The sequence below is a fragment of the Melospiza melodia genome, chromosome 13, assembly GCF_035770615.1.
Source record: "Melospiza melodia melodia isolate bMelMel2 chromosome 13, bMelMel2.pri, whole genome shotgun sequence".
NCBI lineage: Eukaryota > Metazoa > Chordata > Aves > Passeriformes > Passerellidae > Melospiza > Melospiza melodia.
The window spans coordinates 6,441,420-6,579,276 of NC_086206.1; the positions used below are offsets into that span (position 1 = coordinate 6,441,420).

General features: G+C 50.8%; 5 protein-coding genes, 3 long non-coding RNA genes and 1 other non-coding gene across 9 annotated transcripts; 7 read left to right on the forward strand and 2 right to left on the reverse strand.

The window, feature by feature from the left end:
• Positions 1-2,829: 2,829 nt before the first annotated feature.
• Positions 2,830-52,535, forward strand: LOC134424502 (hydrocephalus-inducing protein-like). Its single transcript, XM_063168320.1, has 54 exons — positions 2,830-2,961; positions 4,353-4,552; positions 6,259-6,383; positions 7,679-7,883; positions 8,568-8,700; positions 9,846-9,921; positions 10,860-10,978; positions 12,837-13,060; positions 14,973-15,040; positions 16,263-16,495; positions 17,292-17,392; positions 17,854-17,989; positions 18,437-18,601; positions 21,429-21,667; positions 22,723-22,981; positions 23,537-23,680; positions 25,018-25,158; positions 25,646-25,962; positions 26,725-26,854; positions 27,095-27,196; positions 27,895-28,104; positions 28,973-29,101; positions 29,975-30,152; positions 30,627-30,787; positions 31,516-31,649; positions 31,742-31,801; positions 32,612-32,748; positions 34,157-34,278; positions 34,366-34,557; positions 34,922-35,026; positions 36,082-36,321; positions 36,574-36,760; positions 37,238-37,408; positions 37,706-37,879; positions 39,105-39,226; positions 39,638-39,766; positions 40,073-40,277; positions 40,704-40,845; positions 42,548-43,175; positions 43,637-43,795; positions 44,216-44,403; positions 44,575-44,757; positions 44,998-45,117; positions 46,385-46,544; positions 46,650-46,822; positions 46,984-47,182; positions 47,869-47,971; positions 48,597-48,696; positions 49,174-49,342; positions 49,622-49,860; positions 50,190-50,262; positions 50,859-51,063; positions 52,085-52,317; positions 52,524-52,535. The coding sequence occupies exons 1-54, from the start codon at positions 2,836-2,838 to the stop codon at positions 52,533-52,535; spliced, it is 8,985 nt and encodes a 2,994-aa protein (XP_063024390.1). The 5' UTR covers positions 2,830-2,835.
• Positions 8,709-10,960, forward strand: LOC134424146 (uncharacterized). The gene is made up of 3 exons (XR_010029353.1): positions 8,709-8,760; positions 9,846-9,945; positions 10,860-10,960. It is a non-coding gene; the product is annotated as an uncharacterized LOC134424146 (long non-coding RNA).
• Positions 18,451-21,650, forward strand: LOC134424144 (uncharacterized). Its single transcript, XR_010029351.1, has 3 exons — positions 18,451-18,601; positions 19,478-19,630; positions 21,429-21,650. It is a non-coding gene; the product is annotated as an uncharacterized LOC134424144 (long non-coding RNA).
• Positions 32,894-32,967, forward strand: TRNAR-CCU (transfer RNA arginine (anticodon CCU)). The gene has a single exon. It is a non-coding gene; the product is annotated as a tRNA-Arg (tRNA).
• On the forward strand, positions 39,699-40,835 carry LOC134424145 (uncharacterized). The gene is made up of 3 exons (XR_010029352.1): positions 39,699-39,766; positions 40,073-40,277; positions 40,704-40,835. It is a non-coding gene; the product is annotated as an uncharacterized LOC134424145 (long non-coding RNA).
• A 1,606-nt stretch (positions 52,536-54,141) lies between the features above and the next one.
• LOC134424503 (hydrocephalus-inducing protein homolog) lies at positions 54,142-60,860 on the forward strand. Its single transcript, XM_063168321.1, has 10 exons — positions 54,142-54,161; positions 54,692-54,825; positions 55,411-55,662; positions 55,993-56,135; positions 56,482-56,703; positions 57,872-58,032; positions 58,545-58,645; positions 59,183-59,325; positions 59,362-59,786; positions 60,578-60,860. Exons 1-10 carry the CDS (start codon positions 54,142-54,144, stop codon positions 60,744-60,746), a joined length of 1,770 nt encoding a protein of 589 aa, XP_063024391.1. The 3' UTR covers positions 60,747-60,860.
• A 4,170-nt stretch (positions 60,861-65,030) lies between these two features.
• NUDT7 (nudix hydrolase 7) lies at positions 65,031-70,257 on the forward strand. The gene is made up of 3 exons (XM_063167666.1): positions 65,031-65,339; positions 66,736-66,894; positions 69,417-70,257. The coding sequence occupies exons 1-3, from the start codon at positions 65,046-65,048 to the stop codon at positions 69,798-69,800; spliced, it is 837 nt and encodes a 278-aa protein (XP_063023736.1). The 5' UTR covers positions 65,031-65,045; the 3' UTR covers positions 69,801-70,257.
• A 4,112-nt stretch (positions 70,258-74,369) lies between these two features.
• Positions 74,370-110,985, reverse strand: LOC134424504 (hydrocephalus-inducing protein homolog). The gene is made up of 34 exons (XM_063168322.1): positions 110,779-110,985; positions 109,493-109,732; positions 109,066-109,240; positions 108,328-108,469; positions 106,859-107,079; positions 106,130-106,219; positions 100,248-100,432; positions 97,116-97,241; positions 96,744-96,863; positions 96,475-96,609; positions 96,086-96,285; positions 94,138-94,262; positions 93,363-93,564; positions 92,814-92,997; positions 92,358-92,457; positions 91,749-91,867; positions 90,489-90,712; positions 89,455-89,751; positions 88,727-88,763; positions 87,889-87,989; positions 86,594-86,729; positions 85,983-86,147; positions 84,751-84,812; positions 83,647-83,902; positions 81,550-81,788; positions 80,956-81,211; positions 79,822-79,965; positions 79,511-79,654; positions 78,710-79,023; positions 78,132-78,525; positions 76,921-77,019; positions 76,021-76,230; positions 74,666-74,803; positions 74,370-74,408 (listed from the first exon to the last, which is right to left on the reverse strand). The coding sequence occupies exons 1-34, from the start codon at positions 110,983-110,985 to the stop codon at positions 74,370-74,372; spliced, it is 5,826 nt and encodes a 1,941-aa protein (XP_063024392.1).
• Positions 110,986-111,204: 219 nt separating this feature from the next.
• Positions 111,205-117,233, reverse strand: LOC134424505 (hydrocephalus-inducing protein-like). Its single transcript, XM_063168323.1, has 7 exons — positions 116,841-117,233; positions 114,987-115,164; positions 114,294-114,514; positions 113,432-113,565; positions 112,333-112,469; positions 111,575-111,696; positions 111,205-111,487 (listed from the first exon to the last, which is right to left on the reverse strand). The coding sequence occupies exons 1-7, from the start codon at positions 117,231-117,233 to the stop codon at positions 111,275-111,277; spliced, it is 1,398 nt and encodes a 465-aa protein (XP_063024393.1). The 3' UTR covers positions 111,205-111,274.
• Between the last annotated feature and the right edge of the window lie 20,624 nt (positions 117,234-137,857).

The window sequence follows — 137,857 nt, forward strand, 5'->3', positions numbered from 1 at the left end:
CTCCCTGCCCCTGCTGTCCAGCAGTGCTCTGAAGCTGCAGAGCCCCTCCCCAGCCCTTTGTGCCGTGCTCCTGTTGCTGGGGCTGTCCTGGTGCAGTAGGGAACACTGTGGGATGTGTCAGGGACAGCCCAGCGCCCTGCCTGGCTGTGCCAGCAGAGCCAAGGGAAACCAATGTACAGCTGAAGCCCTCAGCATGGGCTTCTTTCCTTCCCCTTTGCCACAGCCATTCCTTCTGTCAGGCTGGGCACTCACCTGTGCTGCTCTGACCATCCTGCCCTTGGGCACCCGGGCACGTGAGGGGGAAAGCTCAAACTCTGCCCAAAGCCTTGAGAGCCACGGCTGGTCCCAGCTGGAAGAGCTCCCAAGGCAGCTGTTCCCTCCCAGCTCCTGGGTGGGCACAGATGCAGCCCTGCAGGCAGCACTGGATGGAGCCAGGGCCACAAAGGTCCCTTGCTGTCTGCAGCTCACTTGGCTGAAGATGCCCCACTGCTGAGGCTCTGCCAAGGAGATCCCTCTGTTTTCTTCTGTCCAGGGCTCTGTCAGCCCACACAGAGAAAACCAATGCTAATTGACAGAGAGAGCTAAAACTTGGACACATTCCTGTGCACCTCACTCTTGGTACAGCTTTTCTTGCTTGCTTCCCTTGGACTCAGCCAGCAGTGTTATTTGCTGGCTGTGAGTTTTGAGTGTTGTGCAGGGATGGAGTTTGGGCAGTTCTGAGAGCTCCTCCCCACTCTCTGAAAAGGTCACTGCCTCAATCCAGGGAAAAGTAAGAGGAAACAAATGCCCAAAGAGCAGAAATCCCCAACCATGTCCCATCAAATCACAGAGAGACTCATGGGACACAGCCATGTGTTTGGAGTATGTTTATTGCACTCTGTATTATTAATTTATTGGTGCTAAGTATTTCAGCAGGAAACTTCCAGGGCTTCCAGAACTGTGCTAGTGGCTGTAATCACAAATAATTCATCAGTTCCATTTGTTCAAGGAAAGCCTTTCTGAACAAGCACATCTCTGACATTCTTGCTGGTTTGTTTTGTTTTTGGTTTTTTTTTTTTTTTTCTGCCTTTCAGCTGCTTCCCTCTAAGTTCCAGAGGGAGAAGTTTCTCAACAGAAAGCAGGATGCCAGCACTGGGGAGAGTTTTCTGCCCAGAATTGGCCCATGTGTAGACAGGAGTGAGACTCGTCAAAAGGTAGCCTTTTCCTGCTCTTTTCCTTTCTGTTTCACATGAAGTTTGAAGAGGGTGTGTGCTTGTGACAGGCTCGCCTCCAGCAAAATACCTCAGTGTCCAGGTCCTGTTGTCATTGCAAACTACTGGCAGTGGTGGACTGGGAGTCCTGATCTGCACTAAGCCAACACAACTGACCTCTGCTGAAGCTGCTGGGTTGTGCTGGAGTGTAGCTGCCATTGCTAAAACCATGGGGGGAAGGCTGGGGACACAAAGACACAAAATTGCCATTGGCCATTCTGCTGAAGGAGCCACCTCTTGCTTTGTTTGGTGTGGTCACCATCAAATGCTTGGGGGTCACAGGATTCCCTCCACAGTGGCAGTGTTGGCCTTTGAAGGGCAAGGATCTGCAGAAATCACTTCAGATTTAGCAAAACAATTTTCATTACTGCTTTGGGTTGGAACAATGTGTTGGACCCTGATGGGATGTTAGATTTTGCAAGCTGCCAGATGTACAGGGGACTCACCCATGCCGAAAGAACAGCTTGGCTTGAGCCTGCTCTGTGTGGCCCAGCAGCTATCGATCAGCTCAGAGCAGAGGTGGGCGAGCCACTGTTTGCCCAGTGTGTCCTGGGCAGACATGCTCACTCAGTGTCTGTGCTTCACTGGGGATCAGTGTAAGGGATCCTTCAGGAACCTTCCTCCTGGCAGCTGAACCTCGCCCTGCTCTCTCTCACCTCTCCAGCTGTCACCAGTTCCCCCAAAAAGGAGCTTGTTTCAGGTTTCCCCATCAGATACAGTATTTCAGGACTTCATCTTGTGAATCCCAGAGGGCAGAACCTGGCAGGAATGCCCAGCAGCCCAGCTTGCCTGCACAGGCAGCAGGAAGCCCTGGAGAGCCAAGATTGGCTTTTCATACTGGACCCATACTGTCAGTCAGTGCTGGTCATGTTTCTCCAGGCAGAAAATGCCTTTGAAGCCCACAGTCAATAGGCACAGCCTGTGTGTGTTTCCATCACTTTTGGCAAGCTGATTGCTCTCATGGTTTTATGATTCTTCCTTGCTGCTTTACTGCCCATTTAAATTCTCTTTGCCATCTCCTTGTTCTAGGGATTGTCTTGTTGTGTTCCTTCTTTTGCTTTTCAGGTTTACTTTTATTCCCAGGAAGGCCACAATGGTTTGGTCTCCTCTCTTGCTGCTCTGCCTGCAAGACTCTATCCCCAGAATGTCCCTACCCAAACCAGATCTGCTAGAAGGGAATTTTTTCCTTCCCCCAGGACAATTTGATGTTTTGCTTTCAGGTAGCACATTCCCCCCGGAACACAACTGCATGGCTGTGTGCAGGCAGAAGCCAGCAGGTTTTCTGGCCTTGTGGAATATGCAGATGACTTGGTTCAGGTGCTCTGTCTCCATCCTGCTTGTGCTGACCTGCTTGGCCCTTCCTTCCCACCAGGCACTGCCCAACTGCCCCAGGCCACAATGCTGGAGGCAGACAGGAGGGATTCAGGCTCACCCCTGTGAATGATGTGCCTGTGCCTGCACAGCTGAAAGTGCTTTGGGAAAGGGGCCAAGGAGGGACGTCACCAGGGCACGGACAGGGCTCCTCTCGTCCTGTTTCCACAAGTGGCAAAGTCATCATTTCCTGTCTTTGCTGCAGATTGCTCGGATGGTGAAGGTCTCCATGGAGAGCAGCCTTTATTTCCAGCTGGCATGCCCCAGTGATGTGTACCACATCGTGCCACCGGGCGCCTCTGCCCCTGTGCGCATCCGCTTCACCCCCGACGAGAACAAGGTGAGGCTGGAGGGGCCAAAGCACACAATGATCTCCACAGCCATTGTTTTCCCTGCACTCTGGCTCCAGCCCATTGCATGCTGTGAGCTGGGCTCCAGGCCTGGGCAGGCAGCCTGCAGCAGCCAGTCACACACCTTGGCACTGCTGGCAGGCTCTGCTTCCCCTCCCTGCACATGCCTGAGCATTGCCAAGGGAAGCTGCACAGGGAACAGGATGAAAATGACAGAGAGGCGTTGACAGATGTTCGGCCATCTCTAGGTACAGTGGAAGGGTTTTCATAATTATGGAAAACACTTGAGGGACAAAGAGGTCAGAGAGCTTTCCTCCTTCCTGACTGCCAACAGCCTCCCTGCCTCGCCCTGGGCTGGAGCAAAGATGGTGCTTTTTCACCCCTCTGTTGTGCAGCCTTGCAGCTGTGCTGTCCCAGAGCACAAGTGAGCCTGGCACAGCTGCAGGGCCAGGGCAGAGGACGTGCTGTGCCCGTGAGCCCGGCCTGGCACAGGCACACTGGGCTCTGGGTGCCCTTGGTCAGCAGCAGGTTGCTGAGCTGCAGGGGACTTGGACACCTGCCTGAAGGAGCTGGTGTAGGGCAGGTACAACACCTGCAGGCAGAGCTGTGGGCCCAGAGCCCGTGGCAGTGACTCTGTCTTCATGCCTGGCACTGTGCTTGCTCTGTCAGCGGGCACCCATTCCGTGCCAAAGGTGCTTCTGCATGGAGGTTTGAACAGCAGTGCTGAGGCCCTGGCAAGTCTGATCTCAGTGCTGGCATCTGGAGGCTTGTTCATACAGAAGGGTTTAGGACATGGCATGGAAGGGAGGAAGCCTTGCAGGCAAACAAAGAGAGGCTCTTTCCAACAGCATCCTGCAAGCTCTTAGCACTGTTCTTCTCCTGACCTGGCTGGAGAGGCAAAGTTAGAGGGGAGTTCTGAGCCAACTGATGTTTCTACACCAGGCCAGAGGTGCAGGATCTCTTTGAGTGCAGCAGTTTTCTCATCTTCCTTTTGCTGCTTAGAGTCAGTTTAACACTTTGTCCTATTCTCAGACAGTGGGAATATAGAAACTTGAAGAGGAATGTCCTGAGTTCCCTAGCTCCATGTTCCTTAGAAGGAAGTTAGAAATTATTTAATATCATTAAAATTTGTGAATGAAAATTATGGTGGCCTAGGGCAGTTCTCCGTATGACCCAAGTGACACAAGAGCTTAATGCCACTGGGATAGGTTTTGCAAAGTGCACTGGTGCCTTTAAAACGTGACTTAGTAGTAGAACTCAGTGTTCATTTTGGGGTGGAACAGGTAAATTGATGCCATGGATGAGTTACAGGAAATGGTTTTTCTTCTGCCATGGGGATGGCACAAAATGCCCTGTGCTGAGTCAGTTTCTTTTCCTGCAGAATTATTCCCATGAGCTCACCTGCATCACTGCCAAGGAGAAGATAGTTGTGCCAATTGAGGCCATCGGTGCTCGAGCCATCCTGGACTTCCCTGCCCAGGTGGAGTTCTCAGAGTGTCCGGTCAAGTACACGACCCAGAAGATTCTGCTGGTTCGCAATGTCGGTAACCGGACAGCTCATTACCAGCTGAGCACCCAGAGGTGAGGCAGCTCATCTGTCCTTGTGCAAAGGATATCTGTCACCTTTGGGTGATGGCAGAGTTGGGAAAGAGCAGCAAAAGGAACCAGAGCATCAGAGCTGCAGCCCTGGCTGGAAGTGAGCAGGCAAGCCCTGAAGTCACCCCCACGAGTGTTATTCCCATCCTGCCATCAGAGGGCAGGAATATGTAACATGGGGCAGCAGTGGGAATGGAATGGAATGGAATGGAATGTAGTGCTGAAATGTGGCCATGGATTCCCTTAACTGACAGCTTCTCTGTTCTGGTGGAATTTCTGGCAAAAGAATAAGAAGAAAATCCTGTGCCTTGTCCCCAGCAGGCACTGATCCCCCTGAGCCCCAGCAGGGACCTGCAGCAGTGCTGGCATCAGCCCCGGGGCAGATGCAGGAGCACGTGCACCAATCTGGCTCTGGGGCTGCTGGGGCCTTGTCTTTCCTCCCCTCCCTCCAAAGTCTCACGTCCAGCACATGAACATTGCTGGCCCAAGGCTTCTCCATCAGCCAGTGATGTTCTCACCAGGGGCAATGGGAACAGCTCAGCCCATCATTGCAGCAAGAGGTCCTTCATGAGCTGAACCTGAAGCAAGTGACATGAAAAAAGCTCAGCTTGCCAGATGTTCTCTTTATTTTTGTGTGTGATGCATTCATCACCAAACTGCCCAGAACACACTTTTAAGTGACAGATTGACCACCAGCAAAGCACCAAGGCCAGCAAAGCACCAAGGCCAGCAAAGCACCAAGGCCAGGAACTTTTGTTTCCTCAGTGGGGCTGTAGAAGAGCACAAAGCCCAGCAGCTGCTGGGCAGGAGCACATTTCCCCTGAGCTGTCCCTGAGCATCAAAGCACGGAGTCTTGTGCTTGTCAGGCAAGAGCTCTTTACCTGGTGACCAATCCTGATTGCTCCTGTTAAATCCAAAGTGCACCAACACATTTGCATTAACATTTCCAACACGTTGAACAGAGTTTCTCTGCTGGGCCAAGCAAACATTACCAGCCTGCATGACAAGCCACAGCCCCAGACTGCATTGCTGGTAAACACACAGAAACCCCCTGTTCTGCTTCCCTGATGGGCTCTGGGCGCTTCATTTAGCTGGGATGGGATCCTTCAGACTGTAAATGGCATCGTCCTTTTGGCTTTCCATGTCACTCTATTGCTCTAATCTGTATTTGCACTCTTTCAGAGCTTTGACTGCTCCTTTTCTTAGAGCAGCTTTCATTGAAATGCTGATAAAATGTGCCCATTTTAGGCTTGATCAGGATGTTTTCAAGGCAAAATAAACCAAAGAACCACACTGCAAATTCAACTGTAACTATTCCTTGGTCTTGAAGGAAAAGTTCCTTCTCCCTGTCTGATTCCTAGGCTGTAATATCCCAGGACAGGTAGTGCCCTACCATTTGCATCTCCTGAGAGGAGGTTTATAGGCAGCAGGAAAAGAGAAATTCCTGAGGCAGTCAGTGTCAGCAGAGAGCTGGATGCAGAGTATGGGGGAGATGAGGCCATTTTACCCCCAGGATCTTGTGAGGGCTGGATCTCCTCAGCAGTGGCTCAGTGGCTGTTTCTGACCCTGTCTGTTCTGCCTTCTGCTGCCTGTGCTTGGTTTGCTCCCTGCTTGCCCAAGGGAGCTGCAGTGCAGAAGGAATCTCATGGCCAGGTGTGCCCCCAGCCCTGACCCCTCTCTTTGTCTCGCAGACCTTTCTCTGTGGTGCCGACCTCGGGAATTCTGGGTGCCGGTGACACCATGCGGGTGACAGTGAGATTTCACGCGCTGACCAACGGGGACCATTTTGGGTCCCTGGCAGTGTGCTCCAACCCAGGTGAGTGCTGGGCCCTGCATGGGCACAGGACAGTTCTCCACCATGGCTCCCTGTTGTCCCTCCCCTGCATTCCCTCTAGAGGTGCCTCCCCTGTTCAGCTTTACCCCAAGGAAAACTGAAAACTCCTTGGTGTTCAGGGGCTTGAGAAAGTGGATTTCCTCTAACGGGCAAAGATTTTTGACTCCTGTTTTGCTGGGAGTTGCTGAGTGGAGGAAGGAGGATCCCTGATGCTCCACTACCATGTAGCTATGCCTGGTGAAGTTTTATTTTATTCCTGGGCAGTGCTGTATGTGAGGTCTCCATCAGACTCTCTCCAATGCAATGGATTTCTTGCACACCTCTATCCCATATGCTGCTTCTCCACTGGCTTGTCACGCATCCTTTTTCTATGGGGCCCTTACACATATATGTAGTTTTTGTCTAATAACATTTTCAGGCCCTCAAGTTCCTGTTTGGTGACAAATCAAGACAAATTTTTCCCTGTGCCCATTTCCCAGGCTGTTCATGTTGTCACAAACCTCTCACATCTATCTCCCATTTGATTTCTAGACTGAGGAATCCCATTTCAGTCTTGATGTAGAAGCTGCTCTGTACTTATTATTCTTTCCTTTGTCCTTTTTTTATTTGATGTGCAATGGTTCAGCTTGGTTTTTGAGATCAGAACAATGTAAAATATTTCAAGACTGATGTGGCTGTGGGTTTGGACAGGGAGATGATGATTTTCATGGTGTTCATTTTAGAGTGGTTTGTCATATTGCAGAGCCAGGCTGGTTGTGTTTCCTGACCTGTGTCCCCTCCTGCTGTGGGCTGTCACTTCACTTGTTCCTCTGGGCCTCCTTTTGCTGCCCACCTGCCTCCAGGCATATTTGCTGGTCAACAACAAGGGATCCAAGGGATCAGGAGAGACAGGAGTCTCGTGGGATGCCCGGGGAGACCCTGGGCAAGGCAGGACCGAACAGGGCTCCTCAGCCCTGTCACCTGAAGGACTTGGATGCAGAAATCCCAGTGATCTGGGTGGGTCACCAGAGCACACTGACCAATCTCACTGTCCATACTGTCACCTTGGGGCCAAATCTCTACAAACACACTCAGAAATAAGGGCTTTAAGGAGCTGCCCAGGACATCCTCACACTCTACACACAGAGCTGTCAGGATGTGACAAATGGACTGATCCAAAGAACTGCTCATTCAGATAAAAACTGGGACACCTTCTTCTGTGCCCTGTGGTTTGTTCTGTTCCTTGTGCTTCCATCAGCCAGTGAGCTGAGCAAAGACTCCCCTTTGCTTTGTTCCAGGTGAAGAAAGTATCCAGATAAAGCTCCATGGAGATGCTGTAGAGCTCGATATTGTGTTGAGCACAAATTCCGTGGATGCTGGCAAGACTTTCATCACCAAGTCACACCAGACAACCGTGTTAATCGAAAATAGGAGTAACATCACAGCACACTTCCAGTGGAAGGCTCTTCCTACTGAGGAAGATGAGAACGAAGAGAAGAGGAGGTTGGTTTGGAAGATACATTTCAGTGAGATATATGGCCCAAGACTGAAACTAACGTGTGGCCTCAGGGGGGTGTTGGTGCTTTTGAATGGTTTGGGCCAAGTAAACCATCCCTGGCACTAGGGTGTGTGTCCCTGGGCTTCAGGAGCTCAGCACTCAGCATTCCAGTTCCATTTATACTCCAACCAGAAATGGCATTTTGGGAAGGAAAGGTTGATTGCAATGACTTATTTCCTCAGGTTCTAATTGGGCTCTTGTCTCTCTAATCTTCTTCCTAAATGACCTGGCAACATCTCCCCTTCCCGGGGAAGTGCTGCAGTGGGTGCTCTGTGACCTTTATCTGCATCCCCCGAGCAGCTCAGTGGGAGGAAAAGCCAGCTGAGGTGGTCGGTGGATTCTGCCTCAGTTTAGGGCAGAGGCTTTGAGCCAGGAGGTTTCTCTGGAGGGATGCTGGCTTTGGAAACCTCTCCTGAGCTTGCAAGTGTGGGCTGAAACTCCCTGCTGTGCCAATGAACAGCAAGTTATCCTCTGATCCATGTGGGACCCTCGTGGCTTGGGCTCAGCCTTTGCTGGGGAGCTGCTGCTGCTCGTCCCCAAGTGCTTTGCTCTCCTGCACTCCCACTTCTCTCTGCAAATATGTGGCTCATGAAACCATCTGCTGGCCTTGTCTCTCCCTGTGGCTGCAGGCAGAGTCTTTTCCTGCACCCCTCAGGTGAGGACTGGCTGGAAAACTTCATGGAGGAGAAAGAAGTAGAGAAGGAGCAGGGCTTTTGTGAAGATCACACTACCCTCCTGAGAAGCAAGGTCCAGGAGAAAAAGGCAAAGGTGCAAGAAGATCCCCTGCTCTTCTCCAGTGACATTTTTTTCATTGAGCCAATGGTAAGTGACAGCTGAGAACCTCATTTTCTTCCTCTTCCTCTTCCTCCTCCCAAGCACCCTTTCCCCAGCTGCAGTCACTGGGCAGATCCTCAGCTGGCCCCATGTGCTGGCAGGGAGCACATGGAGTTTCTGGAGCGGCTGCAGAGCTCCCTGCTCAAAGCATTTCTGCCCTGCAGGCTCGAGGCAGGGCTGGGAGCCTGACAAAGCCCAGCTCTGCTGCCAGGCTGGAGCTCAAGGCCCTGCCTGCGTGTCCTGTCAGTGTCTCGGGGAGCAGTTCCTGTAGGCAGGGGCTCCCCCCACACGTGGGGCTCAGCAGAGGCTGTTGGAGCACTGCCAGCTCACACACTGACCTGAAGCTTGCAATGGTTCCCTGGCAAAAGGAGGCCAAATTCAGCCCAAGGTTAATGACAGAAATGCCAATCCCCTCCTGTAACCGTGCCTTGCACTATTTCTGAGTGTCCCTTTCAGTGTCATCTGTGAGCCTGGACACAAGGGTGGAAGGCTGAAATGGGCCTTTGGACTTCTCCTGCACACAGCAACAGAAAACCTTTTCCTTTTCTGGTGATGCAAGCAAACTGCCACGTGCTCCCATCAACCAGAGCCCTGATTCTGAGTACTGGCATTGGGAGAGATGATGAATGCCTGGTGCCTGCACAGAGCAAAATCCCTTCTCATCTTGGGGTGAAGCCCAGAATAATCCCAACCTCTGCTTTCTTTCAAAACAGCTTAACTAATATCTGTATTTCAAGGAAGGGGATCATGTTCTCTTCTTGGTTACTCCTATGGCCCATCTAAGGCCAAGAGCCACCAGTGCACAGTGGAAGTTACATCCCATGGAGCTGACAGCAGCATAATGGGACCAAGAGCTTGTGTCAGAGCAGCAGGAATATTGTGGAGAGTGGGAGCTGATCAGCTGAGCATTGAGAGCTTCTAGCACTGTGTTGAGCTGGGTTGGGAGGCTTTCCTTGGCTCCTTGTGTTGTTCACTCATCACTGATGCTCTCAATCAAGGCTTGCAGGCCCGTGGTTGGAAACAAGAAATGTGAAGTTTGAAGAGCAATGTTTTGCTGTCTCTTTCTGTTGTAGGAGGGAGAAATTGGGCCCAACTCTTCGGCAAAAATCAAGGTGACCTTCAAACCCCTGGAAGCAATGGAGTATCAAAGTGTGGCTTACTGCAGCATCTCAGGTGCAGCTCCTTTGCCCTGCTTCTCTCCCTCTCAGTGAAGCCATGGTGCCAGCCTGAGCCCACTGGGCTCCCATGGAACTGCTGGGAAGAGTCCCTGGTCAGCAGGGCAGTGCTGGCACATCCCCACTGGCCCTGCAGCTTCCATGGAGTCTCCTGTGCAAGGCCAGGGCTCAGAATGCTGTGTCTGCCTGACTGATCCCAGAACAGCCCAGGCAGTGCAGGGAGAGGTTTCATGCCATGGCTTTGCCAGCATTTCCTCAAAGGCCTGAGAACTCCAGAGCAGAACAGCTTTAGTGAACAAGCACTAAGGCCCTGCAGGCCCCTGGCCTCCAGGATGGGTCCATTTGCCATGGATCCATCATCAGGTGGTAGGAGCTGAGTTAGAAACGGGCTCCCTGAGCCTGGATCACCTCCCAGTGCCCAGACAGCAGCAGAGCAGAGGTGGCTGAGCCCCACTGAGCCCAGGCTGTTTGTAGAAGGAGCACCCTTGGCCAGCCCCTGCTTCTCTCCCTGTGTGGGAGTTGTCACCTTGCAGCTCTCACTCTGTGGAAACAGAACACAGTGCTGAGTGGCAGAAGGGGAGCACTGGGGCAACAAAGGCCTGTGCTCCTGGGCCAGGGAGTTTGGTAATTGCCAAACTCTTCATGAGCTTTGTGCCTTCACTGAAGGGATTTCAAAGCTCCTCTAGGTGTATGGGAAGGAAACCACAGAATCACAGTATGTTAAGGGTGGAGTGGACCTTAAAGATCATCTAGTCCCAAGGCCCCTGCCATGGGCAGGGACACCTCCCCCTGGACCAGGTAGCTCAAAGCATGACTGCATCCAGCTCAGAGTCAGGGACAAGCACTGAGGCAGCCTGGAAAATCCAGTGGAACAGAGGGAATGATTGTACTGAAATGGACATCTCTCCCCAGGCCGTGAGATGAGGCTGCCCCTGCTCCTCAGAGGGCAAGGCCAAGAACCCTTGGTTGAATTCAGCATCCCTACACTGAACCTCGGGAATGTTTTTGTCTACACCCCCTATGTCTATGAGGTGAGCAGCAGGGCTTGGGATGGATCCTGACAGCTCCTGAGGCAGCAGCAAGCCTGGTGCAGCTGTGGAATTCCTGCCAACCTGGGCAGTTGTGAGCAGGAAATATTTGTTGTACTGCTCAAATCTGAGGGGTCACAAAGGTGTGTCTGTTGCTCCTGAAGCCCCAGTCCCTGCTTTTGGGCAGCCTTCCTTAGGGATCAGCTGAGAGGCTTCCTGCAAAACAACCCCTTGGCACATGAACCAACACTGCCTCAAAAAGCTGCATGTTCAGAGGCTTTTGTGGCAGTGCCAGACACAAGGCCCCTTTGGACTGGGCTCTGCAGAAGCAGCTGCAACAAACTGGCTGCCTTGGGCTTCAGCCCACTGCAAACAGCTTCCAGTCAAGTGTCCCTGCCTATTCCTGGAAGTCACAGGAAAGCCATCCAGCCTCCTGGCTCAGTGCTGGCCCTTGCAAAGAGCTTGGGAGTTCTTTCCCTTGCTGACCAGTCCCTCACCACACTTCAGCCTTGGTGCATTTCTGGCTCTAGAAGGAGAAAACTCATCCTGGGTGTCACCATGTCCTCACTGACCGTCGGTCACTGCCCAGCCAGCCCTGACATGGTGGGATATGGGGGACAGTCTCCCGTGCCTGGGAGTACGGGAGGGCAGCCAGGGGTGTATGCCCCTAAAGCAGAGAAGGCATTGGCTGGCTAAGGTGGAGAAAAAAAGAGCTAACTCTCCGTAGGGTTCAGTCTGAGGTTTATCAGAACCTTGGGAAAAGCTCCACGCCTGAGGGGAGATCTAAATGTGAGGGAGCTTTTACTGGGCTACAAATGGGCGTGGAAACAAGAGCGGGATTTAGCGAGCAACCAATGGGAAGAGCTGGGGGTGTGGAAACCGGAGAGAGTGACAAGAGGGGCAACAAATCAGGAAACGCTCTAAGGGAGGGCCGTGAGCTGTGGCCAATCACTCGACGCCGCTGGTGGAAGGTTCTGGAAAGAGGGGATGGGAGGCCAAGAGACTGACAGGAGTCCGGGGAGGAGATTGGGGAATGAATCCGGAAAAACTTGGGGGGCTGGGCGGGGAGTAGGAAGGATTGACAGGCTGGGGGGAGTGAAATAACTTGAGGCAAGCCAGTTTTGGGTTCAGCCAAGGTCACAAAAATGGCAAAACCATAACAAACAGAGAACTGGGGTGATATAAACAACAATATCAAAACCATAACAGACTGGGGTGATAAAAACACAATACAACACTTGGGAATAAAGCAAAGATTTTTTCTATCTATTTTCCTCGCCTCCAGTAGTGTCAAGTTTGCAAAAAAATCATGAGAGCGCAACTGAAAGACGTAGAAAAGGAGGCCCTACCTCATGGCAGAAACTTTCAAAAGCATGGCTGGGGAAGGGAAAGACATGCTGAGTTTTCTTACCAAAAGATGGTGCTGTCTGTACATTTTGATGCTGATGCCTCATTCTCAATGTATTGTTTTCATGGTCTGGGAAAAGGTGAATGAGTAGATGGTGCTGTTGGAGCTGTGCTCACTGGGGCAGCAGCAGCTCTGGGCTGATTCACTCTGCAGCTGCAATGACCCCACTCAGGGCTCTCAGGGCCAGCTCTCAATGAGCTTGGTGCTGCTGAGCAGAGGGGCACTGCTCTGTGTCCATGGGATAAGCCAGGGTGACTGCAGTTCTGTGGAGTTGCCATTGCTCTGCATGAAAACCCAAAGGCAGAACTTGTCCTGTTGTATATTTTGACTTCTGCCATTCAGCAGCACAAAGCATCTTCTGCCTTTTCTGGGTGTTCATTGCATCATTAGACAATAACTCACAAGAAGGGAAGATTCCACATGTATTTCCATTTTGCTTTCTTGCTTCTGCAGGTGGAACTGATTAACCAAGGAGCTCTTGATGCTCCCTTCACCTATATCCCTTCAACCACAGATGTGGACTTCCATTTCAAGTTTAAGCCCGAGCGGGGCATCATTCCAGCAGGTGGGACCCAGACTGTTCAGGTCTCCTTCGATGCCACCGTGCTGGGGAGCTTTGAGAAAGAATTTCAGTTCAGTATGGCTGGATCTCCTAGACCTGTGATCCTGACCATCAAGTAAGGACCCTGGGAGCTGGGTGGGCACATCTGTAGCTGTCTCTGGGACATCCCCCACCTACCTCATTCTGGGGTCGAGCAGAGAAAAAAGGTGTTGCCTGAGGTGTGAATCTCTGCTGTGATCCTGGCATTGCCTTAGTGTGAGGCTGCCTGCTGCCCTGTGTGGTGCCCAGGAGCTGCAATGACTCCTCCCTGCAGGGATCTCCCTGTGCCTTGGGCCATGGCAGGCAGTGGGATAGATCAGCTTTGGGCAGCAGCTGCTCTGGGATGTCCCACCTGAACACCCAGCAAGGCCCCCAGGGTTTTGGAGATGGGCCAGCCTGGGTCATTCTGCAGCAGCAGCAGTGTTTGTAAAAACTCCTGTGAATAATCCCTGCCAGATGGGCAGCAGCAGCCTCAGCTCCCCTCTCCCAGCCATGCTGTGGGGACAAGCTGTGCTCCCAGCTCCTGTGCACAGAGGGCTCTGGTGCCTCCTTTGCACAGCCAGCAAAGGGCTGATGTGGGAGTCAGGAACTGTGCAGCAGGAACTGTGCCAAGGACTGGGGCACCATCCCGTGGGCTGGTGCCATGGCAAGAGACAATCCTGGCCCAGCCAAAGCGAGAAGGGCTGATCATAGGGGAGGCAGAGCTCAGTGCTCAGCACCACAGCAGCACGAGGGCTTGTCCCTGCCAGCCTGAGCCATGTGCTGCTGGGATAATGGAGTGGAAGCAGGAGAGCTGATGCTGGCTGCTCTGCAGCTTTGGAGCTGGGCTGCTGCTCTTGGGAGGCACTGGCTCAAGGCAGTCAAGAAATGAAAACAGCCTGAATTTGATTATACCAGTAAGATAAGGGAGATGGACAAAAAGGAACAATGAAGTTACTACTTAGCAAGAGAAAAGTGGTGCGTACGTCTGCCCATAGTGGAGAAACAATGATGCTGGCTTTGTTTTTGGAGGAAAAGTGCTGCTTCTTTAGTTTGGAAATCAAGAGGGAACCTTTCACCATCAAATAATTGATTTTCCTCTGTCCCTCCCCCAAACTGGTCATGGGATGTTTCTGCATAAGCAGCTTTCTCCTTGAGCAAGGGCAGGTGTCTCTTGTTGAGATGTGCAGAGCAGAGCCAGGGGCAGTCCTGTGAGTACAACACAAGGCACAGATCACTGGTTCTTGATTTTGAACCAAAAGGCAGAGTGGGCATTGATTGGCATCAATACATGAAATCAACTGGTGAACGTTGTGCAGCTTCAAGTGCTGATTTCAGAGGGTGTTGGTGGCTTTTGGAGTGTGTCTGCTGAGTTCAAGGACAGGTGAGGTGGTGTGCTAGATTCAGGCCAGCCTTGTTTGGTTGTTGCAGCTATTGCTCTTGGCTGTGCCAGCTGTGCACTGCTGACAAGCTGGTCCTTTCCTCTAGGATTCATCTGTGCCCTGGGTAGAACTGTTGCTGCTCTTTTCAGAGGATGTTTGGGGCTCCCCTGCATTCATGTCTCAGAACTCTGTCTGTAATGATTGTGTGGGTCAAACTCTCCTGCGAAAGCTTCTCTATGGGAACAGCAGTTCCAGCTAAGAAGTAGCAAAGCAGGGAACCTGTGGCTGGAAAGGCTGCTTACAGAAGTTTGTGGGGACACCTTGATGTCCATCCCATTGCAGCTGGGGAAACTGAGGCTCAGAGCCACGTTGGAGTGTGTGTTCAGGGTCCTTCATGGGACCACCAGCATCCTGGGGCTTCTCCTGCCTGCCCATCAGGGGCTGTTGGCTGCTGCCACTTGGCTTGAGCGGCCTCCTGTGCCCAGGGCCCTGTGCTGAGCACACGGGGCTGTGTTGGTTGGGAACCCAGGGTGCCCTGAGCCCAGGTTTTGTGTCCCCAAGCCACGACAGCCGGACCTTTGCAATGCCTTTAACCGAGCCATTTCCTGCTCTGTCCTCGCCATCCAGGGGCACCGTCACTGGACCGGATTTATACTTCGATGTCCCTGACCTCGACTTCGGGGACGTCTCCTTTGGTGAGTGTTCCCTGGGCTGGGACACAGTGTCAGGGATCTGTGCCTTCCAACATAAAAGCACCCCTCATTCATGATCTGCCACAGCAGCCCTTCAGGCTGTGAACTGCAGGGCTGCTGCTGCCTCAGGGGGCATTTTGCCATTGTGAGATCAAATAAAACCACAGAATAGAAAGGCAGCTGTTGTATCTTTGCTTCTTTTCAGCTATTGACTGTTGTCTGCGTGTGCTGACCTCAGTCTCATTTGAGGTTTTGACATCTGGGTTTGTCCTTTTTGTGCCTCTCTTGCCTCCCTGCTGGAGTCCCTGCTGGAGCTGGCAGAGATCACTGTTGATGGGCACAGAGAAGCTCTGGGCTGCACCTGCAGTTGTTTTTTCTCCCCATCTGTGTTCCAGTGACTCTTGGTGAGCAGGCCTGGGGAGAATTCTCCTCCCCACAGAGGTGGCCAGCCCGGCCAGATGTGCACTGCAGATCAGGCTGTGGCTGCTCTCCGGGCTCTGCAGGACATCCCCACCATGAGTGGCTGTATCTCTGCAAATCTCAGAGTTAAGTGGGGATCCCCTTGCAGGCACAATCACAGTGAGCAGCATGGCTGTGATGTCCCTGTTTCTGGGTGAGGTGGGACCTGGTTCCTAATTGCTAATCTCAAAGCAAGGCTGGGGTTTGCCCCCACTTGAGTGGGCTCTGAGCTGTCACGTGCTCAGTCTGTTTGGCCCAAACCAAGAGATGCTTTAAGGGTCCTGCAGAGAGAAACTGCATTAAGTGCATCACGTTCTAGTTCCTGATTCCATCCTCACTTTCTTTTGCTGTAGCTTCTTCTCAATGACAACTCACTGTTTATGTATCTTGAAAATGGTGAGAGTGTTGGCAGACTTACCAGGGAATTTTACAGCTTGAATTCTCAGAGTAAATGCTCGGTCTGGGTGCACACTCATCACTGAGAGAACTGGTGCTGGTTTGGGGCAGGTGAGGGAGCTCCTCCCCATCACAAAGAGAGAAGCTTGCAGTGTTCAGCAGGGTTAGGAGTGGGCATTTTCAAGGCTGCAGTCTGCAGTCAGTGTCAAAGGGAACTAAGTGACAGTTAATTCCTCATGCAGCTTCTTGGTGAGCTGTAGTTCAGATAATAAAGAGCTCAACTCCAATCACACTTTCATCCTGCCAGGATATTCCCACCAGGAGTCATGCCATGATGAGTGCCTAAATGGATATTTGTGTCCTTTCCTAGGCTTTCCCTGCACCAAGAGCATTTGCCTCACTAACAACTCCGTGGTACCCGTGACGTTCAAGCTCCGCATGTCGGAGGATGGCATGCAGCCGGCTGTGAGCAGCTTTGATCAAATACACAAAGAAGGTGACCCATCCTGGGACAAGGGAATTAAATTCTGTATGGAGCCAAGGGAGTTCACAATTAATCCCAGCCAAGGCACCATTGTCCCTCAGGGACACCAGCATATTAAGGTATGGGAAGAATCCAGCCACAGACGCTTCAGCACCAGGGCTGAAGCTTCACTGCAGTGTGGGAGGGCTTTAGCTCTGGTGCCAGCTTTGAGCATCCTGGGAGTGAGAGATCTGCACTGCTGGGAGGCCTCTGCTAGCTGGGTTACCTGGGATGTTCCTCAGGGAGCACTGTTTTGTTTCCAAAATCATACACTGAGATCAATACCATATAGTCAAGTCCTGAAGCCATTCTTGTGTTTTTGAGAGCAATTTCTTTGATTGCAAGTGGGCAGAGCAAGGATGAGGGCAGAAGGTGTCTATTAGGGAGATGTAATTGTATAAAGCAGTTAGCTTTTCTTCTTGGTCTTATTTCTCCTCTCCTGGGGAACAGAATGATTTGTGTTCACTGCAGGGATCTCCAGTGGAGACAAAACACTCTGCAGCCCTGAACTGCCCAGCACCTGCTGGGCCACTCTTTGCCCTCAGCCTCCTTCTGTAAAGCTGAACTCACTGTGTTCAAGTCAGATTTCCTCTGCATTTATGTCATTGTAGTCAGATGAGAAATTGGCCCCTTAATTTGAATACAGTGGTGTGTAGAGCTTTAGTCTAATGTTTTAATGAAGCTGACCTATGCTGTGATAGCAAGGTGTGTTTGACAAATCTGGTATTGCCAGAAGGCTTTTGCTACTCTGAGACTGTGCTCTACACATGGACCAGCAGAAGAATTAAGGCCAAATCCTCCCTCAGGAACTGGAGGATATCACATGTGAGTAATGAGCTTTTGTAAGGAAGAATTTACTTTTCTTTTTTCCACCAGGTGACCCTCTGTTCCAACACCGTGACGAGATTCAAACGGAGATTGCTGGTGGACCTGCAGGGTATTGCTAAGGAAGTGGCAACGGTGTTCATCATAGCCAGGTACCTTCCCCTTCCCCCAGGCACTGCCTTGCACAGGCTTTGCTGGCTGCAGCTCCCAAGGAGAAGTGCTGGTTAATGCCCTCATGTTGTGCCAGCTGGACATGAGAACAGCAGTGCTTGGACAGCAGCCTGTGGTGAAAAGCACCTCTGCTCACAGCCCAGCATGGTCCTGGGCCCTTTTCTAAAGGGACCAGGAATGATATCATTTATTGGCCTGGGTGTTGGTGCTTGAGGTGGAACAAATTTCCCGAGGGCCCCCTCTCCTTCTTCCTGCAAGAGATGGAGTTGTGCTGGTTGTAGCCACCCTGCATTGGTTTGGGACACACCAGGCAGCCTGCTGAGAGTCAGGGTCTGGTTCTGTTAATGACCAATGTGTTCTGCTCCATTTCACAATCTTTAGGGGTAAATGTTCTTCATTCTCTCAGTATCTCTGATTCCCTTGGGGTCATCTCTTTGCCCAGATGTGTTGTTCCTGAGCTGAATGTGTTCCCTATAATCCTGCCGTACCGTGAGTGCCTCCTGAAGGTGCCATATGAGAGGAAGCTCTTTGTTACAAATTCCACCAGCCTTCCTGGCTGCTACGGGCTTATTCCCCAGGTTTGGCATCACATCCACCTGCTCCTGTCAAATATTATTGGGGAGATTATTAGGGGAAAAAAGGGTTTGGATAAGACCTTGCTGGTTTCTATTCACTCTTAAAGATCTGCTAAGAACAGGATCCTACCTGAATGCAAACTTTAGGATGCAGTTTAACCTCCCAAGGAAACAGTTCATGTTCTAGTCTTCAGGGTGCTTTCTTGTGGGAGATCTTAGAGGGTTGTGAAAAGCTGCTGCATCCACAGACACCAGTGGCTGTGCTGGCAGCCTCCTTGCAGGATCCCCTGGGAGTGCTAAGCCTACAATTCTTGCAGCTTGTTTGTGCCTTTTACCTTTGTCCTGAGGAGTTTTAAATGTGTGTCTAAGTTGCTGTTGCGGTGGATGTTAAGGAGTCTAAAGTTTCTTCAGAGGTCCCTCTGAAGTTGCATTTCACTCTGTCCCTTCCAGAAACGCGAGGAGGACTCTCCTGTGCTCTACAGCAGCCCCAAGCCCTGTGGGATTGTCCAGCCTTTCAGCACTGCAGAGATCCCAGTTGTAATCGAAGTGCAGACAGTGGGCGAGCATCGCACCAACATTCTCGTCGGCGTGTTCGGGGATGCGAGACACCCACGGGTGAGTGCAAGGGGAGCTGTGAGCCTGTGTGCAACTGCTCCTGCAATGGTGCACAGGGGACAGGGATTCTGCCAGGGAAAACAGCCACAGGCTGCTGTGGAGAAGGACAGGAGGGATGGGTGGCACAAACAGCCCGTGCCTCATAGGTGGTGATCTCAATGTCTGACACAGAAGGTAGTTCATCTAAGCTGGAATTGAGGGGAGTTTTAGTTAATTAATCTTTAAAATGCTGTTAAATTTGGAAACGTCTGTTTTAAAATATCATCTCTCTGAGCACAAAAGAAGATGTCAGAAGACTTCTGGGAACCTTGAGCTTTCTGTAAAAGAAAGGAAAGCTGGCATTTGAAGAGTGGTTGCAAGGATTTAAACTGATATTAAAACATAATGAAATGATGATGCCAACTTCCCTGGATGGCACCAAACATCTGAACCTGGGCCATTGTGGCACTGCATGTAAATCAGTGAACAGGAAGGACAGGCAATGCAGGCTGTGCCAGGGAGCCTGAAGTTTGACAAAACAGTTGCTTTCAACTATCAGGCTGCTTACCTTAAAGAGGAGGGTTTCTCCCCACCAGAATAACCAGTTGTTTAACTGTCAGCCTGGTCTTAACTAGAGATTTCTTGCAAAGCTTTTACCTTTGGGCCAATAATTTGTAGTTTGAAAGGTTCTCTTACCTTAATCCTTTTAAATTTGGAGGTGAACCTGTATTTTTCTTTTTCTTTTCCCACAAAAGCCCAGCATTTCAGCTGGAGCGTGGTAGCTGTCCCTAAAGCAATTACTTGAGCAGGGTTGAGCTGTTTAAGCTTTTTTAGGTTTCCCTGTTGTGGTTTGTTTTGGGTGGTTTTTTAATCTTTCTTGCCTGCTTCCTGGAACAGGGAGTAGAATTACGGAGCACTGGATGGCTGGATGAAATCTACCCAAGTCCAACTCTGTTAGAGTTTGGCAGGATCCCAGCTCTACAACCCGCTTCACAAAGCTTTACCCTCTTCAGTGAATGTCTCGTCCCTGTAGCCTTCAGGGTAGACATTGTAAGTATCCGTGGGGCTGTTTTCCAGGGAAATGGACTGGTCAGTAGCAGCCATGACTTGGTTTTTAAATGCAAGATTTCCATATTGCCCTGTGTGAGAGGAGGCAAGATACTCCAATATTCCCTCTGAGCGAGGCAAGAGGAACCTGGCTCTGGAGTGGTTTTAGCTGGGGCACCCCTCAGTGAAGTCAGGTGCAGAGAGGTTGGAGCAGAAATTTATCTGGGTTGACAAGTTCTCCCTTAATTTTATCTTTTGTCTTTAGCTGTGTGTGTCACATTTTGGAGCTCCGAGATCAAGAGAAACCTGTGGTCCTTTGCTCCCCAGAGCATGGGTTTCACTGTGGTTTCCCTGTCCCATCTGCATTTGCTTTGTGCCAAACTGCTGTTAATAGTAGAGAGCAGGGTGTGAGGTCTGTCCTCAGACTGCTGGTGGGGAGGCAATTTTCACACCTGCTGGGGGTCAAGCCATCTGGGCTGTCCACACAAAGACAAGTGTGGGAGTTGTGCACCCCCAGCCTGTGATCTCTGTGCTATTGAAGAGCATCTTTGGGGAGCAGCTGCAGAGAAAGGCTGTTTAATGTGTGGGGGCTGCAGAGGGCAGAAGGAGCTGGGGCTGCTCCCCTGGCAGGGGGAGCAGGGCTGGTGCAGCCAGGAAGGGCTTGTAGGCTGGGCCTGGGGCTGGCTGGGATGTCTGCTGGAGGGGGAGATCTGTGAGGGGCTTGAGGTTTGTTCTCTTCTTCATGCTGGGTGTGTTGAACTTGTGGAGCTGGATAAAACCTGATGCTATGGACTTGTTTGGTCTGTGGATAAAGCATCAGGCCATGTGGGAGGGGTGTGAATTTTCCTCTTGCTGCTTTCCCAGCTGTTTGGGAGATAAATGTCATTCTGAAGCGAGGGTTTTTTCCAGGGCAGCTTTTCCTGACTCCACAATGGAGTTCTGCTTTCAGCCTCTGCAGGGAGCAGTGCACCTTGGCTGGGTGCTCATGGTGTGTAAAGGTTGGGTTTCACATGCTCCTGCCAGGGCCAGACCTGCAGAGCTGTGTCTGTACAGCTGTGCTGGTGCAAGGCCTTTCCCCCTCCTTTGGGCACCTTCCAGCTCCCTTGCTCAGTCCATGAAGTCCATGAGAAAGCAGATGACAAGAGTTCTTGGGAAGAGTGGGCCATGCTCACAGAGCACATGTTGTCCAGTTTTCTTTCTGCTTCCTGCTTTCCTGCTCTGCTATAAGCATTTAGAGGTGACTTTTCCAAAGCAGAGGGCCCTGGGGCACCTCTCTACAGCTGATGATTGGTGGGGAGTGAGGGCTTCAGTCCTTCAGGGGGTGTTGAGAAGCACTGATGGCCCCTTGGGAAAGAATCGTTTGGTGTTGGGGTTTTGCCTACCTGGTTGTGCAGAGATATATTCTTCAGGCTCTCAGCAGTGTCCTCCAGCCATGTGGTTTCTGCAGTGGGATTTGAGCAGTCCTGACTTCCTCTGGCCTTGAGCCTTTGTGAGAGGCCAAGAGAAAGAAAGCAGCTTTCCTTGGCCCACACTGCAGAGAAAGACTGGGGAGGGAACACTCTCCTGAGGATAAGCATCCCTTGGGTTGGGCAAGACGGGGTTAATTGGGTGAGTCCCTAAAAGGAGGGGAAAATACAGGTTGTATGAACTCTGCTGTTGCCCAGTACTGTAGCTTAACTTCAGGGAGATTAAGCCTTCAGGATTTGTATCTTCCCCTCTTTAGTCTTTCTTTTTCTTATATCCCACAAGACACCAGGGTATATGGTTTCCATCCTAAATGCATATTATGCTTGTCTTACAGGCTTCCAAATCCTACTGCTTTGTTGTTGAACCCAGTGAAGGAGTGATCCCTGCTAGGGGTGAGGTTCCTGTGACTGTCACAGCAACCCTGGATGACACTGTGGGTTTTGAGGACTCTGTCCAGCTGTTCATTAGGAACCGCCTTTGGAGCACTGTCTATCTCCAGGCTTTCGGCATTGGCACCACAATTGTCATAGATGAACCATTCGCCCCAGAGCTCAACTTGGGATACCAATTCAGGTAGGAGATCTCTCCACTCCCACCTCTCCTCCTGTCTCAACAAGGAGCAGTTTTTCTGTAGTCCTTCAGGCAAGATCTTCTTCAGTGTTCAAAGCCCTGACTGCTTCCCTAAAGGCAGAGATTCCTTTACAAACATGTGATGGGCAGTTGAGAGTTGTTAGACACCCTCAAAAGCCACTGAAAGGGAAACCAGTTGCTAAATTGCCACAAATTGTCTTTAGTTCCAATACATTGATGTCCTGGCTTGATCAAGTAATGATCTCACAGGCTGCCCAGGACAAAAGGTTCCTGAAATGGTGCCCAGATGAGGCAGTCCCTCCATGTGGCTGAGGGACCAAGGGAAGGAAGATCCTTTCTCCTGTCCTTGCCCTTTCCCAGTGGCACCTCCCAGGCAAGCAGGGGCCCTGGGAGCAAAGAGACAGGAGGGTGACAACCCCCACCAGGAAGGCGGGAGCCCACAGAGCAGTTCCAGAGGCAGAGCTGCCAGCAGAGTTTGCCAAGTTCACTTCCAAACAGTTTCTAATTGCAAAATGAAGTTTCTACAAATGGCTCCCAGTGCAGAGCCAAGGCTGATATGAATGAGAGAGGCTCTGCTCCCCTGGTTTCCTCTCCTGGAGCAGGCAGATGATTTTTGCCAGCTTGCTGGGATCATCCAGAAACTGCCTCTGAGGCAGCTTTTAGGAATGTCTGCAATCCTGCCCCCACACACAAGGTCCCCAAGGGCAGCATCTCAAAGATTCAGTTTCAGTTTTGGGCACAGATTAACACAAAATACAGCAACAGTATGAATCACCCCAGAACAAACATTTTGGGGGAAAACACCACGTCCTGTTATCCTCACCTGGAAATGTTACATTACCGTTATAAACATATTTCTCTTTGCAATAATGACATCAGAAGGGCAGCTTATCACACACTACTTCTGGTCCACATTAAGAACTGGAGATGAAGATAGTCTCCAAGCAATTAACACCTCAGGTTGCTCACTGGGAGCAATCTGATGACCAGGGAAATAGCTACTCCCATACTATTTTCCATCCTGCCTTCTATTCCAGCCTGGTGCCCTGTATTCGTCAGTTCAAAGTAACAAACAAGGGCCGCCGTTACCATCAGCTCTTCTGGAGTGCAGAATGCTACAGCCCACCTGAGGAGGAGGCCCAGAGTGTCTCAGCCCTCAGTAGCCCCAAGGCCAAGGGTGATTCTCGGAGCCCCAAACGTGCCAGGCCTGTGTTTGGGCTGGAGCCACTATCGATGGACCTGCATCCAGGCCAGTCTGAGGACATGGTGCTGCGGGGCTTCTCCCGCATCCCACAGGTGAGATCCCCTCCTCTGGGCTTGTTCCACCGTCCCTTGACGTTTGCCTGGGGAGATGAGCAGGGGCCTTCACAAAGCTGATTTAAGGCTACACGTTTCTGTGGCAGCACCAGTTGCTTTCCTTGCTGGCCACCATCAGACCAGCTGAGACTTTATTGTGATCCCACAGCTACCAAAACCCAGTGCTGATCCCAAAGCAAGGGTGGAAGGAAATATTGCTCTTTTGGGGCAAGCAGTGTTGCATGCTGAGACAGCAAAGAAGGGCAGAGAAATAAGTTCCACTTAGACTAGGAGCCCAAAAAGAAAGTGAATTAAACAAGTGTCAAGTGGTTTGTCTGGGGTGAGCACAGAGTAAAACAAAAGCCATGTCAAGGGAGGGGGTTTCTCACAAGTAGCTTTTGTGGTTATTGGGGTGCAGTGTCACAGACAATTGAGCACAGGAATAAAAGGGGGCAGTGACTGTAACTGTGGCAGGAATAGGGCCCATGGTGGGTGCAGGGCATTTGCAGGGAGCCCTGCCACTACCCACTGGTGACAAGTGACTCTTGCTTGCAGGAGGTGCAGGATTATGTGTTCTGTGAAGCTATCACTGGGACAGCCCCCAAGATGGAGAGGATAATAGAAACAATCATCACCTGTGAGTTTATTCACCCCTCTATAGAAGTATCAGCCAGAGAATTCTCTTTCTATGTGGAGAAGGTAAGTCTGGATTGCATGCTGGCATTTAACAGCATGGCTGAGGGGGGTGTGTGCTTGTGTTGAAGCCCCTCTTTACCCTTCCTGAGGCACTTTGTATAGTGAGTGAAGATGCTTTTAGAGATGAGACTGGTGTTTGACTTCCCCAAAGTAAAAGTGCAGTTCCAGCTGCAGTGCCAAGGAGATGGTGGCCACTTCCAGAGAAATGCCAGTTTCTGTGCTCACTGTAAAGGGAGGCTTTTGAGGACCCTCCAAGGCACGGTGATGTCTGTACACTGATGCTGTAGGGAAGCTGGGAAATCTGGAGATTCCTGTGAATTCCTCAGGCTGACAAGGAAAAACCCAACATTTCCTGCGTCTCTTTGCCTTCTCTGCTGTTGGCATGGATGCTTGATGGTACAGCTGTATGGTACAGCTCTGTGCATTTCCCTAAGCCTCCTCTGCTTCAAAGGATCCCCAGGCATCCTGCAACTGCAGTGATGATAACACTGAGGCAGAGCAGGTGCCCTTTAGTCTCTGGATCCCAATCCAGCATCATCTTTCTGCCTCCTGCCAGTTGTGTGAAAAAGAGAAAACGGTTAATGATTTGGTTTCTGGAGTTTCAGGCCTTTCCTCTGGTTCCCAGGCTTCCAGTGAAGTACAGAATCCCTGGAACAGGCAGTTCAGATGTCATTTAGAAGCTTTTCAGGTCTCTCTGATTCTGCCTGGGTTCTGCTCGATGCCACGCACACAAACTGATTTATTGCATTCTATGGCACAGCACCTGTTTGGTACCAGTACGTGCAGAAGTCGTTTCCCAAAGTCTCTGGTTTCTCTAAACCATGCAGGAAGCCCAGCACAATGCACAGACAGGAAGGAAGAGCCCAGGCTGCTCAGAGCTTTGTGACCACAGACACCTTGTGCCTGTAGCAGGGGCTGCAGGACACGTGGTGCAGACAAAGTGCTTTTGGAGGCTGCTAGAGCCAGGAAGGTTGTGAGAAATGACTGTCAGTGAGTGAAGATCCTCTAGTGCTGTTCTGCCCAGTAGAGAGACAAAACTGGAGACGAATGGCCTGGATTCACTTTCTGCTTTAGATCTTGTTCTAGCAGCCACCTCCTCTCGGGGGCCTATTCCCTCATGTGTACTTGGGAGTGTTTCCCTGTCCTCCAGAGGATGCTGAGGTTTCTAAACATGAAAAGCATCTGCTGTCAGGAAAAACCTCCTGGAAGGGTAGCAACAAATAGAAATTGCAGATAGAAATGAATGCACTCCTGAGGCTGAAAAAATGTGAGCTGCAGCAGAAGCAGAAGGAGGTCTGTGTCTAGTTGATGCTGTTTTTCCCTGTCTCCTGTTTCTATAGAAACCCAGTGATGTCCTGAGGCTGCAGTACCAGCCTTTGTCTTTGAAAAACACCTGCCTGCTGCCACTGGACCTCATGCTGGACTTGGAGCAGCCGTTCCAGGTCTGTGATGAGGAGCAGCAGCCCCTCCCAGGTGGCCAGGTGAGCAGCCCTGGACTCCTCCAGTGGGGTCTGGAGAGGAGGGATGTGGTGGTACCTTTCTCTTGGGGGCTCCTTGAGTCTAGAAGTTTATTCTGTAGCATCAGCAGTGGGCTGGCCTGAGCTGCATCAGCAAAGCTGCTGAAAGAATCAAAATCTTATCTGAATTGAGAAGATCCATCCTGGCTTTAAGGCACAGGGAGAAGGGAACAGGCAGCTGGGTCTGGGCAAGGCATGCAGTAAAGGTGTCTCCTGGAAAGCATGCCAGCTCTCCAGCAGCCACCCCCTTGGATTGGGGCTGAGCACAGCAACGGGAGCCTGAGGGATCCTGGGCTGGACTGTGGTGCCTGCAGTCAGACCCCTGCTGTAGAGAGATGAACCATGAACTGAGGAGCCCATGCTGGGCTCACTTGGAGCATTTACTGTTTGCTGCTGTCAGACCTTGGGACATCATCCCACAGGTGATTAATTACTGCTCATCTCCTTGCAGCCTGTGAGAGTGGATGTAGGGGAGACCTGCTATCTCTACATCGTGTTTGACCCAGCTTATGAACTGGATTTTAAGAGCTGGAAAGAAGAGAAGGTTCTGAAGATAGACATGGTCAGGGGCCATCCTTTTGTGGAGCGTATCAGCCTTCAGGGAGAAGTGCACTTCCCAAATCTCGAAATGCAGCCCAGCTCCCTGGAGTTTGGCTGCATCAGGATTGGCACTGAAGAAGTGCGTTTCCTGGAGATAACCAACTGCAGCCCACTGCCCGTCCAGTACCACTGGTCATTCCAGTCTGACAGCGAGGTGACCAGGTTTAGGTATGTGCACCTTTGCCCTCTCCTTGAAGCTCTTCTTGCTGGTGTCCTGTTTGTACTTGGCAAAGAACAAAGCTGTTTGCCTGGGGTCTGACAAATGACACTGAGCAGCTGTGCTCAGGCTGGATGCTCAGGGAATAGTTTTCCACCAGTTTGATGCTGCATAGCCCCCAGAGTGGTTTCCCCTGGGAAGGAAAGCTGGGGTGAAAGCTGCTTTCTCAGACCTCTGTGGCCTGAGGCCATGTCCACCTTGATGAAGGCTCCTAGTCCCAGCTTCCACAGTGCTGCTGGAGGCCTTTCTGGCCCCTCTGCTTTGGGATGGGTCCTCTCTGCAGGAGCTGCTCTCTGCTCCTTGCCTTCCTCCCTTGCATTGTGCTGGAGGATGCCCAGAAGGTCCCAAGACCAGAGAGAGAGCCACTTAGCACCAGGGATCATAGAGCTACAAGTTACTGCCGCTGGCCACTGGGGTTTGCTGTTATGTTATTTTCCAGAGATGAGCTTTACCCACCTAAATTCAAACCCCAACCACCAAAGGGGAAGGCAACCTATTTGGTTCACCCGATAACTCGATGGAGACACTTCAAGATGAGATGTGTGGAGACAGCCAGAATGCTGAGCACAATGCAGGATTTTAACCAGTCTTTAAGAGACAAGGTAGATTTTCTTGTACATCTACTGCTTGTGTTGCCTCCCCAGCCTGCCACCACCAAGTCACGCTCGTGCTGACCTCCCTTTTTGCTGCCCTGCTGTCCTGTGCCCTGACAGTGGGCTGGGCAGCAGGACCAGTGGCTGGACATGGGCTCTGTGGGAGGAAGAAATAGAAGAGTTTTCCTTGGAGAAGCTCACTCAGATCCTACAGACCTGTGTTGTGTGTGGGAATTTTTGCCTTCACAATGTAAGATGAGGCTTTTATCTGCATCATCATGGTAAGGCCTCCAGCTTCCTTGCCAGAGCCAGCTGGGATGATCCTGATCTCCATGGAGCCTCTTCCCAAGGCAGCCAGACTCCTGTTTGCAGGGCTCTGCTTTCACCCAGAGCTGCTATTGCACTGCTGGCCCTGAAGCTGTCTTACAAAGGGAGACTTTGCAGAGTGGCTATCTCTTCCTCCTAGCATAGAAAATGGCTTGTTTTTCAGGTGCAAGCAGAACAAATTCCTGAATACCCTCGCCTCCTAGTGGGGTTTGAGGGAGTCAGTTGCTCCGTGGACACACCGCAGACTTCCCTCGAAGCAGAGGAGGTAAGAGGGAATCTGTCTCACTTGCACACTGTCAGTGTGGCAAGCAGGGCTGCAGCTCCCAGTGCCACTGGGGGCCCTCAGCATTGGCCACAGAGGGGCCTCCCATCCCTGCAGGCCCATCACAAAGTGCTGCTGGAGCAGCTGGTAGTTGGAGAGGCTGTGCAGGACACCTTGTAGGGCTGCCCAAGGACACTTTGCAGCACCTATGGAGGGCACTGCTCTCCCTGGAACTCCTCAGGTGGTCCATAGGAAATCTTTGCAGGAGCTTTTGCTGTAGCACGTTGAGAAAGCAGCATTTAAATCAGAGAGAGGGGAAGAGCCGCAGGAGTCAGATGAGCTGGGCTGGAGTCCTTTGCTCAGCTCCAAGAGCTCTCACTCTGAGTCTCCTCCTTTTCTAAAAGCAGTAAGAAATGCTTCTTAAAGGCAAGTTGTGCATCAGAGAGAATTTCTAGTGCCAGGAGACATCCCAGTTCACTTTCCTGTAATGTACTAATTAATGCATTGATCTGTGAGTATGGGAGAAGATTTTCCCCATGGTCCCTCCGCTGGTCAGTGGCATGGATGCAGGATGAGATGAGGGTGATTCTGGCAGTGTTTGGGGAATAGGCCCCTCCAGGTACAGCTGCACTTTGCTCCAAGATGCTCTTCTGCATCCATGGCCATGCTCAACAGCTCAATTTCTCCTGTCTTCCATGCAGGCTTTCAGTATCCTGCCAGTGTCAGGTGTGCTGCAGCCAGGAGAGAGCCAGCAGGTCTCCTTCACCTTCTGTGGCCACCTCAACACCATCTCCGATGTCACGGCGCTGTGCCACGTGGAGGGAGGCCCCACCTACAAGGTGCTGGTGACTGGGGAGATCTCACATCTCAGCTACCTCGTGAGGCCCCAGGAGATCAACTGTGGCTTACAGGTACCACACACATCCCTGGCACAGCTCCTTGCCTTGGCACCACGGCCAGCAGGTTCCTGCCCACCTCGCTCCAGGGCTCCCTGCCCTTCCCAGCCCCTTTGTTGGCTCTGGGGCTTGGAAGTCCAACCTTTGAGGGACACATCTGACATCCAAGCTGCTTTAAAATGGCCATCTCCAACCCTCTCCACAATGCTGGGAATGCCTCTTTTTCAGGGTACCTAACACTGCCTCCTGGGGCAGGCAGGGGCCCAGTGGGGATGCTCTGAGGGGTGTGTCCCTGAGACATCCCTCTGCTGGTCCACTCCTAAAGCCTGACCTCCAAGGAGATGCTCTTGTCTAAAGCTCTTGCTTAATCCACACAATGATCAAGGAAAGAAGTTTGGCTTCCAGTCACTACAGTTGGAGAGACTGTCCCAGAATAATCCCCACTTCACTCTCTTCCAGTCAAAAGCCCACAGATATTCCCAGCTGCTGGCTCTGTCTGTGTTGCCCTGGGTGGCTCCCTTGTTGCATCCATGTTGCTTGCCAATACTTGCATGCAGGTGTCTTTTCTTCTGGAATGCCTCAGTGCTGTCTCTGTTTCTCCTGGCTGTTGGTGACCCCTCAGAGGGCAGAGGAGGGCCTGTGTCCCCTGGTTCATTTATTGCTGGCCCTCACGTGGTTGTTACCACAGCTCTGCGTGCTGCCAGAGCTCCCTGGTGCTGTGCAGGTGCCCTGTGCCTGGGGGTTCCCCGGTTCCCAAGTGCCCCTATCACCTCCCTGGTCCCTGCTCCCATGATGTGTCTGCTTTCAAACCCAGGAGGGAGAAAGGAGATTCTCAGCAGCAGGCCTGGGTCTGTAACTTCCCTCTCCTGTGCCTTCTCTTCAGATCTTTAATGAAATTCGTCACAGCAATGTCACCCTGGTGAATGGTGGCAAGATTGAACTCAACTGGGTGCTAAACCCTAGCCCTGCAGATAAGCATCTGCCTGGTGTGTTTCTGGTCAACCCCACCACTGTAAGTAGCACAAGTGACTGAGCCCAGCCCTGTGTCAGGTGGCCCAGGAGAGTGTGAAAGGAAAAAAGAAAGGGGGGAGGTGGGGAAGGGGGAAAAAAGTCAGAGGGGAAAAGCCCAAACCCAGCCATGAGAGAGACAGGGCTGTAAGCAATTTCTGCTGGGGCCAGAGAAGGTCAAACAAGTGCTCTCCTGACAGACTCCCCCACGGCCTTGGCTGGTGGGTGGCTCTGCTGGCAGAGGCGACACCGGCGGGAGGCACAGGTGTGTGGGTCACTGTCCTGTCCTGCTGTAAGGGGAGCAGAGGAGAATTCTTTTTGATAGATTTCTCAGATGAAAATAAGGCACAAACGCAGCAAGTGTTGTATCTGAAAACTGTTTGTTGATAAAGAAAGGGCATGGTCCCGACCAGAGGGGGGACAGAAAAGAGAGAAAATGAGAAATGGAGAGAGCAACAGAGGACAGGGACAGAGCGTCACCGCTAGAGCCCTGAGGCGCTGTGTCGGGTCCTGCTCAGCAGATGGAGTGTGTGCAGTTGTCCTAGTCCTGGTCTTTTGTAACTTTTCACACATTCAACAGGTTTCCATTCCTTCATTGGTTAAATGTTAATACTGCAACAACTATTCACCAACATTGCTAACACAACACAACATTCTCATTAAAAGAGCTGTAAAATTTAGCAAAACTTCTTTTACAGAAGTCATCATTATAAAACTCATCTTATTTTCTCTAACAATTGTGAAAGCTAATACTGTAATATATTTATCATGAAGGTGATGTGGTCTGATGGTTTCTTCTAGATGAGAACCTGTCCCCTGAGCCATCCCCCCATCAAACACTCTGATGCATTCCCTCTCTCTTCTCCCATCTCTGCAGGGTTCCCTTGCACCTGGCAAGAAGCGACTGCTGAAATTCTCTTACATGCCAGGATTACCAGGAGCCTTCAGCAGGACTTACCAGCTTAAAGTGGGTGACCTGGAACCAGAGAACATCTGCCTGAAAGGAGAAGCATCCTTTCCCATGATCAGTCTGGACCTGCCCTGGAACATCAGAGGTGGGCACTGCCTGTCTGCCCCCAGGAAGGGCCCCTCTGGTTTTGTTCCCTACCGTGTGCCCATAGGGCAGCTCATGCCAACGCCACCGAGCCTGGAGGGTTGCAGGACTCCCAGATCAAGTCAAGCCCCCTGGTTGCATCATGAGTCCTGAGCAGAGGATCCCATGTGGGCTTTGTCCCAGGAACCAACCTGCAGAGCCTGCCAGCTCATCTGGCAGGGTCCTGAAGGACAATGGCTAGAGAGAAAGACTTGGGAAAGCTGTAAGAGAGGCTGGCAGGGCTTCTGGCAGGGTTGGATCTGTGTGACATTGCAAGGGATGAGATTCAGAGAGGAGCAGCAGCATCCACTTTTCCATGGATGTCTTGAGGGATTTCTTTCTGGAAGAAACCAGTGTTGGGAGGTGGGGACTTCCCAGCTTAAATGGGACTGGCACTTTGCTCACCCTTCTCTTTGTGGATGCTTTCCTCCTTCAGGAAATGAAAAATATGAGAAGACACTGAAACGGCTCATAAAACGCCGGCAAATATTTGATCCCAGCTATAAATCAGCTGTTCTGAAGAAGCCCCAGAGCCCAAAGACTGAGACCTTGAAGACTCGGGACCTGCAGCCCAGCGTGCTTGCCTCTGGCACTGTAGTAAGAACAGCTGCAGCCCCGTTTGGCACAGGCCACCCTCTCCATGTCACCTGAGCCCCTTGCAGCCCACAGCAGCTTCCTGGTGCCCTGATGACACCTGGGACCTCCCTGCCCACTGACAACCTTGTGTCACCTCAGCATTGCCCCTAGGGCTGCCACGCTGGTCATGGTCTCTTCTGGGGCTGCAGCAGCTTCCTGGCTGGCCCAGGGAGAGATGCTGAAGGCCATGCTCCAGGGATGGAGTTGATGGTGCTTTGAAGGAGATGCAGGTCATTGCTGGGGAGTTCATTGTTCCCAACCCTAGCCCTGCCAGATTTACAGACTTTAACAGCAGCTGCCTGGTTGTGCCCTGGGGCTGTGCTGGAGGTGCTCATCTCCACGAGGCACCAGCTTGGTGCCAGTTCCCTTTCAAGACAGCTTCTGTCCAAGCTGCCTTGGTACAGGCTGGGGGCAGGCAAGTGTCTGGAGCTCTGGAGGGTTCCTGGCTTGTCTGTCTGCCTGGCCAGATCAGCTTTGCTAACAGTGTCTGGCCAGGCAAAGATGCTGGAGTTACTTCCCTGGAGATGAGGTCCTGGCTAAGAGAGCAGGAGGTGTCACAGGCACTGAGCAGCCAGACAGGAGGACCCCACACCCCCTCCCAACAAGAGTGGGCTGGGATCCTTTCTCAGGTGCAAGCTGGGCTTTGGGAGGGACCTTTGCTAACCAGCCACTGTCTTCCCTTTCTTCAGTCAGACACTCAGCTGCAGATAGAGATGATGAGGATGCTGATAGAGAAACCTTTTGTAGAACTGCAGCAAATTCTTCCATCCCATCCCCTGAAGAGCAGGTTCCCTGACAAGGAGCTGTGCCAGAGTCTTGTCAAGTGAGTAGGGACTCCCATCCCCATCTCCAGGTGCCCCTGGGTGGGAACACCCAGCCATGTCCCCTTCTCCTGAGAGCTCCCTGTGTCTGCAGAGCTGGGAACAGCCTGGACTCCAGATGGGCTCTGGTCCTGGTGGCTGTGACACGCTGCATGTGAGCAGCGGAGTGTCCTCCCTTCCCCAGCACCACGCTGAGCTTTGCACTGCTCAGCTCCCCACAGGTGTGGGGTTCTGTCCCTAGAGCTGGGGGACCCAGTGCAGACCTTCTAGCCCTTCCAGACAGCATAGATTCTGTCCCTGCTGCCTAGCTCTGAGAGAGACAACTCCCAGCTGAGGTCTTGCTTCCAACTAACAGCTGTGCAGCTGTGACACTGAACAAAAGGAGAAGGGAACTGCATGTGTCAGCAAACCCTTTAAAACCCAACATCAGATGGTTTGGATCCTGGTGGGGTGGCAGGGCTTATCTAGGTGACTTGGCCTGTCCCTTTGCACCATCATGATGCAGCACAAGCACGGGAGGCTTCAATTCAGGAAGGAGATGCTCTGCAGAGCAGCTCATGTGGTCTGGTTGCAGAGCAATGAAGATTTCCTGTGCAGGCAAACCTTATTCCTAGACTCCAAAGCAGTTTCAGTCTCGGGTTGTACACTAGGCTAGGCAGTTCCACTGAGAGCAGTGGAGGCCCAGTGGACTCACCTAGACTGGCTTTTCATGGCAGATGAGCTGTGGCCAGTGTCCATTTTAAACTAATTTTATTTTCAGGTACCATTAGTAGCTGATCAAACCTAGGACCTGCACTTCTCCTGACTTCCCAAAGTTATTGCCAGGTGGTCAGGCCATGGGTTTCATGGGCTTGAGCTGAGTTTTTACAGCTGTGAATAGAGAAATAACCACTTTATTTGTATCCTCCATCCACTTGGATGTGTAGCCAGGCTGTGGTTTAAGGACTGTCCTTATTCCTTGCAGAGTTGAGCTGCTCGAATATGTCCTGGACATGGGCCCTGTCCTTAAGGGTTACACTGAGTCACACTCTCTGAAGATCACCAACCCTGGGCAGATCCATGTGTCCTTCCAGGTCGATGTATCTGTCCTGCAGGACACAGGTAAGCAGTGCTGGAGACACTTCCTGTGCCCTTGAAGGAGGTGTCTCAGACAGATTAGCTTAAGCCCCTGAACCTGGGGAGGTTTCTGAGCTTTTTCTTCTCAGTGCCCCTGCTGGGAGCTGTAGAGGCAGAACTCTTGTGGCCAGCCCCGGCTAGCTCAGTCGGTAGAGCATGAGACTCCTAATCTCAGGGTCGTGGGTTCGAGCCCCACGTTGGGCGCCAACCTGCGCAAGGGCGTATTTGGCCCAAGTGTCCGGCTAGCTGAAGTAGGGAGTTAGGTGGCCGACACCCCCGGCGCATGCACTGCCAGCCCCCCCTCGGCGTCTTGGCCTCAGGCTGGGCTGGATGCGCGGTGCGGACTGAAGTGCAGTGAGACAAAGAAAGAGGTGACCACAGGCTGGGGGCTAACTCCGGTTTATTGAGGGTTCGAGGATGTGAACAGGAAAGGAGAGTGCCAACCAGCAAGAGACCAGGAATGGGGGGAGAGGCACAGTTTTAAAAAGAAGGGGTGGAGAGAGGAGGGGAGCCCAACCAGCCAATCAGAGAAGGGTACAAACATAACTGACATAGGGGACTAACCAATTGATACAACATAAAGGAGGGGCCCCGGGACCACAGCCAACCACAGCCCCCAGAGAGGAGAAGATTCTGGAAACCTGGGAGGAGTGGGGGGTGATTGACTGGGCCCAGGGAGGAGGAAAAACTTACTTATAAGGAGAATAAGGGAGGGGTAATCACATAATAAGGGGAGATTGACTGTTGAGGGGGAAGGAGGTAACCATGGAGACCAACTGTGAAGGGAGGCAGTGGCGGGAAAATCAGGGGAGGGAGGAACCATTTTACAGAAACCGGGGGGGAGAATACATAAAATGGGGGAATAACTGGGGGAAATTAAACAACACAACACAACAGCCAGCCATGCCCAGGGACCTGGCCTGCCTGTGACTGCCCTAACGCTTCAGTGCAGGGGCCAATGGTGACCATCACCCTGGTCACCTCTCAGCATCTTCCACCCTTGGCTCCCACAAGCAGCAAGTTTCTTTGGACACTCTGTGGGCTTGTTTTGCCAACCAGCGGGGTCTGCTGTATTTTGGAAGTGCTTTGTTTGGAGATCACACAGGTTCACAGCACCTGTATTCAGCCTTTACTGAGGAAGCAGCCTGTGAGATCCTCTGGTGCATCAAAAGAGGTTTCCAAAAGAGGCCTTGAGGCAAGGCTGCCCTTCCATCACACAGTGGCTCACTGTGTCTGAAGGGTGTTCAGGTGCACTCTTAAGATTTTGTCCAGGTCACAGCACAGCCTGGGGCTTTTGCCACACCTCTCAGCCAGAACACCTGTAAGGCCTAAATGCTTGTACACATTTTGTGTTTTGTGTGTATCTCAGCTGCTTTGTGTTCATCTGTTCAAGGTTTCAGCGTGGGCCTGGACCAGATGATTTGCCTGCCCCCCAACAACAGCGTGGACTTCGACGTGCGCTTTGAAAGTGCCCACAAGCCGTATGGTGACGTGGAAGTGGTGCTGCCCATAGAGGTACCACAGCTCTTGGGGCAGGCAGCAGGCTGGGCACAGCAGCACATGTCACCTGCACGCTCTGCTGAATTCTCTGTCCTTCTCCAGGTGACAGAAGGCCCTATGTACAGCATCCGCATCCGTGCCACTGTGTTGGAACTGTCACTCACCCTCTCCAAGAACAGACTGCAGTTCTCTGACATCCTTGTTGGGGACTGCCAGGTTGAGACCATCCGACTCTTCAACTGGTTCCGAGTACCCTGCAAATGGTTCATTGCTTCCAAGGAGCCTGCTCTGAGGGTAAAGCACAGGCGACATTGAACACAGAACTTGGTTGGGTTTTCTTTGTGACTCTTGCCCTTTCTGCTCTGTGGCTGCTTGAGCACTTGGGTCTACAGTGTGTTTGAGGAAACTTCTGAGGGTCTAGATCAAGGCTGGTTTGCCTCAACCTGTTCCATTAGCTGATGCTTTGCTTTGCTGCCATCTTCACCCATTCCTCCTCCTCCTCTGAGGACAGTAGTTCCCTATCTGCCTGCCCTGTCTACAGGGCTTCCCTCCAGCTCTGGGCTTTGGGGCCACACTTGGTTTGGCTGTGGGTGCTCTCAGCACCATGTCTGTGTCTCAGAACATGAGGAGACCTCACATTATTGATTTCTGTGCCCAGAACAATCAGCACGAGCCCTGTCCCTTTGACGTGACGCCCTCCAAAGGAACCCTTGATCCAGGAAAGTGGCAGAACTTGCATATCCAGTTTACACCTGAGGAGGAGGTGAGATTGGCAGGTGTCAGCCCAGGAGGCCTGTCAGGGCTATCTGGAAATGAGGGCCTGGTGCAGAGAGTGTGGTAGGAGCTCTGCCTTCACAGGGAGCCTTCTGCAAACCCCGTACTCAGCGTGGCTCAGTTCACCCCACAGTGCACTCCCGTGAGATGTGCTTTGAAATGCCCACAGGGAGCTTGCAGAGAGAGCACCAGGGCTCTGAGGCTGCCTCTTGGCACATGGGGGGATGTGCCCAACTCCCCTCAGCCTGCCCCTTGCCCAGCTGTATTTGCAGCTGTGACACTCAGTGCAGAGCAGCTGCCCACTCACAGAGGATAATCCTGGAATGGCCCATCCTGCTGCAGGACTGACAGACCAAACAGCCACCACCCACCTTCCTGGGCACGGCAGGACAGTCACCTGTAGTGGGGGTGCTGCCAGCAGTCCCTGGGGCTCTGGCCTGCCTGCACATTCCTGTGCAGCTGGGGATTCAGCTCAAAGGACAAAGCATTCCCAAAAGTGGTTTGCCTGTGGCTGCTGGGTTTTGGAAAGTGGCAGTGTGTACCAGCATGGACACAAGTGCTTGTGTGCCCACACACACTCCCAGGGATCTTTTAATTGCTCAAGAAATGAAACCATCTTGTGTCTGGCTTGGACCAGAGCCAAACACTAAGCAGAGAAGATGACCCTTATTTCTGGCCAGCAAGAGCTCATTTGCCTCTCTCCTGGAGCTGGTGTTTGCCTGATGCAGCAGTGCCAGGACTGTGGACACTGAAACCCTGAGGGCCTTTCCCATGAGCACTTCACTCCTGCATGACTAGGTGAAAATGTCTGACAGGCCATTGTACAGCCATCTGATACCCAGTTACAGTGCACACCAGCATTCATCCCAGTTACTCAGACCCAGACTACTACAGATGCTCTAGTCCCTAGCATAAGTAAATATCTGGTTTCCATTCATCTTGGAGGGACTGATAACACCCTGACCTTGGGGCAAGCATTGCTGTATTTGGGGTCCTGTCATCTGAGACTTCATGGATGAGTTTTCTGTGCTTTCCTCTTTTCAGAGGTCTTACAAGAATGAGCTGGAGCTTATCATTTGTGGGAGCAGCAATCGCTTAAAGCTGCACCTCTCAGGACAAGGTCTGAAGCCACGGTTGGAGTTCAGGCCCCCAGCACTAAAGATGGGATGGATGCTGGTGGACAGCGATGGGGTGGAGGCCACAGTGGTGGTGAAGAACCCATGCAACTTCCCCATTGAGTTTTACTCCCTGGATTTTGATGAGCAGTACCTTGAGGAGGAGAAGGTGAGAAGTCTGGGCCCCATGTACACGCTGCCCAAGCTTCACAGCACTCCAGCATTCCCAGGCTTGTGCCAGGGAGATGGAGGCAATCCCCAGGGCAAAGCCAGCTCTGCTGACATGCTGTGGGAGGACCTAAACTAAATAGTTTGTGTTGTTGGGAGGAAGGGAGGAGACAGAAAATGGGTTTGTTGAGTCTGTGTGATGAAAGGCAAGAAAAGGAATCTTGTGTATGGCTTCTCTTCCCTCCACACACAGATCCTGCGGATGGCAGTGGGGTCTGAGTACCAAAAGAGCTTTTTTCTGCCTCCACGTGCCGTGGGTGAGACGCTGCCTCCAGAGGTGCTGCAGAATCATGGAGCACAGTGGAGGCCAAAGGCTCAAGAGGCAGAGCCCAAGGCCGGGGCTGAGGCTGAGGCCAAGGCCATGGGCAAGGCAGCAGCAGGTCAGAAAAACAGTGAGGGTTTGGTGGTGTCTGTTTTGCCTGTGGTCACAGCAGGGACTCCAGCCCATACACCCTGAACTCTCTGTCACCTTACTCTCCAGGGAAAGCCCGTGCTTTTAGCAGCTGCCTGTTCCCCAGCTTGGTGGAGGAACTCTTGGCTGAAGGGCTGTGGCATCCTCTTCCAATTCTGAGTGCAGCCAAAGCAAGCTCCTATCTGCCTGCCATAGACTGGGGAAATAATCAGGATATTTCCTTGTGTCCCTTAGCCACAAAGACTAGGGCTGGATGAGTTCCTCAGCCAATAGGACCAGGTCTAATATCACTGGCTGTTTTATATTTGCACCTTCCTAGCAGCAAAAGACCAATCTGATCTTGCTTTCACCGAGTCTCCTTTACTGGGATCTGAGGGGATGGGGAGGATGGTGAGGATCAAAGGTAGGCAGGAGGCTGACTTTTCCCCCTGGTTTTGCACTGCAGCACGTCACAGAGCTGTCCCATTCTGTCCCGAGTCCATGGTGAAAGAGGCTGGGAATCCTGTCTCTCGGGCTGTCCTGCACCACCTGGGCATTGACCCGGACTCAGGGAGTTGCGAGGCGCAGCCCCACCAAGGAGGGATGGTTGTCATCATCCATGGGCCGCCCCGGGCAGGTACGTGAGCTGCAGCCCAGGGCTGCAGGGAGAGGGGCAAGCAGGAGGAACACATCCTGGTGGGCCACGGTGCTTAAGGCAAGTCCTCAGCTGAACGGGAGGTGGAGATGATCCACTTGGCTCTAGCATTCAGAGTTTGTATGCACGCTGCAGCTGCCTCCCTCATGGCCTCCCCTGGAGGGACACTTGCTTTCCCACTGTCATTTTAACTTTGAAATTTGTTGGAGGTTTTCCAGGGCCTGTCCCTGCAATGCCTCCTGTGCCAGTGTCACCAAGCAGTCCTCCTCTCTCTCTCAGGAAAGACAGAGATAGCAGCAGGCCTGTGTCAGTATTACGACGCTGCTTACGTGTCCATCGACACCGTGGTGAAAGAGGCCATGGCCAAGGACAGGAGCCCAGCGGGGCTCCGTGCCCGGGAGCTCTGCACCCAGGCTGCCCTGGAGCTGGAAGGCAAAGACGAAGGTGATGCTGGTAAGGAGAAATGCTGGTAAGGACCCAGGGCCAGTGCTTGAGAAACCCACCACCACCGTCCACTTCTGCTTACTCAGAGCAGCAGTTTTTCAGTCCTTGGGTTTCTCTTAGGGAACATGGGTGAAGTGCATCACTGGCTTGCCAAAATAATGAAATCAACTTTAAGGGCTCAGAAAAAGGTTCTTTTATAGCCCCCTTTGCTGCCTTTCTTGGCACATGTTCGTTTTTCTAGGGGTACCAACTGCCCAGGAAGTTTGATAAAAGTCTCCAGTCTCACATGGAGAACAGCCCGACGAGCTGTGTAACCCAGCAGTGGGCGTAGGTAAATCTCTGGAGAAAAGAGCTCATCTAGGGCTGGTAAAGCATGCCTGTCTCTTTCCCAACTATTTTATATTTCCTCAAAGCTGAATTGAGCCTTCTTCTTATGGGCAGCAGGCAGAACTGCTGCCCACCTGAACAAGGAAAAAGCCTTCTGAAGTGGCTCATTGAGCACAGGAGGACTGACTATGCGTGTAACCTCGCAAACGAGAGGAAGGGAAGGACAGCCTCCCAGAGGAGTTTCCAATGAGAGACATGCTCCAGATGAGCTCTTTTCTCCAGAGAGTTACCTGTGGCCACTGTCAGGTTACACAGCTCGTTGGGCTGTTCTCCATGTGAGACTGGAGACTTTTGTGAAACTTCCTGGGCAGTTGGTGCCCTGAGCTCTGCAGGGTGAGGCCAGACCTGGCTCAGTGCAGGGGGAAGTTTTGCAGTGCTCAGTTTTGAACCTGGCTGGGTTGGGAGCTGGTGGAAGGAAGAAGAGTCTGGGTCCCAGCTGGGCTTTTCCCACAAGGAGGATTTAGCTTCAGTGGAGATGGGTGATGCAAGTGTGGCAGGGCTGCAGGTCTCCACATGGGAATGCAGGATGGGTGCAGTGTATGGAAACAATGCTCCTGGAGGACAAATCTCTGGCTTGATCTGCAGGGGAATTGCTGTGTGAGCAGCATCACCTGCATGCACAGTTGTTAGGAGGGACATAGTGCTGGCTTTAAAATCAAGTATGGGATGGTGTGCTTTACCATGCTGGTAAGAGAAGCAGGGAAGGAGCTGCTTCTGGGAAACAGTGCTGCCAGTGCCCAGCAGACTGGGGAAAAGAGCCATGTTCCTTCCCAAGGCTGTGCCCATTGCAGTCAAAGGTGCCTGCTTGCTTTACAAAGCCCCCCTGAACCATCTGTTCCCTGTACAGATAAAAAATCTCAGACCAAGAATAAACGAGCCTCTGGGGAAAAAATCAAGAATGTCAAAGAAAAGACCCCTCCATCACAAAACGAGGAGTCAGCCAGCAGACTTGGTAAACATGACATCAAGGTAAACATGATCTGCCCTGGTTGATGCCTGGGACCTTTGCATTGTCTTTGAGATGGGCAGGGGCCGCTTGCATTGTAGGCTCTGTGGGTCTGTGTGCCATGACTTGGGCTGGGAATGTGCTCTGGCAGACAGCTCCACTGGCTCTCAGTGGTTTGCTGGCAAAGTGCAGTCCTGGCTAGTGTGGCTGCAGGCAGTGAGCAAAGTGCTGGGAGGCTGCACTGGGGCTTGCAAGCTGGGGTCTCTGCTGGCCAAGGCATGGGCCCTCCAGAACCGTCCCCTGGAGCCCCCAGCCTGCACTGCAGGGTTGTTCTAGTCTCCATTAGTGAGGAACCCCAGCTCCAAGCCCAGCAGTGGGAGTTGTTCAGGGCTTTCCACCATGGTTTCTTTTCCTTACAATGGTTCCCATTGCAGTTCACAGTTTCCACTGCTCCTGCGCCCCAGCAGCTGAACATCGTCAGCAGTTGTGGGGAAGAGCTGAACTGCTTGAGCTGTGTGCTGCCCGAGGAGCTGCTGGTGGACATCCTCAGTGAGAGGCTGCAGGTGTGTGGGGTGGGGCAAAAGGAGACATTCCTGCTCTGGAGAGAAGGCACTGAGGTACGACTCAGAGAGGAGGAGGAGGAGGAGCAGCAGCTCTGCACATGCTGCTCGAGGATCCGGACTGTGTGCAGGGAACCCTGGGGGAAGCTGCAGCTGCCCTTAGTTGGCAGAGCCTAAGGACAGGTCCCAGCTGCTCTTAGCTACTGCACTTGGAACAAGGATAGCTGGTGCCCTGGGACATCTGGGATCACTGTCCAGCTGTGAGGCCCCTGCGTGCAATGGCTGACTTAGTCTTCCCTTTATTCACAGCGTAAAGACTGCTCCAAGGGAGTGATCTTTGATGGCTTGGAGAGCCTCTTTGCAAGCAGCCTGGAATCTTCCCTACTCTGCGTACTCAAAGCTGTCAAGAATCGTTGTCATATCTTCATGGTAAACCTGCATGAGGATTATGATTCTTGGAAAGCCAGGGAGGAAGCTGAAAGAAAAAGGAAGGAAGCTGAAACCGAGAAGGAAGGTGAAATATCTCCATCCCTCTCAAATCTTTTCTCTCAAGCCCTCACCCTTATCTCTGTGTATCTGAGTTTGTAGCAGAGCTTGTAAGAAATGTTTTTATTAATCTTTCTGCCTTCTGCCTCAGTGTAACCAGCACTCATTTCAGAGTTGCAGGAGATCTGAGGTTTTAAGACTCAGCCTAATCTCTAACATTAAAGCTTGGGCACAAGTGCCAGCTGCTGTAGCTGAGTGACAAACAACTGTCCTCAGCCTTGGTGCACTTAAGCCATAGCTTGGGAGATTGAATTCTGGAGCAGGGATATGAGCTCCCCAGTATCTCCTGGGATGATAGGCTGCATCAGGAAAAGCTGTGAATCCTTGCAGCTGCCCCAGAGCACCCAGCTCTGCTTGCAGTCACTCATGGTTTCTCCTCTGGTTTGTGCTAAAGAAATGCAGCGGGAAAAAGCTCTGCAGAGGAAAGCAGAACGTATCTTGCAAATAGATGAGGATGAGTATGATGCTCTCCCTAAGGAGAAGAAAGCAGAAGTGGATAAAATAATCCTGGAAAGGAAGCGCATACGGAGGAAAAAGTGAGTAAGCCTTCCATGGGTTACAGCTCTTCCATGGGTTATCGTCCCTGGAGGGCTTCCCTGCTCCAAGGACTCTGAGCTCAGAGGTGCTGCAGAGCAAAGGCCAGAAGCAGCACAGGGATGGCCACTCTGAGCTCCCTGGCTCCCAAGAGAGGAAGGACCTTCTTCTGTTGAGACAGAAGATCTTCTTCTCTATTTGAGTGCTGAGCCCTCCTGCCTTAGATGCTGCCTGCAGGGAGCTGGGCTCTGGGCTTGCCTTGGCACTGCCTCTAGAGGTGTCTTTAGGTCCATGGTGTTGAGTTGCACCTTCTTCATCATGTCCCTTCACCAAAACAGTGGGATTGTGGTATGGGCAGGTGTGGGGCACAGAGCAAACCTTGCTTTGGGTCCTGGTCCTGCCACAGCATTGCCAGTCCTTGCAATGCTGATCTGCCAGGGTTCTCCTTATGGTGGGACAGCACCCATGAAAGCTCATGTCCTTTAGGCTCCCCTTCAGCTGCAGCAGTAGGCAAGCCCAGGAGAAGCTCTGCTCCAGCAAGGCAGCCCAGCTCAGGACACATAGGCAAAGTGTGGAGATGGGAGTGTGTGGTGGTTTGACCGGAAATAGGATTTCTGGGATGCTGTGGTCACCAATAGGTGCTCAGATTCTAATATTGGTGCCTGATGTGGCCATTGGGACATTGGATCCGCCTCTGAGAACACAGGGTTAAAAGCAGGGCTCCCCCCTGGAAATCTCTTTGGATTTCAGGCGGGAGAGAGTTTGATCTCTCCCCCAGCCCAGCTGCTGGCTGTGCAGGAAAGGGGAAGGCCACGCGGCCTGGGAGAGGTGGGCCTGACCCTGAGGGGCCCAAGGGTGGAAGCATCGAAGAACTACTGAGAGGTATTCCCCTCCACACACTTCTGGGAGACAGAGAGAGAAACAGAGCCGTGCCTGAGAGTTTCCCTGAAACTTGATAAACACGTGTGGCAGCAGGTTTAGAAGGAGGAAAGGCAGGCCAGGAGCCAGCGATGTGTCCAGCTGCTTGTGGGAGCTTTTAACCCCTTTGTGGACAATGAAAACTTTACAGAACATTAACCCTTCCTAGAAGAGTGATGAAGGTCTGGGCAGAGAGAGAGATGTTGGAAGAATGGAGATGATGTAGTGGCATTTTTTGATGGACTCTTTTTTTTGTATAACCATGGACTGTTTCCTTGTGATACAGAGACTGCTTCCAGGGGGGGCAATGCCTCAGAACCAGGAGGGTTCAGTGTGGGTACCCCTCGGCACCAGAAGGTGCAAAAAACTTGGAGGGGACAGATGTCCCAAAGGAGAGACTGTGCCTTTTTTGGAATGAGAAAAGGCATCCTTGAAAGGAAACCCTAGAAGCAGCCCTGGTCCATGTGCAGTGGTGAGAGCACTGGGCATGGAAGGAAGATGTCATGATGGCAAAGGATCTCCGGGCAGTGCCATGTGTGACAAGAAGTCCATGGCACAAAGAAGGACTCCTTCTTCTCTTGATGAACTGAGGATTGAGTATTCTAAAGGGTGGTGCCGGACCAAGAGTTGGTGATTTGGGGGAAAGTATCGTATTGGAATTTGATGGGGGGAGGAGGAAAATGTTGGCCTCGGGGTCAAGGAATGAAGTGCAGGGCCAGCCAGGACTGGTGAGCTCAAGTTTCTGGTGGTGACTCTCAGCAATGTTTTCTGTTTTGTTTGCTGAAGGGAGCTGAAGCAGCTGGCTCAAAAACATGAGGAGGAGGCAAAAGCCTTAGAGAGGCAGAAGGAGGAAAAGAAGGGTGTCTCCGTGCAGAAGCAACCTCCAAAACCAGCGAAGGAGGAAACCAGATCACCCGAGGGGAAGGAAGCCCCAGAGAAGGGGGAAACCAAAGCCCCTGAGACTGGAGAAACCAAAGCCCCAGAGAAATGGGAAACCAAAGCTGCAGGGATGGGGGAAACTGAAATCCCAGAGGACCCAGCTGAGATTGAGAACTTGATCCTGAGGTTTCAGATTTATGATTCATCGCAGCAGAATGTTGCACAGGTTTTCTCCTGCTGGGACAGGGTTCAGGGTACCGTGCAGTTACCTGTGATCCAAAAGGGAAAGTCTCCAGCTGAAAACAAAGGTCAGAAGACCAATAAGCCTCAGGAGAAGGTGGAGAAGAAGCCTGAACAAAAAAGTGGAGACCGAAGAAGTCTTCAGTCATCTCAGCTGGGGACGCGAAGCGAAGCTGCCGAAGGAGCAGTCGGAGACGAGCACATTGGGGTGCCGTGCCTGGACATTGAGGTCTCAGATCCAAAGGCCATGATTGGGCAGATCCTGAGGGATGGGAAGCTGCCAAAGGAAGACCAGGTAAAACCCTGCAAAGCTCAGATCTTGAGCTTGCTGTGGTCTTGGGCCCTGGAGCATTGTGTTCCCCCAGGTGATAATGGCACAGAGCCACGTCCAGGTCCCTGATGGTATTCCACAAAGACTATCATCTGTGTGGATGGGGAGGTTGTCACCATCCCTCAGATGGGCAGGAAGTGGGAGTGCTCTGTGTACAAGTATCCCATCTGTTCAGAGTTTCCCATCCCGGAAATCATAAACCCTCCCAGGACATGGCCATTGTTTTCTTCAGCTGAGTCACTCTCCCAGTCCTGCTTGTAGCTCTTGTGTCTGCTCTGGAGCCTGCTCACCCCACTGGGCATAACAAAGCACTCGTATTTCATGTAAATTAAAAACCCCATTGCCAAAACCTCAGTGCCTTCAAAGAAGGAGTTGTGAGGATGAAGGTGGCAGAAGTATAAACAGGATTTTCTCTTCTGTTTTAGCTGCTGAAACATCTGGGACTGCATCCTGATGGCCCCCCCCTTCCCCCTGCTGCTGTGCTCTCCATAGTCGAGTACCCAGAGGAGAGGCTGGGCTCTGCAGAGCGTGTGGAGCCCTTCAGCATTGTGGCACCAGAAGGTGCTGCTATAGAAGAGGATCTGGTGGGTGCTCCAGTGGTGCTGGCACTGAAGGTGCCACGGCAGGGACCAGGCTAGACGGGGACAGGCGGGACAGGTTGAATGGAAAGGGAGCATTGTGGAAAGGCAGTGAAGATGTGATATCTGCAGGTCTCCTTTCTGTCAGGGATGGGACAAAAGAGACAGTTCTGCTGGAAACAGAGCAGTTCTGTAAGACAAGAGGGGGAAAAAGCACTTAAAACCATGAACTTCCTTTGAGGAGAGGGTCCTGAGTGAGCAGGGGTGTCCTAGGCAAAACAAACACCAATAAAGGAGACCAAGTCCATGGGCAGGTGGACTTATTTATTTTTTCTCTCTTCCATTGGTGAACAAACCCCCCTTTTGCTTTCCAGGATGGGGATGTCTCAGGGCTCACTTCTCTCTCCCTCTTCTCTCTCCCCTTAGCCCAAGGCCCCAGATGTGAAGGGCAGTTCTTCCAAGGGCCATCCAAAGACAGGTAAAGCAACCAGCAGAGACAGCTCTGCAAAGGAGAAGCATATCTCCACACAGAGAGCAGAAAGTCCCCGGGATTCCTCTGCAACAGGATCCAAAAGTACAGTGGGAAGTGCCTCAGTCCCCACAGAATTCCTCAGGTGAGCTGCACGGGAGGAGGTGATGCCTCTGCTTCTTGGTCCTCTTGCCAAACAAGGTGCATCGTCCCCAGCTCCACAGTGACCCCGTGCCAGTGCTGGGGGATGGCGAGTGCACCCTCCTTGTTCTGTTGGCTCCTCAGCAATGTCTGAAGCCTCCTCTTAAATTGCCAGGCTGAAACGGTACCGGTGGATAGTGCCTGCCCACGGTGAGGTGGAACTGAAGGTCAACTTCTCCGCCAAAAAGCCAGGGAGGTTTGAGCAGACACTGAGGTTTGAGCTCGTGCAGTCAAAGCGCCTGTACGAGCTGCCCTGCTGTGGCACCGGCCTGTACCCCAGCATCTGCCAGAACCCACGGTAAGGCTGGGCCCCGGCAGCCTCCCACAGCACAGCTGCCCCTGAACTCACAGCCAGGCTGCCCCTTGGGGCTTCTGGCCTGGGCAGGTGGTGCTGCCTGAGGCTGCCCAGCCCCTCTTCCTGTGCTGGGAGCTGGGAAGGCAGATGGTACCTCAGCCACCAGGAAGGGTTATGGCTTTCTGACTGCATTTCCTGCTTGGAGCATCTCATAGCTCCTCCTTCCCCACTTTCTCTGCCCAGGGTGGTGTTTCCACAGTGCAGGAAAACCATGAAGGAAGACGAAGTCATCTTCAAGGAATACGTTGAGAGCACAAAGCAATTCCACTTTGGACCGCTGCTGTGTGGGAAATCAAGAGAGTGGTATGTGCTCCCTGCCGGGCCTTGTACTTTTCTGGACATGCCTGGAGAGACATGCTGTCCTGGTGGCACAATCCCAACAGAGTCCTGGGTTTGAAGCACCAAAGACACGTGGGTTTGAAGACACATGGGTTTGAAGGACCACAGATGTGTGAACTTGAGCAGATAAGAGGCAAATGAGCCTTGGAGGAGCTGCTCTGCCTACCCAGTGGGTGCCTTGGTGGCTGCCTTGGTGGCCAGAGCCAAAGGTGACTTGGGGGGCAACTTTTGTGTCCCCCCCACATGTCAGCTTCAACCCATAGGAAATGAACTTTATGGTGGTTTTTGAAGTGCTTTGAGCTCTGCAGGTAGCCTGATCTAGCAAATATTCTGTAGATGGTTTTGTAAACCTTTCATTAATCTCTAATTATTAATAAGATTTTATGGTTGACCTGCCAATAGGTGTCGAGGAGAACACACAGCAGGAATTACATTTTTCTGCAATGACATTGCGTGCTCACTGCTGGATAAAATCTGCATAAACAAACTGTCATTGAAGCTATTGTGTACTTCTACTTTTACTGTCACTTAAAAAAAAAAAAAATTAACATTAAGTTCTTATTTCCATGGGAGCTCTGGAGGGCTAGGTCTCTTTTGACAGCCCAAGAAAATGAAACTGCAATACCTACAATCTTTGACCAGGTTGATGGATGGTCTGGGATCTCTGTTTGTCTCTTTAACCCTTTCTCCAAATTCCTCTCTCTAACTTTCACTCCAAAGTCATTTCCACACCTGAGAGAAGGATCATTTGTTATCTTTTTGCATTACTCTTAGGAATTGATGCTTTATGTTTCTTTCTCAGACTCTGAGCTAACCCATGAAATCCAAAGTACTTTCATGACTTTTATGAAAGAGATTAGCTGAACTCCTTTTCCAAAGGCCTTTCCTTATACCCTGCAGGGAAGGCATCCCAAGAAAGAGGGGGGAAAAACCCATGTGTCTGGTGTGCTGTTATTTTTCTAGGCACCCTTGAATTAACGTTGTGTTAAAAACTCTTGAAGTGGCCTGAGCATGATCAGGCTTCTGGGCTGGAGGCACCAAGTCCAGGGGAAGGCATCAGAGTAAGGCAGGGATGAGCACACGCCCATGCCCCTGACTGGGATCCATTTCCCTCACTTGTCTGTTAGAGCAGGGTCCCCCAGCACCATTTCCTCGGGGGCACACGGTGCTCTCCTCAGTGTGTGGCAAAGGCAACAGTCTCCTCTGCAGCCTTTTCCCCTTTTGTGGACAGGTACAAGGCCCTGAACTGTCCTGGCAACTCACAGCATATAACCATCCTCAACAACTCCCCTATGCACATAGAGGTCCACTTCTCCTTTGAGAATGATGGGGAAGCAGAGACATTCCTTCTGGACCCTCCCAGCCTAACCCTGAAACCAAAGGAGAAGCAGGTAGGAGAAGGGCAGGTAGAGCAGGCACTGTAGAAGTGCCCAGGGGCTGCTCCTCCTGCTCACACTCAGAGCTCCTTTAATTTCTTCCTGTGGGGCCATGTCCAGGAGCTGACCATTTGGGCATACCCCACTTCCCTTGGCTTCCTGGAAGACAAGCTCATCTGCAGCATTGAGAAGAACCCAGAGCCAGTGGTCTTCAGCCTGTGCTGCTATGGGGTGCATGTGAAGCTGGAGATCAGCCCCCCAGAGCTCTCTTTTGACAAGCTGCTTCTGCACAGGTCAGTGATCCCACAAGCACTCCAAGACTTGTGACAAAGAGAAAACGTTTGACTCTGGTTTCTGGGGCATGGATGGAGCTGCTCCAAGTTGCATTCAGTGGCGAGGCTGGTGTGACCATCCAGCAGCTGATGCCAAGTGCCTTCCCTTCCTCTCTCTGCAGGACTGACAGCAGGACCTTGGTCCTGAAAAACAACAGCCTGCTGCCCATGGCCTGGCAGCTCAATGGGCTGGATTACCTTGCTGAGAACTTCTCCTTGTCACAAGATAATGGCATCCTTGATCCCTCCTCAGAGTTGGAAGTGACAGTGCATTTCAAGGCTGAGCAGATTGGCATAATTGAGAAGATCCTTCGACTAGAGGTGAGAGGAACTGTGCTCTGCCTGGCAGAGCAGGGCACAGTGAGCAGCCGTGTGCTCCTAGGGACAGAGTCACGAAGAGCTGCACCTGCCAGACACGAGGGTGCTGTGATCCCAACTTCTGCCTCTGCACAGCATTTGTCAGAACATGCAGTGCATCCACATCTCCCAGATAAGCAGACACTGCATCCTGAGCCTGTAGCACAACCACCCTGTCCCTGTGAATGGCTGAAGGCTGTTGTCTGGTTGTACAGACTGTAGCATGATCTCTACGTTCCTCCTGGGCTTTGTCTGAAGCCCTTGCATAGTGCAACAAACTCTCCCCCTGGGATTTTGTTCCCCATGGTTTAGGGGCTGCATTTCAGACAGGGTGCTAGATGATTGGAGAGGGTTATCAATGCCACCTGCTCTGAGACACCTCACACTTTTTGTGGTTGTTCTTACACCCCTGTGTCTCTCAAGGAGGCTTTAGCAGCAGCATTCCCTGCTGCAGGAGTGCAGACTTGGGCTGATAGGGTTTTTTACTGCAGCAGAATCTCACTGGGGCAGCCCCTGAGAGGAACAGGTTAGCAAAGCTTGGGAGCCCACCAATGCTTGTGAAGCCAGGGAGGACATAGGGGAAGCAGCCAGCAGAGACAAGGACTTTTCAAAAGAATAATCTGAACAGTGTTTGTTTCTTGCTGCCTCAGGTTTCAGATATAGAAAATGTCCTGGGAGTTGTCCACACTGAAAACATCGAAATCTCTGCAGAGGTCTATGAAGTTTCTCTGACCATTGACTTCATACCTGAAGGTCAGTGGATGCCTCCCAAACAAAGCGGTCCAGGTGCACTGCATTACCTTGGGAGGTGGGCAGCCAAAGCACTGGGATGGGATGGGATGGGATGGGATGGGATGGGATGGGATGGGATGGGATGGGATGGGATGGGATGGGATGGGATGGGATGGGATGGGATGGGATGGGATGGGATGGGATGGGATGGAATACAAGGATGGCATGGATACATAAAGCATGTACCCTGCAACCTGCATGAAATAAAGCATTGTCAGGGCTCTGACAGCCTTAAGTCTCTCCCCTCTGAACTTTGAAGTGTGCAGCTTCATGTGCAGATTGGATTTGGGGGCTTTGAAACAACAGTGACATGAACAGGCAGTTGGCAATGCCCACGGGCGTGGCACAGCAAATAAAGTAATTGGGTTTGTGCTTGGGAGCGAGGAAATGAAAGGCAAGCTCTTTAGCTACTAAGCCTGCAGATATTTTTAAGTGTGAAGAGAAAGGGCAGCTGGAAAACACTTTCAGGAACAGAAACTTGCTGGAAGGGGGTTTGCACCAAGACCTCCATGTAGCTTGTGGCCTGTTGTATTCTGCAGCAGCTCACAAATACCGTGTTTGACCTCACTCTGTGGGTTTTCTGCAGGTCCAGAAGGAAGCTTGGAATTTGGAACCATTAATGTCATGGATAACGTGAAGAAAGTCTTAAGTTTAAACAACAAAGGGGTATACAACATTGAGTACAGGTGAGTCCTGCTGCCTGGTAGTGAGCATTTCCTTGGGTTCCCAGGCCTGCATGCTCTGTCAATGGCTCGAACCATTTCCATGCTGGCTACCTCATGGTAAATACAAAACCTGGACTCTCTAATCTCCATTATTCTACCAGAGAATCCAGCCACAAACCAGCAGTTCTTCACAGCTCAGCAGGAACCCAAAGGAGAGCCCCAGAAATTTCAGCCACTGGAATGCTGAGATTCATTGCCTTTCTTTGATGGTCACCTCCTTTCCCTTTCTGAGACTCTGTAAGGAAGGGAATGAAAAATGTTGGTGTCAAGGTTTCTTGCAGTAACCTCATGATTGTCTGCACTCTCTGTCAAGATCCAAGATTCCCTGAGCAGAGCTGGACTCTCCCTTTTTTTTCTGGTCCTATGCAAAGTCCTGGCTGTGCTGGTGGCACCTGTACTTTTAACTGAGAGATCTCCATCCCTTCCCTTTCTCCCCAGGTTCATGCTGAAGGGTGCAGGTCCCAGGATGCGAGACGCGGCATCCCACTTCACTGTTGCGCCTCAGTCGGGCGTGCTGATTGCCTCCCAGCCTGCTGTGAATGTTGAGATGCTCTTCCACCCCACCAGTGAAATGCTCCTCAAGAACAGACCCATCCTGTACTGCCAGGTGAGCTGCCTGGGCCAGGCTGTGTTATCACACGGTGCTTTGGGAGTGTAACAGGATAGATGTCTAATGGAAGGAGGCCTTTAACTGGAGAATCCTCTCTCCTACATGCACAAAGTCTTTCAACACCATTTGGGAGGCTTCCTAAGTGGAGCTGAGAATGTGACTCTGGAGGAGGTGCTTAAACAGGGAGGGGTAAACTGGAGGCTGGGGAGAGGGCCTGGGGACTGGGGTAGAGGCTGGCCTCTTTGCATTGTTTACCTGCCCTTCCTGTGGACACAGGTGACAGATGCCAGATTAGGTCGAGGAGGCCCGGTTGTGGCTGACATCCCACTGAAGGTGTCGGCCAAAGCCGTGTACAGCAAGTACAGCATTGAGCCTGCCTCACCCATCAACTTTGGAGCCATGATCAAGGGCACCAAGAAGAGCCAGATTGTGGTGCTGGAGAACAAAGGCATGCTCCACTTCAAATTCTGCATCCGCCAACCACCCGAGGATGCATCTGCATCAGAAAGGAAAAGGTACGAGCAGCCCTGACCACCCTTCCTGTCTGAGGAGGCACCACCCCACGGCTGGGATGTGGCAGGCAGCCAGGGGACCTGGGCTGTTGTGCATTTGCATGCCTGGCTTGAGGAGAGGCAGCAAAAAAAGGCCTGGGTATCCACATGTGTAGTATGAAGCTGGTGATAGAGCTGCTGAGTCCAGCAGGTGCTCTCAATGGGTGCTGCTGGCTGCTCTCTGAGAGCCAGCAGGAGCACGAGGCTTTCCTCTGTGAGCAGGAAGGCCAGCTTTGGCCTCAGAGAAAGGCAGGGGAGCTCAGATGACAGATACCTCTGCTTTCTCCTCTCAGCTCAAAGGAAGGGGAATCTGCTCCATTGGCTGCTAGGCTCTCACCAGCAAGGAAATCGAGCTCCTTCACACAGGTGGGTGACTCCTGCTGCCCAGCAGTGCTGCTGCAGGGGATGTGACAAGATGCTGCTGTGCCCAGGCTGGGGCTCACTGCAACACCAGTATCTGCTCAGTCCCACTGACAGTCCTGTAGTCTGGCTCTGACCTGGAGTTGTGGGGTCAACAGAGGGGAGCAGGTCCTGTGTTTGGTAGCTGCAAGCCAGCATAGGTCTGTGAACACCTCAGAAGCAAAAACATCCTCCACTGAATTCCCAGTCCACAGAGCTCAGACAACATTGCTTTTTCTTCTTTGCAGTCCCCTACCTCTCTCCCATCATTTCTCAGAGGTATTTCTGCTCTCCTCTGTTACCTCTGGAGATTGAAGGAGCACAGCTACCACCTTAATTCTTTACACTTAAATTCCTTTCTCTCTGCCCCCTGGGACAGATTTGGAGTTCTTCTTGGCTTGTTGCTCCCAGCCTGGGGCTGCCATTGGGCCATGAAGTCATCCTTCCCTGCCCTGGGACTGGCTGCTTGGGCCCAGCTGGAGGCCAAGGCAGAACATACTCTTTGGTGGGGTGCTTAAGGCACAGCTATCAGCCATCAACCTCTCCTGGAACTTTTTCTGCAGAGTCACCTCAATCTTGGCATGTTCACGGTGTCCCCCTGCTCCGGCTCCATCGGTCCGTGGGGCCAGCAGAAGATCACAGTGGACTGCTTCGCAGGGCAGGAGGGGAAATGTGAGGAGCAGCTCTACATTGACATCCCGGGCAGAGACCCCAAGGAGAATCCCCTGGGCATTCCCTTCACCCTGATTGCCGAGTCCTGCCTCCCAGGTACCTGCTGGCCACAGTGCCCTTGGTCACACCTGCTGCTGAGCAGCACCTCAGTGCCACAGTGCCGGATTATTCCAACCAGCTCCCGGCACCGAGGGCACAGGTGGGCTGCCCCCAGAAAGCTGCCCAATCCGGGCTGCAGCTGCAGGGCACGGCCGCTCTGCGGCTGCTGTGGACTGCAGACTGTGCCAGGGTAGGGACAAGGATCAGGGAGAGGCCCTCTGTATGGTTCCCAAAGAAGTTGACTCCCGGAGGTTCAGTGACAGAAAGGGCAAACTCAAATGAGTACATCAGATGATAAGGGGGAGGAGGTCTCAGGGGAGGATACAATCTTAGACCAATAGGGAGAAATTTGGGTTGGAGCACAAGGTGGGGAATACAGTGTTTGAGCTAATAAGGGACTGCAGGGGAGGAGAGTAATTTAAACAAATCAGTGGGGTTTCAAAGGATGCAAGATGGATAGGGAAGTGTCTAGAGAAAGAGGCAGGCTTGGGGAGGGATAGACATTCAATAGGAGGAGGAAGAGGGAACAGAGGGGCAGATCTTTGGAGAGATGGGCAGCCAGGGCAAACCCAATAACCACAGGGCAGAAAGGAACAATCCATCAAGAATAAAATATGCTATGACAGTACAAATTAAGAAAGATCACAAAACTGACTGCTAGAAATGCATTACAATTAAAAAACACAATGCTACACCTCAACTTGCTGCTTGGATAGAGAGGCATGGTAGCCCTGGTGTCCCAGCTTAAAATCCTCAGAGGTTCCAGCCCTCTTCAAGTCCACCAGTGGACTCATCCCTCCCAGGCTGAGAGGGATACATGGAAGGATAAAAGGAAAGCAATGCCCTCTAAGACTGAGGTGGACTGAGCTCCATCCTCACAGCCAGTTCCCCCAGCCAAGGCTGGGTTTAGCAGTCACCCGGGCAGAAAGGGCTTATCAAGCCTTCTGAGAGGCCAGCAGGGTCCAGATAAACTCATCAGGGAGGCTTCTCCATGCTCATGCCTCTGGTGTGTCCCCAGGACTTGCTGAGGATGTGCTGTTAATCTTCGAGGAGTACCCGATCTGCAGCAGCACCAACCTCGACCGCAAGATGCAGTCGGTGAAAGGCACGGGCCTGTTCGTCAGAGATGAGAACAGGTTCATCTTCAACAAGGTTCTGGTTGGCCAAGAGGCAGAAGCTCATTTCAGTATCTACAGTGCAAGCAGCCTGCCGTGTGATGTGGTCCTCTCCATCAAACCCCTGCCTGGAGAGGTAAGAGCAGGAGGCCAAGGTGGTGGTTGCCCTCTAAGGGCCGGGTGAGAGCCTCTTTTGTTCTCCAGGTGCATTGCTTCCTGTGGCCCAGACTAGTCTTGATCAGTGCAGGTCAAACTGCAGGGGGAGCAGCAGAGCCAGGGAACAGTTGTGTGGAATTCTGCATGTCTCGGGCAAGGTTTTGGCTCACACCTCTGGGTCTTCAGAGGGAGAAGTGAATCCTTCTGAACCTCTCCTGGAAGCACACGCAGAGAGGGGCTCTTATGAGCTGACATGCCAGGGCTCAAAGCAGAGCATTTCCTCAGCTCCCTGGCTTTTCCTTCTCTTTGAAGGCCAGTTCTGGGTTAGTTGCAGGATCTTCCATGCAGTGCCCATCTCCCATATAGGCTGGGGAAGCTTCCAGCACTCCAAACACACAATGCTTTAGTACAAGGTCAGCATTCCCTGGGAGGACGGGAGCCTGCCCAGGGAAGGAGGAAGGAAGACACAATGTCTGGGGCTGTTCTCAGTAATGCATTTATGTATAAAACTGTGTCATCTTGAAAGGTGTTTTCTCCTAACACTGCTCTCTGGATTCCCCCAAGGAACAATTCCCTATCAATAACGTTTTCAAGTTGGATCCAGTCAAGATGTCCATTCCTGGCTCATCCTATGCTGTTGCTACAGTGACCTTCACCCCGCCAGATGATCAGAACTACAACTGCACCTTCAAGGCTTCCCTTGTCATCCCCAAAGGGTAACTGACCCTGTGAAATATTCGGGAGGCCTCACTGATAGCTGCCTCTCCCCTGGAAAGCCACAGACCTCTTGTTAGCTCTAATGCTTTCAGTAGCCTCAGGCAGAGTACTTGGCTTGAGATGATCTGGGAGGCAGTAACTCTTAGATAGAGCAGAAAAATGAGGCTGATGGTTTAGCCTGTAGGAGGAACTAAGAAGACAGGCAAATATTAGGTAGCCAACTGGAAGTTACTGAGATGTGCTGCAGCTGAGCTGGGGGTTCCAAGGACAAAGTTTCTGTACCAGCAAGTCAGCAGTCACAGTTTCCTTTTGTTTCTGTAAAATTAGGTGATCCTCTGTGATTCCCTGGCATTCATTAAGCTGTTTTATGTGAGTGATTGGAGCTGGTATGAAAGAGGAGTCTGGTTCCTCTGCTCTGGGACCTGTGTACTGGGGCTTTGGCTGCTTTTCCTCAACCCTTTAGTGGCTGAATTGGAACAAGAGAAGTCTAATTGCTAATAAGCAATTGCTTTTTTACTGTTCGTGGAAATGATCTTTACTGATGGTGATGATGATGTGTTTTTGCCTTCTTGCTTTTGTACTGCCTTCATGCTGTGCTTTTGCTTGTTGCATAAGTTCATCTCAGTGCAGCCAGGGGATTTGCCATATCTCATCTGGTGCCTCATTATTTATCTGCTGTACTGCATGATTCAATTAAATGAAATTATTTTTAACTGTTATTGTGGAAGGCTCTGGCTCTTTGGAGCAGATTCCTCTTGTGAATGGCCCTGAATGGATTGGGAAGAGGCTGGTGGGGGGCCGTGTTGTGGGGTACAGGAGCACCAGGCAGGGAAAACACTGGCCGTTGCTGCTTTGCCTGCCTAGTGAGAAATGCGTTAGTGCCAGCTGAAATTGTTTCTGTGCCTCTCGTGCAGCCCTGTGAAAATTAAACCCCAAACCGTGACCTTCACCATCAGTGGGCAGGCGCACGAGGCGCAGCTGACGGTCGTGTGCCCCAGCGCTCGCAGCAAGAGGGGAGCGGCCGTGCTGCGCTTCAAGAGGCGCCGCGTGGGGACATCCCAGAAGCTGCCCCTGGTCGTCCGCAACGATGGCATCATACCTCTCAAGGTGGGGAGGACCTGCTCAAGGAATGGTCTGGTGTGGGAACGAGCGCTTGTGGCACAGGGGAAGGGTCCCAGAAAACACGGCAGACCTGGGAAGAGGTGTCAGAAATTCTTTTGAAGCAAGTGACTGACAACTGTTCTCCAAGAAGGGAATTCTTGGAAATTTTCCATCCAGTCTTTCTTCTTTAAGTTGAACACAAGAAAGGTGGTGGAGTATTTTCCCCCCGTCTCTCAGGTCACCTTTTGTTCTCATGGACATGTGTGGTTTTCCAGTTCCATTACATTGTATTTGATCCCAGTTTGCTACATTTGAAGTAGACTTAGATGTGGTTTAATTACATTCTGCTCATTACTTTCTGTCCTGTTTGGTTCTGTGTCAGTTCTACCCAGATGCCTCTGAACGCCCTTTTTTCTTGTCTGGTTTGACTTCACTTTTGTGCTAAGTGCTGTTAGTAGTGGGAGAGGTGCTGGGCTGCCATGTGGGACCAGCAGCACTGTGGTGTCAGTCCCTGTGCCACCCTGTACTCACACCAGCATCATTGTGCTCTGGTTTCCCTTTTCTCAGTTTATGTTATGCCTGGAGCACGAGTACGGAGCGTTCTTCTTGAAGGGCAGGGCCTCCACACTCGAGATATTCCGCACTAAAGATGAGGACTCCATCATAAATGGTAAATTCATTACCCATGAAATGTGATCATGCAAAGAGGGAAAACTCAGACTGCTCTTGGCTTCTCCGAGCAGCAGCCAGATGTTAGGCACAGTTTTGTTCCGTGGGCTCTCTGTCCCCCAAGCTTTTCTTGGGGCCTTTTTGCAGGGTTTTCTCCTAGCAAGTTGTAGGAAGCTAGACGTGGGGCGTTGAGTTGTGGGGGACTGTCACTACCACAGTGGACCCTCTGAGGTATTTGCTGCATGTAGGAAGGTACCAACCAGAACAGACACAGCCCTTGAGCACACAGCCAGCAGAAGCCAAAAGCACTCTTTGGCTCAGCTTTGCATATGGCTGGAGCTGGCTGGAAGCAGATGGAATGAGGGCTGGGCATCAGCCTGAGGTTAAGCTGCTTAAGTGGTGATGTGTCTGGAGGTGGCATAGGCACAAGGTGTCTTGTGAACATAGGAAGAAGGTGTGGAACTACTGGGGGTAGAACCTGTGCTTAGAAGGCAGCTGGCTTCAACCTCTTATTCCTCATATCTCCCATGGAAATATTTCCTCTGTACAGCTGTATCACTTTACTCTGATTTCCACTGCTGTGCAGGGAGCAAGCCCACAAAGCCTTTCTTCCGTCTGCGTCACGGGGAATCAGCAGAGTTTGATGTCATTTTCAAACCCACCCTGGCTCAACGTCTGGAAGGGGAGATTCGTCTGTTGTTGGCGGACGCCTGCTCTAACAAGATCCTAGTAGAGCTGGTGGGTGAAGGCCACAGAGACAGATTCTACTTCAGAGGACTAAAGGAAGACACAGAGGAAAGGGATGCTAAGAGCAGCCTGAATAAAGATATCATTGATGGTAAGAGAGGAGAGGCTGCCAAGGTGGAGCAAGGAGGAGGACAATGTCTGATCATGTGTGTCCTCCCTCTAGCCAGGCCTGGGCTGTCACCCACGGGACTTGGTGACCTGTGGGCGTGGCAGCCATGCACGCAGAGCAGTGTGTGCTGTGCTGCACATTGCTGGCTTAAGGATGTGTCAGGGTGTTTCCCTGGAAGTGTGGGATGGGGAACTCCCTCCAGAGGGAGGAAGGCTTGGAGCAAGGAAGCACTGAACGTGCAGGTGTCTGTGCACGTGAGGGGGTGTGTGGAGCTCCCTGCATGCTGAGATCCCTTGCTCTCCTCCTTTACAGCTATCAGAGTGAATCACATGGACTTTGGGCACTGTCCTGTCGGGAAGTGCTGCCACAGGACCTTCTCCATCAGGAACCGCACCCAGCACCAGTTCCTGCGCTTTGAATGGGAGGCAGACGGCCCATTCCACATCTCCCCCAAGGTGAGCGTGGACTGCTCTGCCTTTCCCCACTGCTCAGGCCCTGCCCTGGTGTTCCCAGGAGCAGGCAGGGCAGGGAGTCCTCACATGCCACTGATAGCCTGTCCCAGTGCCATGTAGGAGATGCAGTCCCTGGCTTGGCTGGGCCAAGGCTGCCAGCCTTGCAGCAAAGGCTTCATGTTATGGCAGGTGGCACCTTCTGTTCACAGTTTTGTCTATCAAACTTTGCATAAATCCGCTCTGAGGTGCAGATTCCTGGCACAGCTGCTCACCACATCAGTTCCTTTTGCTGGCAGTCCTGCCCTCGGCAGTGCTTCCAGTTTGGTCTTGACTCCCTGATTCCCCCTAGGTGGGACACCTCCGTCCTCGCCGTTCCAAGAAGATCAGAGTGTCCTTCAAATCAAATGTCCCAGTCACCTACAGGAGGCACCTTGTGAAATGTAAGGTGACCAAGATCGAGTTTCAGCTGCCACCAAGGAAGGTTCCGGACTGGGATGACCGAAACTGCATTGTCACGTGGAAGAGTACCCCCACGAAAGACCCAGGAGACAAATTCTATAAAATGCAGAAGGTAAGAAGCAAAATGGCAAAAAAAGCCAACCCAGCTTTTACAAAAAGAACCACCATAACACCATCACTGCTGGCTGTGCAGCTCCTGCTTCCTCTGACATCGGACAGCTGTGAGGTTCACCAGCAGTGCAGTCCAGGGGAGAGGTGGATGCACAGTGACTGGATGCACTCACACAAGAGGGGAAGCCTTTGGACAAGAGACCTTTAGCCACACAAACTATCAGTCTGTGCCACAAGCACAAGTGTTGCAGCCCATGTTGAATGGGGGACAATGTTTTATGATTTTATCCCATTTTAAGGTGTTAGAAATGTCTTCATCTCATTTGGTGCCTTTTCACCAACAAGGAGTTAAGTCTGCTGCACTCTGTCTCTTCTTTTGAAGCAGAGAGAAATCCATTTCTCCTGCATATGCTGGTGAAGTCCAAGTTTTGTCTGCATGGATACCAGAGAATTTGGTTGTAGTCTCTGTATTGTGTGGGATATCTCATCATGGAGTAGCTCAGGCACTGTGTGACAGTATGGAGGAGTCCAGAGAAGGATCATCTCCAGAGACTCCGGGTTTTATTTTCATTATTGCCACGCAAACTCATCTTGGGTGAAGGTTCATTCTGAGTTTCTGGACCATTTTAAGGCTTCTAAACCATCCTCTTTTCTATCAGAACATCTGCAGTTGGAGACTTTCCTAGTGAGATCTCTCACATCCCAAAATGCCCATCCCCAGCTCCCAGCAGTGTGGCTGTTGCTCCACACAAGAAATCTGGAAAGCACTTTCTCCTAAGATAAGGAAAAGGTGCTTTCTAGAATTCTTCAGTCTTGGGGTTCTTCATTTACAGAGCTCCAGCAGGGGAACTTAAACCAAATTTTGAGACCTGCTGGATTTATAGGGGACAGGAAAAGAGTCAGTCCCTCTACAAGGTTGAAGTACAGGGACTGGAACACAGCTATAGTCTCCGTGGGGATATTAACAGCTGTGGTAGTGACTGCTTGGATCAGTGGGTAGAAACAACTACTGTAGCAGAGCAGTCCCAATTTTGTCATCTTTCCAGGGAAGTAAAAGTGAATGGTCCTTTCTGGTCCCGCTATGAGGCTGACCCTGGAGGCCAGAAGATTCCCTTCCAGGCCTGACCTTCTGGGCTCTGCTCAGTGACTCCTCCCTCCTGTGTTTGCAGATGGTTGAGCCAGTCCCAGAAACGGATCACATTGAGGTGGAGGGTAGCAGCCAGGAGGCCGAGGTGTGCTTCAGTGCTTCTGTGGCCTACACCCAGCTGAAGACGAACACCATCGTGGTTCAGTTCAAGGACACCTTGCCCTTCCAGACAAGGACAGCCACGTGAGTGCTGGAGGCCAGGCACAGCTCCTCCTGGGAGCAGGAGCTGCCTTTGCCCAGGGCTGGCCCAGTGCCTGCTTGCCAGAACTCTGCCCCAGCCCCAACCAGCACAGGTCCCTTTTTGTGCACACAAGGCCAAGCAGGAGATGGTGTCAGGAGAGCCTCAGTGCTGCCAGACCTTTCTGCTGAGAGCAGCCGTGGGTTTGCTCTCACTGCATGTCACCTGTCCTCATCTGCTCAGGAATAAGTTTGCAGTCAAACCAAGACCTAAAGTCCAGAGGAAGCCCCTTAGCTTCCATGTCCTGGGCACCATGTTGGCCCTTTCCTCTTAAAGATCCAGACTTGGAAATACTGTTTAGGGCCACCCAGGACAGCAGTCTGAGCAGCAGGGTTGCCTGGGGAAGAAGGTGCTCCTCAGCAGAAAGTGATACCAGGAGTTCCTCAGACAATGTTACTGTACTATTTGCTGTATATTTATTGGACATTTTTTTTTATTCCTCCTTCTTGCTTTTCAGTTTCAGAATTCACAACACAGGGAAGGTACCTCTGGAATACTACTGGGAGGAACCTACAGCTAGTAAACCAGTGAAGAAGGGATACTCAGTCGCTCTGATGCGTAAGGGCATTTCACCCCAAAACATGAATTGCTTTTTCATCCTTGTCCACATGTCCACTTTCATCAGCATCTTCCCAGCCGCAGCTGGAGAGTTTTCTCCTTGTCCCTCTCTGCCTTTCAGCCTTTTCTCTTCTTGCTCTGCCCCTTCTGCTCTGCAAAGGAGCTGAGCCAGGCTCTGGGGAGAGCCACATGCTGAGTCAGGACTGAGAAGGGGGACATCAGGTCATCTCTTTGAGAAGTCTGAGACTGGGGAAAGCAGTGGTGTAACGAGTGACCTGCCCTGGAGCCACTATCTGTGTGCAGTTCCTCACTCCAGGGCAAATGCAAAGTCACTGTCTAAAAGCAACTCTCCTGCTTTGGCACAGGAATGTGTGCTGCAGGCAGAGACCCTGCTCCCAGACACTATTTCCTGCTAGAATAAAGGACTTGGCCAGAGATGCTCCAAGTGCATCCCAGCTCTCTTCCACCTACGTGCAGCAGGAGGCGGAGTTGCTGGGAACACAGGTCTTTGAAAGCTGTTCTCTTGTTCCCTTGCAGGTCGGTTCCTCTCCTCTAAAATTGTAAAGCATCGCAGAAAGCTGCTGCGTCGTTACTGGCGGCGGCTGGCCCGTCCTCCTAAAGTGCGGCAGTGGCCTGACAAGAAGCAGCAGCATTCCAAGTGGTGGCAGCAGCTGCAGGATTCCAAGCAGCAGCAGCAGCAGCAGGATTCCAAGCAGCAGCAGCAGGATTCCAAGCAGCAGCAACCTTCTAAGCAGCAGCAGCTTTCTGAGAAGGAGCAGCTGGATTCCAAGCAGAAGAAGAGTTCCAAGAAGCAGAGCCGCTCCAAGGAACAGCAGCAGCCTGAGGAGCAGCAGCCTGAGCAGCAGCAGCCTGAGCAGCAGCAGCCCGAGGAGCAGCAGCCCGAGGAGCAGCAGCCCGAGCAGCCAGCCCCTTCCAAGAAGAAGAAAAAGACAAAGCATGTCTCTCTGCAGCATAGCAGTTCCTCCATGGAAATCTTCCCAGATCTGACCGATGAAACACCGGCAGCACTGTTCTCCATCGACCCCTACCGCGGCACCCTCGCTCCTGGCCAGATGCAGACCTTCCACGTGCGCTTCTCCCCGAAGGCTGTGGGCAGGTTTAAGACCATCATGGTGTGCAGGTGGGAAACGTCTCCACCAACTCACGCTACCGATGGGTGTCACTGAATCACAGGGTGGGACAGAGTGGAAGGGACCACAGTAGGTCATCTGGTCCCACTTCCCTGCTCAGGTGGGGTCGTCGCTGAGCACAGGGTTGTGTCCAGAGGGCTCTGGAATAATTCCAGTGAGGGACACTCCATACTCTCTCTGGGCAAGCTGTCACCTACACAGGAAAGAAGTTCTTCCTTAAGTTCAGGTGGAATTTCCTGTTCAGGTTCTGCCATTGCCTCTTGTCCTATTGCTGGGCAGCACCAAGCACAGCCTGGTTCATCCCCCCTAACACCCTCCCTTCAGTCCCTCTGACTGGGATGGGGAGGTGGGCATGGAGTCAGGCAGCCCCAGAGAGGCAGCAGAAACACCCACAGGAGCACAGAAAGATCTGTGGAAGGCCAGATCATCCGGCCTTGGAAGGGAGGCACTGGGAAAAGACACCGTATGAAACATCACGCTCCCGGAAGGTTGCAACATGTGGAATGAGAGATCTGGGCACCAGCCAGTCCCTAGCTCTGGTTCCTTTGGGGACAAGCAAGGCCTGCTTCTCTGCATGGAACCCTGTGTGCTGTAGGTGGTTCCCAGGCACTGAACAGGTCATTGTCCTGCCCTTGCAGCTCTGTACAGTGAGTGCAGTTATTTAATGTGCTGCTCACTGCTTGCACAGAGAGAGGATGCAACACTGTGTGCTTTGCAAGGAGGCAGAAAAGCAGGTGGCTGGAAATGTTCCTCTGGCTAACACCAGTCCCCTTCTTCCTAGGATTCCTAAGCTGAGGCCAAGTCAGAAGAAGGTGCGGCTGATTTTGAGAGGCAGGGCCCGGGACAAGAAGAAGATGAGGTTTGGTAAACCCAAACGCTCGGCGTTACGGCAGGCAGAGGAGAGCCCGAAGCCCAAGAAGAGGGTGCACTGGAAACTGCCCCCTGAGTGAGAGCGTTTGTGTCAGCTGGAGCCTCCACAGGAGCCAGCAGCACCGTGCCTTCTGCTGCTGGTGGTCTCCCACCCTTCACCAGAGACCTCCGCAGCTACCCTTCCAGTGAACACCTCTAGCTTACCTTTTAGTTACCTAAGTTAATTCACTAACTGTTGTTTAATTGTTGATTAAACAACTGGCAATAAACCGTTAGTTGTCAGCTTGTCTTGGTTGGAAAGACAGGTGTCTGCAGGACCTCTCTGGAACGGAGAATGTGACCCCCTTCCCTCCAAATTATTGTAACTGAAATTAAGGGGCTTTCAGGCAAAGATATGGGAAAAGGAGTAGCAGTTCTTCACTAGCATGTAAGGCAAACAAAAACAACACTGGCAGCAACAACAAACAGAACCAGATACCCAACCACAGCCTTCCCTCAGCTGCAGGCACTTCCCCTTTGCTGTAGTTCTGGTCACAGCTGGGCAGGGAAGGGAGGCAGCTAATGAATAAAGCTGAAGAAATTTTAATTAAGCTACACCAAGGAATAGGCTGGAGAGCTCAAGCACTGCGTGATCAATTCAGAAGAACTTATTGCTGTGAGGGAGTCTATAAAGGAATCAAACAGAGACTGAACAATGCTCAATTTGTTAAAAGGTAAATAAGAAAGTGATGAGAAAAGACCCTGGTGAGGGAAGAGCCCTAGCCCTTAGACCCTTTCAAAATATGCAAATAAATTACACTGAGTTCCCCAGAATACAGAGGTGGAAATACCTTCTTGTAATAGTTGATCACCTCACCCACGGGGTAGAAGCCTTTCCTACCTCAACTGCAACTGCCTCCAAAGTGGCTAAGATGCTATTAGAACAAACCATTCCCAGATATGGGATAGTGAAAGAATAGATTCAGATAAGGGAACACACTTGAGAAATTTTACATTCTATATGTGTTGAATTAGACATAAATTGGAGATTTCATACCCGGTGGCACCCTCAAGGCTCTGGATGTGTGCAGAGAATGAATGCTATCCTTAAGAACCATATTACCAAATTAATGCTTGAAAGCAGATTAGCATTATTAGAGATCAGAACTGCTCCAAGAAAGGGCAGAGGAGTTTCTCCCAATGAAATGTTACTTGGGTTACCTTATCTGGGAAGGGAGGAGGGGTTGCCAATGGCTGAAACTAATGACTCAGCTCTCAGAAATTATTTGCAGGCAATTGTACTCTCTCTCATGGATCTTAGAAGAAAAGAGTTGTTACCCCAAACATCACCTCTAGACTTTCACATACACCAGGTAAAACCAGGAGATTGGGTTCTAATAAACTTGGAATGATGATGCCTTAACAGCAGCATGGGAAGGTCCCTTTCAGGTACTTTTAACAACTGAAACAATTACCAGGACTGCAGAAAAGCTCTTATGCCTCTCAAGTCAAAGGGCCAGTGGAAGCTCCTCCCCAAACTTGGACAGTGGTACAAGGAAGTGACCCTTAAAAGTTAATCTTCAAAAGATGATTTAATGGTGAACAGTCAAGGGCAAGACTGGACTGACCTCTGTATTTGCCACCTGAGAGCCTTTTGCTCCTCTGTGGGCTGCAACCCCTTGGGCGTTGAGCAGTGGGAATATAAGGCAAACCAGACTTTGACAAAAGAGGAATAGGAGATTATGTTCTAAGCCTGTGCAAATTGCTGGATGGAGTGTCACGGCTTCTATGCTTCACCTCTACCTCCCTGCAGTGTGCTGTTCTAGTGCACAGAGCTCAGGAAGCAGGTATGGATACCGAGGAAGGGAACCTTTGGTGCTTCAGTCACCATCTGAGGTTTGCGTCATCCCAGCAAGCACGGATGGAACTGCTGATGGCAGACACTGCACACAAGCGTATCTACATCCTGCTTTGCTTGAGTTGGAGGAGGACTACAGACAGCATCCAGAACTGACAAATCAGCAACTTTTAAATAGACTGAATTTAACACCGACCTCAGAAAAGACTGATTAATCTTATTTATAACTGCTTCACAAAAGGAGCCAGTTAGTGCTGACCAGACAGGGTAATTAAATCAAGGGGTTCAGCAATAAAAGGATAATAAAAGGAAAGGGTGGATTGTGAGAGACGAGGTGACATTTTGCTGAAGCCAGAAGGTTCTTAGGTTGAAGAATGAAAGGTGTTGGTTCTACGTGGTGTTGCTTGGATTTGTTCTGGTTGGTTTGTTGAGTGTTTGTGAGCTGGGAGAGGGGCAGGGTTGGAGACCTGACTAAAAAGAAGTAGGATGAGAGGGGAGGGGACCATAAATTTGCAGATAACAGCAAGGTGGGAGCATGTGTCAACCTGTTGGAGGGTAGGAGGGCTCTGCAGAGGGACCTGGACAGGCTGGATAGATGGGCCAAGTCCAACAACATGAAGTTCAACAAGTCCAAGTGCCGAGTGCTGCACCTTGGCCACAACAAACCCTGCAGCGCTACAAGCTGGGGACAGAGTGGCTGGGCAGTGCCCAGGCACAAAGGGACCTGGGGATTTTGGTCAACAGCAGCTGAACGTGAGCCAGCAGCGTGCCCTGGGGGCCAAGAATGGCTCCTGGCCTGGATCAGGAGTGGTGTGGCCAGCAGGAGCAGGGAGATCATTCTTCCCCTGTGCTCAGCACTGCTGAGGGCACACCCTGAGTGCTGTGTCCAGCCTGGCCCCTCAGCTTGGGAAGGACCTTGGGATGTTTGAACATGTCCAGAGGGGGCAACGAGGATGGAGAGGGGCTGGGAACACAAACCCTGTGAGGAACCCCTGAGGGAGCTGGGGGTGCTCAGCCTGGAGAAAAGGAGACTCAGGAGCCTTTATCACTGTCTACAACTCCCTGAAAGGTGGTTGTGGTCAGGTGGGGCCCGGTCTGCTCCCAGGCAACAAGTGACAGAACGAGAGGGCACAGTCTTAAGCTGTGCCAGGGGAAGTTTAGATTAGATGTTAGAAAAAAAATTCTTCACTGAAAGAGTGACGGCACACTGGAATCGCCTGCCCAGGGAGGTGGTGGAGTTGCCAACCCTGGACATGTTTAAAAAAAGAGTAGATGTGGCACTCAGTGCCATGGTTTAGTTGATGAGGAGGCGTTAGGTCATGGGTTGAACTAGATGACCTTAAAGGCCTTTTCCAATCTAATTCATTCTGTGATTCTGTGAAAAGTTGGCAGTCGGGAGAGAATGAAAGTTCCTGAGTACCCATCCAATGGCAAAGGGGATAGGGACAGCCCCGACCAGGAAAGGGTATAAAAAGAAGCTATTTCCTCAGGGGGTGGGTGTCTTGGTCTGTCAGGCAAGGGCAGCACACACCTGGCTCATTACTAATAGAGTATTCTTTTGCTTGGACCATTTGTCCCCACTGAATTGTATCTAAAGGTTCGTGCATTTCCAACACCATGGAGGTGGAATAAGGTGATATTTAAGGTCCCGTCCACGTTCTGTGGAAGGAACCTCCTCTGGTTCCTCCTCTCCCACCTATGGTTCTGTGACGGGTCACAAATGCAGCCCTTTCACGGTCCTTCTCCCACTGGGAGCTGCTCCAGTGCCGGAGTTCAGGCGGGACTGGATGGAATCCGCGGAGCCTCCGCACGCCTGGGGCAGCGCGGCCCTGCAGCTCCCGGCGCAGGGACAGCCCGGAGGGGGAAAGGGAAAAAGGCAACTGTGAAAAACGCCAGTCACTTGTTTTTAAAATTTTAAAAGTTTAATAGTAATAAAATGGCTATAAAAACAGTAATACAATTAGAGTAATAATAATTTGGACAATTTGAATTAGGACAATATGAGACAATAGAGACCAAGAGTTATGGACGTCCGGGTACCTTTTTCTGGGCAGCACAAGCTCGAAAAAGGACACCCGTTAACAAAGGATTACCCCTTAAAAGCAACAACCTGTTGCATATTCACATATTTCATACATGATGCATAAATTCCATTCAAACACAGAATTCTATCTGGTCAGTGCCACCTTCTTCCTCTGAATCCTAACAGCACCTTTGAGGTAGGAAGAAGTTTGTTTTCTCTGATAATGGGGCAATAACTTCTTTTTCTCTTTAAGATTCAGGTGTCCTGTGGCTGCTGTATCGCTGCAAGTCCTTTCTTTAAAAAAAGTATCCTCCATAGCATAGTTTCTATTCTAACATTTTTCAGAACCTAAAACTATATTTAAGAGAAGTAACACAGCATTACTTTCTAACACAACACATGTAATATCCATTTTAACGTTTGCGAACGGCCAATCATAAAAAGCGTGCATTTGTCACAGGAGCGATCGAGCGCCGAGCGGCGGAGCCGGGCCGGGCCGTGCCGGGGGCGGTGCCGGAGATGGCGGCGGAGCGGGAGGAGCCGGGCCGCGCTCCCCGTGCCTGTCCCGGGCCCTGTCCCGGTCCCTGTCCCTGTCCCGGCCCGGGGCATGAGCGGGGCACGGCCCGAGGGTGCCCGAGCTCCGCTCTGCCCGCTCCTGGGCACGGCGCCATGGAGAGCGCCCGGCGCCGCCTGAGGCAGTTCGATATCGGGGACAGGTTCTCCGGCCTGCCGCTGCCCAGAGCCGCCGTGCTGCTGCCGCTGATGGTGCGAGCGGGGCGGCTGCACCTGCTGCTCACCGTCCGCTCGCTGCAGGTACCGGGGGCTCCGGGAACCACCGGGGCGCGATCCCGGGCCCCCCTGCTCCCGCCCTTGTGCCCAAGGGCACGGCCGGGTGTTTTTACACTGACGGGATTCTGGTGTTTGCGTGCCAGGAACATGCCAGGATCCCGGAAACCCGTGACGGGAAATTGACATTTGCACCGCCGGCAATGGTTGCTTACTTAAATAAGGAAACTGACCGTGGAACGCAGCTTTGTTAAATGAGGTTTTTCAGTCTGCCGTTAATATTACTCTTCTCTTCCTTTACTATACAAAAGACAACAACCCAAGGCTGCCAGAACTCTTTCTCCAGCATTTTGTTTTTTTCTACAACTCTTGTTTTCCATCCTTGTGTCACATCAACTGCCTGTACTCAGGAATTACTTCTTTCTGTTGCTGGGTCTTACTTAAAAAACAAATAATCACAGTTACATAGCTGTTAAATTGATTGTAAATGTGTTTGTTACTGATCCTTGATGCACAAGCCTACTACTGGAATGTATTTAAACCTATCTTAGAAATTACTCACTTTTTGATACAGTCAGGAGGGGACACAGTCTTTGAAGCAATAACTAAATAATTTAATTTGTAATGAGTTAGCTGAGTCGGGTGTGTGTCTCCCTCCCCAAAGGCAGAAACACACACACACACTGACAAAATGGCAATCTTTTATCCTCTTTTGCAGCTGGGGCTGCTCCCTGTCCCCTTTCCCATTGAGTGCCTGCTCAGGAACTCAGGCTCTGCCGACTGCCAATTCTTCTTTCATTTACCTTCTCACCCTTCTTCCTGTTCTGGTCATGTCTTCAACCCTGCCCCTCTCCCAGTTCTCAACAACACCCAACAGATTAAACAAAACACATTTTAACCATAGATAACAACAGACAGGAAACAGAACCAACCATTTCCATTCTTTTGGTCTGTAATCTTTTTGGGCTGAAGCAAAGTGTTATTTCCTCTCTCATGGGGATGTTATTTAATTATGTCTTTCAAAGGTTTTTGCTCTTGGAGTATTTTGATCTTGCTCTACAAGTCTGTCTGGATTATTCTGTCAGTCATTTACATAAACAAGATGATGCAAAATGTGAACTTTGGCATACTAAAGCAGAAGTTCCGGTATGAATTACACAATGGTGTACAGGTACAGGGTATTTTTTGATAGTGAGGATTTATGGATTACCAGGGGATAGCTATCTCAGCATTTTCTTAGCTGGCTACTCTTGCTAAGGTATGTTTCTTCTGGTCTGCGGAATCCTTAACCACCATTTCCAGCTTCTTTCACTGGAAAGATAAACACAAAGGGATGCTGCAATACCAGCATGTATCAGTGTGGATCCATTAGGAAACATAAAGCTTGTTCTATTTAACAGTACTTTACTCCTTTACATTCTAGCTGAGAAGATCACCAGGGGAAGTGTGTTTTCCAGGAGGTAAAAGGGAAGACACTGATAGAGATGACATTGACACTGCTCTCCGAGAAGCTAAAGAAGAAGTGGGTCTTCAGCCAGAGAAGGTGGAAGTCATCTGTAGGCTGATGCCTGGAATTGATAAAGTAAGTCAGCCTATCATTACAGAATAAGTTTGGGTGGTTTTCACTTGTGTGGTTGGCAGTGACCTTTTCAAGCGTGGAACTGCCAAGAGGCGCCGTTTCCCCGTGTGCCCAGCCCATGTGCCCAGCAGAGGCCAGGGAAAGGGCTCCTGCCCAGGGTTTGGTGTTTGTGAGAGCAGCTCCGGGGCACCACACAGCCAGCGCTGCCCTGTGAGAGTTCAGCAGAGCCATGAGAGCAGTCACAACGAGTGGGTGATGGATGAGCAGCCAGGCTGAGAGAGGGGGGCTTGCTCAGCGTGAAGGCTGCCAGGGCATTTGGCTGCTTTCTTCTCCTGGGCTGTCAGAGAGGGGACAATACCAGAACTCTTCTTGAGGCAGTGGACACAGCAGCGGCACGGACATTGTGATGAGATGCAAGAAAGAAATCCTCTTCACCATGAGGTTGCGCGAACGCGTATGCGGCTCAAAGTCCGGCTAGCTAGAGGGGAAACGGCCGACGCCCCCGCTGCACCTGAGATCAACCCCCCTTGGCGTCGTGGGGCCGAATCACGGACTGGATTAGATGCACTGGATGAGACGAGGAAAGGGAGTGAGCACTTGCTGGGGGTTAACGTCGGTTTATTGAAGGATGGCAGGTACCAACGGAGGGAGGGCACCGACCAGCAAAATGGCCTCGAGCAAGGGGAGAGGCGAGGTTTTAAAGGCAAGGGGCGGAGAAAGGAGGGAAACCCCACTAGCAAATAGGAAAACATATAGGGAGATGCACAACATAACTGACATGCAAACATATCCAATAAACACAAGGTTAGAGAGGAGCCCCAGGACCCCAGCCAATTACATCCCCCAAAGAGAAGAAGGTTCTCGAAAGCTGGGAGGAGTAGGGGGTGATTGACTGAGCCCAGGGAGGAGGAAAAGCTTACTTATATGGTAAAATAAGGGAGGGGAAGTTACATAACTTGAGCAATTGCCAACTGAAGGGGGCAGGGGTAACCACAGTAACAGAACTGTCCGGAGAGCTGTGGTGGGAAAACCGGGGAGGGAAGAACCATTGTACACAAAATGGGGGGAGCAGATACATAAAATGGGGGAGGAATTAAATGAACTTAACGAACACGCTGCACCATGAGGTCAGCCCAGAAGCAGAGCAGATGTTGCTGACAGGCTGTACAATCCCCATCCCCGGAGCTGTGCGGGGCTCACTCTCCCGGGCAGGGTGGCTGACTCGTTTGGTGTCTGCTGACTCCAGGGCTGTGCAGACAGAGAGGGGATGTGCCCCAGGACTGTGTGCATCATCTTCCTCTAGCAGGGAGATTCCCAGAGGTGTCTTTGGAGTGTAGGTCACCATTTGTAAATTAACAGGTTCTCAATTTCAATAGCAGTGTTCAGTATTACATAGGGTCAGTTTTCCCATAGAACAGAGGAATTGCTGTTTCTGAAGATTATTTTTGTTTAGCAGGTAGCACTTTATCACTATGCCTCCTGTTCTTCTATCTGATAGCAATATCCTCTCCCCATTAAAAATGGAAAGAGCTACTTTTGAAATTTTATTGCAAAAAGCTTTATTTAAGCTTTGTTTAACTTCTTAAATTATTGTACATTTTTGTACAGATAACCTTAAAGCCACATAGCTCAGAGGCAGTGTGTATAAAGGATCAAATTTTCCCTGTTTTCCAGCCAATTACTTCAGTCAGTAGGAGAGATGGTGAGGGTTTTGGACCATGAGCATTGTACATGTCAGATGACACTCTGTCTGCTCAGTGTGTACATTCCAGGTGCTTCTGACCCGGACAGAATCCTTCCAGACTTGAATCAAATACCACAATCACTGTTTTGCTCTTCCTCCTTTCTACAGGACAGTGGTCTTTGTTAGTGTGAACAAACAGAACTAGCAATGCATCCTGAAGAATTTTGGTGTTCTGTTGATGCAAACTATGATTTCAGTGATTTTGTCTTCCCATGGAAGCAGGGATTACATTTAGAATTAAAATGTCCATAAATAATGTGTTTCAAAAAGTGTTACATTTTATGGCTAAACACATTGCAATAATATTTCTGTACCTATAGAAAAATATTTCCATATTCTGGAAAATTCCTATATCCTGGGAAAACAATACAGAAATATGATCCATGATAGGGAAAATCTAGATTAAAATCAGAATTGAAAACGTCAGTAAGGAAGAGCCATGGGAAAGCATGCATGCTTTTCTACTTCTGTAGCAAACTGGCAAGCCTTTTAAACTGCTCTGTGATTATACAGGATGAACAGAGTATTTGTAAAGTCATTTTTGACAATACAAAAATATGACTTCAAATTCTTCAAGTCAAATCACATAGATTGCCATTAGGGGGACTAAATTGCATTGCAGTTGAAAACATTCATAGGCTTCTTGTACTCATTTTGTAACAATGAAGTGATTTTTTAAGTAATGAACATTTTTACTTGGTTCAAACATAAGTGCATGAGGGTTTTGTTGATTTTTTAAAATTTACTTATTTATTGTTTGTTTTTTTCTCTCTCTTTTTAGATGAATAACTTGGTGACACCCGTTGTAGGATTTATAGAGGAAACATTCCAGGTCACTCCTAACCCAGATGAAGTGAGCGAGGTTTTTGTTGTGCCTTTGGAGTACTTTGTCAAGCCCTTAGATTACAAGACCTTCTCTTATAAAACCTCCTCAGGGTACTCAACTCGAGTACACTGCTTTACATACCATGACCAGGAACACAGAAAGTCATTCAAGATATGGGGACTGACTGCACACTTCGCTGTATTTCTTGCTCTTGTAATTTTTGGAGAGAGACCTACCTTTGAAGTGGATTATGATCTTGACAACTTATTTTCATCTTCTGAGAATTACTTCACTAATTTGTATGCATCTATACATGAAAGAAAGAAGAGTAATCTGTGACAACTTGGTCTGGCCATGAATTTATTTTGAAAGAGGAAAAAGGAGGTTGGTTCATTTCCTTTGTACCTACTTTTTGAAAGCTACACTTGAATTTCATCAGAATTGGGAACTTTAAGATGACGATCTCTAACTAGATTAATACAATTTTTAATCTAAGAGCTGTGAGAAGCGCACAATATTTTTTATGAAACAGACTTTGAAAAGGTCTGTTTCACTTCTTTCTCAATTTCAGTGCCTTTGTTCTGTGTGATCAGAGATACTTTCTGTGCACTGCTTTGTCTATAATGAGATAATACTGTTTGATGGAATTTGTGTCTGAGTTAGCCTCGGAAAACTTTCTGTCTGCCTCTTACATGTGCCATGCATGGACAATATGATCCATACAGTCTTGTGTGGTGTCTTTGAGCACTTACAGAATGCACAATAAAAATACAAAAGGTTTCAGGTGCTTTCACAATCTTGTTTTGTTTGGGTTTGTGGAGGGAAGAGGGCAGGTCAATATGTGCAGTGAATTTTGGTTAATTTAACATTTCTCACGAGGCAATTCCATAGGCTATGGGAAACTCAGGATACCGGCAACAGGACTGAAGTTTGTCCCTCACCATCTTGTTATCAAATCTCACTCAACTGCTGGCAGGAGCCTTCTCCAGGACAGAAAAGTGGAGGTGAGGATTCATGAGGACAACCCACCAAATAAACAACAACAGAGAGGGGTTCAGAACCTACAAAACAGCCCCTGAAGAATCGTCAGAGACCAACACTGCACAGCAAGAGCCTCTGAACAGTTAAGGACTGAATGCTCCATGCCAAACACACTGAAACCTGAAGACAAGATAAAGCAGTATAAATTTGAGTAAAGAAGTTGTTAGGAAAATTAATCCACAAACATCAGAGGTGTCTGTCCAAAAAGGAGACAGAGGAGTCATTTTTCTTTATTTGAATAAAGGGAAAGGCCATGGGGCATTCCCCTGGGGTCTCTCCAATTTCTGGAGGACACAGCCTCCCTTTTTATCCCAATTTCCAGCCACATTTCCCTTCTCTCTTTCCCCTTGGCTGAGGTACTTGAGAGGTTCAGACTTCCTGGTATGCCTGATACCAAAGATTTCCCTCTAAGGTATAACCCTCCCTTTTCATTTTTAATTCTTATGGAATTTAGGGAGGGGTTTCTTCCCCATTGTTTCTTTCATCTTTCAATGTCCAATTTAATTTAGCAGCAAACCTAAAGTTTATTTGTAAAAGCAAATACCTTTTTCCATTCATCCATCAGTGGAATCCTTCCCTTTGTTTCTTTTATCTCCCAGTGCTGGTTTTATCTACCAGCAGACCCACAGGTAGTTTGTAAAGACAAATCTGCCATTCCTCTCAAAATCAGTTACCATGATAGCACAATCTGCCCAGTGTGTGATCACAGCTAGAATCCCCATTGCTTGGCACAGCTGGCACGTGTGCAGTTAGTTGGGAGCCAGAGAGCTGCAAAGAGGGGTGCTGCTGGGGATGCTCCTCTTGTTCAACTCAGCAGCAAAGTGGCACAAGTTAGAGCAGTGATTTTCACTTTAGAATACCTTTGCCTTTGGGAGTGCACCTCACAGAGGCTGCTCTTCTGGAGTGTGAAATGCCATGATGGATGGGAAAGCATCCAGAAGGCAGAGGAAGAGCATCAGGCAGAGCCCTGCAGGGTTCCCTTGCATGTGGCAAGGAGCAAGGGCTGAAAGGCTCCTGCCACCCTCCCCTGTGCCACCTGAGCTCCTTGCATGCCCCAGCAGCTTCCTGGTGCCTCTGGCTGCAGATCCAGCTAAGACCCAGCCATGTCCAGAGATAAAATCCTGAAGCAGCTCCACAGGTGCTGTGTTGCTTTGTCCCTGTGAGTTCTGCAGTTCCAGTCTGTAAACCTGCAGGTTTCTAGCCAAAGCTGCTCATGTCATATTAGACCTGCTTATATTTTATACTGCACTGACAATATGTAGATACTGTATTGGCAATAAGTTCAGTCATAATGACCCACATGATCAGTGCCATACATCTCACACCTATTGGAATAAGAATCCCAATATTCCCAGTTAGATTGTGCCTGGGCCAGTCTGAGCCTCGCTGCTGGGCCAAAGGCAGCAACTGCGGTGTATCACCCCAGAGATACCTTGGCTTGCTGGTGGTTGCAGCTGGGCACTGAACAAGTCCAGGCTTGTTAGGAACCCCGTTTACCTCCGGAGAAAGGCTTCAGGCGATGGTGAAGAGACAAAGGAGATGGATTCTGCTGGAGGGTTTATATCCAGAGGTTTATTCCATGGTTACAGAGGTCTGAATCTTGGGAACAGCTCCAACAGAATACCGACCGCATGGCTCGATTCACCTTTTAAGCTCAGGGACAGGGGAAGGGGAGGGACAGGTGAGCACCAACCAGGTGGAAGGGGCAGGGTCTCAAGGGACGAGGGACACCCAGACAGGCCAATGACCCCCAGGCCTGAGGAGCATCCTTTGAACTTGACCAACCACACGACGCCTTGCTGGAATGTTAAGCCTGATTGACAGGACTCACTCAGCAAGGGGGCAAGGGGGAAGAGGTATAGGCACACCTGGGAGGTGACCTGGAAGTCTAAAATGGGACATTACAGCACACCACAACACCTGACCAAGAGTGTTCTCTCTGAGCCTGCCACAATCCCCAGGGTTATCTGGGCCAAAGTACCCCAAGGTAACGTGGCTGCTCTCAGACTGTCATCCATGACCATCCTAAGGGTGTCACTGCCTTCATGACAGGGGTTTAGAGCATTAGCTCTCCAATTCCAGGGGCAAGGGACAGGTGGGACTTCAAGTAGTGGTTAAGGGTGGCTATAAAAGCTCCAGGTGCTTCCCAGAGGTGGAAAGGATCCAGTTCTCTGTCCCGAAAAGCTTCACTGGGAGAAGAGGAAGACTATGCAGGATCTCATGGAGTTTGCACCATGCCTGGGCAGGGCTCAGCCTTCACAGATTTCTTCCCATAAGAGATTCCTTTCTATGCTTTATTGGTAAACAAGATGTGCCAATGCCAATCCTCGAGGTTCTTATGGCTCTGTAGGTTCTTCAAAGAGCTTCCTAGTTTCCCTTGGTCTTCTCAAGGTTTGTCTTCTGAAGAATATTTGGATGATTCAGTTTCTTTATCCTCAGCTGAAATCTCAAGGTTGGCAGTATCACTGGAGAAGAAACCACATCATTCCCATCATACAGGTACAGAAATTGCCTTTTTTTTAAATAGTATTTTTTTCTGCTTAACCTCTGTATTCCAGAACAGGCGAGAAATACTTTATGGAATCATACACCAATAAAAAATGAGGGCTATCATGAATAAGGCCATTTGGAGATCACAAAGTTCACCAGTTCAGTTGCCCTTCTTGCCATTTACACAGCAAATGAAGAAGACTTTGCTGGTGCTTGGCCCTTCACTGACTCTGAATATTCTGCTCACTTTCTAGGTATAAACACTTGAATACAAATATTTCTCTCAGTCACAAAAGAGAACACAGCACAAGCTCTCCAAATGCAGCAAGTGGCCCAGAAATCTGGCAATCTGATTGTGGCAGTACCTATCTGAGAGCTCCAAGTATGGAGGATGGGCTGGCCACAAGCAAAGGCAGCTTTGGGAGGGAGCACAGCTGCCACTCCTCCAATTTCCCAAGTGGGAATAACCCTCCCACCTGTTCCACCAGACCCAGTGTGCTGCTGGGGGAGCCCCTCAGCTGAAGGGGCCTGGGGAGATGTTGGACACTAGCCTGTTGTTCAGGTGTGACAATCAGTGACCCATCAGTGACTCCATCAGTGACTCCATCATCACAGATGGTCACAGATGATTCATCCTTTTCCTTTTCTTCTTCCTCTGGGTTTTTTCCTTCTTCTTGCAGTATCTCCTCTTCTGAAGGAAAGAATTATCCATAAATAGAAGACAAGGCACTTTGCCAATCCCATTGAGGCTGAGAAGTCCCACTTCCCCAACAGTGGCCTGTCCCAGAAACAATGGATGCTGCTGCTCCTCTCTGAATCCTCATGTTCATTCTCACTCACAGGGGATCATCTCATCCCCTGCAATGCCACGCACATCCAACCCTGCCAAAAGCCCTGCCAGCCTCTCTCACAGCTTTCCCAAGCTTTTCTGCCTGGCCATCATCTTTCCAGGACTACAACAATGTGCTGGCAAGATCCTGGGAAAAGGATCCTGGGAAAAAGCCTAACTGGACTCAACTGCTCAAAACTCAGGAAGCAGCCAGAGAGGCCAAAGTGTTGTTCTGGCAGCCCTGCAGCTTCCAGGCTTGTGGAGATGGGTGTGAGCTGCCTGATGTGTGATGGCAGGGGAAACCAGGGGATCTTCCTGGGAGCCAACACAGTGCTCACCTTTCAGCTTCCTGGGCCGGTACTTGGTAACCCCAGGGAAGGTCCCCTTTCCCCTCAGGGTGATTTCTGCCGGTTCCAGATGAGCCACTTTGACCTGGAAAGTCTTGTGGAAGGCTCCCAGCTTTCCTGGCAGATAATAGACCTTCAACACTTGCTTCTGGCCAGGTGCAAGGGAACCCTGCAGGGACAGGAGAGGAGGAAGGGACTGCATCAGGGCTTTGCTGTGGGATGGCTCAGGGGACAGACAGGCTGAGGGGACAGGTTCTCATCCAGAAGAAACCATCAGACCACATCACTTTCTACCTTCCTTGTGCTCAAAACCCTGGGGTGCAGTGTGTGCTCCTGAGCTCTCATGGGCTGCAGTCTCAGCACAGCTGGGGGGTTTCCCCCCACTTTTTTCCCTCTTTTTCCCCCCACTTTTTTCCCTCTTTTGCCCCCCTTTTTTCCTTTAATTCTCTCCTGGGCTGCCTGACAGAGGGCCAGAGGCAATGACTTGTGCTACTCACTGTGGTGGGCACGACCACGGGCACTCCAGGCAGAGGCTTTGCTGCAGTGCCAGTGCTGCAGTTTGGCACCTCGAAGGTGAATTCCATGACCCCGGTGTTGCGCAGGGTCACCTCTGCTTTGAGGACTTTGTTAAACCTCTGCAGAGAGAACAGAGCAGGGAGAAGTTACAGACACAGGCCTGATGCTGGCAACCTCCTGCCTCTTTCATGGCACTGAAAGCACACAGCCACATTGCAACCACACAGCTACAGAGAGGTGGTAAAACCTTGGAAAGGCCAGAAATAAATGAACCAGGGGACCAGGTCCTCTGCACTCTGAGGGGCCACCAACAGCCAGGAGAAACAGAGGAGGTGGCACTGAGATGTGTGAGGTGAAGCCAAAAGCTTATGGAGTTAAAGAATGGAAGTTGTTGGTTCTGCATGTTGCTGTTTGTGGTTTGGATTTGTTCAGGTTGGTTTGTTGGGTGTTGCTGTGAGCTGGCAGAGGGACAGGGTTGACAACCTGACCTGACCAAAAGGAAAGAGGATGAGAGGGGAAGGGACAGAAAAGTTGGTGGTCAGAGAGAATGGAAGTTCCTGAGTACCAGGAAAGGGGCCAGGGACTGTCCCAAAGGGGATACAAAGATTGCCCTTTTGTTGGAGATGTGTTTGCTTGTCTCCAGGGACAGGGAGACACACACCCAGCTCGGCTGAATTATTACTAATGAACAGTTTTGTTTTGCTTTGACAACTTTGTCCCCATTGAATTGTATCTAAAAGTCAGTGCATTTCTGAGAGGCATTCCAGGAGAAAAGGCACCTGCATGCAAATATTGGCAAGAAACAGACAGGTGACAAGAGAGACACACAGGACAACACAGGCAGTGCCAGCAGCTGGAAGTATCTGTGGACTTTAAAGTGTAAAGAAGTAAAGTGGGGATTATTGTGGGACATTGTTTTCAGGTACTGAAGTGACTGAAAGCCCAAGTTCTGAAAGCCCAAGTTCCTCCCTGGATGATTTTGTGGATCAAGCCAGAGCATTTGACAAGAGCATCTCCTTGGAGCTCAAGCTTTAGGAGCAGATCAGTGGAGGGATATCCCAGGGACAGGTCCCTGTGGACATCTTCCCTGGGAGCCTTGTGCTCCCCAGGCGGCAGGGTCAGGTGCCTTGGAGAGGACAGTGTCCTGTCCCTCAGCCAGGGGAAGGGAGGGAGGGGTGGGGATGGCCATTCCAAACCAGCTGGCATGCTGGACTGTCTCTCACAGGTTGTGTTCCAAGCCCCAGAGCCAGCAGAGGGGCTGAGAGGGGGAGAGAGCCTGGGACGGAGGTGGCCACGATGACAGCCAAGGAGCTGTGGCAGGAGCAGCCTGTGGTACCTGCAGCCCCCAGTCGATCTCCTGCAGGTCCAGCTGGTAGCTGGGGCACGAGGCCTCCCCGGTCAGCACCACCTCGTAGCTGGGGCCTCCCTGCACGTGGCACAGCGCCCGCACACGCGCCACCACGTTGGCGTGCCCAAAGAAGGTGAAGGTGACCTGCTCGCTCTCTCCCGGCTGCAGCTCACCCCACAGCGGCCGCACGTCAAAAACCTGCAGGGAGGGGAGGAGAGATGGAGATGGTGAGAGTGGAAACGGATGCAGAAGAGCAGCTGTGTCCTGAAATAAAGCAGAGTCACAGCTGGAGGGGCCTATTCCCCAAACACAGCCAGAATCACCCTGATCTCATCCTGTGTCCGTGCCACTGACCAGTGGAGGGACCATGGGGAAAATCTTCTCCCATAATCACTTATCCATGAGTATAGACTACATTAGAGTCAACTGGAATGTCTCCTGGCAGCAAGAAATTCTCTCTGCTGCAGAACTTGTCTTTGGAAACACTTCTCACTGTCTTCAGAAAACCAGGAGACTTGGAGGTGGGAGCCCTTGGAGCTGGGGGAAGGCTCATCTGACTTCTGAGGCCTTTCTCCCTCTCTCTGACTTACGTGCTGTTCTCTCAAGCTGCTACAGCCAAAGTTCCTACAAAAATGTGCTGAAAACCACCTGATGAGGTAAATGGGAGCAATGCCCTCCACAGGGGCTGCACAGGGAGCATCCTGGGGCAGCCCTACAAAACATCCCACATGGCCTCTCCAGTGAGCACTGGCTTCAGCAGAGCTTTGTGATGGACTGGGAGGGATGTGAGGCCCCTCTGTGAGCAGTGCTGAGGGCCACCAGTGGCACTGGGGCTACAGAACCACCTCCCACACTGGAAACATGGACGTGAGACAAATTCCCACTTACCTCCTGCATTCCCAGCTTGGGGCGCTCCATCTCTGAGAACCAGCTCAGTCCCCTCACCCTCAGCGGCCTCTGAGACGCCCCAGGAGTGGATGACAGCCCCTGGAAAAAGCACCACGGGCTGCAGTGAGCTGGCTGCTCTGAGCAAGGTCACGCTGCTGCTGCAGGCTCCAGCACCTCCCACACCAGGAGCAGCTGGAAAGGGGCCTGGGCACAAACCAAGGGTGACAATGTCCAGGCCATCAGTCGAGGGTGGGTCCAAGCCCAGCCACAGATCAGACCTGGGCTCCATCTGCACCTCCTACATCAAACCTGCCTGAGGGAACTGGGTGCCCCCAGCACTCAGGCGGGGAGGGTTGGAACTACATAATCTCTGAAAGTCCCTTCCAAGCCAAGCCATTCCAGGATTCCAGGATGGCCACCTGAATTTCCCTGGTTTACTTGTGCATACATGGCATAATCAGGAAATAAAGATGATTTTGTGCTTCTATTTGAAAACATTCAGCCACACTGTTCATATAGGGCTTTGTTTCTCCTGATTCAGAAAAACTGTGCAGTGTAGAAAAAACTGGTATTTGTGTGTGAGCAGGTACAACCCTTCTCCATAAACTTAATGCCAACACTGGGCTTTTGAGAACCTCTTCTGCTTCCTTACATCTTTTTTTTTAATTGCCCCATGAGCAGCCTCTGTTCCCCCGATGCACAACAAGGGGCCACTTCCCACTCCAAAGTACTAATGTTCACCAGACAGATCAAAGGCCTTTTTCCTTGTTTGGAGGAAGAGACAGTGACTTTGCAAAGTCTTGCTTTATAAAAGACAGCTCTGGAGCTGTCACTGCAATACCAACTTTTGGGTGAAGGCAGAGATGTGAGTGCTCTAGCTGGGTTGGGAAGGGGCTACGTGGAGATCAGGGCTCTTCATGGACTGACATGGGAAGCTGGAAGCCTTCTCATCATGATGCAGATAAACACCTCATTTTACATTGTAAAGAAATTAAGCCAAAAAATCCCAAACTCAGCATAGGTGTGTAGGATCTGAGTGAGCTTCTCTGAGCAAAACTTTCCTATTTCTGCCTCCCCAGACACCCCATGCCCAACTGCCACTTTCAGGGCACAGGATGGAAGGGCAGCAAAAAGGGAGGCTGGCACGAGTATGACTTTTTGGTGGCAAGTTGAGGAGGCAAAGCAAGTGGTAGGTGCACAAGAAAATCCACCTCTGATTCCAGGGAATGCTCTGCATCTTCTGGCTCCTGGTCAGAGTCCTCCTGAGCAGAATCCTCCTGGTCAGAGTCCTCCTGAGCAGAATCCTCCTGGTCAGAGTCCTCTTGAGCAGGATCCTCCTGAGCAGGATCCTCCAGGGCAGCATCCTCCTGGGCAGGACCTTCCTGAGCAGGATCCTCCAGGGCGGAATCCTCCAGGGCAGAATCCTCCTGGGCCGGATCCTCCAGGGCAGAATCCTTCAGGGCAGAATCCTCCTGGACAAAATCCTGCGTTGTTTCTGGGGTTTTGGTCGGCTCCTCCACACTTACAGCCCTGGAGTATCTCCGTAGAAACACTCTCCTCTTCTTTGATGACCGTGGCTTGAATTTAGGTGGTGAAGGGATGAACCTGGAAAATAACATAACTGTGATGGTGGACCTGTAGTGGGGGAGAGAGGTGCCTGCAAGAGCAGCTCCTCACTGCACTGCAGCCCCTGGCTGGGTGCTGGTGTGCTGAGCTCAGTGACAGCCACTCAGAGCCAGGCTGGAGCAGCTCCATGCTCGCAGCAGCATGGGGATGATGATGCTCATACCTGATGGTGTTCACCTGGCTGTCTGTCAGGAATGACCAGTGGTAGTTGACAGGGAGTGGGCTGCAGTTGGTCATCTCCATCTTCAACTCTTGTTCAGTGTCATTTATGATGCAGCCAAAGTCCACGGCCTTGGTGGGGAGGTGGAGATTTGGGAAGTAGACTTCCCCCCGAAGAGGGATCTTCTCCACATGAGGATGCTCCATGAAGCTCACCCTGAGAACCTTCTTTACCACCCAGCTGATCAGACTGTTCTTATAAGCTGGGTTAAAGCGGATGCAGAGATGAAGTTCCTTCCCTACATCCACTGTCAAAGCCTGCAAGGAGATGAGCAGTAATTAATCACCTGTGGGATGATGTCCCAAGGCCTGACAGCAGCAAACAGTAAATGCTCCAAGCGAGCCCAGCATGGGCTCCTCAGTTCATGGTTCATCTCTCTACAGCAGGGGTCTGACTGCAGGCACCACAGTCCAGCCCAGGATCCCTCAGGCTCCCGTTGCTGTGCTCAGCCCCAATCCAAGGGGGTGGCTGCTGGAGAGCTGGCATGCTTTCCAGGAGACACCTTTACTGCATGGCTCGCCTCAATCTGCTTTCCTGCTCCCCTCTCCTCATGTTTTAGAGCCAGCATGGATGTTACCAATTCAGATAAGATTTTGATTCCTTCAGCAGCTCTGCTGATTCAGCTCAGGCCAATCCACTGCTGACACTACAGAATGAGCTTCTCAACTTGAGGAGCTCCCAGCAGAAGTGCAGCACCACATCCCTCCTCCTCAAACCCCACTGCACAAGCCCACAGAGGCTCACCTTGCAATTTGCAGGGAGGGGCTTCCGGTTCACATTGCAGACCAGGAAGGGCTGCTCCAAGTCCAGCACCACGCTGAATGGCAGGGAGCTGGTGTTTTTTAATGTCAGCGGCTGGTACTGCAGTTTCAGGACATCACTGGGTTTCTACAGAAACAGGAGACAAGGGAAAACAACCTCAAGTGCCATAGACCTCCTTCCCTTTCCAATGCATTTCACACTTTTCAGCCCCAGAAGTGCATATATTTCTATTTACTTCCAGCCAAGTTAAGAGTTACACCTTTAAATGCCAGGATGCAATCTGGTGACTTTACCTTTTCCACACGGAAAGCGATGGCTCTGGGGGACATTTGCACTGCAGGGCAGATGAAGTTGCAGATGACATCTGTTTGCAGGATCTGTTTCTTTGCTGTCTCTTTCCCCACCACAGCGTGGCACAGCAGCCGCTCCTTCACCTCCTGCACACAAGATTCCCTTGTGTCCCAGTGTGTGCTGGCAGGCCCAACACCCCACACTGCCTTGCCACCCACCCAGGGCCCCATTCCTGTCACTTGTTATTAGGGACTGTAATTAGTCTCTGCTCTCCTCAATAGCTTTCTTTTCTTTCTGTGCTGCCACCTGTTTATTCTAAATATCTGTGCCCAGGGCTCCTGGAGCCAGGGAATGCATACCAGACTTAGCTGGCAGCTTCTCTGCAGAGTTTCATTTCCCCTGGAAAGAAAGGTCCAGGTAGGAGAACACTCCCAGACCCTGCTAAAATCTCCCCCTCTGAGCTGCTCTCCAGGGGTGCTGCAGAACCTGGCTGTTCCTGGGACACCAGGGGTGGCTGAGACACTGGGGCAAGCAGTGATAGAAAAGTTGACCAAAGTCAAACTGTCAATTCTGACGATGTCTGGGAACAGTTTCCTGCCTGGATGGACATTGCACTGATCATTAGAGCTGGCACACTGTGTTTTCCCCCTCCAGGACTCATAGCAAGAGCAGCCCTGTGCCCACGTTTGTCTTCAGAGGAAAAGCAATGCTGCTCCCAGACCCTCCTGCCATTCCCAGGGCATTTGTTTTACTGCCTGGGTAAAGGGTTTTTCCCTCAGAAAAAGCACTTGACAGTAGTTTAATTTGCTTCCTGCCTGGGCTTCTAGCCTAAGTGCAACTTCTTTTCTCTGCTCTCCCTTTCTGCCTCAGCACATGACACAGGTAAGCCCTGTTTGCCCAAAGGAGCAGTACTTCCTTCAGTCTGTATTTTGGGATCAGCAAGTTGGGTTTATGGTAGCTAGGGAAACACAAAAGAGCCTTAGCAACTGATGGTGGCCAGCAAGGAAAGCAACTGGCTTTGAAACAGTTTCTTGAAGTCACTTGCTCCTTGTGCCAGGCCAGTGTCAAGGGGCTGCAGAAGAAGCTGCAGTGGAGGGGATCTGATGGGGAAGGCTCAGCCCTGGGCAGGGCCTCACCTGGACAGTGCTGGAGCAGCCTTCCAGCACCATGTCCACAGTCTGACCCGGCCTCAGGTCCACCTGCACTGGGCACAGCTTGAACACGGGGCTGCCAGGCCTGGGCATGGGGGGAGCCCCTTTGCCCGGGGGGCCCGCGGGGGCCGGGGCCCGCGCGCTGCGGCGGAAGGTGCGGAACCCTTCCGTGCTCCAGTAGAGCCGCTGCGTGCGGCGGCCTCTGTTCGTCAGCTGGAAGTGGTAAAAGCAGCGACTGAAGCTGCAAGAGAAGAGAGATGGAAAATGTCACGGGAGCTGTTATTTCCCTGGCATCACTCAGCTTCAGCTTCACCCCGATGGCATTCCCTGACTGCGCACTCTGCAATAAAACCTCTGCCCAAAAGGCTGCCCATGCTCAAAGCTTCAGCCCTGCCAGGTCTTCCAGCTTTTCCATTTCTGTGGCTTTCCAGGATATTTGACATATTTCTCAATGAATTCCTGTGGTTTCATGGAAACAGAGCTGGGACCTTGAGTACTGAAGATCTAGCCTGAAGGGCTATGGAAATATTGTTCCTTGCTGAACACACAGGAGATGTGGAAGTTTCTAGAGTCTCCTACCTGAAGCAGGACTTCAAGTCGAGCTTCGGAACAAGAGGTTTGTCCGAGACAACTGTGGTGCCAATGCCCACAGCCTGGAGAGAGATGATGGTCACAGGGTTGTTCTCAATGAACACCTTCAGCTTCTCCTGGAATTTCACTGTGTCATTCAGGTTAGCTACGATAGCCACAGACACCTCAGAACTAGGGGGGACCACTCCTTTACTGGGCTCAATCCTCCAGCAGGAACGTTCCACAGCCTGTAGGAAAAGCCAAACACAAAGTTAGATGGAAGCCATAGACCCTGCTCTGCTGTGAGGTGCAGAAAACGGGAAGGCTAAAGAGATGAGTATAAAAACCATAAACATTTAATTTCCCTAAATGTAAGCTATGGTGTCCAGCACAGCAACTCCCCAAGAGCTTATACAACCTGTATTTTACCTTCCTTTGACAGACTCGGGTCATTAGCCCTGTTTTGCTCAACCCAAGGGAAGCTCCTCCTCAGGAGAAGGTAATTCCCCCTGCTGGCTCTCTTTGGAGCGCTTGCCAAGGGAAGCTGTTTACTCCCTGCTGGCTTCCTGGCAGCGGAGCTGGGTGTGCACAAAGGCTCATGGCTGGAGGAAGGCAGGACTGCTCAAATCCCAGCCCAGCAGCCACACAGCTGGAGGACACTGCTGAGAGCCTGAAGGATAACTCTGCAAAGCCAGCTGAGCAAAATCCCAAATCTCCTTTCCCAAGGGGCCATCAGTGCTTCTCAACACCCCCTGAAGGACTGAAGCCCTCACTCCCCACCAATCATCAGCTGTAGAGAGGTGCCCCAGGGCCCTCTGCTTTGGAAAAGTCACCTCTAAATGCTTATAGCAGAGCAGGAAAGCAGGAAGCAGAAAGAAATCTGGACAACATGGGCTCTGTGGGCATGGCCCACTCTTCCCAAGAACTCTTGTCATCTGCTTTCTCATGGACTTCATGGACTGAGCAAGGGAGCTGGAAGGTGCCCAAAGGAGGGGGAAAGGCCTTGCACCAGCACAGCTGTACAGACACAGCTCTGCAGGTCTGGCCCTGGCAGGAGCATGTGAAACCCAACCTTTACACACCATGAGCACCCAGCCAAGGTGCACTGCTCCCTGCAGAGGCTGAAAGCAGAACTCCATTGTGGAGTCAGGAAAAACTGCCCTGCCAGTCCTCCACTTTGGGAAAACATTTATCTCCCAAACAGCTGGAAAAGCAGCAAGAGGAAAATTCACGCCCCTCCTCCTTGGCCCAGGAGGCTGAGCCTGAACTCTCACACAACACCTGATGATTTATCCACAAATACAAACAAGTCTACTTGATCAGGGTTGGCTTTAACCAGCTCTAGAAGTTGAACTCATCCAATATACAGAAGATCAAACCTCTTTTCAAAGCTTTTTTCAAGCCTTCCACAGAGGCCCCCTCCAGCAGGGAGCACATCCCACTCAGCCCCAAGCCATGTACCCTTCCTGGCTGCTCCTCCTGCCAGAGGAGCAGCTGCAGCTCCAGCCCTGCAGCTTGTCCCCCTCTGTAACCTCCAGGAATGAAACAACCTTCCTCTGCAGGTGATCTCCAGAGCCATTCTGCAATGCTACAGAGACCACAGGCTCTGGGGGTGCACAACCCTCACAGGTGCATTTGTTTGCAACAGCATCACTGGTTTGACCCACAGGAGTTGTGAAACTTTCCTCCCCATGAGCAGTTTGAGGGCAGATCTCACACCCTGGTTTCTGCCATTAACACAAGTTTGGCACAAACAAATGCAGATGGAATGGGGAGTCCATGGGGAAATCCATGCCCTCTTAGGAGCAAAGGGCCACAGGCTTCTCTTGATCTCAGAGCTCCGAAAACAGGACTTGCACAGCTAAGTATCTTCCATAAAATAAAGAGAGAACTTGCAAACATGATCCAGACTCATTTCTGCTCCAATCTCTCTGCAAACTATTTCACAGAGGCGTGCCTGAGATCCTGGCTCCTCTTGCTTGCCCTTGGATGGAATATCTTGCTTCCACTCACACAGAACAATACAGAAACACTACATACAAAAAACAAGTCAAGGCTGCTGGTAACCAGCACCTGTCCCTGGAAAACAGCCCCACAGACACTTACCATCTCCACCTGGAAGGTTGCAGGAATCTTACACTGATTGGCGAGGTGGAGAGTTTTGGAACAATCCTCTAGGACTGGGATAGAGCCGAAGTTTATCTCCCTGGGATGGACATAGACAACGGGGCCCTGGCCAACGCACTCTAAACGGATTTCCTGTTCCAGGAAGAAGGTAGGAAAGGTCAAAAGACGCAACAAAGGCAGTTTTAAAAACACAGCCAGCTCCAAGAGCATTCCTAGACTGGGGACAATGATGGCCCTTGGAAGTTGTCAGTGGTGCAGACTGAAACAGAAGGCCTGGAGCAAGTGTGGGGTCTGCAGTGATCCCACCTGAAAGCCACAAGCTCCCATCATCAGAGCACAAAGCACTGCTATTTGCCATGCTTGCTTCTTCACACCTCTTCCACATGGCTCTTTCCTTTACCTCCTGCCTGCTTCATTCAAATGCTCCACCTTGGCCCAAAGCACCTTCCCAGCCTTTGCTGCTGCACAGCCATCCTTGAAGACTCTTTACAATTCAAAAAGCTGCACTGGTGAAAGCAGCACGAGCCAGAGGCAAGGAGGCTCTTCAGAGTGGAGATGAGGCAAGTTAGCTGCCTTCAGTTTGTGCTGATGTGTAATCTTCATATATATGAGTAAGGGGCATCAATTAGTAGTTGCATCATTCAAGCAGTGTTTTTTCCTTAAAAAAAAGTCTGAACTGACTTAATAGTCTGAAACTCAAAAGGATTGTTCTTGCAGAAATGGCACAGATGGTGGGACAAGGAACATGGATCCCTTTGCTAAACTACCTGCTCACACCAGTGGAAACCAGGAAAATTTATTCAGTCTTGTTGGATTTCACTGGTCCTAAATACCCCAACTCTTACACAAGAATTAAATGCATAAAACTCACAACACAAATAAGATTCGCTGGAGGGCTTGGAGTATGATTTAACCACAGAAGAAACCAGCCTCTATGATGTAAAACCTTTTGTGATGTCTGACTTGAGGGAATGGCATTGACAGCTGCCGGAATTACCTTCAGGTCAGAAGGAGCAGCATCCAGAAATGCACATCCCTTTGGGACATACATGCCTGTGCAAAGAAGAGCCAGAAACTATGTACCATGGCTGGTACCTCAAGAATAAAGAACTAAAGCCCTGCATGATGAGGGATCTTGTATTCCTCTGGGCGAAGGGAGGCCCAGGGGGCTGCAGCCTGGCTGATACTGCCCAAGGCTCCCTGGAGGAAGAAGCTGGAGGGAGGAGCTGTGCCTCACCAGCTGGCTTTGCTTCTAGGTGACAGTGCCATAGAAGCAGCAGAGGCAGGGCAGAGCCCTTTGGAGACAAGCAGAGTAGCACCTGGAGGATGCCTGACCCAGCTTCAGTTAGGGTGTGACAATGGGACAGATCCTTACTGGAAAAGGCTTATAAAAACACACAAACCCTTCATCTACAGGATTCTTAAAAGGGACAAGAGCAGCCCTGCTCAGCAGCATCACAGGCAGTGTCACACACAGGAGGGAGAAGAAAAGCAGACAGCAGCTTTGTCCTCAGTGTTACTGCTACACACACACATCCACATCCTGCAGCACTGCTGCCTTTGTGGGGTGCTCATGGCACAAAGCAGACTATGGAGGGATGAAGAGCATCCATGTCTGGCAGACTGGGCCTGTATTTTGTAGTCACTGGCTGTCATGATATATGCCTCTTTTAGGAGATCTTTTAGAATCTTCTTTACAATCCTTAGAATCTTCTTCAGAATCTTCGGAGTCCTCTTTTAGGAGGCTTTAGTTCACGAAATTGCTTGCCTTATCCATTTCCAAACTTGGTGGAAAAAAACAAGCAAAGCCTGTGCTCCAGATGCAAGTTGTGCGGACATTCATTTTGTTTTGGGTGGGCTTTTCTTGAGGAGATATGATGGGTATTTCTCAGACCTGAGGGACCTGGCTTTCAGAGAAGCCTCAGTCCAGCTCTGCACAAAACATTCCTTTAGCAAACAGTGCTTGCTTTAGCAGGATTCAGGGATGTGATGCTGAACAGCTGTAATGAAGCAGCACTTGTGTTCATCTGATAACATGGCAGAGTGTGAGACCCAGGGACTGGGTCTGGGTTTCAGCCTGGGCTTGTTATCCCATCTCCCAGATTTGTAACTCTATGCTGGGTCAGGCACTCAGATTGCCACCTGTGAAGCTTCCACTCTTCCTCTTTCCTAGGCATGAGCTGCTGCTTGTGCCACCAGTCCCTTCTGTCCTTGTCCACACCAGCCATAAATCACAAGCTCCTGGAAGAATCCCTGTGCAGTTTACACCCCACTGGGAGGAGTTGCTCAAGGCACACAAGTCCCCTTGCTCTCACCAGTGGGGATTCTGGTCTCCCAAACGCGGCCAGCTTGGCAGTGATGCTGCACTGTCCCAGCAACTGGGCCTGGAGTGTAATTGGGATCTGCACCGAGCTGTGAGCCTCGATAATCCCAGAGGGTGCAAGGCTGAAGTACCACGCAGCAGCCTCCTCCTTGTGTTCCTGGCAGGGACAGAATCAAAGGCATCTTCAGAACGGAGGAAACTTTAAACTCCTTAACCTCTACCACAAGAGCAACTCCCACACGCTTGTAAAAATTCTCAGGAGAAAGCAAGAAAGCAAAAACCAAGATGCAAGGTGTAGGTGCTCAGCATCCCCAGGGGTCCAAAAGTTGCTGCATCAGAGACACCCACTTGGGTGCTGACAGCTTCCTTGCATCGGATTTTCACTGCCCTCGAAGCTCTGCCACGTGAAAACAAGTCAAGGACTAGACTCTAAACATCTTCCTCAAGATGTTAAACTTCTTCCTAATGTTTGTATTTAGGTTCCTGTTCTTAGAAAACCTTTAGCTTTGAATAGAAACCAGCAAGGTCTTATCCAAACCCTTTTATTCCCCTAATAACCCCCCCAGTAAAATCTGAGGGGAGGAGATGGATGCAAGGCCAAACCTGAGGGAGAAGACAGTAGCAGCCAGGGAAGTCACTGTCATTCACCAGGGTCACCTTCTCATCATAGAGCACCTTCAGGCAGCAGTGCCCCAGTTCCACGACAGGGTTGAGCACTCGCAGAGTAGGAACGATGCACCTGGGCGAAGAAATGACCCCAGGGGAATGAGAGACACTGGGAGCATGGAGAACTTTTGTCCTCCAAGAGCATGCAATGGAGTGTAAGGTATTTGCAAATCTAACAGAGTAGAGTAGTAGAGCAGTCCTACAGTAGTCCAGAGCTGTCTCAGCAGTGTTGCCCCTTCTCTGCCCAAGGACACTTGCAAGGACTCCTGTAACAGTGCCAGTGGTCCCTGAGCTCTGGGGGAGCCTTTCCAGTGAGGACCAGTGAGGACCAGTGTCCACCAAGGCTCAAGGAACACAAGACTCCAGTGTATCAGTGAAAATGACTCCCTTTTCTCCTCCAGCACTGTTGTCCTGCCTAAAAACTGAATCATCTCTTCCAGCAGTGAAGGGCACAAGGCCCACAGTGCAGGTGATCAACTTCTTCCAGTTCCTAGAGCTGCCTCAATTCTTTCCCCCATGGGTCTCTACACTGACTGTCCCCATTTGTGCTTGCTTTACAAAATGGCAGCCCAGGCACTGACTGGATGGCTCTGCCTGGGAGAGGGAACAGCACCAGGGAACTGCATCCCTCTTGGCACTAAACTGACACCCACAGCAGCGCAGCAGGATGGAATTCTGCTGCAGCAAGAATGACTTTTGGTCTCAGCTCTGAGAACATGACTCAACAGAGCCAGAGGGAAGCAGTGAAAGCTGAGGTGACCTGCCACATCAAGGACTACAGTCCTCTTTGTAAGACCTTTTGCTCTCCCCACTCCTGCCTGGAGCCTCTTCCCCACTGCACACGCACTGCTGAAGGGACCCAGACCCCAGCTCTCAGCAGGCTGCTCACTGTGTTCCAAACCACTGCTGCAGGGTGGTCACAAGCAGCATAAGTTCACCACTTGCAGGAAGAAGGGCAGGCAAGCCTTTGGAAATTTGTTCCAGCTCAAGCACCAAAGCCCAGGCCAACAATTCATGTTATTCCTGCTCCCTTTAGAAAAAGGGCTAGGGCCATGGCTGGCTGTGAGCAGGGGGGTATCTCACTAAGGGCTGCTTTCCTGGCACTGTTCTCATGTCTAGATGGGCAGATCCAGCTCATGAAGCAGCACTTCTCCTTTGGAGCTGCAGCCAGGCAGTGTGCTGGTGCTGGATGCCCGAGCAAAGACAAGCAGGTGCAGGAAAGGTGTTGGTACCTGGCTGTGAGGGGCAGTGCAAACACCTTCCTGCCAACATCTTCCACGTCCAGCACCAGCTCCAGATTGTAGTCCCCAACAGTGTTGGGACACAGGGTGACCTGGCAGAAAAGAAATGAAGTGCAGCAAGTATTTCCTAACTCCCAAAATTCTCATTACCCATGTGTGCTGTCCTCCAACTCCTGTTCCATGGTAGACAAAGGGAGAATTGTCCTTTAATTCTTCTGCTGGTCCATAAGTAGAGCAACAGTCTTTGAGAGTAAAAAAAGCCCTCTGGCAATATGAGATTTGCTAAAGGGACTAATTTTTCACCTGACTACAATGACATAAATGCAGAAGAAGTCTGTTGTCTCCAATGGAACAAGTCCAGCCTTACAGCAGGAAGCTGAGGGCAGAGTGTGGCCCAGCACATGCTGGGCAGTTTGTGGCTGCAGAGTATTTTCTGTCCCCACTGAAGATTCCTGCAGTGAATACAACTCATCTGCTGCCCAGGAGATGAGAAACAAGACCAGGAAGAAAAGAAAACTGCTTTCCACAATATCTCTCTCTTTAACAGCAACTTTCTGTTTTCATCCTTCCTCTGCCCACTTGCAATCAAATAAATTGTTCTCAAAAACACAAGAATGGCTTCAGGACTTGACCATACGGTATTGATCTCAGTGTATGATTTTGGAAACAAAACAGTGCTCCCTGAGGAACATCCCAGGTAAGCCAGCTAGCAGAGGCCTCCCAGCAGTGCAGATCTCTCACTCCCAGGATGCTCCAAGCTGGCACCAGAGCTAAAGCCCTCCCACACTGCAGTGAAGTCTCAGCCCCAGCAGCTGGACTCTTCCCATACCTTGATATCCTGGGATCCCAGGGCACGGACGGTCCCGCTGTGGGGGTTTATGGTAAATTCCTGTGGCCTTATCAGAACTCGAACTTCCTTCCTCCACAACTGGCTGCTGGGTTTGCCTATCTGAGTAGTGCTGCTAACACTGGGCACTCCCAAGCCATCCCCAGGAATGTACAGGGAGAAGCCCATGGGTGTCAGGGAGGTGTTAAACAGGCAACACTTCAAGGTGTGAGGAAAACCTAAGAAAATGACACAAATCCTCATTTAGGCATCAATACCTCGTGATTGCTGGTGTGAATATCCTGCTGGTAGGATAAAACTGTGCTTGGATTTTACTTCTTTGTTATCTGAACTACAGCTCATTGCAGTGGATCTACGGCTTGGCTGGCCAGCTATGTGTGGAGCAGACATCTCCCAGCCTGCTCACCAAGAGTCATTTAAACCCAGATGGGGAGGAAAAACCAACTGCAGGCACAGCCCAGGGCTTCTCCATGCCCATCAACAGTGACTGCAGCAGGGAGGCAGAAGAGGCACAAAAAGGATGTCACGCTCTCAAATGCCACTGAGGTAACACATGCAGACAACATTCAGCAGCACAGTTTAAAGAAACAAAGATTAAAGAGCTGCCCCCAGCTGAAGAAACCTTAGGAATGAAATCAGATTAAGCAGGATGAATCTGCTATTACAGAACCATATTCCTGCCTGGTGCCTTTCTTTATTGTGCCACTTACTAAAAGGGAAACAAGAAGTGGCCAAACAGTGATGCTGACTTTTTATTCCTTTGGTCCTGTTTGATCTCATGATGGCAAAAGGGTACCTGAGGCACCAGCAGCCCTGAATGAACACCCTGAAGAGGCTGTGGTGGAGGAACACGAGTGATGAATGCTCTTATGTTCAAGGGCTCCATTTCAGCACCACAGCAAGCTCTGACACTGTGGTGCCAGCCCAGGGCACACTCACCAAAGGCGATGTCACCGAAGTGCAGGGCGGGCACATCAAAATGGAAAGTGGGTCCCATCACAGAGCCCCTGCAGGGACAAAGGCAGGGAGGCAATGCCTCTGTTAAAGGGAATCACAAAGGGTTTGGGTGTCCTTAGGGAAAGGGTAGATAAATGCTGCTGTCAGAGCCACCCTGGGTTTCAAATCACCCCAGCACCCTGTGCTCAGCACAGCACCCACGGGGGCAGGAGGCAGCCAAAGCAAAGTGCTCAGCAGCTGACAGATGCCCCAGTCCTTGGCACAGTTCCTGCTGCACAGTTCCTGACTCCCACATCAGCCCTTTGCTGGCTGTGCAAAGGAGGCACCAGAGCCCTCTGTGCACAGGAGCTGGGAGCACAGCTTGTCCCCACAGCATGGCTGGGAGAGGGGAGCTGAGGCTGCTGCTGCCCATCTGGCAGGGATTATTCACAGGAGTTTTTACAAACACTGCTGCTGCTGCAGAATGACCCAGGCTGGCCCATCTCCAAGCCCTGGGGGCCTTGCTGGGTGTTCAGGTGGGACATCCCAGAGCAGCTGCTGCCCAAAGCTGATCCATCCCACTGCCTGCAACAGCCTAAGCAGGAGACATCCCTGCAGGGAGGAGTCATTGCAGCTCCTGGGTACCCACACAGGGCAGCAGGCACCCCCACACTAAAGGGATGCCAGAGCCAGAGCCACCTCAGGCAACACCTTTTTTCTCTGCTCCACCACAAAATGAGGCAGATGGAAGACGATTACCCAGAGACAGCTAGAGATGTGCCCAACAAGCTCCCAAAGCCCTCCTCACCTGACAGTGAAGATCACAGGCTTAGGGGATTCAGCCACATGGAAATAGAATTGTTCCTCAAACTCCCCCCGGATGGTGGGACAGAAGGAGACCCGGATGGCCTGGAGCTTCTCTGGTGCCACGATGCCCTCCTGGGGCAGGAAGGTGAAGCAGGAGCCCATGGCTGTGGTTGGAGGGATGAGTTTGAAGGGAGCCTCAATAGGCCCCTTGTTGATCAGGTATGCCTGCAGCAGCAGAAAGGCAAAGTGGAAATACATGAGGAATGTTCCTTTCCTACAGAAGTCTGAGTCACTTTCAAATTAAACTATTAACACCAGTAACAGACAGAAGATGCCTTGTGCTGCTGCATGGCAGAAGCCAAAAATACAACATTGAAATACAGCTTTGTATAGCTTTGGGTGTTTCATTCAAAGCAGTGATAACTTCATATAACCAGAGGCACTCTGGGGTTTTCCCACTGGCAGAGACAGTCCAGTTTGACCTGCAGCACAGAGGGGCTGCTCAGCATCACCCAGTTCATTCACACCTGGCCCTTAGAGCAGCACTGGGCATCACAGCATTACCAGTGACATCACCACAGAGATTTCAAACGTGTCCAACCCCACCATGGGCAGGGCACGTTCAGCTTCCATTGCAGCCCAACCTGTTTACAGCAGGAGTGGGAGAAACCAGAAGCAAAGATGTAGGAAGTTCCTTTGCCTCCTTCCCAGAAACACTTTGCTCTTTCTAGAGCCAGAGGTACATCATGGCTGAGGTGTGGTGAGGGGCTGGTCAGCAAGGGAAACCACTGCCAAGGGCTTTGACCAGCGCTGAGCCAGGAGGGTGGATGGTTTTCCTCTGACTCCCACGAATATGCAGGAGGGACATGGCTGAAAACTGTTTGCAATGGACTTGAACTCAAATGCAGCCAGTTTGTTCCAGCTGCTTTTGGACAGCCTGAGCACAAAGGTGATTGGTGTCTGGGACTGGAACAAAAGCCTCTGAACATGCAGCTTTTTGACCAAGTGTTGGTTTCATGTGTCAAGTGGTTTTGCAGGAAGCCTCCCAGCTGATCTCCAAAGAAGGCTGCCCAAAAGCAGGGCCTGGGGTCTCACGAACAACAGACACACCTTTCTGACCCCATCCAAAAGATCCAGATTCCAAGAAATCCCCCCAAAATTGACCAGCATCACAACTACCCAAGTTGCCAGGAATTCCACAGGTCCACAAGGCTCACTGCTACCCTAGGAGCCAGCAGGACCCACCCCTGGCTTTGCTTACCTCATATCTGTGGGTTACTCTGACAAAAACCTCCCCGATGTTCAGTTCCTCAAAGTGGAAATGGACCCGGGGCCCGAGGCCTTCCCCCATGAGGAGCAGGGGCAGCCTGTTCTCACGGCCTGGGGAGAGATTTCTATTTCAGTACAGGAATTCCTTCTGCTCTCCTGCATTTTCCAGGCTGCCTTAGTGCTAGTCCCTGACTCTGTGCTGCATGGGACCAGCTCCTGATGTCCCAGGAGCAGATAGGGACCCTTCCCTTCCCTCAGGAGATGCAGTACATCCATAGACACCATCCTTTCTTCTACCCCTGTGCTGAGTGTGGAACTTTAGGAAAAGCCAGAAATTTTGTTCTTCCTCCTTCTGAGTGCACCTCAGAGTGTTTTCCCCAAGGGAGGAGAAGCAGACTAAATACAGGCAGCATTCAGAACAGCTGAGAGGGAAAAAATCAAAATAGAGGAGATGCCCTGGAAGCTGCAGGGACAGTGGGCATGTGCCAGCAGGGCCCTGCTGAGCACAGACCCTCCCCAGCCATGGCACAGGAGCCCAGTGACCTGGGGGAGTGTTTGCAGCTGCCTTCACTGCAGAGAGGGGCAGGGGAAGGAGCCGTACCTGAGATGTCACAGTAAACTGTTCGCTCATAGACCTGGGCTGCCTGGGGCGTGAAGAACACGCTGATTTCAGCCGAGCACTTCGGCATGATCTCACCCTCCTAAAGCAGAAGGACACAGCAAAACCTTTATCTTCAGACACCACAATTCTTGTTTTCAACCACAGTCCTGTAAGCTGTTATTTAGAGCATCAGTGACAAGCAAGGAGTGAGTAACACTCATCAATAACACTGAGAACAGAGTTTGGAAGCTTTAGTCAGGCTCCTGCTGCCTGCCAGGAGCCCACAGGGCAGAAATGCTTTTTGCAACCAGCTCTCTGACCTCACCAGAATCCTGATGACTTCTCTCCTGGCACACAAAGCCAGCTGAGGCAGGGATCAGTCAAGTGACCTTAGTCAGGGATGAGGAGGAAGAGGAAGGAGAGAAGCAGGAAGGGAGGTTCTCAGCCATCATTTACCTTTGGCACAAGGGAGAAAATGTCATCGTCTAACAGCATGGGATCTCCTCTGATCTTTGCTACCTCACTCTGGAAGGTGTGGTTGAGAAGAGCAAGGCGTTCTCGGCAAGTGATGTCCACTTCACGCTCCTTCAGAAAACTATACAACTTGTGCCTTTGCTGCTGGTATATCCTGTGATACTGCCTGCAGGCATAGGAAAGACAAACCCAGCAGGTTGTTTAATAAGCCACGTCTTTGCAGAGAGAAGTGGAAGTGCAGGAGCAGCTCCACAGCAAAGGGCTGACCCTGAGCCATGGGGTCCCAAATGGATCAGAGGGTCACTTGTTCACTCCACACTTGCAAGCTCAGGGGAGCTCTGCCACAGCTGAGGGAGAATCCATCAGCCACCTCAGGCAGCTTTTCCTGACACACAACTGCTTGGGGGAGGCAGGAGAGATGGGCTGGTTTACTTACCCAAAGCCATTCAAAAGCACCAGTACCTCTTGAAGCCATTTGTTAGTTTTACCCTTGGGCAAGGAATGTCTCTGAAATGGATCTTTCAAACCCACCTCTGCCTCAGCTGTTCCTCCTGTTCCTCAGTATCCACAGCCTTCCACTGGAAGCGGGCTGTGATGTCGCTGCGGTTGTGGATGAGCACAGTTGCGCTGTTTGACATGGTGATGTACGTCTTCTCCAGGGTCACAGTATTCCTGTCCAGCCTGATGTGGGCATCCACAGCTCTGGCATGAAGGCTTGTGTGGGTGTCTTCACCTGGAACAAAGCACAGGGGAGTCTTTGCTCGCCTCACTGGCTGATGGAAGCACAAGGAACAGAGCACACCACAGGCAGCAGAAGAAAGTGTCACAGCTTTTAGCTGAACGAGCAGTTCCATGGATCAGTCCATGGATCACAAGCTGAGAGCTGCATGTGCACAGCATGACGCCGTCCTGACAACCTGCCAGCATTTCACCCTCTAGAACAGACCCCTACCAAGGCTCCCTAATTTCCAGAGCTTTCAAAGCTTCATTATTCCCAGCCAGCTCCTGGGATTCATCTGGGCTCAGACTTCAAGCTCACCATTCCTGTTGCAGGTGAGCATTTCCCAGGTGAGATGCAAACAACAAATACCAGACATGCTCTCTAGAAATGGCATTTACAAGGAGCTCTACAAGGATCAAGATGACTTTAAACTACATGACTACAAACCAGATGACTAGAACATGAACCCCATGAAAAGTATCATCATCTCCCTCTTGAAACCCACGGCCACACCAGCCTTTCTGCTTAGAGCAGGCTCTGCTCTGAGGGATGCACAGAGTGCCCTGAGCACGGCCCAGCACTCACCTGTGTCGTAGTGCACAACAAGGGACCTGGAATGGTCACCAGTCTTCAGTGGCCGAAATTCCACTGCCACCTCCACGGCGTCACCAACATCCAGAGTTCCCATGGCCGGAGTGACAGAGAAAGGGCTGCAACACAGAGACAGTAGGACTCTTGGTGGAGATTTGGGGACCCTCTTGCAGTCCAGTTCTGCTCACTTGTGCAAGCAAAGAGCAAACCAACCACAGTCAGCAGAAGACAGAACAGACAGGGTCAGAAACAGCCACTGACTCTAGTGTGACGAGATCCAGCCCTCACAAGATCCTGTGGGATGAAATGACCTATCTCCCCCATACTCTGTATCCAGCTCTCTGCAATGAGGCTCAAGGGTCATTTGCATCTTGCTTACCTTCATCAGGCATCAGCTCCCCTTACAGACAGAGCTGGGCAAAAATTATGGCCATGGATACCAAGGACCAAGTACTCCTAACATAATTTAGAAACAGAGCTGACCAGTGAGCAAAGCTGGCAATTTTGTGACCAAGTCTCTCAAAGCACCATTCACCTGCACTTTTGGTAGATGCTGTGTGCAAGGAGGCTGCAATCTGTTTCAAGTCCCATGGTACAGTTATCTGCTACAGTCAAACGTTCTTTTGTCCACTGGTGTCTTAAATGCCATTATTAAATGATTTGATTTTGGGAGAATTGATCTCATTAAAAGCTGCCTCCCACACCAAGGAAGACAGAAAAATTACTGCTAATTGAATTGCCTCATGTGTCCACTAACACTTATTGCAGGAAGAAACCCAAATATGATCTCATCTTAACATCTATTACTTTTAAGTGATGGTCAGTTAATGCTGACGTCTAACAGCATTAACTGTTCTAATAAATTGAGTCTGTTAGGTTATAGCAGTTCCATCTCTGTGCTGAAAAATTCTGTCCAGAGTGAGCAGCTCACAAGCTCCATCTTTCCCTCTGTCACTGCATCTAGGCTCTATTTCATCTACTTCAGTTCAGAAACTCTTTAAATCCCTATCAAGCAGGATCCAACATGCTCTGTAGCACTCAACAGAACTGCTGGCAAGCACATTGTAAAAGGATACCAGACTTTATTGGGGATTTATTTTGGTGGTGACAAAACAAGATCTGGAAATCCCAGAGAAAAACCGTGCATGGATTTACAAGTTCCTGCCTACATGTTTGCACAGTCCAAAGCAGCAGCCTGTTTGAGCAGCATCTGAGGAGCCTGGATTGGAGCTGCCAATAGCTCTGGCAGGCTTTGGTGGAAGCTCCTCTTGGACCCTCATGTTTCACAGCAGAAAAGTCAATTTGCCTTTTGACCTCTGTTTTGCCAGAGAAAAAAACATCAAGGCCACTCAGCTGCCTGAGGTTAGACAGCAGGTCTGTGCTGCATTCCTGACCTCAGCTCCTACACCAAGACCTCTGGGATCTCATAACCCTCAACACACCACCAGCCAACTGAACTGGTTTCCTTGCAGATACGGTATCAAAAATGCATTACCCTCTCCAGTTCAGCCAACAGGAGAAACAGTGATTGTCTTCTGAGACTGGCAGGAACAGCACAGGCTTTCCACAGCACAGCTCATGTTGAGTATTTGATGCAGGGACCACTGGAAAGCCACGTTCCTGTGGCCTCCTAGAGAATGGGTCTATTTGGCTGGCAGTGGTGAGTAAGCATTTCAGAAGCTGCTTGTGCTCAGGAGGGTGCAAGCCAGCTACCAACATGTTCCAGCACCCTCCAGGAAATCTGAGACAGAGAAAGCCCAAAGACTGCATCCTGCTTAAACCATGAGAAGCAACGGCAAACCCCACACGTCCTGCTCACTTCCAGCCAGGGCTGCAGGGCAGCAGCTCTGATGCTCTGGTTCCTTTTGCTGCTCTTTCCCAACTCTGCCATCACCCAAAGGTGACAGATATCCTTTGTACAAGGACAGATGAGCTGCCTCACCTCTGGGTGCTGAGCTCGTAACGAGCAGGCCGGTTTCCAACATTGCGAACCAGCAGGGTCTTCTGGGTCGTGTACTTGACCGGACAGGTGGAGAAGTCCAGCTGGTCAGGGAAGTCCAGGATGGCTCGAGCACCAATGGCCCAAACTGGTACAATGAACTCTTCACTTTCAGTGGTGCAGAGGAGCTGGTGGAAATAATCCTGTGGCAAAAGAAACTGTCTCAGCACAGAGCCTTAATCTCCATCTTTAGCATGGGCAAAGAGTATCTCTCAGTTCTAGATCCTCTGAAACCAAACAGGTCCTCAAAAGCCAGGCCAGATGCCCTGAGTCCAGCCTTGCAGGTCCACTTTCCACTGAAAACAGCAACCTCTTGGGCCCTCCAGACTCACCTTTCTCTGCCCAGGGGTGAAGAGGATGCGGACAGTGGTGTAGAGGCCCGGTGGCACCTTGCGGCACACGTCATTGGGGCCCACCAGCTGGAAATAAGGTGAGCTCTTCAAGGTGACCTTCACCAAGTGAGGAACCTGCAGGAGAGACATGGAATGATGGTTTTGCCACTTGTGATGGCACAGGTGGACATGCCCTGGTGCCATCCTTAACCACCCTTCTCTGCTCTCCTCTTCCAGCACAGCGTTAAACCTCCAGTCCCAGCACTCACCTTGTCCCTGTTCCTCAGAACCAGCGGCACTTCACAGACCTCACCGGGGCTGTAGTTCTGAAACACCACCTCTGGTGGGCAAGGCTGAAACGAGCGCTGCTCTGGGGCAGCTGCTGAGAACTGCAGGGAGAGGCCAGAGACAGCAGAGACAGGTTCAGCTGCTGGGAGGAAGATTCTGCTCTGATCCCCAGTGAAGTGCAGACTCTGGGTGAGCACATCAGCCCAGGCCACGCTGGGCAAACAGTGGCTCCTCCACCTCTGCCCTGGGCTGACCAAAAGCTCCTGGACCAGGCTGAGCAGGCTCAAGCCAAGCTGTTCTTTTGGCATCCTCCTCGATTATCGCATCAAACAGCAAGGGCAGGGAAAGGCTACCTTGTGATGGGAGGTCCCAGGCTTGGCTTGAGGCTGGACAATGGGAGGCAGACTCAGCTTCTTAGCTCTGGCCAGCCTCTGCTTGGTGCTGAGAGACATCTCCTTCTGGAAGGCAGACGGAGTCAGCTGGAAGGCAAAAAAACAGAAAGAGTCTCAGAAATGCCCTTGCTCATGGAGGCTTTTCTTGTTCACTTACTACTGATGAATGATTTGTGATCACAGCCACTATCACAGTTCTGGAAGCCCTGGAAGTTTCCTGCTGAAATGCTTAGCACCAATAAATTAATAATACAGAGTGCAATAAACATACTCCAAACACATGGCTGTGTCCCATAAGTCTCTCTGTGATTTGATGGGACATGGTTGGGGATTTCTGCTCTTTGGGCATTTGTTTCCTCTTACTTTTCCCTGGATTGAGGCAGTGACCTTTTCAGAGAGTGGGGAGGAGCTCTCAGAACTGCCCAAACTCCATCCCTGCACAACACTCAAAACTCACAGCCAGCAGATAACACTGCTGGCTGAGTCCAAGGGAAGCAAGCAAGAAAAGCTGTACCAAGAGTGAGGTGCACAGGAATGTGTCCAAGTTTTAGCTCTCTCTGTCAATTAGCATTGGTTTTCTCTGTGTGGGCTGACAGAGCCCTGGACAGAAGAAAACAGAGGGATCTCCTTGGCAGAGCCTCAGCAGTGGGGCATCTTCAGCCAAGTGAGCTGCAGACAGCAAGGGACCTTTGTGGCCCTGGCTCCATCCAGTGCTGCCTGCAGGGCTGCATCTGTGCCCACCCAGGAGCTGGGAGGGAACAGCTGCCTTGGGAGCTCTTCCAGCTGGGACCAGCCGTGGCTCTCAAGGCTTTGGGCAGAGTTTGAGCTTTCCCCCTCACGTGCCCGGGTGCCCAAGGGCAGGATGGTCAGAGCAGCACAGGTGAGTGCCCAGCCTGACAGAAGGAATGGCTGTGGCAAAGGGGAAGGAAAGAAGCCCATGCTGAGGGCTTCAGCTGTACATTGGTTTCCCTTGGCTCTGCTGGCACAGCCAGGCAGGGCGCTGGGCTGTCCCTGACACATCCCACAGTGTTCCCTACTGCAGCAGGACAGCCCCAGCAACAGGAGCACGGCACAAAGGGCTGGGGAGGGGCTCTGCAGCTTCAGAGCACTGCTGGACAGCAGGGGCAGGGAGAGCAGGGAGAGCAGGGCAGTTCCCAGCCTTAACACAGCCCCAGGGGCTACTCACAGAATCAGCCTTCAGTCTTTCCCTGAGCAAAATACGAGGTGTTGGAGGTGTTGGTGTCTTTGGCACTCCAGAAGCCATTGAGAAGAGATGATGTCACAGAGGAGTGACAACGCCTCAACAGAACTGGAAGGAACAACAAGGGAACTCTGAAAATCCAGAACCCAATTCATGGCAGACTCAAGGGATGTACTGGTGCTAAAGGTTTTATATGATTTGAAAGCAGCTAAGTGCTCATTAGGCAGAAGTAGCTAGTGTTGTTAGGCCTCAAGTGGAATTTTATTGCAACTGTATGGCTATCTTGACAATTTAAAGATTGATTGTACTGAAACCTGGAGCTAAAATGCTGAACATTAATAATGCTTAGAACAAACAAAACTGTAGCTTAAATGTTATTTAAAAACAGCTTGAATGGACTTTCTCTTCTTTAGGCTAAATGACCTCTGCTCTCTCAGCTGCTCCTCACAGGACTTGTGAGAGACTAGAATGTTATGGGTAATGCCTTAAATATTGCTATAAAGGACTTTTTGCCCATTATGACAAAATTGAATAAAGAAGCTGAGACCCTCCCAAATGCACCCTTCCCTGAAAATGCCTCCTGACTGGAACTTGGCACTGGGAGTTAAGCTGCCTAAGGGAACTTGAGACAAAATAAAGCTGACACTATTGTCCTGTTAGCTCAGGTCTGGGGAGAAGTGAACAAGGCTGAGGGAGAAAAATATATCCCCACTAAAGTCAAATCCAGCAGCTGTCCTGAAAATCAGCTCTCTCAGCCTTCAGGCTGGGGAAGTCATAGCCACAGACTCGTCTGCTGAGGCCAGGTTGGCACACAAACTTCCCATCAACAGAGGGGGAAGGAGGACATTTTGGGGGTGAGGCACAACCTCTGGTAAGGGGCAGTGGACACCCATCCTCCCTCAGACAAACTGGCTCAGCTCTAAAACCCCCCAGCCCCAGAAGGCCACATCCAGGGGACATTCCCATGAGGGGCAGCTGAGGGGGTGTCATAACCCAGCAAAGACCTCCAGAGTGCCCCCAGAGCCATTCCTGAGGCCTTGCACCAGATGACTGCATGGCATGCAGAGAAACACAACAGAGCTGAAAATCCACAACCCAATTCATGGCAGACTCAAAGGACATACTGGTGCTAAAGATTTTTTATTATTTGAGAGTAGTAAGAGACAGAGCCAAACTTGCCCCACCCCAGGGAGGTACCTGGGCAGTCCCACCTTGCCCAAATCTGCATTAATCCATTGGAGTCTCACATTTTGTGAGACCTCACCACAGAGACCAGAAAAGGACTGAATGGGATGGGATGGGATCCATGGAATGGTGATATTTTCTACTAAATCTGTCTCTGTCACTCTTTATTCCCTCCTTCCCAGCCCCTTCCCTCCCCCTCTTCTTTTTCTATTTCTTTCTCCCTCTCTCTTCCTCACATTTACTGTTACATAAAGTCCAAACTATTGACTTTGGCACATGGTCTCGGTTTGCACCTTAATCCAGGGGCATCTCCTTAATAATTTTAATAACCAGATTCATAACAACCCACTGAAACTTGAATAGAACTCATTCACCTATAAGTAGTTTAAATACATACTATAGGAAAAAATGTATAGACTAGTATATTTAGGAAATGTTGCATTTCCTCAGTGAGAAAAAAGCACCATCAGCAGACCATGTATTGTTCATCCCCTCAGCTGTACATGCCACCGAACTGAAGACTGGCATTATCCCATCCTGTATTTCCCTTTGGCATTCTCTTTCAGAGCACAGATGTGACAAAACCAGAAAGTACAACTTGAGTCAATCTTTACCTTCAAACGAAATTCAGGACTCTCTGGCAGAAACCAATGTTCTGCACGTTTAGGCGTCCCTCGCAGAGCAGTGTTTTGCGAGTTCTCGCTCACAGACAGCACTGTTGTGCGAACAACTCCGCTGGCAGTGGCCGAGTGCCGCCGGTGAGCGCGCCGGGTGCGAATGAGCATCGGGGCGGCTGCGGGCGCTGAGGCCGCGGCGCCGTCACAGACGCTGAGGGCCCGGGCGCGGTTACCGGGCAACCGCGGCACCGAGCCTGGGGCCGGGCCGGGCCGCGCTGCTGGGCGCAGGGCATTGGCACTTTGGCTGCTGACTTGGCTTTAGTGCCTCCTGCAGAGTCCTTCTGTATTTATGGAAGTTTAAAATGTGGTGATAAAGGCACCTTTGGCAGGTCTATACCCTGCTCTTTGTATAGCACTACGATGCTATCCTGGCTGGAGCCCCATCAGGGCCTGAGGGAGCTGGGCAGGGGCTGAGCCTGGAGCAAAGGAGGCTCAGGGGGCCCTTGTGGCTCTGCACAACTCCCTGCCAGGAGGGGACAGCCGGGGGGCCGGGCTGTGCTCCCAGAAACAGGGACAGGAGCAGAGGGAACGGCCTCAGGCTGGGCTCAGGGTGGGCAGCAGCAGGAATTTGCCCATGGAAAGGCTGCTCAGGCCTTGGCAGGGGCTGCCCAGGGAGCTTTGCAGTGCCCATCCCTGCAGGTGTCCCGGGAAGGGCTGGAGGTGGCACTCAGGGCTCTGGGCTGGGGACAAGGTGGGCATCGGGCACAGCTGGGACTCCATGGTCTCAGGGAGCTTTCCCAACCTTGATGATTCTATGATTCTATGAAGGAATTATTCAAAACAGATTTGAACTCTAAATCTATCATACACAAATATTACAAAGGTCAAAATTCACCTAAAAGAAATTTAAGATTATTCTTTAAGATTGAAATAATCATATGCCAAAGTTGCATACAACATTGTTACATACAATATTGTAAAGCCATATAAAATAAAAGCCTTGTTACCCTTGTAAAATGATGGTTTGGGCTTGCATGTTCGGCTAAGTACAGCTAACAGCTAGCCTGACAAGTTCCTGTGAGAAAGGAATTTGCACCCGAGAAAGGAATTTCTACCCACATCTTCTATCCAGGAGACATTAATGGGAGGAAAGGTTTTCCCTAGTGTGTACTTTAGCAACTACTAACCAATGAACCGAATTGCAGTAAATTACCAAACAATTAAAATGAAAGACAATGCCTTTAGAAAACCATATAAATGCAAGCTGTGAAGAATAAAGTTGGGCTGTTGTGCATGAAGACAGCGACATGTAAAGACAGTATTACATGAATTACCCTTGGGTTTAACATCTTCAGTGAAAAGTTAAACTGGACCTCTCTATTAGGAAAGGATTATTCATTCAAATTTTCTTGTCCTTGAAGAGAATACAAAAGTCTTTATAGATATATTACTGCTTATGTAAATACAAACACCTTCATGTTAACATGTAGAGATACATTCTGATTAACATTATTGACAGACCAATAGTAGAGGAAAAATAATAAGATTTTATAGGCTGACTTCTTCCCTCTAATACCTGGCCTTTCTGGCTGAGATGCCAGACTTATGACCACACTGCTTAATTCTTTTTCAGTTAAAGAGGAAGTAGAGTTGCGAGAAAAGCTGTGCCTCCAATGATGCCTGGCCTTGTACACATCTAGTAAAAAAGATATTTCTATGTTTTTGAAGTTTCTCAAAAGGCAGATCTTTGCCTTGGAAATGCAACTTTCAGTCAGTGACTTTGTTGGCAGAAGATGAAATAAAATGCAGCTTGTGCCTTTTCTGTGTTTATCTTTTGTGTGCTGGTTTTAGAGTTTGTTTCATGTTGCTGCTTTTCCCCTGCTCTTTTCCCCACGGGTGTTTTGGGGGAGCAGAGGTGCAGCGGCCCCGGGGGAAGCTGTGGTGGCCGAGCCAGGCGAGCCCAGGGCAGGCTGGATTCACGGCCACAGGGCCCTGCTGGGATCCATGGATAATGAGAGGATTGGCCCTCACAATTAAGGGATGACTATTGTGTGAATATTAAGAGAAGCTTTATTGATGTGTAGTTATGTCATTGTAGTTTAAATGTCCTCTCTTCTCCCCATAGTTTCCCTTTTTGCAGTGCTTTCCCTCTTCCCTGTGAGCACCATAGGCCCCTGCTCTGGTGCAGAGCTGCTTGGTTACTTCTGCTTGATGGAGCCTTACCTACTGTGTTTGTGTGCCTTGAAAACGTTTTTAAAAGTTTATTTCGTTTTCTGACTAAATTCTGATTGTTTTATATAGTTTTACAGTTACTGGAGAGATTGAAAAGTAGTAAATGCAACGCCTTATTACCTATCAAATTTTAATATGGTCTGATATTTTTAACAAGAATGCTAACAAATTTTCCATATAAAATGATGCCAGATACAGTCACAAAAAGCTGTTGGGTTGTTCAGCAATATGCTAAATTGCACGTTATATTTATTTTTCAGTAACCCTGCACTTTAAAAAGTCTTACTGAATTTCCATGGAATTTGCAGTTCCCATGAGTTTTTCTCATAACTGATTTACTTGGAATTCTAATATGCTTGTTACAACTTTAATCCCTCCAGTACGCCATCATGCTGTTATTTCATTTATGGTTTATTCACCTTTTAGTTGTCTTTTTGTATTAATAACCTTAGACTAAGTTACATCACATCATATCTGTAACTTTTAAGGATGTTCTTTTTAATTCTGTTAAATTAAGGCCCAATATATGTAGCTCAGTTACATTTTGTTAAATTGAATACAGCTAAGATTTATAAAGTTAATTTTGGTCGATTTTATTTCTGTTAAGTTTCAGTATTACCAAGTTTGAACCATGTTCTATTCCAGTTTTTTATGGTTCCACTTATGTTCAATATTAATTAACTTTGAGTTCTCTTGAGTGTGCTTTTTGTTCTACTAGGTGATAATAAAATTATGTTTATTAATTTGAAATCCTTCTAGTGTGGAGTTTTATTAAGTTTCATCTTGTTAAGCTCTATCACTGTCCAAATTAATTTATATCCGGTTTGAGTGTTATTTAATCTGAGGTATCATCAATTTTACTAGTGAGCTGTTCAGTGTTTTCCTTTGATGCATTTCTTCTGTCATAACTACATAAATGTTTGTATTACTGTTTTTATAGCCAGCTTTTCATATGCTTTACTATCTTTTGGTGTAATTATCTACAAGACGTGTCATTTCAGGATCCTCCTTTTGTTCTCTAGCTGCTTATGTATCTCTCAGACCAGCCTACCCCTCTAGCTAGGCTCTGCACTGTGGCTCTATGGTTTCACCCAGTGCTGTCTCATCATTTTTAAGTATTTTTCAGAGTTCCAAGAAATGATATCTCAGCTTTGTGGGAAGCCTCCTCTAAACTGATGGTATTGTGACATCTACTCTAAGTAATCAGATGCAGCCCCAATTATTATTACAGAACCACTCCAACAGTTTGCTGGGTTTAAAGCATCTCTCTGCTGAGGAAGTTCTGGAGGAGGCAGCTCTTGGATGGTTCATTAGTCTGTCACCCCTAGACCTTTACTCCTAAGGGCTATTCTTAAGAGCCTTGCTTTAAATTACATTTAGGGAATTCTCTCCCACTTAGAGCTTGGGTGGTGGCCAGGCCTTAGCTCTTCCTGGACGGGAATTTGCCAACAGACACAGATGTTTTCTTCATCAAAACTAGATTTGAGTTACTTTGACTTGGCAATTTGACCCTCTAGACATGACAGTTGAACTGTTTTTAAAGTGAGCTTGGGAATTATTATCTGGAAATAATGATCCAAGTCCCCACTGAATGGAGGTTTGTCAGCTGTTTGCAGACTCTGGGATGATGGTACATTATTGCAGAGATTGCTATTTACCTAATTCCACATATGTTGTAAGTTTTGTCTGCTATGTGAAATATTTCTGATAGTTGTATCTGTATTATTCCTAATTGCTATAAGTTTCTTGTCCACCAAATGTATTATTTTACTATGATATTTCTTCATACTCATAACAAAAGATATGCATCTCATTCTTATAAAACAAAAAAGGAGTTACCACCTTAAGAACATTCAAATAATGCAATATGTACATTAGAAAGTTAGATGACTAATCATTTTGAATAATGCAATATACACATTAGAAATTTGAAAAAAAAATCATCACATTTAAATCCCAACTGAGCGTACCACAGTGAAGCCTAATTGATTCATTAACTTCAGGAGAAGATGTGCCTGTATTTTATCATCAGCAGTTCAAAGCAGTCACCTGCTCATTCCATCAGATACTGATCAGCTCTGAAAAAATGAGGCCCAGTGAAAGGAGAAATAACCTCATCACCTTGCAGCCTTTGTGGCCAGAGCAGGAGCAGAAGGAGGACTGCCAAGACATGGCTGTGGCTGGAAACTGACAGAGACAATTTGCCAACAAAAGCCTCATGGCATCCTCATGGTACAGTGCTCCTACAAACCTTCTTCAGTTATTCCCCATTCCAGCACCCAGGGGAACATTCAGTGATGTCAAAGATCAACATTTCCAGCTAATGGACTTCCTCATAGTTCTCAAGTAACTGGATTTTAAAACAACAGTTATTTATTTCCATTTCCCTAAGAGACATTGGACATTATTCTTTTCTTTTCTCATGCTGTGGAGCCCTGTGTAAATGACTTGATAGAATTTGGTAAGTTTTGTTGATTGTAATTGGTCTTTTATGTATCTTATCCCATATCTAATAGATAACCAGTGATAACCTTCATGAGATAATACCCTCACAAGAGTGTGCTGTTTCAACATCAGAACATAGGAGCCTTTTTTAAATGAACGAAAAGTGGGAGATGCCATAGACAGAAGAATTATAAAAGAAAGGCCTTATGAAATCAGGCCTTGTTCTCGTTATAGGTAAAAGTTAAATTAGGGTACAGTTCAATTATATTGTAATAATTATGTTATATTAATTGTATTATGTTAAGAGGGGGGGCTTGTTGGAATGTTCTAGAAGGGTCCAGGGTTTGGTGCAAGGGTGGTCTGGTGGGGCAAGGCGAGGGATTGGATGAAAGATCTGACCAATCATTTGAAGCCCTGCAGAAACAATTGGTCCAGAATGAACTGCGTTAAAGCTCAATGCGCAGCCTGGAAATGGACCAATCATCATGCGGATCCAAAATGGACCGATCCTGGACTCGAAGGGGGCTATAAATGGGGGAAGTTCGGTTGGGTTGGGGTTCTTCTTCTTTTTGGATACTTGTTTGGTGGGGAGAACCCAGTGCACTTGGGGTTAGTGCACTGTTCTGTTTTCGGCTTGCTGTGTGGGTACCTGGGCTTATCCTGGGCACTCCATTCCTTGTAGCTATTTTAATAAACAAGAACCTCTTTCTCCAGAGCAAGTTTGGCCTTTCATCTCTTCTAAGTGCAGCCAAGCAGTTACAAGTTCCCATATGAAGCTATTTTGAGAATGAGAGTTCGTTAACAATCTATTCTGAGGGTGAAAAACAAATGCACCTACAACAACAAGGGATTTGTCTCATGAGAATCAGTGAAGAGAACAGGTAAACAATACAACAGAGAGGTTTGATGTACAAGTAAAATATATTTTATTAATCAATAGAGTAATAAGAAAGAAATCTATTAACTAATTAAAGTTGCACACAAAGTCTGAAACTGTATAAACTAAGTAGAGTGAATAAAGAATGGTCTTTTCCTGCGTGAAGAAACTGAGTCCCCAGAGGTGGTAACCTCCCTATCAACACAGATGATACCCATTCATTGTGGAACATCATCATCTGACTGCCCCCTCTGCAACTGTGCACCTCCAGCTGAGACGATTAAAGATTCCTTTGGTCTCTACATTTTTTGTTCAGGCTTCTTCACCTTCTCCTGAGGCTTATTGGTCTTCTGACCTTTGTTTTCAGCTGCATACTGGGACTTGTTTCTCTTTTGGATAACAGGTGACCGCACGGTACCCTGAACCCTGTTCCAGTAGGAGAAATTCTGCTGCAATGACTCATACGTCTGAATCCTCAGGAACAAGTTCTCTATCTCAGCTGCGTCCTCTGAGATTTTGGTTGCCCTCATATTTGGGACTTTGGTTCCCCCCTTCTTTGGGGCTTTGGTTCCCCCCTTCTCTGGGGCTTTGCTTTCACCCTTCTTTGAGGTCTTGGTTTCACCTGTCTTTTGGGCTTTGGGTTCCCCCTTCTCTGGGGCTTTTACTTCCCCCTTCTTTGGAGCTTTGGTTTCCTTCACTGGGATTTTGGATTCCTTCCACTCTGGGGATTTGGTTTCCTTTTCTGGAGGTTTGTTTTTCTTCTCTGGGGGTTTGGTTTCCTTCTTTAGGATTTTGCTTTCCTCCTTCTCTGGGATTTTGGTTTCCTTCTTTGGAATTTTGGTTTCCTTCTTTTCTGGAGGTTTGTTTTTCTTCTCTGGTATTTTGGTTTCCTTCTTTTCTGGAGGTTTGTTTTTCTTCTCTGGGGCTTTGTTTTCCTTCTCTGGGGCCTTGGTTTCCTTCCCCTCTGGTGATTGGGTTTTCTTCTTCTCTGGTATTTTGGTTTCCTTCTTTTCTGGAGGTTTGTTTTTCTTCTCTGGGACTTTGCCCTCCTTCTCTGGGGCCTTGGTTTCCTTCCCCTCTGGTGATTTGGTTTCCTCCTTCTCTGGGGGTTTGGTTTTCCCCTTCTCTGGTTTTGGAGATTGGATACCCACAGAGACACCCTTCTTGTCCTCCTTCCGCCTCTCTTCCTCCTTCCGCCTCTCTTCCTCCTTCCGCCTCTCTTCCTCCTTCCGCCTTTCTTCCTCCTTCCGCCTCTCTTCCTCCTTCCGCCTCTCTTCCTCCTTCCGCCTCTCTTCCTCCTTCTGCCTCTCCTCCTCCTCTAAGGCTTTTGCCTTCTGATGACGCGTTTGAATCAGCCATTTCAGCAAACTTCAGCAAACAAAACAGAAAACATCACTGAGAGTCACCACCAGAAACTTGAACTCACCGGTCCTGGCTGCCCTGCACTTCATTCCTTGACCCTGAGGCCAGGCAGAACCACCAGACCATTTCCGTAAATTTTCCTCAACCCACAGAGGCTGGGAACATCCCAAGTGAGGGCATTGGTGGAAGGGGACTTCCAGGACCAGCCAAACCTGAACCATGCCATCATAAGGTCTTGGCTGTGCAAGCTCCCTCTTAAGGCACAGCCAGACCCTTCCAGCCCCTGCCAAAGGCTGATCCACCAGCTCTCTGTGCTGATGCCTGAAAATGCTCTTTGTCTCTTAATTTCCCAGTTTAAAGCAGAGCACAGATGGCTAACATCTGCTTATCTCTCCTACAATTCTTACTCAGCTCATTCAGCACCCCTCAGGGTACAGCCTGCTCCTTAATGACAATAATGCTATCAGTCAGAAAGCAAAGGCTGCAGGAACTCCTCTCCTGCAAGACAGGCTCTTGTCAGCCAGATTTCCTGCTGGAACCCAGCTGTGACCAAGCAAACCAGTGCTGTCTGCCATGAAAACCATCTGAAGCAGCCTCATCTGTCTCCTCTCCATGAAACCAAATTCAGCCTGGGCTGAAGGAAGTCCTGATGCACAGCCTTGCTTTAACCAGCTCCCACCTCCACACTTTGCCTATGTGTCCTGAGCTGGGCTGCCTTGCTGGAGCAGAGCTTCTCCTGGGCTTGCCTACTGCTGCAGCTGAAGGGGAGCCTAAAGGACATGAGCTTTCATGGGTGCTGTCCCACCATAAGGAGAACCCTGGCAGATCAGCATTGCAAGGACTGGCAATGCTGTGGCAGGACCAGGACCCAAAGCAAGGTTTGCTCTGTGCCCCACACCTGCCCATACCACAATCCCACTGTTTTGGTGAAGGGACATGATGAAGAAGGTGCAACTCAACACCATGGACCTAAAGACACCTCTAGAGGCAGTGCCAAGGCAAGCCCAGAGCCCAGCTCCCTGCAGGCAGCATCTAAGGCAGGAGGGCTCAGCACTCAAATAGAGAAGAAGATCTTCTGTCTCAACAGAAGAAGGTCCTTCCTCTCTTGGGAGCCAGCGAGCTCAGAGTGGCCATCCCTGTGCTGCTTCTGGCCTTTGCTCTGCAGCACCTCTGAGCTCAGAGTCCTTGGAGCAGGGAAGCCCTCCAGGGACGATAACCCATGGAAGAGCAGTAACCCATGGAAGGCTTACTCACTTTTTCCTCCGTATGTGCTTGCTTCCCAGTATCATTTTATCCATTTCTGCTTTCTTCTTCTCAAGGAGGGCATAATACTCATCCTCATTTATTTGCAAGATACGTTCTGTGTTCGTCTGCAGAGCTTTTTCCCGCTGCATTTCTTTAGCACAAACCAGAGGAGAAACCATGAGTGACTGCAAGCAGAGCTGGGTGCTCTGGGTCAGCTGCAAGGATTCACAGCTTTTCCTGATGCAGCCTATCATCCCGGGAGATATTGAGGAGCTCATATCCCTGCTCCACAGTTCAGAAAATCCCCCAAACTATGGCTGAGCAGTAAAGTCCCCATGCCCTCAGATCCCAGGAAAGGAGACTCAGTGAAAACAAGATGAGATTGTTCTTTTGCTGATAGGAAGGTGCAAATATAAAAGAGCCAGTGATATTAGACCTGGTCCTATTGGCTGAGGAACTCATCCAGCCCTAGTCTTTGTGGCTAAGGGACACAAGGAAATATCCTGATTATTTCCCCAGTCTATGGCAGGCAGATAGGAGCTTGCTTTGGCTGCACTCAGAATTGGAAGAGGATGCCACAGCCCTTCAGCCAAGAGTTCCTCCACCAAGCTGGGGAACAGGCAGCTGCTAAAAGCACGGGCTTTCCCTGGAGAGCAAGGTGACAGAGAGTTCAGGGTGTATGGGCTGGAGTCCCTGCTGTGACCACAGGCAAAACAGACACCACCAAACCCTCACTGTTTTTCTGACCTGCTGCTGCCTTGCCCATGGCCTTGGCCTCAGCCTCAGCCCTGGCCTTGGGCTCTGCCTCTTGAGCCTTTGGCCTCCTCTGTGCTCCATGATTCTGCAGCACCTCTCGGAACAGTGTCGCAGCTACAGCACGTGGAGGCAGAAAAAATCTCTTTTGGTACTCAGACCGCAGGATCTGTGTGTGGAGGGAAGAGAAGGCATACACAAGATTCCTTTTCTTGCCTTTCATCACACAGACTCAACAAACCCATTTTCTGTCTCCTCCCTTCCTCCCAACAACACAAACTATTTAGTTTAAGTCCTCCCACAGCATGTCAGCAGAGCTGGCTTTGCCCTGGGGATTGCCTCCATCTCCCTGGCACAAGCCTGGGAATGCTGGAGTGCTGTGAAGCTTGGGCAGCGTGTACATGGGGACCAGACTTCTCACCTTCTCCTTCTCAAGGAGATGCTCATGAAAATCCATTAAGTAAGACTCAGTGGGGAAGTTGGATGGGTTCTTCACCACCACTGTGGCCTCCACCCCATCGCTGTCCACCGGCATCCCTCCCATCTTTAGTGCTGGGGGCCTGAACTCCAACCGTGGCTCCAGACCTTGTCCTGAGAGGTGCAGCTTTAAGCGATTGCTGCTCCCACAAATGATAAGCTCCAGCTCATTCTTGTAAGACCTCTGAAAAGAGGAAAGCGCAGAAAACTCATCCATGAAGTCTCAGATGACAGGACCCCAAATACAGCAATGCTTGGTGTTATCAGTCCCTCCAAGGTGAATGGAAACCAGATATTTACTTATGCTAGGGACTAGAGCATCTGTAGTAGTCTGGGTCTGAGTAACTGGGATGAATGCTGGTGTGCACTGTAACTGGGTATCAGATGGCTGTACAATGGCCTGTCAGACATTTTCACCTAGTCATGCAGGAGTGAAGTGCTCATGGGAAAGGCCCTCAGGGTTTCAGTGTCCAGACACAGCCCTGGCACTGCTGCATCAGGCAAACACCAGCTCCAGGAGAGAGGCAAATGAGCTCTTGCTGGCCAGAAATAAGGGTCATCTTCTCTGCTTAGTGTTTGGCTCTGGTCCAAGCCAGACACAAGATGGTTACATTTCTTGAGCAATTAAAAGATCCCTGGGAGTGTGTGTGGGCACACAAGCACTTGTGTCCATGCTGGTACACACTGCCACTTTCCAAAACCCAGCAGCCACAGGCAAACCACTTTTGGGAATGCTTTGTCCTTTGAGCTGAATCCCCAGCTGCACAGGAATGTGCAGGCAGGCCAGAGCCCCAGGGACTGCTGGCAGCATCCCACTACAGGTGACTGTCCTGCCGTGCCCAGGAAGGTGGGTGGTGGCTGTTTGGTCTGTCAGTCCTGCAGCAGGATGGGCCATTCCAGGATTATCCTCTGTGAGTGGGCAGCTGCTCTGCACTGAGTGTCACAGCTGCAAATACAGCCGGGCAAGGGGCAGGCTGAGGGGAGTTGGGCACATCCCCCCCATGTGCCAAGAGGCAGCCTCAGAGCCCTGGTGCTCTCTGTGCAAGCTCCCTGTGGGCATTTCAAAGCACATCTCACGGGAGTGCTCTGTGGGGTGAACTGAGCCACGCTGAGTACGGGGTTTGCAGAAGGCTCCCTGTGAAGGCAGAGCTCCTACCACACTCTCTGCACCAGGCCCTCATTTCCAGATAGCCCTGACAGGCCTCCTGGGCTGACACCTGCCAATCTCACCTCCTCCTCAGGTGTAAACTCGATTTGCAGATCCTGCCACCTTCCTGCACAAACGATTCCTTTGGAGGGCGTCACATGAAAGGGACAGGGCTCATCCACCAGTGCCTGCAGCTTCTGACGTATGGATGGTGTCATGAATTTGAGGTGACTATTCTGGGCACAGAAACCAATACTGTGAGGTCTCCTCATGTTCTGAGACACAGACATGGTGCTGAGAGCACCCACAGCCAAACCAAGTGTGGCCCCAAAGCCCAGAGCTGGAGGGAAGCCCTGTAGACAGGGCAGGCAGATAGGGAACTACTGTCCTCAGAGGAGGAGGAGGAATGGGTGAAGATGGCAGCAAAGCAAAGCATCAGCTAATGGAACAGGTTGAGGCAAACCAGCCTTGATCTAGACCCTCAGAAGTTTCCTCAAACACACTGTAGACCCAAGTGCTCAAGCAGCCACAGAGCAGAAAGGGCAAGAGTCACAAAGAAAACCCAACCAAGTTCTGTGTTCAATGTCGCCTGTGCTTTACCCTCAGAGCAGGCTCCTTGGAAGCAATGAACCATTTGCAGGATTCTGGGAACCGGTTGTAGAGTTGGATGGTCTCAACCTGGCAGTCCCCAACAAGGATGTCAGAGAACTGCAGTCTGTTCTTGGAGAGGGTGAGTGACAGTTCAGACACAGTGGCACAGATGCGGATGCTGTACATAGGGCCTTTTGTCACCTGGAGAAGGACAGAGAATTCAGCAGAGCGTGCAGGTGACATCTGCTGCTGTGCCCAGCCTGCTGCCTGCCCCAAGAGCTGTGGTACCTCTATGGGCAGCACCACTTCCACGTCACCATACGGCTTGTGGGCACTTTCAAAGCGCACGTCGAAGTCCACGCTGTTGTTGGGGGGCAGGCAAATCATCTGGTCCAGGCCCACGCTGAAACCTTGAACAGATGAACACAAAGCAGCTGAGATACACACAAAACACAAAATGTGTACAAGCATTTAGGCCTTACAGGTGTCCTGGCTGAGAGGTGTGGCAAAAGCCCCAGGCTGTGCTGTGACCTGGACAAAATCTTAAGAGTGCACCTGAACACCCTTCAGACACAGTGAGCCACTGTGTGATGGAAGGGCAGCCTTGCCTCAAGGCCTCTTTTGGAAACCTCTTTTGATGCACCAGAGGATCTCACAGGCTGCTTCCTCAGTAAAGGCTGAATACAGGTGCTGTGAACCTGTGTGATCTCCAAACAAAGCACTTCCAAAATACAGCAGACCACGCTGGTTGGCAAAACAAGCCCACAGAGTGTCCAAAGAAACTTGCTGCTTGTGGGAGCCAAGGGTGGAAGATGCTGAGAGGTGACCAGGGTGATGGTCACCATTGGCCCCTGCACTGAAGCGTTAGGGCAGTCACAGGCAGGCCAGGTCCCTGGGCATGGCTGGCCAGGAGAGTTCTGTCTCTACAGCTCCCAGCAGGGGCACTGAGAAGAAAAAGCTCAGAAACCTCCCCAGGTTCAGGGGCTTAAGCTAATCTGTCTGACACCTCCTTCAAGGGCACAGGAAGGGTCTCCAGCACTGCTTACCTGTGTCCTGCAGGACAGATACATCGACCTGGAAGGACACATGGATCTGCCCAGGGTTGGTGATCTTCAGAGAGTGTGACTCAGTGTAACCCTTAAGGACAGGGCCCATGTCCAGGACATACTGGGGCAGCTCAACTCTGCAAGGAATAAGGACAGTCCTTAAACCACAGCCTGGCTACACATCCAAGTGGATGGAGGATACAAATAAAGTGGTTATTTCTCTATTCACTGCTGTAAAAACTCAGCTCAAGCCCATGAAACCCATGGCCTGACCACCTGGCAATGACTTTGGGAAGTCAGGAGAAGTGCAGGTCCTAGGTTTGATCAGCTACTAATGGTACCTGAAAATAAAATTAGTTTAAAATGGACACTGGCCACAGCTCATCTGCCATGAAAAGCCAGTCTAGGTGAGTCCACTGGGCCTCCACTGCTCTCAGTGGAACTGCCTAGCCTGGTGTACAACACGAGCCTGAAATTGCTTTGGAGTCTAGGAATAAGGTTTGCCTGCACAGGAAATCTTCATTGCTCTGCAACCAGACCACATGAGCTGCTCTGCAGAGCATCTCCTTCCTGAATTGAAGCCTCCCATGCTTGTGCTGCATCATGATGGTGCAAAGGGACAGGCCAAGTCACCTAGATAAGCCCTGCCACCCCACCAGGATCCAAACCATCTGATGTTGGGTTTTAAAGGGTTTGCTGGCACGTGCAGTTCCCTTCTCCTTTTGTTCAGTGTCACAGCTGCACAGCTGTTAGTTGGAAGCAAGACCTCAGCTGGGAGTTGTCTCTTTCAGAGCTAGGCAGCAGGGACAGAATCTATGCTGTCTGGAAGGGCTAGAAGGTCTGCACTGGGTCCCCCAGCTCTAGGGACAGAACCCCACACCTGTGGGGAGCTGAGCAGTGCAAAGCTCAGCGTGGTGCTGGGGAAGGGAGGACACTCCGCTGCTCACATGCAGCGTGTCACAGCCACCAGGACCAGAGCCCATCTGGAGTCCAGGCTGTTCCCAGCTCTGCAGACACAGGGAGCTCTCAGGAGAAGGGGACATGGCTGGGTGTTCCCACCCAGGGGCACCTGGAGATGGGGATGGGAGTCCCTACTCACTTGACAAGACTCTGGCACAGCTCCTTGTCAGGGAACCTGTTCTTCAGGGGATAGGATGAGAGCTTTTGCTGCAGCTCCAAAGCAGCCTTCTCTATCAGCATCCTCATCATCTCTATCTGCAGCTGAGTGTCTGACTGAAGAAAGGGAAGACAGTGGCTGGTTAGCAAAGGTCCCTCCCAAAGCCCAGCTTGCACCTGAGAAAGGATCCCAGCCCACTCTTGTTGGGAGGGGGTGTGGGGTCCTCCTGTCTGGCTGCTCAGTGCCTGTGACACCTCCTGCTCTCTTAGCCAGGACCTCATCTCCAGGGAAGTAACTCCAGCATCTTTGCCTGCCCAGACACTGTTAGCAAAGCTGATCTGGCCAGGCAGACAGACAAGCCAGGAACCTTCCAGAGCTCCAGACACTTGCCTGCCCCCAGCCTGTACCAAGGCAGCTTGGACAGAAGCTGTCTTGAAAGGGAACTGGCACCAAGCTGGTGCCTCGTGGAGATGAGCACCTCCAGCACAGCCCCAGGGCACAATCAGGCAGCTGCTGTTAAAGTCTGTAAATCTGGCAGGGCTAGGGTTGGGAACAATGAACTCCCCAGCAATGACCTGCATCTCCTTCAAAGCACCATCAACTCCATCCCTGGAGCATGGCCTTCAGCATCTCTCCCTGGGCCAGCCAGGAAGCTGCTGCAGCCCCAGAAGAGACCATGACCAGCGTGGCAGCCCTAGGGGCAATGCTGAGGTGACACAAGGCTGTCAGTGGGCAGGGAGGTCCCAGGTGTCATCAGGGCACCAGGAAGCTGCTGTGGGCTGCAAGGGGCTCAGGTGACATGGAGAGGGTGGCCTGTGCCAAACGGGGCTGCAGCTGTTCTTACTACAGTGCCAGAGGCAAGCACGCTGGGCTGCAGGTCCTGAGTCTTTGGGTTCTGAGTCTTCAAGGTCTGACTGTTAGTGGTCTGAGTTTTCAGGGTCTGAGACTCCAAGGTCTTGGTCTTCAGGCTCTGAGTCTTCTTCAGAACAACTGATTTATTCCTCTGATTGTCTTGTTGCAGGGGTTTTATGAGCTGTTTCAGTATCTTCTCATATTTTTCATTTCCTGAAGGAAGAAAGCATCCACAAAGAGAAGGGTGAGCAAAGTGCCAGTCCCATTTAAGCTGGGAAGTCCCCGCCTCCCAACACTGGTTTCTTCCAGAAAGAAATCCCTCAAGACATCCATGGAAAGTGGATGCTGCTGCTCCTCCCTGAATCTCATCCCCTGCAATGTCACACAGATCCAACCCTGCCAGAAGCCCTGCCAGCCTCTCTTACAGCTTTCCCAAGCCTTTCTCTCTAGCCATTGTCCTTCAGGACCCTGCCAGATGAGCTGGCAGGCTCTGCAGGTTGGTTCCTGGGACAAAGCCCACATGGGATCCTCTGCTCAGGACTCAGGATTCAACCAGGGGGCTTGACTTGATCTGGGAGTCCTGCAACCCTCCAGGCTCGGTGGCGTTGGCATGAGCTGCCCTATGGGCACACGGTAGGGAACAAAACCAGAGGGGCCCTTCCTGGGGGCAGACAGCAGTGCCCACCTCTGATGTTCCAGGGCAGGTCCAGACTGATCATGGGAAAGGATGCTTCTCCTTTCAGACAAATATTTTCTGGTTCCAGGTCACCCACTTTAAGCTGGTAAGTCCTGCTGAAGGCTCCTGGTAATCCTGGCATGTAAGAGAATTTCAGCAGTCGCTTCTTGCCAGGTGCAAGGGAACCCTGCAGAGATGGGAGAAGAGAGAGGGAATGCATCAGAGTGTTTGATGGGGGGATGTCTCAGGGGACAGGTTCTCATCTAGAAGAAACCATCAGACCACATCACCTTCATGATAAATATATTACAGTATTGGCTTTCACAATTGTTAGAGTAAATACTTTATGTTTTATAATGTTGACTTTTGTAAAAGAAGTTTTGCTAAAGTTTAGAGTTCTTTTAATGAGAATGTTGTGTTGTGTTAGCAATGTTGGTGAAGAGTTGTTGCAGTATTAACATTTAACCAATGAAGGAATGGAAACCTGTTGAATGTGTTGAAAAGTTACAAATGACCAGGACTAGGACAACTGCACATACTCCAAAAAGGCGGGACAGAGGAGGAACTATGTTAAAATGTTTGAGAATGTATAACCATTTGTAAATATGCATTAGGCTGATGCAATACCCAGAGTATACAAGGGCTGTTTCTGTGTTGACTGGTGTGTGCCTCTGGTTGTGGCTAAGTACCCAAGTCAAGCACCCAGCGCTGTTACTTGTACTTTATTGACTTGGTCCCCTGTTGTCTCTTATTAAATTTTTCTTTAAATTTTAACTGAGGAGCAGGCTTTGTTACTCACACCTTCTACCTTCCTTGTGTCCAAAAGTTTGAGCCTCTGATCCTGGGGTGCAGTGTGTTCTCCCCGGGGCTCAGACTGCAGCCCCAGCACTGCCTGATGTGAGCACAGCTCTGCTGCTGATGGGGTTTGCCCTCTGCCAGCAAGAGCCCGCCTCATCAAAAAAAGGCTCTTGTGCTGCCACTGTGGAAGGGAAATCCCTGCACTGAGCAGGGCCAGCAGCTCCTCTCATCCCTTGTAGGAGACAGGCATGAAGAAATGGGAAAGCCAATCGGCTTCCTCTTCCCACTGCAAGGAGGGAAAATAGCAGGAGTGCTGCTTCGGCTCAAAGACATCTAGACAGGACTGAGAAGCTTGGACAGTGGTGGGATGCTGCAGATTTTTATCCCTGCTCTTCAAGCCCCACTGCTCCCTGGCCCCCTCACTGCCCCACAAAGGCGCTGCACAGCAACAAAGGTGGAAGAGGCAGGGAGCAGCAAGCCTACTAAGGGATATGTGATCACACAGCCTGGGTAAGGTGACCCTCAGAAACGCTCCAGTGCCAGTACAGCCTGAGATCTCAGCCATGGGGGTTCCCAGAGTGACTGTGAGCAACCAATTCAAATTTTAGTTATGCCTCAACATATGTTATAAATCCACTTTCTGACATGGGGTGAAAAGTTACTAGAGGGGCTGTAGACGTGCTGGGAGCCTTAACACATCCCATATGTAAAGGAGGTTGTTAGGAGGAAATGCAGACAGGCTCTGTGTCTGGGAGGCTGCAAGAGATTTCCCCCTTGGAGAAAGACAGACAGACCCCGAAGCCCAGGAAAATTTTGCCCGTCTGAGCAAAAAAGTCCTAGACGGGCTGAGTTATGGGAGAAATCTCAGCATATAATAGCAGTTAACACTGACAGTTTTTCCCTGCCGCTTTAGTTATTTTGTTGGGCTGGGAGCACCCGGAGGGTCCGGCTCCCTACAAAGCCACTTCTTCCCTGTCTGTCTACGCTGCTGTTGCCGCTTCCCCGCTCGCCACGGCAACCCAGTGCTCCTCTGCTTCCCCGAGGGAGCAGCCGCCGTGTCCCGACCGGGACAAACCGCGGCTGCTGAGCCCGGCCCGGCCGCAGCCCGCGGGACAGCCAGCCCTGCTGCCGGCCATGGAGCCGGGCCCGGTGCCGGCCGATGGAGCCGGGCCCCGCTGCCGGCTCATGGAGCCGGGCCCGGTGCCGGCCCATGGAGCCGGGCCCGGTGCCGGCCGATGGAGCCGGGCCCCGCTGCCGGCTCATGGAGCCGGGCCCGGTGCCGGCCGATGGAGCCGGGCCCCGCTGCCGCCCGATCCAGCCCCTCACGCCGCGGCGGGCACGCACGCTGGTACGGTTGGCAGCACTTGCTCCATCTGCTGAGCAGGACCCGACACAGCGCCTCAGGGCTCTAGCGGTGACGCTCTGTCCCTGTCCTCTGTTGCTCTCTCCATTTCTCATTTTCTCTCTTTTCTGTCCCCTCTCTGGTCGGGACCATGACCTTTCTTTATCAACAAACAGTTTTCAGATACAACACTTGCTGCGTTTGTGCCTTATTTTCATCTGAGGAATCTATCAAAAAGAATTCTCCTCTGCTCCCCTTACAGCAGGACAGGACAGTGACCCACACACCTGTGCCTCCCGCCGGGGTCGCCTCTGCCAGCAGAGCCACCCACCAGCCAAGGCCGTGGGGGAGTCTGTCAGGAGAGCACTTGTTTGACCTTCTCTGGCCCCAGCAGAAATTGCTTACAGCCCTGTCTCTCTCATGGCTGGGTTTGGGCTTTTCCCCTCTGACTTTGTTCCCCCTTCCCCACCTCCCGCCTTTCTTTTTTCCTTTCACACTCTCTTGGGCCACCTGACACAGGGCTGGGCTCAGTCACTTGTGCTACTTACAGTGGTGGGGTTGACCAGAAACACACCAGGCAGATGCTGGTCTTCAGGGCTAGGGTTTAGCACCCAGTTGAATTCAATCTTGCCAGTGTTCAACAGGGTGACATTGCTGCGACGAATTTCATTAAACAGCTGGAAAGAAGGCACAGGAGAGGGAAGTTACAGACCCAGGCCTGCTGCTGAGAATCTCCTTTCTCCCTCCTGGGTTTGAAAGCAGACACATCATGGGAGCAGGGACCAGGGAGGAGATAGGGGCACTTGGGAACCGGGGAACCCCCAGGCACAGGGCACCTGCACAGCACCAGGGAGCTCTGGCAGCACACAGAGCTGTGGTAACAACCACGTGAGGGCCAGCAATAAATGAACCAGGGGCCACAGGCCCTCCTCTGCCCTCTGAGTGGTCACCAATAGCCAGGAGAAACAGAGACAGCACTGAGGCATTCCAGAAGAAAAGGCACCTGCATGCAAGTATTGGCAAGCAACATGGATGCAACAAGGGAGCCACCCAGGGCAACACAGACAGAGCCAGCAGCTGGGAATATCTGTGGGCTTTTGACTGGAAGAGAGTGAAGTGGGGATTATTCTGGGACAGTCTCTCCAACTGTAGTGACTGGAAGCCCAACTTCTTTCCTTGATCATTGTGTGGATTAAGCAAGAGCTTTAGACAAGAGCATCTCCTTGGAGGTCAGGCTTTAGGAGTGGACCAGCAGAGGGATGTCTCAGGGACACACCCCTCAGAGCATCCCCACTGGGCCCCTGCCTGCCCCAGGAGGCAGTGTTAGGTACCCTGAAAAAGAGGCATTCCCAGCATTGTGGAGAGGGTTGGAGATGGCCATTTTAAAGCAGCTTGGATGCCAGATGTGTCCCTCAAAGGTTGGACTTCCAAGCCCCAGAGCCAACAAAGGGGCTGGGAAGGGCAGGGAGCCCTGGAGCGAGGTGGGCAGGAACCTGCTGGCCGTGGTGCCAAGGCAAGGAGCTGTGCCAGGGATGTGTGTGGTACCTGTAAGCCACGGTTGATCTCCTGGGGCCTCACGAGGTAGCTGAGATATGGGATCTCCCCAGTCACCAGCACCTTGTAGGTGGGGCCTCCCTCCACGTGGCACAGCGCCGTGACATCAGAGATGGTGTTGAGGTGGCCACAGAAGGTGAAGGAGACCTGCTGGCTCTCTCCTGGCTGCAGCACACCTGACACTGGCAGGATACTGAAAGCCTGGGTGGAAGACAGGAGAAATTGAGCTGTTGAGCATGGCAATGGATGCAGAAGAGCATCTTGGAGCAAAGTGCAGCTGTACCTGGAGGGGCCTATTCCCCAAACACTGCCAGAATCACCCTCATCTCATCCTGCATCCATGCCACTGACCAGCGGAGGGACCATGGGGAAAATCTTCTCCCATACTCACAGATCAATGCATTAATTAGTACATTACAGGAAAGTGAACTGGGATGTCTCCTGGCACTAGAAATTCTCTCTGATGCACAACTTGCCTTTAAGAAGCATTTCTTACTGCTTTTAGAAAAGGAGGAGACTCAGAGTGAGAGCTCTTGGAGCTAAGCAAAGGACTCCAGCCCAGCTCATCTGACTCCTGCGGCTCTTCCCCTCTCTCTGATTTAAATGCTGCTTTCTCAACGTGCTACAGCAAAAGCTCCTGCAAAGATTTCCTATGGACCACCTGAGGAGTTCCAGGGAGAGCAGTGCCCTCCATAGGTGCTGCAAAGTGTCCTTGGGCAGCCCTACAAGGTGTCCTGCACAGCCTCTCCAACTACCAGCTGCTCCAGCAGCACTTTGTGATGGGCCTGCAGGGATGGGAGGCCCCTCTGTGGCCAATGCTGAGGGCCCCCAGTGGCACTGGGAGCTGCAGCCCTGCTTGCCACACTGACAGTGTGCAAGTGAGACAGATTCCCTCTTACCTCCTCCGCTTCGAGGGAAGTCTGCGGTGTGTCCACGGAGCAACTGACTCCCTCAAACCCCACTTGGAGGCGAGGGTATTCAGGAATTTGTTCTGCTTGCACCTGAAAAACAAGCCATTTTCTATGCTGGGAGGAGGAGATAGCCACTTTGCAAAGTCTCCCTTTGTAAGACAGCTTCAGGGCCAGCAGTGCAATAGCAGCTCTGGGTGAAAGCAGAGCCCTGCAAACAGGAGTCTGGCTGCCTTGGGAAGAGGCTCCATGGAGATCAGGATCATCCCAGCTGGCTCTGGGAAGGAAGCTGGAGGCCTTACCATGATGATGCAGATAAAAGCCTCATCTTACATTGTGAAGGCAAAAAATCGCACACTCAACACAGGTCTGTAGGATCTGAGTGAGCTTCTCCAAGGAAAACTCTTCTATTTCTTCCTCCCACAGAGCCCATGTCCAGCCACTGGTCCTGCTGCCCAGCCCACTGTCAGGGCACAGGACAGCAGGGCAGCAAAAAGGGAGGTCAGCACGAGCGTGACTTGGTGGTGGCAGGCTGGGGAGGCAACACAAGCAGTAGATGTACAAGAAAATCTACCTTGTCTCTTAAAGACTGGTTAAAATCCTGAATTGTGCTCAGCATTCTGTCTGTCTCCACACATCTCATCTTGAAGTGTCTCCATCGAGTTATCGGGTGAACCAAATAGGTTGCCTTCCCCTTTGGTGGTTGGGGTTTGAATTTAGGTGGGTAAAGCTCATCTCTGGAAAATAATATAAATATGAACAGGGATCTGCAGGGGAGGGAGGAACAGCTGCACAAGCAGCTCACGGTCAGGATGCAGCCCCTGGGTGGCTGCTGGAATGTTGAACTGAGAAATGGTTTGATCCAGCCCTTCCCAATCCAGGCTGGAGCAGGTCTGTTCTAAAGGCAGCCCAGGGATGACACTGAGGTGCTGCAGCAGCTGCAAATGCTTCCATTGAGGAACTGCAGAAGACAGGGATTAACATCTTTTGGGGATGCAAAAAGCACAGTGGGAGTGGAAAAGACAGAGAAGGCAAGCAAAAAGGTGAGATCTGAGGCACTGAGGGGCAGAGCCAGCCACTGACGAGCCAGCACAGCCCCCCCAGTGCCCAATGCCAGAAACTCTGCAGCTCCACCAGGGATTTATCAGGAATGCTTCCCTGACACTGGTGGGGGGTTGGTTGACATTTTCCAACCCTCCCAGGTGACTCAGGTCATATTCCCCACTTTTAATTGAAGCAGGTGCTCAGGGTAACTCTGCTTGTGTTTCTATGCCACGTGAGGGACACAGTCAAACCGTGCCTGCCTGTCACCCTGCTGAGCTGCAAGTGCTCCCCACAGTCAAACACCACCTGGATGCTCCATTCCCAGACAAGGGCCTGTAATGACCTGCTCCCCAAAGAATCACTGTCTTCAGCTTTGTAGCTTGTTACCTAAGGCTGGGTTTCATTTCTGGCTCTCTCATCATAACCCCCAAGAGATCCTAATCATGTACTCCACTGTCTTTAGTTTTAATGAATGGTTTGAGGCAACTTCCCAGGACCATGGCGCCCAGACAATGACATTTTTCACTCTAAAATAGAAACTCTCTGGAAGACAGGGATAGGAAATGATGTGATGAACAAGCCCTGCTGTCAAGCAATTCAGAACACATAAGGGACATGTTGCAGGGTGGAAAAGTCAAAATGAGTAATAAGTGTCACAAAAAATGGAAGTGAAGACTCCAAGGTGTCCACTGAAAGCCGACCCCTGGGAAAGAAATCATCCTGGCACTAAAGGAGTTGTCTCAGCAAAGAAGGAAAGGGAAGGTAACAAGATGCTCAGCATCAGCCCTGCTGCTAAGTGGCTCTTTCTCTGGTCTTGGGACCTTCTGGGCATCCTCCAGCACAATGCAAGGGAGGAAGGCAAGGAGCAGAGAGCAGCTCCTGCAGAGAGGACCCATCCCAAAGCACAGGGGCCAGAAAGGCCTCCAGCAGCACTGTGGAAGCTGGGACTAGGAGCCCTTCATCAAGGTGGACATGGCCTCAGGCCACAGAGGTCTGAGAAAGCAGCTTTCACCCCAGCTTTCCTTCCCAGGGGAAACCACTCTGGGGGCTATGCAGCATCAAACTGGTGGAAAACTATTCCCTGAGCATCCAGCCTGAGCACAGCTGCTCAGTGTCATTTGTCAGACCCCAGGCAAACAGCTTTGTTCTTTGCCAAGTACAAACAGGACACCAGCAAGAAGAGCTTCAAGGACAGGGCAAAGGTGCACATACCTAAACCTGGTCACCTCGCTGTCAGACTGGAATGACCAGTGGTACTGGACGGGCAGTGGGCTGCAGTTGGTTATCTCCAGGAAACGCACTTCTTCAGTGCCAATCCTGATGCAGCCAAACTCCAGGGAGCTGGGCTGCATTTCGAGATTTGGGAAGTGCACTTCTCCCTGAAGGCTGATACACTCCACAAAAGGATGGCCCCTGACCATGTCTATTTTCAGAACCTTCTCTGTTTTCCAGCTCTTAAAATCCAGTTCATAAGCTGGGTCAAACATGATGTAGAGATGGCAGGTCTCCCCTACATCCACTCTCACAGGCTGCAAGGAGATGAGCAGTAATTAATCACCTGTGGGATGATGTCCCAAGGTCTGACAGCAGCAAACAGTAAATGCTCCAAGTGAGCCCAGCATGGGCTCCTCAGTTCATGGTTCATCTCTCTACAGCAGGGGTCTGACTGCAGGCACCACAGTCCAGCCCAGGATCCCTCAGGCTCCCGTTGCTGTGCTCAGCCCCAATCCAAGGGGGTGGCTGCTGGAGAGCTGGCATGCTTTCCAGGAGACACCTTTACTGCATGCCTTGCCCAGACCCAGCTGCCTGCTCCCTTCTCCCTGTGCCTTAAAGCCAGGATGGATCTTCTCAATTCAGATGAGATTTTGATTCTTTCAGCAGCTTTGCTGATGCAGCTCAGGCCAGCCCACTGCTGATGATACAAAATAAACTTCTAGACTCAAGGAGCCCCCAAGAGAAAGGTACCACCACATCCCTCCTCTCCAGACCCCACTGGAGGAGTCCAGGGCTGCTCACCTGGCCACCTGGGAGGGGCTGCTGCTCCTCATCACAGACCTGGAACGGCTGCTCCAAGTCCAGCATGAGGTCCAGTGGCAGCAGGCAGGTGTTTTTTAAAGACAAAGGCTGGTACTGCAGCCTCAGGACATCACTGGGTTTCTATAGAAACAGGAGACAGGGAAAAACAGCATCAACTAGACACAGACCTCCTTCTGCTTCTGCTGCAGCTCACATTTTTCAGCCTCAGGAGTGCATTCATTTCTATCTGCAATTTCTATTTGTTTCTACCCTTCCAGGAGGTTTTTCCTGACAGCAGATGCTTTTCATGTTTAGAAACCTCAGCATCCTCTGGAGAACAGGGAAACACTCCCAAGTACAGATGAGGGAATAGGCCCCTAAGAGGAGGTGGCTGCTTGAACAAGATCTAAAGCAGAAAGTGAATCCAGGCCATTCGTCTCCAGTTTTGTCTCTCTACTGGGCAGAACAGCACTAGAGGATCTTCACTCACTGGCAGTCATTTCTCACAACCTTCCTGGCTCTAGCAGCCTCCAAAAGCACTTTGTCTGCACCACGTGTCCTGCAGCCCCTGCTACAGGCACAAGGTGTCTGTGGTCACAAAGCTCTGAGCAGCCTGGGCTCTTCCTTCCTGTCTGTGCATTGTGCTGGGCTTCCTGCATGGTTTAGAGAAACCAGAGACTTTGGGAAACGACTTCTGCACGTACTGGTACCAAACAGGTGCTGTGCCATAGAATGCAATAAATCAGTTTGTGTGCGTGGCATCGAGCAGAACCCAGGCAGAATCAGGGAGACCTGAAAAGCTTCTAAATTACATCTGAACTGCCTGTTCCAGGGATTCTGTACTTCACTGGAAGCCTGGGAACCAGAGGAAAGGCCTGAAACTCCAGAAACCAAATCATTAACCGTTTTCTCTTTTTCACACAACTGGCAGGAGGCAGAAAGATGATGCTGGAGTTGGGATCCAGAGACTAAAGGGCACCTGCTCTGCCTCAGTGTTATCATCACTGCAGTTGCAGGATGCCTGGGGATCCTTTGAAGCAGAGGAGGCTTAGGGAAATGCACAGAGCTGTACCATACAGCTGTACCATCAAGCATCCATGCCAACAGCAGAGAAGGCAAAGAGACGCAGGAAATGTTGGGTTTTTCCTTGTCAGCCTGAGGAATTCACAGGAATCTCCAGATTTCCCAGCTTCCCTACAGCATCAGTGTACAGACATCACCGTGCCTTGGAGGGTCCTCAAAAGCCTCCCTTTACAGTGAGCACAGAAACTGGCATTTCTCTGGAAGTGGCCACCATCTCCTTGGCACTGCAGCTGGAACTGCACTTTTACTTTGGGGAAGTCAAACACCAGTCTGATCTCTAAAAGCATCTTCACTCACTATACAAAGTGCCTCAGGAAGGGTAAAGAGGGGCTTCAACACAAGCACACACCCCCCTCAGCCATGCTGTTAAATGCCAGCATGCAATCCAGACTTACCTTCTCCACATAGAAAGAGAATTCTCTGGCTGATACTTCTATAGAGGGATGAATAAACTCACAGGTGATGATTGTTTCTATTATCCTCTCCATCTTGGGGGCTGTCCCAGTCATAGCTTCACAGAACACATAATCCTGCACCTCCTGCAAGCAAGAGTCACTTGTCACCAGTGGGTGCAGGGCTCCCTGCAAATGCCCTGCATTGGCTCTGCACCCACCATGGGCCCTATTCCTGCCACAGTTACAGTCACTGCCCCCTGTTCTCCTGTGCTCAATTGTCTGTGACACTGCACCCCAATAACCACAAAAGGTACTTGTGAGAAACCCCCTCCCTTGACGTGGCTTTTGTTTTACTCTGTGCTCACCCCAGACAAACCACTTGGCACTTGTTTAATGCACTTTCTTTTTGGGCTCCTAGTCTAAGTGGAACTTATTTCTCTGCCCTTCTCTGCTGTCTCAGCATGCAACACTGCTTGCCCCAAAAGAGCAGTATTTCCTTCCACCCCTGCTTTGGGATCAGCACTGGGTTTTGGTAGCTGTGGGATCACAATAAAGTCTCAGCTGGTCTGATGGTGGCCAGCAAGGAAAGCAACTGGTGCTGCCACAGAAACGTGTAGCCTTAAATCAGCTTTGTGAAGGCCTCTGCTCATCTCCCCAGGCAAACGTCAAGGGACGGTGGAACAAGCCCAGAGGAGGGGATCTCACCTGCGGGATGCGGGAGAAGCCTCGCAGCACCATGTCCTCCGACTGGCCTGGATGCAGGTCCATCGATAGTGGCTCCAGCCCAAACACAGGCCTGGCACGTTTGGGGCTCCGAGAATCACCCTTGGCCTTGGGGCTACTGAGGGCTGAGACACTCTGGGCCTCCTCCTCAGGTGGGCTGTAGCATTCTGCACTCCAGAAGAGCTGATGGTAACGGCGGCCCTTGTTTGTTACTTTGAACTGACGAATACAGGGCACCAGGCTGGAATAGAAGGCAGGATGGAAAATAGTATGGGAGTAGCTATTTCCCTGGTCATCAGATTGCTCCCAGTGAGCAACCTGAGGTGTTAATTGCTTGGAGACTATCTTCATCTCCAGCTCTTAATGTGGACCAGAAGTAGTGTGTGATAAGCTGCCCTTTTGATGTCATTATTGCAAAGAGAAATATGTTTATAACGGTAATGTAACATTTCCAGGTGAGGATAACAGGACGTGGTGTTTTCCCCCAAAATGTTTGTTCTGGGGTGATTCATACTGTTGCTGTATTTTGTGTTAATCTGTGCCCAAAACTGAAACTAAATCTTTGAGATGCTGCCCTTGGGGACCTTGTGTGTGGGGGCAGGATTGCAGACATTCCTAAAAGCTGCCTCAGAGGCAGTTTCTGGATGATCCCAGCAAGCTGGCAAAAATCATCTGCCTGCTCCAGGAGAGGAAACCAGGGGAGCAGAGCCTCTCTCATTCATATCAGCCTTGGCTCTGCACTGGGAGCCATTTGTAGAAACTTCATTTTGCAATTAGAAACTGTTTGGAAGTGAACTTTGCAAACTCTGCTGGCAGCTCTGCCTCTGGAACTGCTCTGTGGGCTCCCGCCTTCCTGGTGGGGGTTGTCACCCTCCTGTCTCTTTGCTCCCAGGGCCCCTGCTTGCCTGGGAGGTGCCACTGGGAAAGGGCAAGGACAGGAGAAAGGATCTTCCTTCCCTTGGTCCCTCAGCCACATGGAGGGACTGCCTCATCTGGGCACCATTTCAGGAACCTTTTGTCCTGGGCAGCCTGTGAGATCATTGCTTGATCAAGCCAGGACATCAATGTATTGGAACTAAAGACAATTTGTGGCAATTTAGCAACTGGTTTCCCTTTCAGTGGCTTTTGAGGGTGTCTAACAACTCTCAACTGCCCATCACATGTTTGTAAAGGAATCTCTGCCTTTAGGGAAGCAGTCAGGGCTTTGAACACTGAAGAAGGCCTTCAGTGCCTGAAGGACTACAGAGAAACTGCTCCTTGTTGAGACAGGAGGAGAGGTGGGAGTGGAGAGATCTCCTACCTGAATTGGTATCCCAAGTTGAGCTCTGGGGCGAATGGTTCATCTATGACAATTGTGGTGCCAATGCCGAAAGCCTGGAGATAGACGGTGCTCCAAAGGCGGTTCCTAATGAACAGCTGGACAGAGTCATCAAAACCCACAGTGTCATCCAGGGTTGCTGTGACAGTCACAGGAACCTCACCCCTAGCAGGGATCACTCCTTCACTGGGTTCAACAACAAAGCAGTAGGATTTGGAAGCCTGTAAGACAAACATAATATGCATTTAGGATGGAAACCATACACCCTGGTGTCTTGTGGGATATAAGAAAAGGAAAGACTAAAGAGGGGAGGATACAAATCCTGAAGGCTTAATCTCCCTGAAGTTAGGCTACAGTACTGGGCAACAGCAGAGTTCATACAACCTGTATTTTCCCCTCCTTTTAGGGACTCACCCAAATAACCCCGTCTTGCCCAACCCAAGGGATGCTTATCCTCAGGAGAGTGTTCCCTCCCCAGTCTTTCTCTGCAGTGTGGGCCAAGGAAAGCTGCTTTCTTTCTCCTGGCCACTCACAAAGGCTCAAGGCCAGAGGAAGTCAGGACTGCTCAAATCCCACTGCAGAAACCACATGGCTGGAGGACACTGCTGAGAGCCTGAAGAATATATCTCTGCAAAACCAGGTAAGCAAAACCCCAACGCCAAACGATTCTTTCCCAAGGGGCCATCAGTGCTTCTCAACACCCCCTGAAGGACTGAAGCCCTCACTCCCCACCAATCATCAGCTGTAGAGAGGTGCCCCAGGGCCCTCTGCTTTGGAAAAGTCACCTCTAAATGCTTATAGCAGAGCAGGAAAGCAGGAAGCAGAAAGAAAACTGGACAACATGTGCTCTGTGGGCATGGCCCACTCTTCCCAAGAACTCTTGTCATCTGCTTTCTCATGGACTTCATGGACTGAGCAAGGGAGCTGGAAGGTACCCAAAGGAGGGGGAAAGGCCTTGCACCAGCACAGCTGTACAGACACAGCTCTGCAGGTCTGGCCCTGGCAGGAGCATGTGAAACCCAACCTTTACACACCATGAGCACCCAGCCAAGGTGCACTGCTCCCTGCAGAGGCTGAAAGCAGAACTCCATTGTGGAGTCAGAGAAAGCTGCCCTGGAAAAAAACCCTCGCTTCAGAATGACATTTATCTCCCAAACAGCTGGGAAAGCAGCAAGAGGAAAATTCACATCCCTCCTCCTTGGCCCAGGAGTCTGTGGCTGGACTCTCTCACATGCCCTGATGCTTTATCCACAGACCAAACAAGTCCATAGCATCAGGTTTTATCCAGCTCCACAAGTTCAACACACCCAGCATGAAGAAGAACAAGCCTCAAGCCCCTCACAGATCTCCCCCTCCAGCAGACATCCCAGCCAGCCCCAGGCCCAGCCTACAAGCCCTTCCTGGCTGCACCAGCCCTGCTCCCCCTGCCAGGGGAGCAGCCCCAGCTCCTTCTGCCCTCTGCAGCCCCCACACATTAAACAGCCTTTCTCTGCAGCTGCTCCCCAAAGATGCTCTTCAAAAGCACAGAGATCACAGGCTGGGGGTGCACAACCCCCACACTTGTCTTTGTGTGGACAGCCCAGATGGCTTGACCCCCAGCAGGTGTGAAAATTGCCTCCCCACCAGCAGTCTGAGGACAGACCTCACACCCTGCTTTCTACTATTAACAGCAGTTTGGCACAAAGCAAATGCAGATGGGACAGGGAAACCACAGTGAAACCCATGGTTTGGGGAGCAAAGGACCACAGGTTTCTCTTGATCTCGGAGCTCCAAAATGTGACACACACAGCTAAAGACAAAAGATAAAATTAAGGGAGAACTTGTCAACCCAGATAAATTTCTGCTCCAACCTCTCTGCACCTGACTTCACTGAGGGGTGCCCCAGCTAAAACCACTCCAGAGCCAGGTTCCTCTTGCCTCGCTCAGAGGGAATATTGGAGTATCTTGCCTCCTCTCACACAGGGCAATATGGAAATCTTACATTTAAAAACCAAGTCATGGCTGCTACTGACCAGTCCATTTCCCTGGAAAACAGCCCCACAGATACTTACCATTTCTAGCCTGAAGTCTGTAGCGACAAGACCTTTGTTGAAGAGGGTAAAGCTTTGTGAAGCGGGTTGTAGAGCTGGGATCCTGCCAAACTCTAACAGAGTTGGACTTGGGTAGACTTCTGCCAGCTCTACAGAGCTCCGTAATTCTACTCCCTGTTCCAGGAAGCAGGCAAGAAAGATTAAAAAACCACCCAAAACAAACCACAACCGAGAAACTTTAAAAAGCTTAAACAGCTCAACCCTGCTCAAGTTATTGCTTTAGGGACAGCTACCACACTCCAGCTGAAATGCTGGGCTCTTGGGGAAAAAGAAAAATACAGGTTCACCTCCAAATTTAAAAGGATTAAGGTAAGAGAACCTTTCAAACTACAAATTATTGGCCCAAAGGTAAAAGCTTTGCAAGAAATCTCTAGTTAAGAACAGGCTGACATTTAAACAACTGGTTATTCTGGTGGGGAGAAACCCTCCTCTTTAAGGTAAGCAGCCTGATAGTTGAAAGCAACTGTTTTGTCAAACTTCAGGCTCCCTGGCACAGCCTGCATTGCCTGTCCTTCCTGTTCACTGATTTACATGCAGTGCCACAATGGCCCAGGTTCAGATGTTTGGTGCCATCCAGGGAAGTTGGCATCATCATTTCATTATGTTTTAATATCAGTTTAAATCCTTGCAACCACTCTTCAAATGCCAGCTTTCCTTTCTTTTACAGAAAGCTCAAGGTTCCCAGAAGTCTTCTGACATCTTCTTTTGTGCTCAGAGAGATGGACAAGACATTTTAAAACAGATGTTTCCAAAGTTAACAACATTTTAAAGATTAATTAACTAAAGCTCCCCTCAATTCCAGCTTAGATGAACTACCTTCTGTGTCAGACATTGAGATCACCACCTATGAGGCACGAGCTGTTTGTGCCACCCATCCCTCCTGTCCTTCTCCACAGCAGCCTGTGGCTGTTTTCCCTGGCAGAATCCCTGTCCCCTGTGCACCATTGCAGGAGCAGCTGCACACAGGCTCACAGCTCCCCTTGCACTCACCCGTGGGTGTCTCGCATCCCCGAACACGCCGACGAGAATGTTGGTGCGATGCTCGCCCACTGTCTGCACTTCGATTACAACTGGGATCTCTGCAGTGCTGAAAGGCTGGACAATCCCACAGGGCTTGGGGCTGCTGTAGAGCACAGGAGAGTCCTCCTCGCGTTTCTGGAAGGGACAGAGTGAAATGCAACTTCAGAGGGACCTCTGAAGAAACTTTAGACTCCTTAACATCCACCGCAACAGCAACTTAGACACACATTTAAAACTCCTCAGGACAAAGGTAAAAGGCACAAACAAGCTGCAAGAATTGTAGGCTTAGCACTCCCAGGGGATCCTGCAAGGAGGCTGCCAGCACAGGCACTGGTGTCTGTGGATGCAGCAGCTTTTCACAACCCTCTAAGATCTCCCACAAGAAAACACCCTGAAGACTAGAACATGAACTGTTTCCTTGGGAGGTTAAACTGCATCCTAAAGTTTACATTCAGGTAGGATCCTGTTCTTAGCAGATCTTTAAGACTGAATAGAAACCAGCAAGGTCTTATCCAAACCCTTTTTTCCCCTAATAATCTCCCCAATAATATTTGACAGGAGCAGGTGGATGTGATGCCAAACCTGGGGAATAAGCCCGTAGCAGCCAGGAACATTACTGAGGTTCCTAATGGAGAGCTTCTTCTCATACGGCACCTTCAGGTGGCACTCGTTGTACAGAAGGATTTGGGGGTACACATGCAGCTCAGGAACAAGACATCTGGGCAAAGAGATGACCCCAAGGGAATCAGAGATACTGAGAGAATGAAGAACATTTACCCCCAAAGATTGTGAAATGGAGCAGAACACATTGGTCACTGTCAAATGGGCCTTTAACAGCCCTACAGTGATAAATTGCCTTCTACCTCTTCCCATCCAACATGTCTTGTCAAGGAGGGGCAAACCCTGAGAGGCAGCACCCAGAGGCTGCCAAGTGCCCCAGGCAGAGCACTTTGCCCCACAGCTGCCTCAGCCCCTCCTTTACCCAAGAAGGAGTCCTGGAACAGTCCCGGTGATCCATGAGCTCTGGGGGAGCCTTCCCAACAAGGACCAGTGCTCACTAAGGCTCAAGGAACACACAACTCTAGTGTCTCAGTAAAAATGACTCTCTTCTCTCCAATGGTGCTGTTGCCCTGCCTGAGAACTCAGCTGTTGGCCCCAGCCTTGGAGGGCAGGAGACACCAGCTGCCCCACAGAGGGGCTGATCACCCACCCCCTCCCAGGCCCTGCAGCTCCCGTGCTCCTTCACTCCACAGCTCCGGGCACTGCCTGGCCCCAGCTCCATTTGCTTGACAAAATGGCAGCCCAGGCACTGACTGCCTCTGCCTGGGAGAGGGAACAGCACCAGGGAACTGCCTCCCTCTTGGCATTAAACTGACACCCACAGCAGCACAGCAGGGTGAAATTCTGCGGCAGCAAGAACGACTTTTGGTTTAAGTCTGAGAACACTAAAGCTCAAAATGGGAAGCACAGGGAAGGAGAAAAACTGGAGCTGACCTGCCACATCAAGGGCTGCTTTCCCCTCGTAAGACCCTGCCCTTACCACTCTTGCTGGGAGCCACTTTCCCCTGTCACGTGCCCTCATGAACAGAACCAGAGCCTGACTCTCAGCAGGCTGCCTGGTGTGTCCCAAACCAATGCAGGGTGGCTACAACCAGCACAACTCCATCTCTTGCAGGAAGAAGGAGAGGGGGCCCTCAGGAAATTTGTTCCACCTCAAGCACCAACACCCAGGCCAATAAATGATATCATTCCTGGTCCCTTTAGAAAAGGGCCCAGGACCATGCTGGGCTGTGAGCAGAGGTGCTTTTCACCACAGGCTGCTGTCCAAGCACTGCTGTTCTCATGTCCAGCTGGCACAACATGAGGGCATTAACCAGCACTTCTCCTTGGGAGCTGCAGCCAGCAAAGCCTGTGCAAGGCAGTGCCTGGGGGAGGCCAGGGAAGGGCTGGTACCTGGCTACGATGACCACTGATGCCACTCCCTCACCAAAACCCTCCAGGTCCACCAGCAATCTTCTGTAGAAGTCCATCACGGTGTTGGAACAGAGGGTCACCTTGTGGAAGAGAAGAACAGTAAATTCTTCCTTACAAAAGCTCATTACTCACATGTGATATCCTCCAGTTCCTGAGGGAGGATTTGGCCTTAATTCTTCTGCTGGTCCATGTGTAGAGCACAGTCTCAGAGTAGCAAAAGCCTTCTGGCAATACCAGATTTGTCAAACACACCTTGCTATCACAGCATACGTCAGCTTCATTAAAACATTAGACTAAAGCTCTACACACCACTGTATTCAAATTAAGGGGCCAATTTCTCATCTGACTACAATGACATAAATGCAGAGGAAATCTGTCTTGAACAGAATGAGTTCAGCTTTACAGCAGGAGGCTGAGGGCAAAGTGTGGCCCAGCAGGTGTTGGGCAGTTCATGGCTGCCATAGTACCCAGAGCCCAGGCTGGCTCTTAGAACTCTGGCACCATGCCAGGAGTGGGGAACTGCCTCAGGGTGGGCATTTACCAGAGGCAGAATCCTTAGAGCACCTTGCTCTATGGTGCAAGAGACAAGCCACGACAGGGACCAGGCAGAGGAGAAAGGAGGAGGCTGTCTGTCTTGAAGTTCCACAAGGAAGGGTTTATTCCAAATAAAGGGATCAGAGGCAAAAGAGCCCTGGACGCTCCTGTGCAAGGGCTTTTGTACAGACACAAATCAGGGGGTGGATACAAACAGCAAACCAGTAGGGAATCCTCAGAGGAGCACTGAGGGGATTACATCAAGTGTCTGGGACCACTTGGGGTAGTGGGTGAAGAGGATGGCTCACATGGGCCAATGGGGTCTCCAGGAACGGGAATTCTAAAGGGGTATTGCAATCAGGGATTGGCCTGAGGTTAAAGTGGTAAAGAAGGTTTGGGAACAAAAGGGGCTGGGTTGCCTTGACAGGCAGGGAAAGAGCTGGAACAAGGGGCAGGGAATGGCATGAGGGACAGCATTGAGGGAGGGTAAAACCCAGGGGTGAGCCAGCTCAGGGAGAACATGGGGGTACAAACAGAACAAGGAATTGATAAAATAAATTCGAACCGCAACACATGGCTGCAGTGTTTTTTGTCTCTACTGGAGATCCGTGCAGTGAACACAAATCATTCTGCTCCCCAGGAGAGGAGAAATGAGACCAAGAAGAAAAGCTAACTGCTTTATACAATGACATCTCCCTATAGATACCTTCTGCCCTCATCCTTGCTCTGCCCACTTGCAATCAAAGAAATTGCTCTCAAAAACACAAGAATGGCTTCAGGACTTGACCATATGGTATTGATCTCAGTGTATGATTTTGGAAACAAAACAGTGCTCCCTGAGGAACATCCCAGGTAACCCAGCTAGCAGAGGCCTCCCAGCAGTGCAGATCTCTCACTCCCAGGATGCTCAAAGCTGGCACCAGAGCTAAAGCCCTCCCACACTCCAGTGAAGCTTCAGCCCTGGTGCTGAAGCGTCTGTGGCTGGATTCTTCCCATACCTCAATATCCTGGTGTCCCTGGGGGACGATGGTCCCTTGGCTGGGATTAATTGTGAACTCCCTTGGCTCCATACAGAATTGAATTCCCTTCCTCCAGGATGGGTCACCTTCTTTGTGTATTTGATCAAGGCTGTCAACAGCCGGCTGCATGCCATCATGTGCCATGCGGAGCTTGAACGTCAGGGGCACCGGGGAGCTGTTGGTGAGGCGGCAGTGCTGGGTATAGGGAAAGCCTAGGAAAGGACACAAATATCCATTTAGGCACTCATCATGGCATGACTCCTGGTGGGAATATCCTGGCAGGATGAAAATGTGATTGGAGTTGAACTCTTTATTATCTGAACTACAGCTCACCAAGAAGCTGCATGAGGAATTAATTGTCACTTAGTTCCCTTTGACACTGACTGCAGACTGCAGCCTTGAAAATGCCCACTCCTAACCCTGCTGAACACTGCAAGCTTCTCTCTTTGTGATGGTGTGGTGGTTTGACATTGACCGGAAGTAGGTTTTCTGGGATATGCTGTGGTCACCAATAGGTGCTCAGATTTTAATATTGGCACCTGGTTTGGCCACTGAGATTTGTATACGCCTCTGAGAACACACAGGGGTTAAAAGCAGAGCTGCTCCCCTGGGAGGCTCTCTTAGGACTTCGACAGGAAAGAGGTCAGATCTCCCTCCCCCGTCCAGCTGCTGCTGCTGGCAGGGGAGGGGCAGCCATGCGGTAGGCCTGGGGCTTGGACAGAGATGGGAGTGAAGAGGCCCTTGAGGATGGAAGGGTGGAGGAGCACCAAGAGACATTGGGCAGCAACCCTTCCCTCCAGAGAGAGAGAGAGAGAGAGACGGTGTCTGAATTTGGTAGCCGCCGGCTGAGAAGGAGAAGGGGGAGATGCGGCAAGAAGGTGCCCAGCAGGGCAGTGTGGGAGCTCCAGAGCTCCGGACAGGCAGAGACTGGAATTTTTAACCCTTTTCTTGCATGATAGAAACCTTACAAATGCTGATCCTCCTGGAGCTGAATGAGAAGACAGATGAGATGAGATGAGATGAGATGAGATGAGATGAGATGAGATGAGATGAGATGAGATGAGATGAGATGAGATGAGATGAGGAGATGAGATGAGATGAGATGGGCCACGAGGGAAGTGGAGAAGACTCTTGCGTGGGGGGAGAGATGATGGAGTGGCCTTTTGGCTGGACTTTTCTTGTGTGGCCCTGGATGGAACCATTTTTTTTTCCCTGTGACACAGAGACTGCATTTAGAGGGAGGCAGTGCCTCAGAACCAGAAGGGTTCAGTGTGGGTACCCCTCAGCCCCAGGGGGTGCAAAAATGTGGGGGGGACAGGTGTCCCGAAGGAGAGACTGTGCTTTTTTTGGAATGAGACAAGGCATCCTTGAAAGGAAACCCTAGAAGCAGCCCTGGTCCATGTGCAGTGGTGAGAGCACTGGGCATGGAAGGAAGATGTCACGATGGCAAAGGATTTTCCGGGCGGTGCTATGAGTGACATGGAAACACACGAGGTTTCAACGTGTTTCCAGGGGAAGCCTATGGTACAAGAAGGACTCCTCTCCACTTGATGAACTGAGGATTGAGTATTCTAAAGGGTGGTGCCGGACCAAGAGTTGGTGATTTGGGGGAAAGTATCGTATTGGGAATTTGGTGGGGAGGAGATGAATTTGTGAAGTTTTCATTTTCCTTGTGTTTCTTTTTTTTTTCCTTTCCCTTATAGTTTAGTTAATAAAGTTTTCTTTATTCCTACATAGGAGCCTGCTTTGCTTATTCCTGGTCACATTTCACAGCAGACACCAGGGAGAGAGTATTTTCATGGGGCACTGGCATTGTGCCAGTGTCAAACCATGACAGATATGGAGAAGCTCCCTCACCTGCCCCAAACCAGCACCAGTTCTCTCAGTGATGAGTGTGCAGCCAGACCAAGCATTTACTCTGAGAGTTCAACCTGTAAAATTCCCTGGTAAGTCTGCCAACACTCTCACCATTTTCAAGATACATAAACAGTGAGTTGTCATTGAGAAGAAGCTACAGCAACAGAAAGTGAGGATGGAATCAGGAACTAGAACGTGATGCACTTAATGCAGTTTCTCTCTGCAGGACCCTTAAAGCATCTCTTGGTTTGGGCCAAACAGACTGAGCACGTGAGAGCTCAGAGCCCACTCAAGTGGGGGCAAACCCCAGCCTTGCTTTGAGATTAGCAATTAGGAACCAGGTCCCACCTCACCCAGAAACAGGGACATCACAGCCATGCTGCTCACTGTGATTGTGCCTGCAAGGGGATCCCCACTTAACTCTGAGATTTGCAGAGATACAGCCACTCATGGTGGGGATGTCCTGCAGAGCCCGGAGAGCAGCCACAGCCTGATCTGCAGTGCACATCTGGCTGGGCTGGCCAGCTCTGTGGGGAGGAGAATTCTCCCCAGGCCTGCTCACCAAGAGTCACTGGAACACAGATGGGGAGAAAAAACAACTGCAGGTGCAGCCCAGAGCTTCTCTGTGCCCATCAACAGTGATCTCTGCCAGCTCCAGCAGGGACTCCAGCAGGGAGGCAAGAGAGGCACAAAAAGGACAAACCCAGATGTCAAAACCTCAAATGAGACTGAGGTCAGCACATGCAGACAACAGTCAATAGCTGAAAAGAAGCAAAGATACAACAGCTGCCTTCAACTGAAGAGACCTTAGGAATGAAATTGGATTCAGCAGGATGAATCTCCTGTTTCAGAACCATATTTCTATCTGTTGCCTTTCTTGTTTCATTTCTTCAAAAGGCAACTTGACAAGCGCCTTGTTGGTGATGCAGGCTGGGGAAGAAGGAGCTCAGGAAAGGCAATGAGTTTCCTTCAAAAGATCATGAATTTCATTGTTCTGGGTTTAGGCTTGGTAGTGAATGTTGCCCTTGGTCTGGGAAGGGGGATAGGGGTTTTGGGGGGTTTTGGCCCTGGGCTGGGCTTTTCGTTCGGGTTATTTTGGGAGTTGAGGCTGTGCAGTCGGAGCTGAGGTTGGGCAGGGAGCGGAGCTTCCCTTCCTCCCGCCCGGGGGTCGCAGCTCGGCCGGTGCTGCTGCGGGAGGTTTGTGCTTGGCCCCGGGACTGCCCTGGCTGCAGCTCAGCGCGGGCATCGACCCTGCCTGCCCCGCTGCTGCTGCTGCTGCTGCTGCTCGGCACTGCCCACATCCCCCTGCCCTTTGGGAGTTTGCAAAAGGAGCATTTCCGTCCTTCCCTCCTTCTTTCCCTGCCCTGCCAGAGCCCACAGCTCCTCTTGCCGTGATCACAACTACACCAAAGGGGGAAAATGGGACTTGGCGGCTGGGAAACGTCTGTTCTTGCCTTCTTGTCTGTGCTGTCCTGATATAGTCTAGGAAAGAACTGTTACTCCTTTTCCCATAGCTTTGCCTGGGAGCCCTGTAATTTCAAGGGTATAATAATTTGGAGGGAGGGGCGCCATCTTTCCATTTAAGAAGATTCCCACCTTTCTTGACAGACATCTGTCTTTTAAAGCAGGACAGAGACACCAGAAAATACTGACTTTCTATTCTGTGATTCTATTCGATCTCACAATGGCAAAATGCCCCCTGAGGCAGCAGCAGCCCTGCAGTTCACAGCCTGAAGGGCTGCTGTGGCAGATCATGAATGAGGGGTGCTTTTATGTTGGAAGGCACAGATCCCTGACACTGTGTCCCAGCCCAGGAACACTCACCAAAGGAGACGTCCCCGAAGTCGAGCTCAGGGACATCGAACTGTAAATCCGGTCCAGTGACGCTGCCCCTGGATGGCGAGGACAGAGCAGGAAATGGCTCGGTTAAAGGCATTGCAAAGGTCCGGCTGTCGTGGCTTGGGGACACAAAACCTGGGCTCAGGGCACCCTGGGTTCCCAACCAACACAGCCCCATGTGCTCAGCACAGGGCCCTGGGCACAGGAGGCAGCTCAAGCCAAGTGGCAGCAGCCAACAGCCCCTGATGGGCAGGCAGGAGAAGCCCCAGGATCCTGGTGGTCCCATGAAGGACCCTGAACACACACCCCAACTTGGCTCTGTGCCTCAGTTTCCCCAGCTGCAATGGGATGGACATCAAGGTCTCCCCACAAACTTCTGTAAGCAGCCTTTCCAGCCACAGGTTCCCTGCTTTGCTACTTCTTAGCTGGAACTGCTGTTCCCATAGAGAAGCTTTCCCAGGAGAGTTTGACCCACACAATCATTACAGACAGAGTTCTGAGACATGAATGCAGGGGAGCCCCAAACATCCTCTGAAAAGAGCAGCAACAGTTCTACCCAGGGCACAGATGAATCCTTGAGGAAAGGACCAGCTTGTCAGCAGTGCACAGCTGGCACAGCCAAGAGCAATAGCTGCAACAACCAAACAAGGCTGTCCTGAATCTAGCACACCACCTCACCTGTCCTTGAACTCAGCAGACACACTCCAAAAGCCACCAACACCCTCTGAAATCAGCACTTGAAGCTGCACAACGTTCACCAGTTGATTTCATGTTTTGATGCCAATCAATGCCCACTCTGCCTTTTGGTTCAAAATCAAGAACCAGTGAACTGTGCCTTGTGTTGTACTCACAGGACTGCCCCTGGCTCTGCTCTGCACATCTCAACAAGAGACACCTGCCCTTGCTCAAGGAGAAAGCTGCTTATGCAGAAACATCCCATGACCAGTTTGGGGGAGGGACAGAGGAAAATCAATTATTTGATGGTGAAAGGTTCTCTCTTGATTTCCAAACTAAAGAAGCAGCACTTTTCCTCCAAAAACAAAGCCAGCATCATTGTTTCTCCACTATGGGCAGACGTACTCCCCACTTCTCTTGCTAAGTAGTAACTTCATTGTTCCTTTTTGTCCATCTCCCTTATCTTATTGGTATAATCAAGTGCAGATTGTTTTCATTTCTTGACTGCCGTGAGCCAGTGCCTCCCAAGAGCAGCAGCCCAGCTCCAAAGCTGCAGAGCAGCCAGCATCAGCTCTCCTGCTTCCACTCCATTATCCCAGCAGCACATGGCTCAGGCTGGCAGGGACAAGCCCTCGTGCTGCTGTGGTGCTGAGCACTGAGCTCTGCCTCCCCCATGATCAGCCCTTCTCCC

What these genes read in the sequence shown, in the direction of transcription:
- LOC134424505 (XM_063168323.1), bottom strand. Translation starts at nt 117,233, where the DNA reads ATGAGAAATGGAGAGAGCAACAGAGGACAGGGACAGAGCGTCACCGCT. An exon ending in TGCTTGCCTCTGGCACTGTA is followed by an intron (nt 113,566 to 114,293) that starts GTAAGAACAGCT and finishes CCCTTTCTTCAG; the next exon opens with TCAGACACTCAGCTGCAGAT. An exon ending in CTGTGCCAGAGTCTTGTCAA is followed by an intron (nt 112,470 to 113,431) that starts GTGAGTAGGGAC and finishes TATTCCTTGCAG; the next exon opens with AGTTGAGCTGCCCCAGTATG.
- LOC134424502 (XM_063168320.1), top strand. Translation starts at nt 2,836, where the DNA reads ATGGTGAAGGTCTCCATGGAGAGCAGCCTTTATTTCCAGCTGGCATGC. An exon ending in GGGATGCGAGACACCCACGG is followed by an intron (nt 18,602 to 21,428) that starts GTGAGTGCAAGG and finishes CTTGTCTTACAG; the next exon opens with GCTTCCAAATCCTACTGCTT. An exon ending in TCTCTTTCTATGTGGAGAAG is followed by an intron (nt 23,681 to 25,017) that starts GTAAGTCTGGAT and finishes CTGTTTCTATAG; the next exon opens with AAACCCAGTGATGTCCTGAG.
- NUDT7 (XM_063167666.1), top strand. Translation starts at nt 65,046, where the DNA reads ATGGCGGCGGAGCGGGAGGAGCCGGGCCGCGCTCCCCGTGCCTGTCCC. An exon ending in TCACCGTCCGCTCGCTGCAG is followed by an intron (nt 65,340 to 66,735) that starts GTACCGGGGGCT and finishes TTTACATTCTAG; the next exon opens with CTGAGAAGATCACCAGGGGA. An exon ending in TGATGCCTGGAATTGATAAA is followed by an intron (nt 66,895 to 69,416) that starts GTAAGTCAGCCT and finishes CTCTCTTTTTAG; the next exon opens with ATGAATAACTTGGTGACACC.
- LOC134424504 (XM_063168322.1), bottom strand. Translation starts at nt 110,985, where the DNA reads ATGTCTGTGTCTCAGAACATGAGGAGACCTCACAGTATTGGTTTCTGT. An exon ending in GGAGACCAGAATCCCCACTG is followed by an intron (nt 84,813 to 85,982) that starts GTGAGAGCAAGG and finishes CCCTTCGCCCAG; the next exon opens with AGGAATACAAGATCCCTCAT. An exon ending in AGCATTCCCTGGAATCAGAG is followed by an intron (nt 77,020 to 78,131) that starts GTGGATTTTCTT and finishes TGCTTTTTCCAG; the next exon opens with GGGCTGTCATCCACTCCTGG.
- LOC134424503 (XM_063168321.1), top strand. Translation starts at nt 54,142, where the DNA reads ATGGCATCATACCTCTCAAG. An exon ending in CATTCCACATCTCCCCCAAG is followed by an intron (nt 56,136 to 56,481) that starts GTGAGCGTGGAC and finishes GATTCCCCCTAG; the next exon opens with GTGGGACACCTCCGTCCTCG. An exon ending in AAGACCATCATGGTGTGCAG is followed by an intron (nt 59,787 to 60,577) that starts GTGGGAAACGTC and finishes CCTTCTTCCTAG; the next exon opens with GATTCCTAAGCTGAGGCCAA.